General features: G+C 37.8%; 1 protein-coding gene across 1 annotated transcript; it reads left to right on the forward strand.

Annotated features, from left to right (window-relative positions):
* The first annotated feature begins 22053 nt into the window (after positions 1 to 22053).
* MRC1 (mannose receptor C-type 1) lies at positions 22054 to 107902 on the forward strand. The gene is made up of 30 exons (XM_016217417.2): positions 22054 to 22218; positions 34745 to 35146; positions 38555 to 38728; positions 42701 to 42865; positions 47969 to 48082; positions 50751 to 50897; positions 55189 to 55374; positions 58368 to 58525; positions 59272 to 59382; positions 64947 to 65062; positions 67665 to 67813; positions 69879 to 70078; positions 72491 to 72618; positions 73104 to 73191; positions 74355 to 74499; positions 75983 to 76024; positions 77428 to 77591; positions 78859 to 78926; positions 80251 to 80351; positions 80998 to 81140; positions 81537 to 81651; positions 84623 to 84789; positions 86860 to 86962; positions 89712 to 89944; positions 92578 to 92743; positions 93534 to 93683; positions 104170 to 104283; positions 104812 to 104976; positions 106285 to 106326; positions 107201 to 107902. The coding sequence occupies exons 1-30, from the start codon at positions 22158 to 22160 to the stop codon at positions 107449 to 107451; spliced, it is 4368 nt and encodes a 1455-aa protein (XP_016072903.1). The 5' UTR covers positions 22054 to 22157; the 3' UTR covers positions 107452 to 107902.
* The last annotated feature ends 14257 nt before the right edge of the window (positions 107903 to 122159 follow it).

A 122159-nucleotide genomic window follows, 5' to 3' on the forward strand; every position in this document is an offset into this window, starting at 1 on the left:
ATATAATGAATAACTTAATGTAAATAATTAGATATATAATTATATAATTTGCCTTCACTATGTTGGGGCATTCTTGAATATTCATAGTAAGGGCTCTTCATTTTATATGAATTTTCAGATGCTAGAAAGACTTGTCAGAGATTTATGTGTGCAGAATAATGTTTTATAGCGCCAGAGCCAGTGTCTTCAATGATCTATGGGAACAAACAGCTTAAGGCTGTGTAACTGAACTTGCCCGCCACCCCTACTCTCCACCAAAGCCCCCAGCTCGCGGCTCGGTGCTTTCTGGTTTTCCCTCCCACTCTCAGGTCTACTCGCAGCCCTTAAACTTACCTTCTGGCTTGATGACTTTGGGCAAGTCCTTTGACCACTAGTTTCCACTCCTGAAAGATAAGCATAATGATAGTACTTTAATAGGCTTAAAAAGTCCTTTAATAGGGACGAGAGGATTAAATGAGGGAAGGAATGTTTTCGTCACATTGTCTGGCAAACAGTAATAACTGAATAAGTGCTAAGTATTTTAATTGTGCCAAATTAAAGAGAGACAAGTAGCTAAATGCATCATTTTAATTTTCCTGTTGGATTCTTTTCTGCGTCCCTGCTCACCCTCAGAAATAACAATTTAACCATGCATTTGTGAAAAATAATATGTAAAGTCTTCAGTATACCTCAGACTGTAATTTTTTATCAGGTGGTATTATGCTCAGAAGTGAGAAGTGTACCGAGTACACAGATGAAAGCTCATGCGTGTATTCACTGAGCAGGCATTTGAGTCTCCCTATGAGTTCTCATAGAGCCCTGTGACAGCACTTTAAGACTTTCACTGTATCTGTACTTTTCCGAGTTGTCCATTAATTTTTAAATTCCTTAAAGGAAGGCCTGAGGGTATCTTGTTGAACAATATATCTGTTTTTTGGTTCATCTATCAATCCAACAGGAACTTATAATACTTAATTCTAAAATAATTTTAATACATATAATTTATTTTAAATTATGATATTTATTAAGAACCCAAAATCAAGTAGTTGATTTGTAATATTTCTAAATATGAAAATATATTGCATAAATTTCTATTTATCTTTATATTGGGATATATAGTATGAACAGGGCTGTTATACTGAAAAGTATTATTTGAATTTAGAATGTATTTTTAAAAATCTATATTGTTGAAAATATTACAGATACCCTCCTTTTCTTCCCCCCTGATCCCCTCTACCCCACATGTGTCCCAGCCCCCTGCCCCAGGCCTTCACCACACTATTGTCTGTGCCCATGGATTATGCATATATGCATATAAGTTCTTTGACAGATTGCATTTTGTATCTCATGTTTGAATGTGGATTGCCTGATATTTTGGGAAGTTGCAACAATTTATACAAATAAAGAAGGCACATACAAAAATTACATGTAGGAGGAAAATTCTTGTGTATCTAATTTAATTTAATATTTTATTTTAAGAGTATATACATGTTTATAACATTCCAGTCTGTAGTACCTAATAGAAATTGTAGCAAATTATGCCAATGAAACATTCATAGTTCTACAGTGTGTGATTAAAAGTTATGCTATTAAAATTATACTACAATACTCATAGTTTCTTATGGTTGTTGATACTAAGGCCTGTATCACTTTTGTGTCCTTTTAAAAAGCTTACTTTTCTGCTATATGAAACTATACATGCAAAAAAATGGCAGGATACGTAGTGGATTATGTGGTACTTTATTCCAGGCAAAATTTGGAGCCCAGCTGGTAATTATGTCTTCATTTCATGTTAGGCTCAAATAAAGTTGGTTGTAGGAAAGATACATTTTAAAAAGTTCATCTATAATCAGACTAGTATTGTTAAGTAATATTCTAATACCTTTAGTAGACTATTTAGTGCCTTTTTCTTCTAAAAGTTAATATTTAAAATTAAGTGTGAATGTTAACAGTCTTGTTTTTCTTATTAGGGCCCATTTCACTGAATGACAACTGGAAATAGTCCTGAGAAAGGAAATCATTTTCTGAACGACCCCTGTGTGCTGGGCACTGTGCTGTTTGCTTAATGAATGATTGATTATCTCGCGCAGGGGAGCTTGGAGCAGGGCTTTACTTAGTGAATATATCAACAGTGCTTCGTCTTCATAAACATTAAAAATATATTGAATTAAATCTACAAAAGAATAATCTACTACTTAGAAGCTATAGTACTTAAAATAGCTACTTAAGCTCATAAAGAATGTAGTAAATAACAAACGAAAAAATATATTAAATATATGTAGCCGAAGCCATTTAATTTTACAAAAGGGTGATTTTTTTTTTTTTCCTGTTAAAAAATGTCTATGCTCAAGCACATCTTCCGTTGTGACGCCCTTCTCATTATGGGAGGATGTGTTTACTCAATTTTCAGCTCCTGGCTGGCTGTCTCTCAACCCCCTTCCCAGCTCTTTAGTAATCGGATTGAAACACACAAACAGCACAATGAAGAGATGAAAAAAGAGAGGAACTTGAAGACGTGCACACGTGCATACGCAGAAATATCCAAAACCTAATCTGCCTGCGTTAGAAAGGTGTTTCCACGCCTCGTGAAGAGATTAACTCACGAGCTATAAACCATGCTGCTCCACAGAGCCCTGGGGCCTGCCATCCTCACTGCGGTCGGCTGTGGGAAGTGCACCCCTTCAGGCTCAGCAGCGCACAGCCTGCACACACCCTTACGCAGTGGCCCTGAGAAAGTGAAACCAAAGTGCCTACGCTTAATAGTTTTAGTAACACTAGAGATTTGTAAATAATTGTTTATAAGAGCTTTTACATATATTCCCATATTTTTTCTGTTTTTTAAAAAAACATTTCATCAATTCATTCATTCAACAAATTTCAGTACCTTTTATATGGTTTCTTTGATGAAGTAACCCACAAAAAAAGTCTTGGTAAAACTGACAAAATTACTTTAGAAGTAGTTTAGGCTACTTTTGGTTTCTAGTTTTCTATAAAAGGAGCTTGGAAGTCGCCACTATGTCCTAACAACAAGTAAAAAAGCTAAACAGACTGAAAAAAATGAACTCTTCTGGGATTCATGGGACTGGGGAGGAAACAGGGAAAACTGCTACTCCCAAGACTGGAGAGACAGACAGGTGCATACAGGGAGTCAGAGCTTCCCAGCTCAGAGACTCACCTGCTGAAACCTCCATGGAACCAGCACCCAGGTAAGAAAACCTGAACTGTAATGGACCAAGTGCTGGAAGCTCTGTGTAGATAACCCTTAGTTAAAAGCTCTAGAGGAAATCAGTCACAGGGGTTCTCTCCAATACTGAGGGATCTAAATAGAGAAAGGAAGAATATCAGAAAATTAATGAGGGACAGTAAAATAAAAACTTTTCTTTTTCTTATTCTTAATTGATGTAATTATAGTTTGTTCAAAATAGTATAGCAACAGTATATTAGATTATGTATGCTTATTTATTTGCTTATACACACACACACATACATATAGTTATGTACACTTACATGTAAGTGAACTGAATGACAGTATAACACAGGCGCAGGAAGAAGGAATTAGGATTATTGTAAGATACGCTACCTGTAAAGTGTTATAGTGTATTTTGAAAGTGTGCTTGGATTAGTTGTAAATGTATATTGCAAAGTCTAGGACAACCACTAAAATAAGTGGGGAAAGAGGAGTATAACAGATATGCTAAGAAAGGAGAAAAAACGTAATCATGAAAAATGCTCAGTTAAAACCATAAAAGTAAGAAAAAGAGTGAAAGACAAAAATAGCAACAAAGAACAAGGGCAAAGCAGAAAAAATAATACATATGATAAATATTAATGCAACTTTATTGATAATCACTTTGAATATCAATAGTCTACACCAATTAAAAGACAGATTGTCAGAGTGGATCATTCAGACCCAACTAAATGTTGTCTACAAGAAACCTGGTTTAAATATAAAAACACATATAGATTAAAAGTAAATAGAAGGTGCCCCGCTGGCATCACTCAGTGGTTGAACATCAACCTATGATCCAGGAGATCGAGGTCTGATTCCCAGTCAGGGCACATGCCTGGGACGAGGGTTCGATCCCCAGTGGGGGGAGTGCAGGGGGCAGCTGATCAATGACTCTCTTTCATCATTGGTGTTTCTATCTCTCTACCTTTCCCTTACTCTCTCTGAAATCAATAAAGACATATTTTTAAAAAAAGTAAATTGAGGGAGAAAATATACTATGTTAATACTAATTAAAAGAAAGCAGGAGTAGATATAATAATTTCAGAAAGAGCAGACTTCAAAGTAAGAAGTTATTAGGGGTTAAGAAAGGCATTACAATTTGAAAAGATGTTCAATATCACTAATCACCAGAGAAATGCAAATTAAAACCACAATGAGATATTACCTCACACCTGTCAGAATGGCTACCATCAATAAATCAGCAAAGAACAAGTGTTGGCGAGAAAAAAACCCCTTGTGCACTGTTGGTGGGAAAGCAGACTGATGCAGCCCACTGTGGAAAGCAGTATTGAGTTACGTCAAAAAATTAAAAATGGAACTGAAAATATGTACCTGCATAATCTGTTCTTACATAATGTCCATCTTCAGATTTAGTAGTTGTAACTGTGTTATCTTTGTTAAAAAATTAACAATGAAGATTAACGAATTTAAAAAAAAAAAAAAAAAAGGAATTGCCTTATGACTAGTGATTCCACTTCTGGGAATATATCCGAAGAAACCCAAAAGAGTAATTTGAAAGAATATATGTACCCCTATGTTGATTGCAGAGTTATTTATTATAGCCAACATTTGGAAGCAGACCAAGTGTCCATCAGTAGATGAGTGGATAAAAAAGCAGTGATACAGCCTGGCTGGAGAGGGTCAGTTAGTTGAGCGTTGTTCTATACACCAAAGGGTTGCTGGTTCAATTCCCTGTCAGGGCACATGCCTGGGTTGAGGTTTTGATCCCCAGTTGGAGCACATATGGAAGGCAACTGAACTACACATCTCTTTCACATTGATGTTTCACTCTCTCTCCCTCTCCCTCTCCCTCTCTCTCTTTCTTCCCCCATCTCTCTCTAAGCATGTCCTTGGATGAGAAATAAAGAAAATAAAAAGCAGTGGTACACTAGCACAATGGAATAATACTCAACCATAAAAAAGAAGGAAATCTTACCCTTTGCAACAGCTTAGATGGACCTGGAGACTGTTTTGCTAAGTGAAATAAGTCAGTCAGAGAAAGATAGGTACCATATGTTAGCTTATTTTGTTCCTTGGATTCCACATATAAGTGAAATCCAAGGAACAAAATAAGCTAACAGACTCATAAAAAACAGACTGATAGTTGTCAGAGGGGAGGAGGGTTGCATGGCTGGGTGAAAAAGGTGAAAGGATTAAGAAAAAAATGAGAGTTATAGATATAGACAACAGTTTGGTGATCACTAGAGGGAAAGGGAGGTGGGTGAAGGTAGAAGAGAGTATAAAGGGATAAATGGTGACAGAAGGAGTCTTGACTTGGCGTGATGAACACCAATACAATTTACAGATGCTGTATTATAGCATTTTATACCTAAAACCTGTAAAATTTTATTATCCAATGTCACCCCAATAGATTCAATCAAAAAGTAACAAAAAAAGTTCTGGCTGGTGTGGCTTAGTTGGTTGAGTGTTGTTCCATGCACCAAAAGGTTGATTCCTGGTAGGGCACATGCCTGGGTTGTGGGCTGGATCCCCAGTAGGGGACATGCAGGAGGCAGCAGATTTATGTTTCTCTCTCACATCAACATTTCTCTCTTTCCCTCTCCCTTCCTGTTTCTCTAAAATCAATAAAAACATTTTAAAAAAGAGTTTAAAAAAAGGCATTACATAATGATAAAGAAGTTAATTATTTAAGATGAGATAACAATCCTTAACATGTCTGTCCCTAGCAAAAAGCACCAAAATACATGAGGCAGAACTGATAGAACTGCAAAGAGAAATGCATGAATCCACTAATATAGAGACTTCATATTTTTCTGAGAAATTAACAGTTTCAGTAGACAGAAAATCAATAAGGACGTAGTTGAGCTCAATACCAAAATCAGCAATTGGGTATAATTGGTATCTGTATAATACTTTATCCAACAACAGCAGAATATACATTCTTCTCAAGCTTTTATGGAACATTCACTAATATCCACCACATTCTTGGCCATAAAACACACTTTAGCAACTTTAAAAGAGTAGGAATCGTACAATGGCTGTTTTCATAACATAATGGAATTCAACTAGAAATCCATAACCAAAAAATAACAGAAAAGCCCCCAAATATATGACGATTAAACAATGCACTTCTAAATAACACATGGATTGAAGAACTCTTTTTAAAAAAGTATATTTTGGATTAAATAAAAATAAAAACAAAACATCAAACCTGAGGGATGCAGCTAAAGCCATGTTTAGAGAGACATTTATAGCATCGATTGCATATATTAGATAAGAAAAAAAATCTAAAACCAATAACCGAAGTTTTGATTTTATGGAGTTAGAAAAAGAAGTGCAAATTAAACACCAGGTAAGGAGGAGAAAAGAAATAATAGGCTTTAGAGCAGAAATCAATGGAATTGAAAACAGAAAATCAACGGAAAAAGTCAATGAAACCAAAGGTGTTTATTTGAAAAGATTAATAGAATTGATAAGGGTCAAGCTAGGTTAAGAAAAAGACACAAATCAATAATATGAGTAATGAAATCACTAGAGAATCCATTTAAATTAAAAGAATAATAAAGAAATACTATGAACAGCTCTATACTGACAAATTTTATAACTTAGATGAAATAGACCAATTCCTTGAAAGACAGAATCTGTTAAAACTCACAAAAGGAGGTAGGGCCAACACCAGTTAAGAAATTGCATTCTTTCCAATTGCAGCACCTGTACAACAGCTCGCTTGATGTGGTCAGGGTAGAGCCTCACAGTCAGCTAGCCTGAGAGGAGATCCCACCATAAATGTGAGAACAATAATGAAGATAAATTACAACAAAGAGCCCAAATAACTCTCAAAAGGGATACTCAGAGAGCATCTAACTCAGGAGTTCAAGGAGATGACACCACTGGGTCCCACAGGACATTTACTACAAAACACCAACCCATGAAGTCTGGGAGTCATAGCGGCTCTATCTAATACATAGAAACAAACACAAGAGACAGTTAAAACGGGGAGACAAAGAAACAATCCCCAAATGAAAGAAAAGAAGGCATCTGCAGGAAAAGCTATATAAAACGGAGGTAAGCAATTTATCAGACATAGAATTCAAAGTAATGGTTATAAGGATGCTGAAGGAAATTAGTGAGAACTACAAGGAACATAATGGGAATTACAAGAAACTTAGTGGGAACTACATCAGCAAGAACAAGGACATAGAAATCATGAATAACAAACAGTAAGAAATGAATACTCTATCTGACAGCAAGAATACACTGGAAGAAATGAAAAGTAGCCTGGATGAAGCAGATGATTGAATTAGCGATTTGGAAGACAAGGTTGGAAAAGCACTCAAGCAGAGCAGCAAAAAGAACAAAACACTTAAAAAGCATGAGGAGATTTTAAGGGAACTCAGGGACAACATGAAATGAGAAAACATCCACATCATAGAGGTATCAGAGGGAGATGAAAGTGAGCAAGGATTAGAGAAACTATTTGAAGAAATGATGACAGAAAGCTTCCCTAGCCTAGTGAAGGAAAATGTCACACAAGTACAGGAAGAACAGAGAGTCTCCATCAAGGTGAACATTAATGCAAAAGTCCTCAACAAAATATTAGCAAATGAAATCCAAAAAGTCTAGAAAGAATTATACACCTTAATTAAGTGAGATTTATCTCAGGTATGCAAATCTTATTCAACATTTGAAAATCAATTAATGTAATCTATCACATCAACAGATAAAAAAAGAAAAATTACATGGTGATATCAGTTGATGTAGAGAAAGCACTTGAAAAAAATCCAACTCCCATTCATCATTTTAAAAAATCTATGGAAACTAGAGGGCAACGTTCTTAAATGGATAAAGACTGTCTACAGAAACTCTATAGCTAACATCATCATACTTAATGGTGATAAATTTAAGCTTTTCCACTAAGATTAAGTACAAGACAAAGATACCCCCCCTCATCACACTACTTTTCAACATCATATTAAAAGTCTTTTGTAATTCAATAAGGCAACTAAAGGAAGTAAAAGTTATATAGATTAGGAAAAGACATTAAACCATCTTGGTTCACAGATGACATAATTGTCTATGTAGAAAATCCATAACAATTAACAAGAAACCTCTTCTGAAACTAATAAAGGATTATAACAAGTTTTCATGACACAAAATTAATATACAAAGTCAATTTACCTTCCTATATACCAAAAATAAACAAGGAGAATATGAAATTAAAAACATTAATATTTACATTAGCACCTCCCCAAATGAAATACTTAGGTATAAATTTTACAAAATATGTACAGGCTATATATGAGGTAAACTACAAAACTCAGATGAAAGACATCAAAAGATAACTCAATAAATGGAGAGACATTCTATGTTCATGGATAGGAAAATATATTAAAAAACCTCTTAAGGCTCAACAATAAAAAAATGATCAACCCTCCCTGGCTGCTGTGGCTTGGTTGATTGGAATGTAGTTCCATACACCAGGAGGTGGTGGGTTCAATTCCTGGTCAGTGTACATTCCTAGGTTGTGGGTTTGATCCCCGGTTGGGGGGGGGAGGGCGTGTACGAGAGGCAACTGATTGATGTTTCTCTCTCTTCCTCTCTCTAAAATCATGAAAAAAATAAAACAAACAAAAAAAACAAGCAACCCAATTTAAAAATGGGCATAAGACCTAAACAGACACCTCATCCAAGAAGATATAAAGGTGGCAAGTAGAATACAAAAAGATGCTCCACATTATAAGTCATCAGGGAAATGCAAATTAAAACAGTAATGAGATACCATTACATACCAATTAGAATGGCCAAAATTAAAATACTGACACCGCCAAATGCTAATGAGGATGTAGAGAAACAAGTCTCATTCATTGCTGGTGGGGGTGCAAAATGGTGTAGCCACTTTGGAAGGCAGTTCGATGGTTTCTTATAAAACTACACAGACTCTTACCATACCATCCAGCGATCAGCCTCCTTAGTATTTACCCAAAGGAGCTGGCAACCTTTATGCACACAAAAACCTGAACATGGATGTTTTTAGCAGCTTTATTCATAATTACCAAAACTTGGAAGTAACCTAGATGTCCTTCAGTAGGTGAATGGATAAATAAACTGTAGTAATTTTGACAATGGAATATTACACAGTGCTAAAAAGAAACAAGCTATCATACCCTAAAAGACACGGAAGAAACTTAACTTCATATTACTAAATGAAATAAGCCAATCTGTAAATATTTCATGCTGTATGTTTCAAACTATATGACGTTTGGGAAAAGGTTAAACTCTACAGATTTAAAAAAAAAAAGTGGGTGGGTTGGGGTGGGGAGGAAATAACAGGCAGAGTACAGGGGATGCTGATAATGGCAGAGGCTACGCATGCATATTTGGGGGCAAGGAGTGCATGGGAACTCTCTGCACCTTTCTCTCAATTTTATTGCAAATATAAAACTGCTCTAAATATAAAGTCTTTTTAAATAGTAGTGTAGTCTTAACTATATCACAAAATGATTTTTATAAGTTTTTTGAGGATAATATTTACTATAGCAATATTTGCTGTGAAACTTTACATTTATACATGCACAAATCTTACTTTTCCAGGGTGCGCCTATTAAAAAACTCAGAACTTTTCTTGCATTGAAATTGGAATATGAATGGATTTTTAAGAAATCTGTTTTTTCTCTACAATGTACTTCTTTAAAAAAAAAAAAGATTTAGAAGGGAGCAGATGGCAGCTGAATAGGCAGACTTTTCTTGCACTTCCTCACAGTGCAAGACTGTAAATAAAACTAAATTGAGGAACATTCACCTGGAATTACCAACTGAGGTCCAGCTGAGGAGGAGACTTGCATCAAGGAAGCACAGGAAACACCTGGAGACTGGTAGGAAGGGCGAGGTCGAGGGAGGGGCTGACCCAGCTTCCAAAGGCAGCAGGCAGAGAGTGAAGAGGGATCTCTCGGCTGTAGGAGGGTTATTTCCCTGAGAAAATCATGGCCCAGAACCCAGGCTGCACTCCATAACCAGAAGAGCAGAGCAAAGAACAGCGGCCCATGTAACATCCAGCCATGAAAGCTGGCTGCTGGGGAGACTGGAGCCAGTAGACCAGTGCAGGTCAGAGATAAAGCCTTGGTGTTTTTGTTTTGTTTTGTTTTAAACCCAGAGCACAGGAGTTTCATTTGCAGCTACTAACCCAAGGCTTAGGTGGAGCGGGGAAGGTTTGGACTCGAGGTGCCTAAGGAGAGGTTGGGGTGGGAAGCACCCGGGGAGATGTGAAAAAGCAGCAGCCAGGAGTCCTGCATTCAGTTGTACCACCTCCAAACCGAAAGGGCCGTTTTTCCTGAGAGGCGCTGGCCCCTCCCAGAAGCCATAGCTCAGGAAAACGAGAAAATCCTGCCCCACCCTCAGGAGCCCTGCCTGTCACACCCTTCATCTCAACCTTTGCAGAGGAGGCAGCAGCAGAGGCCAAGCCTTCGGGTTTGAACAGTCTCAAAGAGCATCAGTGACTGGTTTAGGGTGGGATCATCCATCCCACTATCCTGGGAACCTGATTGGTGCTTCCCCCACATAAGAGAGCTGATAGAAACTCTGGGTATCCAGATGATCCCACTGGACTGCATAGGAGGATCTCCACCCAGCCGAGGGCAGAGTTATACTCTCGGGGGAGTAGCTCTGGGATGGTGAAATGCACCCACCACTTTCCCTGAAATCTGAACTGCACCTTCCTCTCATGGGAGACCCAGAGGTGGAGACCCTCCCAATTCTGCCTAAAGTCCTTTCAGAAACAGACTTTTGACTAAGATTGACAGCTGGCTGGCAGGTGAAGGCGGGCAGAGGTGGAGCCTGGGGAACCTGAGGATGTTTGCTGACCCAGCCCTGGGCCCTGTGCTGCTAACAAACCAGCCTTGGAGTGCAGCTTGGCTTCTCCCACTTGCAGACAAGTCCAGTGGACACAGACAGAAGTCTTGGATCACTTGGAGCTTCACACATGTTGCTGAGAGCCAAAGGAGGACAGTTTCTGACAGTGGTTAGCACCTAAGTACCTCCTGGGAAGCCCAGAATTGGCAGAAAGAACATTCAGCCTCAGTCATCAGAAGAGCAGGATCCAAAGAGCAGGAGGCACTAACCTCTGTTGAGATGAACAACACTTCACTTTTTTTCCCTTCCCTTTTTTTCTGTTTTTCTTTATCTTCCTTATCTATCTGCTTTATTGATTTGTTATTATTTTAGTCTCTATTGTTTCATTCATATATCTAATTTTTCTCTTCCTTTTTGTTACTCTTTTTTTTGTTTTCTCCTGTTTTCTTATCATTTTTTCTTTTCTTATTTTGGATCTACCTTCTTTCTCCCCTATTTCCCTTTTCAAATTTTTTATTCCTCTTATTTTATACCATTTTCCTTCCCCTATTCTTTACTCTTATTTTCTTTATTTCATCTCTGACCCATCATGTTACCTTTTCTTCCCTGCCTTTTTCCCTTTGTTTTCTTTTCTTTCTTTTCTTCTGTCATTTGCACTCTCTTTTCTCTTTCCTAATTCTCTCTTCTTTTGTGGTTGCTGTTGCTGGTGTCATAAGGGTCTTGTATAAGTTTTTGTTTTGTTTCTTTTGTTTCTTGTTTTGTTGTGTTTTGTTCTGTTCTGTCAGCACCTCCACAACAGCTCACACGGCATGATCAGGGGTGAGCCTCACAGCCAGCCGACGTGAGGAAATTCCATCCATGAATGGGACAATATTCAAGACCCAATTATAATAGGAGAATGAAAATAACTCACACAAGGGCATTCCTAGAGCACCTAGCTCAGAAGATCTAAGAGACTGCACCACCTACTACATAAGATCACCCCATGAAGACTGGGAGGCATAGTAGTTTGATCTAATACATAGAAACAAATACAAAAGACAGCAAAAATGGGGAGACAATGAAACAAGCTACAAATGAAAGAAAAGGAGGAATTGCCAGAAAATGAACTAAAAGAAATGGAGGCAAGCAATTTATCAGATAAAGAATTCAAAGCAATGGTTAGAAAGGTGCTCAAACAACTTAGTGAGAACTATAAGCAACTTAATGAGAACTATATGGAACTTAATGAGAACTACATCAGTATGAAAAAAGAGGTAGAAACCATGAATAATAATTAAGCGAAAATGAAGAATGACATAGCTGAAATAAAAAATACCCTGGAAGGAATCAACAGTAGACTAGAAGAAGTGGAGGACTGAATCAGCAAGTTAAAAGACAAGGTAGAAAAACACACACATTCATAGAAGCAATTGGAAAAAATATTAAAAAGCAGGAGAGTTTAAGGGAGCTTTGAAACAACATGAAACATAAAACCATCCTCATCATAGGGGTATTAGAAGGAGAAGAATCTGAGCAAGGAATAGAGAACCTGTTTGAAGAAACAATGACAGAAAATTTCCCTAACCAGGTGAAGGAAAAAGTCAAGGAAAGTCAAGTCCAGGAAACACAGAGTCCCAATTAAGATGAAGTCAAAAAGAACCACACCTAGACACATCATAATTAAAATGGCAAACGTTAAAGATAAAAAAGGAATCTTAAAGTCTACAAGAGAAAGACAGAAAGTTACCTACAGGGGAGCTCCCATTAAACTGTCAGCTGATTTCTCAATAGAAATACTTCAGGCCAGAAAGAAGTAGCATGAAATATACAAAGTAATGAAAAGCAAGGGACTGAGTCCAAGACTACTCTATCCAGCAAGAATATCATTCAAAATTGAAGGTGAAATAAATAGTTTCACAGACAAAAAAGACAAAAAAAAAAAAAGGCTAAAAGAGTTTATTACCACCAAACCAGCATTGCAAGAAATACTAATGGGACTGTTGTAAGGAGAAGAAATATACAGAGAGAGGAACACAGGCAAAAAGAATAAAAATGACAATAAATACCTATTAATAATAACCTTAAATGTAAATGGCTTAAATGCTCCAATCATAAGACATAGGGTAGCTGAATGGATAAGAAAACATGACCTATATATATGCTGTCTACAAGAAACCCACCTCAGAACAAAAGACACAGAGGATGAAAGTGAAGGGATGAAAAAAATTTTCCATGCAAATGGAAATGAAAAAAAGGCTGGGGTAGCAATACTCATATCTGACAAAACAGACTTCAAAATGAAGGCCATAACAAGAGACAGTGAAGGCCACTTCATAATGCTAAAGGAATTGAGACAAGAGGATATAACCCTGGTAAACATATGTGCACTCCAAACAGAAGCACCCAAATATATAAAAATCTCTGGAAGATTTTAAGGGAGAGATCGACAGCAATACAATCATAGTAGGGAATTTTAATACCCTACTGACATCACTGAATAGATCCTCTAGAGAAAATTCAACAAGGAAACAGCCTAAATGACACACTAGATCAAATGGATTTAATTGACATTTACAGAACATTCCACCCCAAAGCTGCAGAATATACATTCTTCTCAAGTGTACATGGGACATTATCAAAGACAGGCCACACATTAGGACACAGACTAAGTCTCTACAAATTCAAGAAGATTAAAATCATATCAAGCATCTTCTCAGATCACAGTGTCATGAAACTAGAAATCGACTACAATAAAAACACTCAAAAAACATTCAAACACATAGAGGCCAAAGGGCATGTTATTAAACAATGAATGTGTTACCAATGAGATTGAGGATAAAATTTAAAAATCCTGAAAACAAATGAAAATGAACACACAACCCAAAATCTATGGGACACAGCAAAAGCAGTCCTGAGAGGGAAGTTTGTAGCACTACAAGCCTACCTCAAAAGACAAGAAAATTTTAAAATAAACTATCTAACCCTACAACTTAAAGAATTAGAAAGAGAACAACAAGAAAAGCCCAGAGTAAGTAGAAGGAAGGAAATAATAAAGATCAGAGTGGAAATAAATGAAATAGAGACTAAAAAGACAATACAAAAGATTAATGAAACCAAGAGCTGGTTCTTTGAAAAGAAAAACAAGATTGATGAACCTTTAGCCAGACTCATCAAGAAACAAAGAGAGAGGACCCAAATAAACAAAATCAAAACTGAAAGAGGTGAAGTAACAACTGACCCAACAGAAATACAAAGGATTGTAAGAAACTACTATGAACAACTATATGCCAACAAGCTGGATAACCTGGACGAAATGGGAAAATTCCTAGAAAAATACAACCTTCCAAAACTCAATCAGGAAGAAGCAGAAAACCTGAATAGTTCGATAACAAGTGATGAAATTGAAACAGTAATAAAAAAGACTCCCAGCAAACAAAAGCCCTGGTCTGGATGGCTTCATAAGGGAGTTTTACCAAACATACGAAAAAGGACTAACACCTACCCTCAAACTATCTCAAAAAATCCAAAAGAAGGAACACTTCCAAGTTCTTTTATGAGGCCAGCATTACCCTAATTCCAAAACCATATAAAGATATGAAAAGAAAGAGAATTACAGGCCAATATCCCTGATGAACATAGATGCTAAATCCTCAACAAAATATTAGCAAATGGGTCCAGCAATATATTAAAAAGATCATACACCATGACCAAGTGGTATTTATTCCAGGGACGCAAGGCTGGTATAATATTTGCAAATCAATAAATGTGATACATCACATAATCAAATTGAAAGACAAAAATTACATAATCATATAAACAGATGCAGAAAAAACATTCGACAAAATCCAACACCAATTTTTGAAAAAAATTCTCAACAAAGTGGGAATAAAGGGATTAAATCACAACAAAATAAAGGCCATATATGACAAACCTACAGTCAACATCATACTCAACGGGCAAAAACTAAAACCACTTCTCCTAAGAACAGAAACAAGACAGGTGTGTCCACTTTCACCACTCTTATTCAACATAGTACTGGAAGACCCAGCCACAGCAATTAGACAAGAAGGAAAAGTAAAAGGCACCCAAATTGGAAAGGAGGAAGTAAAACTGTCATTATTCGCAGATGACATGATATTGTACATAGAAAATCCTAAAGACTACACCAAAAAACTACTAGATTTAATAAATGAATTTGGCAATGTAGCAGGCTACAATATCAACACCCAGAAATCAATGGCATTTTTATGCACCAATAATGAACTCTCAGAAAGAGAAACTAAACAAAAAATCCCATTTACTATTGCAATAAAAAAATTAAGATACCTAGGAATAAACTTAACCAAAGAAGTAAAAGACCTGTACTCAGGAAACAATAGGAAGCTGAAAAAAGAGGTAGAGGAAGATATAAACAAGTGGAAGAATAAACTGTGTTTATGGATTGACAGAATTAACATCATGAAAATGTCCATACTACCCAAAGCAATCTATAGATTCAATGCAATCCCTATCAAAATACCAATGGCATATTTCACAGATCTAGAAGAAATACTCCACAAAGTTAAATGGAACCAAAATAGATCCCAAATAACCACAGCAATCTTGAGAAAGAAGAACAAAGTTGGAGGGATCACAATACCAGATATCAAGTTATACTACAAAGCCACTGTAATCAAAACAGCCTGGTACTGGCACAAGAACAGACATAGATGAGTGGAACAGGACAGAGAGCCCAGAAATTGACCCAAGCTATTATACTCAATTAATATTTGACAAAACAGGCAAGAGCATACAATGGAGTAAAGACAGTCTCTTCAATAAATGATGTTGGGAAAATTGGACAGGTACATGTAAAAAAAAAAAGAAAAAAAAGAAACTAGACCACCAACTTATACCATACACAAGATGATATATCTGATAAGGGGTTAATTTCCAAAATTACTCATTCAACTCAACAAAAGGTAGACAAACAACCTAATTTAAAAATGAACAGAGGACCTGAATAAACACTTCTCCAATGGCCAAGAGACATATGAAAAAATGCTCAATGTCACTAATCATCAGAGAGATGCAAATTAAAATGACAATGAGGTATCACTTCACACCTGTCAGAATGGCTACCATTAATAGATCAACAAACGACAAGGGTTGGAGAGAGTGTGGAGAAAAGGGAACCTTAGTGCACTGCTGGTGGGAATGCAGACTGATACAACCACTGTGGAAAACAGTGTGGAGTTTCCTCAAAAAATTAAAAATGGAGCTGCCATTTGACCCAGTGATTCCACTTCTAGGAATATATCCTAAGAAGCTTGAAACACTAGTCAGAAAGAATATATGCACTCTTATGTTCATAGCAGCATTACTTACAGTAGCTAAGATCTGGAAATAGCCCAAGTGCCCACCAGTAGATGAATGGATTAAAAAACTGGTACATTTATACAATGGAACACTATGCAGCTATGAAAAAGAAGGATCTCTTACCCTTTGAGACACCAGGGAGGGACCTGGAAAGTCTTATGCTAAACAAAATAAGGCAGTCAGAGAGAGAGAGAAGTATCACATGATCTCACACATATGTGGAATATAATAAAAAAATAAACTGATGAGCAAAATAGATCCAGAGACATTGAAGCATGAAACAGGCTGATGTATTTCAGGGGGAAGGTGGTGGGGAGAGAGAGGGGATTAACTAAAGAACTTATATGCATATATGCATTGCCCATGGACAGACAATAATGTGGGAAGACCTGGGGAGGGGGCCGGAGCAGGATGGAGGAAGTAGGAGCGGGATGGAGGGAGTAAATGGGGGGGGGGGGGGACACATCTGTAATACTTTTAACAATAAAGATAAATAAAAACAAGATTTAGATACCTTAGAGAATATGTTTTCAATAATATTTGAGTGTATAAATACAAAATTTACATTCTAAATTGCTAAAAAGTATAGTTAACATTACATATTTGGTGTAGTTCTGAAGAAGTCTGACATTTTGTATTTCAATTTCTATTTATGAAGTTCAGGTTATTTTCAGATCATAAAAAAATATATATATAGTTTATCTTATTCATCAAGTTTTTTCAAATACTAATGCATCACATAATATTTGAATTAAATTATTTTGTAAACTTAAGTAAGTATATTATAAAGATGTATACTATGACAAATGAAACACAGCATTGGTTATGGAACTGCAAAACTCACAGGCCCTTTGAACAGTCTGTGTACATATACAGTAGATTACACATAAATCTAAATATATTATCTGAAGAGAATATGATTAAAGCTAAATTTTAGATAAATAATCCAACACAAAGGTTTTTGATTGCTGTGAGGTCATTGTTCTCTATTGAATTGCAAATCCCTTTCTATAGGTGCTTCGATATGTTTTGGAAAGGATTGGGAAAATGTGAGGAATCTAAACATAAAAAAGGCAGCCCAGATGTCCATCAGTAGATGAGTGGATAAAAATGCTGTGGTACATTTACACAATGGAATATTATATGACTGTAAAAAGGAAGAAAATCTTACCTTTTGCAAAAGCATGAATGGACCTGAAAATTATTATGTTAAGTGAAATAAGCCAGTCAGAGAAAGACAAATACCATAGATCTCACTTATATGTGGAATCTAATGAACAACATAATTTAATAAAATAGAAACAGAAGCATAGATACAGAGAACAGACTGACAGCTGTCAGAGGGGAGGGAGGTTGGGGGACTGGGTGAAAAAAGGAGAAGGGATTAAACGAAAATGCACATATATGACACATAGACATGGTCAACAGTATGGTGATAGCCAGAGGGAAAGGTGGGATGGGGAGAGGCGGAAGTGGGCAAAGAAAAGATAAATGAGACTTGATTTTGGGTGATGAGTGCACGATACAGTATTCAGATGATGTTTTATTGAGCTGTATAATTGAAACCTATATGGTTTTGTTAACCAGTGTCACCCCAGTAAATTCAATTAAAAAGTAAGCGTGCTATCTCTGAAGTTTTCAAATTTTTACTCAGGTGCCTCATTATATCTTCCTTTTTTCTGAATGAGTCAAAATTATCTTGATACCATTTGTGCAAATCTGTCCACTAAAAAAATAGGCTTGCCCTGGTCAATTGGACTCAATGGTTAGCGCGTTGGCCCTCAGACTGACAGGTCCCAGGTTCGATTCTGGCCAAGGGCATGTACCTCGGTTGCTGGCTCGATCCCCGCCCAGGTCAGGGCACATGCAGGGGGCAACCAATCTATGTGTCTCTCTCACACTGATATTTCTCTTTCTCTTGGTCTCTCCCTTCCACTCTCTCTGAAAAGCAATGGAAAAAATATCCTTGGGTGAGGATTTAAAAAAAAAAAAAGGCTTTCTTGAACTAAACAAACTTCCATATCCATCACCAGTTTACCGGTTTAAAATGATAGAATTTATTGAGCTAATTTTCTTGGAACTATTTCAGAAGAAAGGGTTCCGTAAATTCATATTATTGGAATTGAGTGGGTGTGAGGTGCATGATGTTTTCGAAAGAGAATGTCTAGGAGGAAATGAAATAGTTCAGTAATTGTCTTGCAAATTTAAGAAATGAAGATTTTGTTTATTTTATAAAAATACTTCTTGAGCTTGAAGAAACACTAGTTAAAAACAACCGTCGTCATCAATAAGTAAGCAAAAGCCAGAACCAAAACTTAGAAGGATATAAAGAGGATGATAAGAGTTGATTTTGTTTTTATTGTGATAAAATGTACATAGCATAAAACTTACCCTTTTAACCATTTTTACATGTACAATTCAGTGGTTTTAAGTATTTCACAATGTGTAACTATCACCACTATTAACTTTCCGAACATTTTATTATCCCAAACAGAAATTCCGTACCCCATTAAACAATAGCTCTCATAGTCCCCTCCCCCACCAGTCCCTGGTCACCTCTATTCTTTCTTTCTATAAATTTGCCTATTCTATGTACATTTTTAAAAAATATATATCTTTATTGATTTCAGAGAGAGGAAAGGAGAGGGAGAGAGAGATAGAAACATCAATGATGAGAAAGTCATTGATCAGCTGCAGCCCGCAGCCCGGGCATGTGCCCTGACTGGGAATCGAACCCAGATCTCCTGGATCCCAGGTCAATGCTCAACGGCTGAGCCACACCCGGCTGGGCTCTATGTACATACATCTTATAAATAGAATCATAGAATATTTGTTCTTTTGGGACTGGGTTCTTTCACTTAGCATAATGTTTCCAAGGTTGTACACGTTGTAGCAGGTATCAGAATTCCTTTATTTGTTTGCTTTGTTTTTTGTTAATCTTTACCCAAGGATATTTTTTCCATTGCTTTTCAGAGAGAAAGTGGGAGGGAGGGGAAGAGAGAAAGAGAGAAACGCTGATGTGAGACAGACACATGGATTGGTTGCCTCCTGCCCACTCCCAGACTAGCGCTGAAGAGCAAACCTGACACCCAGGTATGTGCTCTTGAACAGGAATCAAACCTCCGAACTTTTGGTGCACAGGCCGATGCTGTAACCACTGAGCCACACCAGCCAGGGCCAGAATTCCTCTTTATGGCTAAATAATATTCCAATATACATATACGTACATACATATTGTTTATCCCTTCGTGGGCTGATGGACACGTGGGTTGCTTCTATCTTTTGGCTACTAAGAATACATGCTGCTGTGAACATTGATATACAAATATCTGTTTGAGTCTCTGTTTTCAATTCTTTTAGGTATATACCGAGAAGGGGAATTGCTGGATCATACGGTAATTCTATGTCTAACTTTCTGTGGAACTGCCAAACTGTTTTCCATAGTGGCTATAGCATTTTACATCCCTACCAGCAACGCACAAGGGTTGCTTTGTTGCAACGCATTGCTTGGTTGTTGCTGCTGTCGACTTGAACTTTATATATTATGGATATTAGTTCCTCCTCAGGTATATGATTTACAAATATCTTCTCCCATTCTGTGGGTTGTCTTTTCACTCCTTTGATCGTGGCCTTTGATGCATAGAGTTTTTGATTTTGATAAAAGCCAATTTATCTATTTAGTCTTTTGTTGCCTGTGTTTTTGGTGTCATATTAAAAAAAAATCATTCCCAAATCTAATCTCATAAAGATTTTTCCTGATGTTTTGGTCCAAAAGTTTTATAGTGTTAGATCTTCCAGATCACGCGACTCTGATATTTGGAGGACAAGGTCTTTACTGTCCAACCTGTTCCCAGCAAGCTGCGCCAGGAGGCTCATTCCCCACCCTCACTGCTACCTGCCACCAAGCTGGGGAACGGAAGGGGCAAGGCACTAGCGCAAGGGAGAGACTGAAAATCACCAACATTTATCAGCCTCTCCATTGAGCTCTCCTCCAAGTCTTCTTCTGCTAGAGTTCAGAGCACAAAATAGTTACTTCAGGCAGTTCCTGTCCGTCCAATAGTTGCTTAGGTGGAATGAACCTGTCGCCCCTCCTCTAGCCTGATAAATCTTTGGTTCAGTAAAGTCAAGGTCATGGGGTACATTTTTTTGAGAGATAACTGGCATTCTTTTGTTTGAGAGCCACAGATTTCACCAGTGATTCTAGTTGGCCATTGACACATTTGTGTAATACAAAAAAGCCCTGAATGTGAGTTTGGAGAAGATTCAATGAAATTTTATTGGCTTCTGAAATTGATATAAATCCAAAGTAGGCCAAACTTTAAAAATTTATATAATTTATTTACCTTTAAAAGCCATGAAGGACTCATTCAAGCTCCTTTTTTTTTTCCATGATACATCACTGAAGCAATGTTTAGAAAGAAACGTTGTGTTTCATCTGTTCTGTTTTGTAACCAACCTTTTTTGTCAGTTAAGCTTGGGCTTAACAAACAAAAAAAAGTTTGTCTCTCACCCTACATTTTCATCATTTTTTTTCCTCCTGTCAGAATAATCTTCAATTTAGGGTGTTAAAAACGATGACAACAACAACAGCAGCAACAAACCAGTGAGAAAGGTAACATATTTCTTACTAGGAAGAAAAGTTTATAACTTTATCATGAAGATGGTGAATCCTGGAGCTTCCCACTTTTTTGAATTGCTAACATTTCCCACATCCTAGTTGTGGGTTGCCTAATACTAATATCTGATTCAAAATGTTCTTCATTCATGTTTTTCTTCTGAAAAATAACAAAATAGATGTTTAGGGGTTGATATCGTGCTTAATGATAGATTTGTTAGCATTGTTTTTAAAGAAGGAATTTCACCTGTGGTGTCATGAGTGTATGTCTTTCTGATCAAACAAGCAGATTTTCCCATGGCAAGAGGACTCTTCCACACTTGAAGGGGCCCCCGAGGGTGAGGCTGGGCAGCAAAGCTTTACTGCAAATCCTCTGTCGATGTTTTCTCTGGCTTTCCCCAGAACTTTCAAGAGAAAGACTTCATCTGCCTCCCTCCCGGCCTTACTGTAATTCCCTTAGCTTTGGCCTCTCTTTCCCTCTTCTGCTGGCTGAAGGAACAAAGCTCCACCTGAACAGTTGCCTTTGAAGCTTTCTAAGAAAAAAAAGACTCCCATTAAGAAAATGTTTCTACCATAAAGTGTCCTTTTTAACACCTGCCATTTCTGTCCCTGCAGAGTGGGGGTCCCTGTAGAGTGGGGTGTCCCTGCAGAGTAGGGGTCCCTGCAGAGTGGGGGTTCCTGCAGAGTGGGGTGATTCAGCTGCTTTCTAAAGGGAACCTCAGTTTTCCCTCCCAGGAAATGGCCTCCAGCTTGCTCTGCACAGCCCCATCTGAGATGGCTGTGAGGTCCAAGCTGTTTCACTTCTGCCCTCCCAGCCGCCCAGCCCGGGCTCCTCCTCTCTGCCCACTGCCCCCTCGCCTGCCCCCTGCCACCCTCCCTTACCCTTCTCCCACGTGTGTCCCGCTCTCCCCTTCCTCTGTATCTGCTCTCAGAAGTTCGCTTACGAAGCAAAGTTGTAACTTTGAATTCCTGTTTGTCCAACCACCCTCATGTGACAGGATATCTCCTTATTGGAGGTTTTCCCTAATTTCAGAAGCCCTTTAAAAGTGAGAGCTTCCTCCAGCCTTCTTTTCAGCAGGGCTGCTCTGAGAACTGAGCAGGGGAAGAGGTGACCCAGCACCCCCCTGGTTTTGGTTCTCTGGTGAGCCCTCCTCTCCATCACTGGAAGAAAAGGCTGCACCCTGGGCCATGAGGCTGTCCCTGCTCGTGTGTTTACTGCTCCTCATTCCAGTTGCTGTGCAGCTGTTGGGTAAGTCGGCCCTAGGGTGGAAGCTTTGGCCTGGGGTCTGCGGCACACCTTCCTTTTTTTGGGATTAGTGTCAACGGATTCCTTTCAATACCTGTGGTGAGGAGGAAACCACAAGTCCCCTGCCACCCCAGCGGCACCGGTGGTGACCCGTGGCCTTTGCCCCATGCTAAGCCTGGACGCTGGGCTGGGTGGGAACACGGGCACTGCTCCCAGTTAGAGGTGCCCTGAGCCCACAGAGCCCGTCTCCCTCCTGACTCCTCTCATCTGCTGGTGTCCCTCCCCTGCTTTATTCTTAGAGGGAGCTCTTCTGTGGTTTGTGCAGTCCAGTTTTTATTTCACGGTATCTCTATCTAACCCCCAACAAATATCTCCTGAGTGTTTTGGCTGAAGGGGGTGCAGCTCTGGTGTCTGTCTTCACTGTAGGTGTAAGGACAGGGTCACAGATCAACCCCCACCGGCATGCCATGTGATTTCCACAATTTGTCTTTTTTTTCTGTGAACCATTTGAATCATGTATAGTTTTTATTCCTAGAAAGTTTATCCTTACCTGTAGTCTAAGTTGTTCAAACTGATTTATTCCTGTGTGTTTTTTTTAATGTTCTTTTCTGTTTCTCTTTTCTGGAGCCTGGTGGTTACTCATGAGGCACAGATTCAGAGCTTTTCAGATTCTCAAAGACATCATCGAGTCTCTCCTATTTCTTTAGGCCAGCAATTTTCAACCCTTTTCATCTCATGGCTCACATAAACTAAGTACTAAAATTCTGCAGTACACCAAAAAAATGTATTTTTTGCCAATCTGACACAATCTAAGGGAAAAGAGGTCAGTGCCCCTGACTAAATAGTCAGGTATTGGATGTTTTTAAAATTCTTGCGGCACTCCTGTTGAAAATCACTGCTCTAGAATTAACCTGCTTAAACTTCAGAATGAGAGTGCCTGGAGAGTTTTTACTTCCAGTTTTCTTTCTTTTTTTTTCTTCTTTCTTTCTTTCTTTCTTTCTTTCTTTCTTTCTTTCTTTCTTTCTTTCTTTCTTTCTTTCTTTCTTTCTTTCTTTCTTTCTTTCTTTCTTTCTCTCTTCTCTCTCTCTCTCTCTCTCTCTCTCTCTCTCTCTCTCTCTCTCTCTCTCTCTTTCTTTCTTTCTTCTTTCTTTCTTTCTTTCTCTCTCTCCCTCTCTCTCTCTCTTGATCATAAATGATCTTTATTAAAGGATGCATATTCTTGTGATTCAAAGCCAAATATTTTAAAAGAATTGTATATTTAATAAAATTAATATGAAAGTGTTTTATTTAAAATTGTTATAATAAAAAGTAAATAGACATTTAAAAGACATTTGTCTCATTTTAGAAAACATAGGCTTTAAGGATTAAAAATAACTTTCCAAGCTCACTGCTTGGATGTGCCTTTTTTTCTGAAATCAGTGTTAATTTTCGATTGTTATTGCATCAGTTCATGATTTTTTGGCAAAAAAAAAAAATTAGAAAGCTCCCAGTTCTCTTTTGAGATGAGATAAGAAGGGATTTCAACTTTGAATATTTGGTTCCAATCCCCCTTCATTTCTCTCAACTCTACAAACACTGACTGCCAGTGGCACTCCATGCACTGACGAAGTGGTGGGGGCAGGACTGGGAGGACATGGGTAAGCTCCCATATAACTGGGGAGCTTTTCAGGGAAAATGTCCAATCCTAATGAGCATTAAGCCATGGTGATTATAAAAACACAAGCAAAGGCAGTATGATTTACACCCTGCCAGAAAGCCATTTAATTTCTTTGTGCTTTGGCTCCCTGTTTGTAGCATGAGGAGCTTAATATTACCTGCCCCATCCGTTGTTGCAGTGATTCAGTGAGTAAATGAACATGGCATGGTCCATGGTAATGACTTTCTCAGTGCTAGCTATTAAAAGCAGTGACTTTTCCCCCATAGTAGTAATTAATTGTCCAATAAAAGCAGTATATTAAGTATTTAAAGAGAGGTTTCCCAAGAAACAATGCTGAGAAAAGATTCCTGGAGCCTGAGGAGATATTTCATCTTAATCCTACCTACAAAGCTACTCACCACCTCAACCAGTAAGTGGTGCTGAAGGGGAGCTGCTTCACCTGGGTGTGAGAAGACTGCAGATGGGGTTAGACATCACAGTGTCCATCTCGAAAGCCTGTTTTGTGCAGGAGGATTAATATATTCTTCATGACCTCACAGCTTAACACTAAGAGCAGTGAGCCCTGGCCAGTTTAACTCAGTGGTTAGAGCGTAGGCCCAAGGACTGAAGGGTCCTGGGTTCGATTCCAGCCAAGGGCACATACCTCAGTTGCAGGCAGCCAATCGATGTGTCTCTCTCACATTGATGTTTCGCTCTCTCTCTCTCTCTCTCCCTTACACTCTCTCTGAAAAGCAATGGAAAAAGTATCCTCAGGTGAGGATTAAAAAACAAAACAAAACGAAACAAAAAAACTAAGAGCAGTGAAAATCTTCCATGGGCGTGCTGCCTCAAAAAGAATGGTCTGCTCAGGATGAAGTTCCCTGCCACTAAAGGTCTTCAAGCAGAAGCTGGGTGACCAGTTCAAGGCTGTGTCTGAGACCCAGACTCTAACCTGGCTCAGTGCAATAGAAACATAATAGGCCACATTATGTTGCCACGTTAAAAAAAAGTAAAAAGAGCCCTGGCTGGGGTGGCTCGGTTGGTTGAGCATTGTCCCATGCACCAAGAGGTCGCTGGTTCAATTCCTGTGAGTGCACGTGCTCAGGCTGTGGGCTTGATCCCCAGTAGGGGGCGTGCAGGAGGCAGCCAATGGATGTTTCTCTCTTATCAAAGTTTCTTTCTCTCTCTAAAAATCAATAAAAATATATTTTTAAAAAAAGTAAAAAGAAACAAGTGACTGATTTTTCAAATATATTTTATCTAACCCAATATAGCCAAAATATTCTTAGTCAACATTAAAAATTAAATTTTCAAAATTTGGGAATGTATTCTATATTTAGAGCACACTTGAATTTAGACTGGCCTTGCATCAAGTATGCTATAGACCCACGGGGCTATGGATACCATATTGGGCAGCACAGATACAGTTCCTGATTTTCTTTAAACTGACTGTTAATGCTTTGACAAAAACGTGCTTCTCAATTTGCTTAGGAATTTTTCCCTCCTTGAGACAGCAGGATACCTTACTGCAATGAGTATCTTCCTCTTTGATAGGCATAAATTTGGGAGAAGCACGGGGGTGCTGCACATCTGTTTAGTTAGAGAATAAAAAACAATCATGTGGGTAAGGGAGCCCCTTCCAGTACTTTTTTTTTTTAGCCTATAATTCTTATTTTACCTTTTCTTGGTTTATTTTTTATTTTATTAAAAAATTTTTAAAAAATATATCTTTATTGATTTCAGAGAGAGGAAAGGAGAGGGAGAGAGAAACATTGATCGGTTGCCTTATGCACGCACCCTGGCCTTGGGATTGAACTTGCAATGTGGATATGTGCCCTGACTGGAATCGACCCTGAAACCCTTTGGTGCATGTGACGACCCTCTAACCAGTAAGCCACACTGGCTAGGACTCACAGTCTATTTTTTTAAAAAGAAGCAATGCATATTTGCTGAACAAATGATTGATTGGTTTAACATCAATCTAAGATTTCTTCAAGGAACAATTCCCTACTGCCATTCCCTTACTAGATTTAATTTTCACAAAGTTTTCCTTATAATATTTCTACTTTTCTTTATTTCTAGTCTCTCATCTTTCTGCAGTTGTTGAGCAAAACCAAGTTCTTGTCCTCTTTTTCTTTTAATTCCTCTTGTATTTGTCTATTTTTCTTGTCATTGTTGCAAACTACATCTGAATTTTCTATAATTCAGAAATGGAGATCTGTGTATGGACGATACTGCAGATATAGATAAGAAGACAATTGCTTTGTTGCATGACATTTTGGTGTCTTCTAATGGTATTGGACATAATGTCTAAGTAGGAAGAGTCATCACTGGTTAAATGTGAACTTTAAATAATCAAAAGTGCTCAATCTCAGTTAAAGACAAGGAGCTGAGATCATAGGTATCCTTAATGCTCATAGCCTATAACCTGGCTTCTGAGATGGAACCTGGAGTGACTAAGGGAGTGACTAAGGGAGAGCTAGGTTGCAGAGGCCACAAGAGGAGATGAACAAAGGAACTGAAGTAGTGTATGTTCATAGCAGAGAGGGAATAAACTGATATCAAAATGAGAATGGTAGTGACATCTTACCTCTAGGCTACCATCAAGCATTGTTGGATGAAAAAATTGTATGGTTAGGTTGGTCTTAGAGGAGAATAGCAAAAATTAGGTGGAACAAAAGTGAAAATAGAAGGAGATAAGAAGGCAAAGGGCCCTTTCGAAAAGAATTGAAACTGATATCAAAAGAAGGAAGAGTTCAAAGACAAAGTCTTTCAATTACAAACCAAATAAAGGTCACTCAACACTTTCAGATCCCAAGTCGCATTAATCACTTTCAGATCCTTAATTAGATCCTTAACATAACCCATGAAGGAAGGTGCTACCATCCACCTTTTACTAAGAAAACTGAGGCTTAGAAGTCAGCTAGCCAGGAAGGACCAGAGCTAATTCTTGACTATGGTCTCCTGGCTCTGAGGCTCAGTAGTAGATATAATTCACCAGCTGGAGTGTGTTGATCCAGGAAGACATAAATGTGCTTCAAAACTATAGTATGTGGAAGGAGCACTTAGTCACTTTATTTGTATCAATTGTTACTTTTCACTTGAACAGGGGAAGAGATGTTAATAATCTGAGTGTTTACTATATGCAAATTACATGTTGGGTGCTTTATATAAACTATCTCATTTAGAAGTTCACAGCAGCTCTATCAGAAAGCATCATGATCCCATTTTACTGATGAAGAAATCGAGGCCAGAATTATTAATTTCACTAAGGCAGAATAGCTCGTAAATGGTGGAACCAGAATTTGATTTCAAGTTTGCTGACCCCAAAGAACATACCTCTCTCCATCACATCACTTATGTTCTGAGGCTGGAAACTCTGAGTCTCCATTGTCTTTGACCTTCTGTCCCTCTCTCTGGGCTGCTACAACAGTTCTCTATTTTCTCTAGTCTCATCCTGTTCTGAAGCATTTCACACTGTCTTCAGTATTGGGTTTTCCAAGTTAATGATAATAATGAACTAACTTGTATCAAGCAATTTCTTTGTGTCAGAACTATTCTAAGTGCTTTATTTGGATGATCTCATTGAATTCTCACAACAACAAGCAGGTCCTTTATTTTGCCTTCATTTTTCAGATGGGGTAAAAGAAGAACAGAGTAATTTAGAAACTTTACTAAGGTCACACAGCCAGTGAGAGGTGAAGTTCTGATTATGTCATGATCAGGTTGACATGAGACATAAAGATTAATTAATTAGTTAGCATGGCTATGAGTGGAAGAAGAAAGAGTGGTGTAGGGTCAATTTATTGCTTCCAGACTTTGTTTGTTTGTCTTAAAATTGGGGGAGAAGTTTGCATTTTGAGGTTGAAGATATAGGATAGAAAGAAAAGGGCAGCGAGTGGAGAGGTAGGAGAGGATGGAATCCAGGACACAGGTAAAGAGATCAGCAGGCAGAGAGAGATCAACTGAGAGGGGAGTGAATGAACCCAGGAAGGGTGTAGATATGCATATCTTTAGGGAGGAAGGCAAGAAGTTGGCAGATTTTCATATTCCTGGTCTCTATTTTTTTCCTTGAGGTCACAACCCATATTAATTCATATTTGTACCTCCCCAAATGGCCAAATGCAGTGACTTAAAATAGTAGGTTCTCTGAATTTTTGATGAATGAATAAAGGATTGAAGTGAAAAATAAAATAATTCTCAATTTTCCCTTTAATCTTTTGTTCAGTATGGCAAAACCTAGCACTGTAATCCTAGTCTTTCCCTTCACCCCAGCACTTGGCATAGTTTTATTTGTTTATTTGGAGGTTTTTATTTGTTTATTGCATATACTAGGTGCATGGTAAATATTTGTTTTTCACTTCGTTTCTGTTCTGTGGGGACACATATGTCAGTTTTACACTGACAGGCTCATAGATAGATTTCTTAGTTTGGGTTACTCAAGATGCTGACCTCTATCAACGATTTGAATGAAGTTTATTTGGGAGGTGGTCCCAGGAAACACTGGAAGAGGAGGGGGCACTAAGACCAGAAGTGTAGACATTGGTAAAGGGCGTGTTAAAAAGTCAGTGACCACTGTGGATAGCTGGAGCTGAGCCCTGCTGGGTGCTCTGGGTAGCAATGTTGTAGTATGTGCCCCAGCGTCCCACTCTGGGTGCAAGGACTTGGGGTATTTATTCATCAATCCCCATTGATAACTGAAGGGCTACTCACCTAATGTCCTAGGTGACATTAGTTCTCTGACTCTTCCTGTCCCCACTGTGTGCAGATATAGGGGGCTCTGATGGACAGAAAATACCCTCGGCCAGTGGTGTGGTGCTGTCATTGGGGAGTGGGGTTGGCATGCACTGAAACATCAAAAGGCAGGAAGAAATAAGTGGAATCCTTATTGTATCTGCTACAGAATATCCACTTACTTTACTCTTACCTAGCTTCTTTATCTTCCAGAAGTTATTTTCTTTTCATGTCAGCATTTTATTTATCAATACTGGGGAAAATCTAAAAATGTATGAGGGAATATAGCATATAATAGCTCTAGATCCAAATAATCAACTTTAATAACCTAATTTTCTTTAGTAGTAAGTTTGGAAATTCAATGACTTGCTTAATGTTATGGAATCATTTAAAACTCACTTAAAAGATAATTCACACCCATGTTACTGGATATCAGTTATTTTTAACCTGAGGTAGGGTTGAAATGTGTTTTGACCTTTGATTTTCTGTCCTTGAATTAACCACAAGGGCGTGTGAGCTCAGTGTGGCAGGGAACTTGTCTCTTGCTTTGTCATCAGCATGCTACCTGGCACATATTTGTTGAAAAATAAATGTGAGATTAGTAAGATAGAGATGGAAGAAGGTTCTCTTCAATTCTGTAAATAAATTTCTGATGTGTATTAAAAAAGAGGAAACACATATTTGAGCCCATAAATGAGATGGCTGATTAATGAATCCAGCTATCCAACTGTCCTCATTTGCTCAGCTTCTTTGCAATATTTCTATCACAACATAATTGATATAAACAAAATGTAGAATGTTTACACATATGGGGTGGGCAAAAGTAGGTTTATAGTTGTGAGTATGTGAAACATAGAATTTATTCTTGTATTATTATTTATTAATTATTGTGTTATTTTTCAATGCAAACAACTATAAACTTACTTTTACCAACCCCTGTATAAAACATTAGTGTGGTTCATAGTGGCAAAAATGCCATCAGCTGCTTTTTGGTCAAGGCCTTGAATCACATTAAAAGGAAGAAGTGTGACATTTTAAATCAGAGACATTGCACAGAAACCAGGATAAAGCAAAACTACATGCTGTGTAGCTGGGGAGAGTAATGCATGAATATAGGAACATAAAATCATAATTTTACATTTCCTTGTATTGTCTAGCAATGGCAATATCAAACTTGCCTTGCTTCCTAGTGTCAAAGATAGGTAAAGGAAGCAAGAATAGATAAGCTCGTATTGAAATAGAGGCCTTTCATTTCCAAGTACTCATTTTATAAGTGTAAACATTTATAAATTGCTCTTCAGGACAAATAAACTTTCAGGAGGAAAAGTAATATTAAATGGACATTATCATTCATCAGTTATTAAAGTGCTATGTCTGGGTTACTAGGGAAGATGCTTCAGATTTAATAAAAATTCATTCATTCGACTATTATTTGTTGAGAGACTATTATGCTCCAAAAAGAGAGAACACCAGAAAGATAAAGTCTTTCTATTCATGGAATTTACATTGCAGTAAGGAGACAAAGACAAAACATAAGTAAATAAAAATTTAGAAAAGAATATATTTTAAGATGGTTGTGAATAATATATAGAAAGTAAAAGTAATTAGGATAGTCAGCTTGCTAAGGAGTTAACACTTGAGCTGTGACCTTAATGAGCATCCCAAGAAGAGGGAACTTGAGATATGAAGCTTCTGAAGTGGAAATGAACTTGAGATGTTTGATGAACTGAAAGGCCCTGTGGCTGGAAGTGGTGAAAGAGAGTGAGAGAGGGAAGAGGTTAGGGCAGAGGGCTCGCCAGGCTGGGTCTTGCCCCCTCTAATGAGCTGTGATGTGGAGGCTGGTTATTTTTTTCTCTATGCGCAGTAGTACACTCTTGAAGGGTGTAAACTACTGGGGCAATGTAGTTAAAAACAAAATCTTCTCCCAACCTAAAAAAGCTCTCCTCAAAGGTAGAAGAAAAAGAAACCAACTTTATTATTGAATAAGCATTCACATCACAGGCAATCTGCTAAAGAGATTGCATAGACAGAAAGCTAAATAAAGCTAAGTGGAGACCATTCATTACATTAGTTTGTTTTGCCAATTGTTTTGCAATTTGTAGTCAGGTGACAAGTTAGATCAGTCTCATCCAGGAGACTGGAAGATTGGGCGTAATCTTCTTTGATGATTCCATTTCAAAGAGAAGACCAGAGCAAGACCATGGTGGGTTGGTATAGGGTGGTGGCAGTGGAGATGGAGAGAAAAGAACGGATTAGGATATATGGTTCTTCATAGTCAGGGTTCTCCAGAGAAACAGAACTGATAGGATATGTGTGTATGTTTGTGTGTGTGTGTGTGTGTGTGTGTGTGTGTCTATCTGTCTATTTATCTATTTATCTATCTTCCAAGATATAGTTATTTTAAGAAATTGGCTCACACAATCATGGAGGCTGGCTATTCCAAAATCTATAGGGGTAGACTGGCATGCTGGAAACTCAGAAAAGAAGTGATATTTCAGTTTAGATCCAAAGACAGTCTAGAGGTTGCATTTCCTCTTCTTCAGGGACCTCCGTCTGTTTTCTCTGAAGGCCTTCAACTGATTGGATGAGACCCACCCACAGTATGGAGGCTAATCTGTTGTACTCAAACTCTACTGATTTAAATTTTAATCATATCTACCCCCCCAAAACAACAACAACACCTTAACAGCAACATCTAGACTGGAGTTTGACCAAAAATTGGTGTATTATGACCTAGCTAAATACATATAATTAACACAGTGAACATTTGGGGGTAGGGCCAATAGAGCCTGCTTTTGTCATAGAAAGTAAAGGAAAGCTGAGAATCCAGGATGACTCCTAGGTTTTTGGCTTATGGATCTGGGTGGATGATGGTACCATTCATGAGAAAGAGAAGACTGAATGTTTTTGCATTAAATACCAACATATTCAGAGTAAAATTAAGATGAAACTACACATGAATATTAAGTACATGAAATAAAAGTCATATAAGTAAAAAAACCTCTGAAAGAGGAACACTATTTGTGCATAAAGACTTTCAAGCACCTTTTCCTTAAATGGCTGGTTTACCAACTGGTTGGCTGACTGAATTCGGGCAGTTAATAAGTGTTGGGTGCTTGACATACAATCAAATGACTGAAGTATGAAGTGGAAGATATATTTATTATTGATGATGAGATGTTACTGAACAAAACTCTCTGAAAAGTGGAAGATGAGTCTGGATAGGAAAACAATGGTGGAATAGCAAACGCAGATTAAATGTAAAGGCGGTATAGTTGAGTTTATAGATGTATATGACCAAATTTTCAGGATTTTCAGTTATATTTTTAGATTAGAGGAGCCTAGATTTACATTTGTGTGTGGTAAATTATCATAGTCATTTTTGTTGTTGTTGTTAATCCTTACCCGAGGATATTTTTTCCATTGATTTTTAGAGAGACTGGAAGGGAGGGGTGGGGGGAGTGAGAGAGAGAGAGAGAGACATGGATGTGAGACATATTGACTGAATTGCCTCCCACACTCACCCTGACTAGGCCAGGGATTGAACGCACAACCCAGGTTTGTGCCCTTGACCAAGAATCAAACCTGAGACCATTTTGTATGCAGGCCAATGCTCTAACTGCTGAGCCACACTGGCCAGGGCCATAGTAATTTTTTTCTAAAAGAACTTTTTATTTTCTGATTTCCTGTGTTTTATTGTGAACAAAACACCACATTATTACAATTTTAATTTAATTTAACTTACTTATTTTTTATGTTATAATTTATCTTTATTGTTGAAAGTATTACAGATGTCCCCTATTTTCCCCCCATTGATTCCCCTCCCTCCTGCACCCGCCCCTCCCCACATCCAGGCCTTCACCACGCTATTGTCTGTGTCCATGGGTTCTGCATCTATGCATATAAATTCTTAGGTTAATCTCTACCCCTCCACCCTGCCTTCCCTCTGAGATTTCATTGCTAGTGAAGAAAGGTACTCATTTTGTCATGCTTGGACAGCAATTTTCAGCCAGTGTGCTGCAAGAATTTTTAAAAACATGCAATACCTGACTATTTAGTCAGGGGCTCTGATTTCTTTTCCCTTAGATTGTCAAATAAGAAAATGACAACAGCCAACACAACAACAGCCATCCGGTGTGAATGCCCTGTCTTGAGCCATAAAGATATAGGTCGTATAATAGAGTTGCATCTTATTAGTTGTGTTGCATAAGGTTACGTCTGGTTAATTCTTGGTACCAGAAATCCTTATATAGTAAAGGCACCTGATTTTTTAAAAAGTCACTTTGGAGTAAAAAGGGTAGATAATAATAATAATTATTATTTGTAAATCAATCAAAATTATTTTTTTTGTCAAACTGGCAAAAATAATATATTTTTTGGTGTGCTGCAGAATTTTAGTAATTCGTTTATGTGGGCCATGGACCGAAAAGGCTGAAAACCACTGTGCTAGGACACGGGAAGGAGCAGAATGGGACCAGGCCTCGGCAGGAGTTCAGCTAGATGGGAGGAGACTCGGTCCTGCGTTGCATGTTGGGTTGACAGATGTCAATTCTAAGGAAGCCAACAGAAACAGATGTTCTGAATTGTCTTTGTTGAATCCCAATTACAAGAAATAAAACCAGCAGAAATGAGGAACCCATCCCAGGAAGTAGCGCTGAATTAGGAACCCAGACAAGATAGAGGCAGGAGGTCTCTAACCAGTGTGGGGCAGGAGCAGATATAGGAGCATGGCAGGAGAAAAAAGTCTTTTGAGGCAAAGATGCGTTATAAGATCTGAGCTGGTGGTCCAAGAACTGACCTCAGGGTGTAAGTGGTGCTGACCTCAGAGGGGTGTTCAGGCCAATAAATAGAACATGGCTGATAAAGTGCTTTGTAAACAGTGAAGGAATCTCCTAATGGTACTATTATTACTTTGTTAAATTTCATGGGGTGATTTGATTTAAAATAATGAGTTCATTTAGTCAGACCCTCAAGAATCTGCAATACTACCAGCTCATTTTGAAAGAATCATTTAAATAGAAGGATTTGGTAAAACTTCACAAGAAGTGTTTAATTTATATTTATGTCACAAAATTCATTTATCTATTTTATTCATATATCTATTATATTCATTTATCTATTCTTAGAAAAATAAACAACAAAAAAGAAGAACCTTTACATAAATTCAGTTTTGATTTAAGGAAAAAAATATGCTTACCAGATCCTTTTTTCCTTTTTCTTTTTGGCAACGGGAAGTTGAGTTTTGCCAGCCAGCAGATATGTATTATAAGCATAAACCCTCTATATATATTTATTTAGATCACCAGCCCCAAATCACAAGCATAAAAAACAGCTATTTAGAAAGTTAGTCTTATATTACCTTAAGTGATATAAAAAAATATTTATTTAACTTGTACTTCATACTTCACAAATTATTATACTTTTAAATACATTGTTGTGTCTTTTTGTTGTACCAAGGTGAGACTGAGTATGCCAATGAATCAAAGCTGAAATTATACACAGCTGCTAACTTATCTCTGGATAGTAGGTCTCTAAGTTACCCTGGAAGGGAAAGCAAAACGAAAAATTTCTCTAATTACCCAGGCCGAGGCTACCCAGGAAGCACTTAGTTCAAAAATTTGCTGTACATAAAATGAAAGTAAAATTTCCTAAAATAAAATTACTTTTTAAGCTATGAAAAACCTCCCTAATGTTCTAATTAAAATAATTATGTATAGGTTTGATCTGTCTCAAAGAGGGTAGGGGTGACTCAGACTTCAGAATTCTATTCCAGGATATACATGCATTTAATTTCATAGCTTATTGTACTCATATCCAGATTTTCTTTTCTCTGATGGGTATTATTTCTTTTCCTATCACCTACTGTTTATGTTCACTCCATTACAATTAGTGTGCATTTAAGGCAGGCGTTTTCATAATGTTCCTTATTTTAATCGATTGCTGGCAGCCACACGCTCCCCTCAACCCAGTCTCTTTCCAGCCTCAGGGATCCCCTAGAGGGAGCTGAGCTGGCTTAGGCCGAGCCAACCTCACCCCTCTTCCTGGGATCAGAATTCTTTAGGGAAATGGAAATAATGGGAACTTTTGACCTAAAATATTGTCTTTGTCACATGTATCTATTAAACATCTTTTCTTCTTCTTCTTTTTTTTTTTTAACAGACACTAGGCAGTTTTTAATATATAATGAAGATCACAAGCGCTGTGTGGAAGCAATAAGCCCCAGTGCAGTCCAAACAGGAGTTTGCAACCCGGACAATGAAGCACAGAAATTCCGATGGGTGTCTGAATCCCAGATTATGAGTGTTGCCTTTAAATTATGCTTAGGGGTGCCATCAAAAACGGATTGGGTTGCTATCACTCTCTATGCCTGCGACTCGAAAAGTGAATTTCAGAAGTGGGAGTGCAAAAATGACACGCTTTTGGGGATCAAAGGAGAAGATTTGTTTTTTAACTATGGCAATAAACAAGAAAAGAACATTATGCTTTACAAAGGATCCGGGTTATGGAGCAGATGGAAGATCTATGGGACCAATGATGATTTATGTTCTAGAGGTTATGAAGGTAAGAAGCACAACATTTTTTACCTTTTGGTCAAATTTTTTTCATCGTCTTAGTTGAAAACAAAAAGATAAGCATATTCTTGTTTAGTCTCTACTAGAAATATTAATGATTACCTTTGTGTTTTGGACTAAGTCTGTGTTCTGTGAGAACATGACAGGAATAAATTTGGTAAAAACTCCTCAGTGATACTTTAGCTATTTGCAATTAATGGAAAGACTTTTTTTAAAACATTTTTAAAATTTATTTTTAGAGAGAGAGGAAGGGAGAGGGAGAGAGAAACATTGATGTGAGAGCAAAACATCGATTGGCTGGGGCCTGCATGCCCCCTACTGGGGATGAAACCCACAACCCGGGCGTGTGCCCTGACCAGGAATTGAACCAGCAATCTTTGGTGCCTGGAACAATGCCCAGCCAACTAAGCCTCTCCGGCCAGGGCTAGCTAAGGTGTTTTTTTTTAAAACTATGGGTTACAATTTTTAGAAATTAATTTTCATTGTCTTTGACTGAAAGCCTCCCGTTTGACATTATGTAGTGTAGTGATAAATGGATTTAACAGTGTTTCTTTTCTTTGGCTTAAATTATCCCTGGAGAAATGCCCCCTGGAACAATGTTCTTTGCCAAGTCAGATGACCTAAAATGAAATCTTGACATTCTTTGACCATTTGGGTTTCAAAATGTTTCTGATTAGTCACCTTATGCATATTTACAGACTGTGATAATCAGAAGATTTGAAAAGCTGAGGAATTAATTTGTAAATTAGCATAAAGCATATTTAGTCAGCTAGTTTATGAAATAGTAACACCAGTGGGGCAGGAAATAATTTTACATGTAGTAGGTTCCTTAAGCTCTTGAAGGTTAAATAAAAATCAGAGTAGTCAGTCTTCTCTTGGCCAAATTTTGTTCTCTGGTGACTGCACAGAAAAAAACAAGACTGAACAAAAATAAAAAAGAACTTGAAGCTTTTTAGAAAGGCTTCCCGAGTCAGATGGTGTTAAACCACATTCCAGGTTTGGACAGTTGGTTGTTGTGAAGTGTTATCTAGAATAACCTGAAGATCAGAGAAGTGCTTGCCTCTTGGGACAAGAGATTTCTTGTTTCAAAAATTACTATATTACTGACACTGCAAAGTTGAATCTAGCTATGGTCACTAAGTGGAGCAGAGGAATTGAGATCTTTGTAAGGTGATTATCACTTTTCTATTTTCCTTTTATATAGAGGAAGGAGAGTAGAAAATGTAGAGGAGAGAGAAGGAGAATTCAGAAAGAAGTTGTCTTAAGGCATTTATTGAACACAATGTAGGTTTAAAAGTTACATGAGCTATAACCTATGTAGTATAATCTTTCAGGAGAAATATGATGGAAAATTACTGGGCAAGATAAGGGTGAACCAGACTTGACTGAGTCAAATTCCACAGACAGGACAATAATCCTAATTGAGAGATTCAACACAAATTGGATTGGTGCTAAGACACTGGAGCTCTTATCTTATTTTAACATACATCACTGAAGTTCTGCAGCCCCCTCCCCTATCTGTTCTTCTGTTTCCTTTGAAAAAGATAGGGTTTAGGATAGTGGTTCTCAAACTTCAATATGCTTAAGAATCATCTGGAGAGTTTGTTAAAATGTAGATTCCAAGGTCCCCTTCCCACCCAGATTCTAAATTAACATATTCAGGGAAAACCTAGGAATCTGTTGGATTGTTCTTAGGAACACCTAAGTGGTTGGATGTAGATGGTCCATTGACCACACTTTGCATATGATCCAACTTTGTCCCAGAACTTAAGATGTTCCTGGTAGAACATCTAGCCCTTCAGAGGCCCTTGGAATCCATTCATTGGGATATATATAAAAACTGAAGATAATGTAGAGTGAGTACATGTTGAGCCTCTAAAGAAAACTGGCTGAGACCAGGGATTATTTTAGAATAACAGAGTCAGAATTGTAGATTTAGAAGAATCTAAGTGTTGTCTAGAAGTTTGGACCACAAGTGGAAGAGTGAATTGACTGCAGTTATGATTTGTCAGTGTAGTGGCTGGAGTGCAGTTTGGTTCTTTTGGCCTCATCAGAGCTTTGTTAAATAGGTCGAGTTAGTCCTGGAAAGGCCATTTCTGACTGACATCTATAAATCCAGCACTGAAATTTCCTTGGCTCATTTAGTGAACAGAATAACTAGCCCCGAGATGGTCTTCACAAGTTTCTTTATGAAGGAACAGGTACCCTAGTGCTTAAGAATGGCATAAGTATTTTTGCAACCAGCGTGCTCCTTATATATATGTGATTTGGAAAACTAGTCCTGTAACTTAGTGGGAAAAGGGCTGGAATACAACTAGCTAATTGACAAAAAAACAATTTCAAGGTATTTGAAAATAAACCTAGTTTTTAAGAAGTACTGGAGAAATACAATGAATAAAGGAAAAGGAAAGGAGGTAAAAAATTTACATTTATTGCTGTGCTGTGGGTTTTACATACTTTATATTATGTGACTTTTATGATGTCTTTCAAGAACTTTCTAAAGTCATATAATCTACAAAACTTAATTAAGAAAAACGTTCGCTCACCTGGGACAAATTCTGAATATCATCTGCTGGAAAGAGGCTAACTACTTCAATATAGAAGGTCATTATCTCCCAAAGGGAGTCTCCCTACAAAGAGAGAAACTTTGAACATACTGGAGAATTTAGTGAGCTGAGTGGTTTGGTTGTGAATGAAGATTTGAGCTTCTCTAATCCTTTTGGCTTAAGCCAAACCATAATGAACAGTGATTTTATTTTTTTAAATTTTTCTTTGTAGATGAACCCAGAGCTTCTTGTTTTGATCTGTCTGAATTTAGTTTTTAAAAAGGATAGTATTGATTGTAGATGGTACCTAATGGTTTTGAGTGATTTCCTTCCATGATGTGGGTGAGAGTTATGCTCAGATCCCTGCCTTTCCCATAACCACTGTTGAGGAACTCAGGTGGAGGCTGCCTTGGCAGAAAGTAATTGCAGGGGATTTCAGTATTTATTGTGTGTTTGGATTAGACAGCTACAAGATAATTTTCAATAGAGAGGTTTCACAATTCTGTGCTTCCCACCATGAAGAAGGATGTCCTTTTCTCTGTTTTGGAGGAAATGCAGAGGTCAAAGCTGGTGCCAATTGAGCTGACTACTTTTGCCTTGCAAGAGGAAAATCTTTTCCCAAAGACAGCAGAAATGGAGGGGTGGTAGAGTTATTTCTATGTACAGACTATTGTACATACCCAGCAAAGACTGGGGTAGAGAGAGAAGAGAAATAAAAAGGAATCCCCTGCATGGGGACACCAAGTGTGACCAGAAGAGTAAGACCGGTGTTTTGGTATGCGTCTTATTGAAGAGCCAGTGTTCAGAAGCATCACTTATATTCTGACTGCAAGTCAATATGTTTCTTTCAGTCATGTACACACTACTGGGCAATGCAGACGGAGCAGCCTGTGTATTTCCATTCAAGTTTGAAAACAAGTGGTATGCGGATTGCACAAGTGTGGGGTCCTCGGATGGATGGCTTTGGTGCGGAACCACTGCAGATTATGACGTGGATAAGCAATATGGATATTGTCCATTGAAATGTAAGTAACTTTATCATGAAGAAAAGTTTGGCATATTTAATACGGCAATATAGAGATAACACCTTGCATTTATCTGGAATACTTTCCTCCCAAAGTTATTTCACATTTATTATTGCATCATGCCCCACCACAAACCACTATAGATGTCATTGTTCCCACTTTATAATGGAGCAAGTGACCCATCTTGGCTGAAGCCTAGAACACAGATCTCCTGACTCTCAGCCCTGGGCTGCATCAAATAACTTCTTTATTTTCATCAACTACCTTTTCTTCAACTTCCACTTTTTACTGTCCGTTATTTTCTAAGACTTTAGGACAAGTTATACTGTATATAATTCAATATATACTTAACAGTAGAGGTAAGCATGTCATTCCCCAACCTTCCAATGACGTACCCTTATTAAACTATAGATTAAAAATAGAATTTAAACAATGTAACAAGCATGTGGTTTGATGGAAAGAGACACAGAGCTATGAAGAACCTCTGAATTTTGTGTGAATGGAACAAAAAGGGCTCCTCGCCGTGAAAATGATGGTAATGATACTCTTCTTACGTTTAATTAAGAAGAGCAATTTAACACAGCAATGAATGCAAAAGAAGTGGGTTATTTCTATGCTCGAAGCATTTTTAAAATGAAAATTTACGTAGGATTGCAGAAACGCAAAATAAGTGTTATTGCACTATATCGATGGAAGGGGGCCAGAACATAAGAATTTGTGGTGTTCTTTTCATGCTCAAGAATCTATAAAGAAAGAGTGCAGCAGGTTTGGGGTGGGGTGGAGCAGCCAATTGGATTGGGAGGCAGGGATGGGGCTGAAACAAAAGTGCTTTTGCTTTATTTTCCCTATCACCCCATATCTTCCTGCTGCCAGATACCCCTTTCCAACTCTTCCCCCTAAATCTCTTAACCCCCTGACCTCTTGCTGCTTCAGTTGACTGATCACGGCAGCTCTGGGTTTCTGTTACTACCCAGACTTCTCTCTGCTGCTGTCCCGTCAAGGGGTGGGGACAGGGGAAGACCATCAGATGGGGCCTGGGATGGGCAGGAGACCATCTGAACCGCAATAGCGTTACTTCCAACTCAGCTTTCGGGATCACATATCCACATACGAAATCACATTATTCCACGTGTCATTGTAAACCAGTTCGATTTATAAAGATATTTTAGGTTGTCAAGTCAAAGCCAGAATTTGAAGAATCGTGCTTATGTCTCTCTTTTGATGTATGGTCCCTAAACATCGCACTATAAAGAAATTTAATTTGTCAGCTCCGTATATTGTAATTCTCTTCGGTGTTTAGCCCCTGTTCTGGGTGAAGAGCAAATAGAACTCGCAGGCGTCCCATTCGCAGTGACACTGCTCTCTCGTTCTTGGGCGAGGTAAACATACTCAGTTCTCTTATCAGCAACCTTCAAAGGTTTGATTACCATGAAAGGTTTATAGGTGTCTGATCCCTGTGTTAGGAACCTTTTTGTCTGAAGGCAAAATTGAGTTGTTTTTTCCTTGAGATAAAACAATGGTTGTTTTTCAGTGATTGAGGAGTGTCTTTCTCCTTTACTGAGTAAGAATGGCATATTCTAAATCTGTTATTATTGAGTTTCTTAGGGGTGTGGATTTCATGGGTTCAACTATAGCATCCTGCACCTAAGTGGTATTGACAAAGGAATGGTTGGGTGCAAGTATGATTTAATCAATCATTAAATGGGGGACAAATGGCCAGTCACTAATCACAGAGAAAATTCACCACCTAGACAGATGTGTGCTGGAGGCATATCCTGAGTATGTTCTAGAATAACCTTTAAACACTGTTACTCATACTTTATGTCTTCTAAACCAAATTATGTATTTTTCCTATTATATATAAAAGTAAGATAACTGTAGAAAATAAAAAAATTGTTTGACTTCATTATGCGTTAAAAATCTAAAGCACATTTTATACATATCATGCCTTTTAAAAAGGGCTTTGCAATTTTCCAATTTACAGGATGCCCCCAAAAATGTATACACGCTTTTTTCTGATAGCTCAATTGATGTTTCTTTCTTTCTTTTCAGATTTAACCCATTGGAATTAATAATTATTCAAAGTGTGTATACAGTTTTTGGGACACCCTGTATTTCATTTTCCTTGCTTTGTGTGCCTTTCAAAAGAACATTTTATTTTATATTAGTCTTAAAACCAACAGATTCAATACAGGAAGGTGAGGTACCAGCTACTGACCTAGTAATAGTTGATATATGTCTTTTGTATTATTCACTGTAATGTTTAGACACTTATTTTCAAATACTATGAGACTAGGAAAAGAAAAGGCCTTTCTCTCAATTCTTCATAGCTTGCAGCTTTAGCTTTCAGGATCAGTTGTGAGTGGTGCTGTTTTACTGTGGAAATTTGAAAAATTGGGGGAGATGTATAGTGAGCAAGCCTGTACATTCAGTGACAAACATGTTTTAATTCCTTGGTTAAAAATGCAATATATATTTTCTTTAAATGAAGAGAAGAGTCAATTTACATTTCCTTCTTTGATTATATATATATATATATATATATATATATATATATTCCCTTTTTCCATTCCTGGATAAGAAAATAATCCCCTCTTTTTTCCATATTTCACATTTTTTTAACCATATTGTGAGCAAAACCTCTAAGTTTCTAAAAATATTTATGTAAAACATTTCCATCTTCAAATAAACTCAAACAGTCTCCTTTGAATGGTCTCACGTGGAGATGCCATTTGGACATTTAAACTAATAAGGCCTCAGGTCATGCTAATTTAACTTTAATATCATTAATTCAAGTTTATTTTTAACATAAATATATGTATTCATTTTATACTTAATACATCTTAGAAATTTCTACACTGTTGCCTGAATGAAAATCTGATGTACTTTTCTTCCTCTTTGGTGTGCCACAGGACTGCAGGTTTCATATCATAGTGTGTGGTATGTGTGTGAACAAGGTCACCTCCTGTCAAATAAAAAGGGCACAGTGCATAGGCTATATGCTTATGGAAAACAGCCTACTTTCTTAGCAGATTGAATACTTCTCAGGAAAGCTGAGAAGTTACATAATCCTCTCTCACTTCCTTGAAAATAAATGACAAGATTATTACTTTACATGACTTGTAAGTAGAATTATTCAAAAGAAAAAGAAATTTTCATAATATGAAGCACACAATAATATTTCATTTCTTGACTAATTTCCCAAACATAAGTAAAAGGTTATAAATAAAATTTATTTACCTATATTACTGGCCTTTCATAGACTATAACCACATTTATAGAATACTCCTGGAATCATAAAATAAACCAAAACATTTATTTTTTACCCTGGGGGAAGAAAAACTAATAATAACATCTACCATTACCAGGAGCTGCCTTTATTGAATGTATTCTAGAGATGAGAAAGTAAGACTTCAAAGGTAACAGTTTAATTCAGGTCAAATCACTAGTGAGTGACAGGGCAGAATGAAAGCTCACATCAGTGGATCTATGGAGTTCATGACCTTCTCTTTAGTGCCTGCCTGTGTCTTTGGTCTAAAAGGACCAAACTAGAATGTGCACGCAAAACAGTCACTTAATGAGAGAAGGCAGATACCTATTTTCTCTTCTTCCTTTGCTCTTTTCTAGATTTAGGAAGTTGAGCTGGTATCTCTATTCTTAGTTTTTGAATTGCCTCACTTGCCAACTCATCTGATCTCCAAACGTGCAAATGGAAAAATAGGGAGATGATGCCTTCCTTTCGTTGCTTAGGCACATGAAAGCACTGGATGTGGTTGACCTTTTGAAAACTCCCCCCTCTTCATTTCAGGAATGAAGAAAATCTCATAGGCACTTTAAAAATAAGTAAAAGGGGAAAAAGGGAAAAGAAATATAAGGCTTAAGGCAATCATCCTTCTAGGATTGTTTAAAAACATTGTTCACTGAAAGTCTTTTCTAGGCATAACAGCCAATTCCATTTGACTTCTTTTACAGTTGAAGGCAGTGAAAGCTTATGGAAAAAAGACCCACTGACTGGCATTTCCTACCAGATAAACTCCAAATCTGCTTTAACTTGGCACCAGGCGAGGAAGAGCTGCCAACAACAGAGTGCCGAACTCTTGAGCATCACAGAGATACACGAGCAAACATACCTGACAGGTAATGACATGAAAAGAAAAAGTTGTACGTAAGATCCTGATTATTTTCTTTCTGTATAGTTTAACATAAAAGCAGACAACGCAATCGACTATAGACACCATGATAGAATCAGTCCCTCAGCAGAGGATGCAACAAATTTGCATCTTGAAAAGACACCAGGATGGCAAATAGGTCTGTTCTCGTGAGCCAACTTTGCTCTGTCAGTTGTAACAGTCTCTAGAACCTGTGCTAATAAGGATTCTGAGTATTAATCTGGGCTCAGAGTTGAAGATGCCACAATTAATTAGTGATGCAGTTCTTGGACATAAGACAGGGGTACCATGCTGGTCAAATATTGAAGATCTAGCCTGAAGCCAAAGATCTTATTAGCATCACAGAGTTCACAAGGATCAAATGAAATGTTGCCACCACAAGCAGGGACAAGTCAAGAGCTGCTTTAAAACTGAGTCCTTTTTGTCTCCTGTCTCTAGAGCTCCCAGAGTCTCAAAAGGTTGCAGGTCTTAGTGATACTCTTTCCACAACATGGTGTTTATTTTTAAAGCTTCAGTTCTTACAGGTTTGTGAAGATTGAAAGGGCTAATGTTTGCTTGAAATGAGAGTATTTGTTTGAGTTTCTACAATCCGCACTTGGGGAACAGAGAGATTAGGACCAGAAATGAGTGTGGAGAAAAGCATCCCAGTTCCTCGCTCCAGGATACTCTCCCTCCCTCCAGCTCACCCTGCCACTGCCACTAGATTAATATATCTCTGCGACTATCATGTTTGAAGAACCCTTAGTGGCTTCTCCTTTCCTATCAAATAATTCACAAAAAAACCTTTGTCTGGCATTCAGTGGCTGTCATCTGTCCACTGACTGCTGCTCCCCTTCACGCATTTCTCAGCCTTGATAAAAGAAAAGTTGTGGGTTCCTCACCCACATGTTATACTTTCTCACCTCCACATTTTTCCCCATGCCATTTCTTATACCTAGAATTTCACAAATTTCATACAGTTGAAATGCAGTTCTTCTCCATCTCCACCTCCATCTCTCTCATTTGTTTACTACTTTTATAACAGTTGGTTATATATATGTCTCACTTCCCCTACAAGGCTGTAAATGCATTCATTTGTTATTTTTATTCATTCTTGCATTCAATAAGATGGCTGGTATCCGTATGCCAGGCGTTATGCTGGGTCCTAGCAACACGGTGATGATTAAACCCAGGCGTGTTCTGTCCACACAGAGCTTAAAGCCCAAAGGGGAAAACGCATACAAACAAGAAAACAAACCAACAAATAAGTACAAATTATAGGAAGTCCCATAAAGAAAACAAACTGAAGGCCGTGTGGAGAATGGATTATGCAGGCAAATGGCTGAAAATGGGGAACTTCTTGTGCATATTTTTGTCCACACCCACAAAGAGAGTCACACAGAACCTTCCAAGGGTGAGAGCCTCAGTGAATGTTTGCTGACTGACAAATGACGACGCAGCACAATCTAATTATTCAGCAATCCAGCCTCACGTTTGGACAAGTGGTCAGTTTATGGCAAAAGAGCAGTAAAGAATGGTAGTTCTTTTTTTTTTTTTTTTTAATATATCTTTATTGATTTCAGAAAGAGGAAGGGAGAGAGTTGAAACATCAATGATGAGAGAGAAGAGCAGTAGGTTTTAAATGTGAAGTTGTTACTAATCACCAGAGAACTTTGTTACAGTGAAGATGCCCTAGAGATTCTAGATCATTAGGTGTGATATAGGGCCAGGAATTTGCATATTACCAACCTTCCAGGTGATTCTGGGGCAAGTGGTTGGGGACCACATTTGGCAAAACACTATGTTAGTGCCTCCTGTATCAGTAGTGCCTACAAATTCCAATTCTTTTCAGATGATACTTTTCATTACCTAGAATACATTTCTTCCATAAGTTATTAGTTTTTAATTGATTGGGGATGTTTATGGCATTCTATTTTGGTGGAAAGAATTTGACATACGTTTATTTAGCACAACCTTATGAAATACGCAAATAAAACAGAACTGGGTAAGAAGTACTTTTCTATTCTTAGTCCGTTTATGAGAATTAAATCGTGAACTGTCCCACTGTAATGGAAATATTTCCTGCAGTAGTGGAGCACCAAGCTTAACATTTATTAATTTTCTTCCTTTTGGTATAAGCAGCAACTCACCATTTTCTTTCCGTTATTATTAGGGAGATTGACAATAGAAAAGCAACCTGAGCTCGCTGTGTGCATTCATAAACTCAGAGATGAGATTATGCCTCAGTGTGCTCCATAATTTTGTTTCAGGTTGGGTTTTTGGGCCTCTCTAATATCCAGTATTGGGGTGATTCATATTGACAACCATGTATAAAAATGAGAAGAAAGAGAAGAAAGCACAGAAAGAGGCAAAACTAAATTCATGCAGATGATTAAGAGAAAAGATGATCAAGACAATCCTGGTGTTATTTGTGCACACTTGCCTGCGTGAGAGAAAAATCTATCAGAGTTGAATTGGCTGGTGTGTTTTTTTTTAAAGAATTTGTTTTTGGGTTGTGTTATCTTGACTCTTACAAGTTTTACTTGTTTTTGGGAAGCCAAAGGACAGAACATAGGTTACTTTTTAACCCTCTCCCCCAGTTACACAGAGGAAAGTGGTGATACGGGCAGGACAAGAGCTCTGCCCAGCCCTCTCTCCACTCATTCCCAGTGCCTGGCTCCACTATCGGGCTCCAGCTGCAGGAAATGCTTCCCTAATCGCAGAGCTATTGTTGTGTCCCTCAGGAGAGCAAACAAGCCCTGAGGTTCAGAGGCTCAGTTCACCTCAGACTCTTATTTACATCTTATGCAAGCCTCCAGAATTTCAGTCAGCATATTTTTAACATTTCCAGCTTTTCTACAAATCAACAATATCATGCATCAGGGAAAAAAAAGTCTGATGAGGAATTAAAAAAATACAAACAGGATTTTGTTATCTTGGAGGGAAGATATTCATGATATTTGGGGTTTATTGGGATATATCAGGGGAGAAAATAATGGTGTGAAAGAAGATTATGATATGCTTCATTTTGGGAAACATGCCACTAAAATGAAAAAAACAAAGCACCCACAAATAGTTATACTTTTAAGATAGGATTTATTTTTAATGTGAGAATTTTTGTTGCAAATTCATTTTTTTTTTAAAAAAGTGTAATATCTAGTGTTGTATGACTCTGAGGTAAATAACCTGCCATTTATTGAACAGCTTTGTGTGCCAGACACTTGGCTTTATTTCTACCGCTCACACCCACCTCCTAAATGAATACTACTCTCCTCACTTTGTATATGAGATAACAGACTGGGAATAGAAATGAGATACTTTCCTAATGTCTCGTGTTCAAGAAAGTAGCTGAATTCAAATTCAGTGCTATCTTTCCATTTCACTCTGTCTGGGTCTCACTAATAAAAAGTAAGCAGGGATCTGGTGGTCCCCAAAGCACTAAATAAAACCCTTAATTAAGATGTCAACAGCTCCTTGCTCCAGTAAATTTATTCTAAGATGGTGATCTGATTTCACAGTATCTGCAGGGCTAACTGCTTCTGCCTGAGCAGCCCATTCTTATATCACCCACAGTCATTTTATGATCCTCATTTCTGTTCCTAACCTCAAACATGTTGGCACGCTGTACTTAATCCTAGATTCCTGAATCAGAATTGTAACTACATTTGTGCATGATTAGGATTTACAGAACTGAAAGAAGATATAGGAAGTGAAATTTAGCTTGCTACTCTGATTGTTTTTGCCAGTTTCCGTTGTTGCTGGCTGGAAAACAAATTGGAACCTCAATATAGAAAAAAAATTGCCAGCATAATATTGGACATTAATGCATCCTCTGTTATAACTAAGTTCAAAAGTAGACATAGAACCATTTCAGATAATACATACAGAAAAATTAAGAATTAAAATGTTTAGCATGTGGAATTGGAATTGATGCTTTCTATAGTAATGTCATAGAAAAAAATGTTATAGTAAAAAAATATGGTCTCATAAAATTACAAAAACACATCAGAGAAAAAAACTGTGGCTGCTGATCATCTGCTTTAAGTGATATATTTGTCACAGTTTGAGTTTTGTTTCTAAATTACACTTTTTGCCAACCTGACTTCCACATGGAATAATAATAATAATAATAGCAATAGCTTGCATTTATTGGGCATATATTATGTGGCAAGCCTTATTTTAATACTTAATTTAATTCTTCAAAACAAACCTAGAAGTGTTACAGGATAGGAGAAGGCCTCCCCCCTTCTCCCCGGTTGCTCATGGAAGTGGGTTCTTGGGGTGCCACCGGAATAAGCATTTCCAGAGGCCCCCACAGGAGGATGAGATATGGTAGAAAGCTTTACTTCCATGGAATTACACCCTTGGGTTTCCAAAGTCCCATTTCCCTTATGTCCAGTCATAGAAGAAGTGTAGCTGGGCTTCAGTAGGGCTAAAATCAGAGTCAGTGTCCAGAGTTTTCTTTCTATGTGTGTGCTGTCTAATCCAGCATCAGGCTAGCTTAATTTGTGTTTCCTCACTGTAGTCCATCAGTCCATTGCATGTGGGGTCTGCAGGGACACATGGCTATGGAGGAAACATGGGCGAATGAAGGAAGCCAAGAGTCAACCAAGAGCACAAGAGCAACAAGAGAGAGGATTCCTTTGTTTAGGAGATTCTGCATTCCCAAATTTTTGCACTCTTGCGTTGGCCACTCCCATTCTGGCCAACCATCTCTGTTCCCAGGTGTGATTGACAGACAAGTACCGTTCCTATGTCACCTCAACTTTACTGGGCATGTGTCTATTTTCCCTTTGTTGGATCCCTTCCCCCAGTGTTTTGCAGGGAATAGACTGGTAGTTCCCTGGGGAGTGCAAAGCTGCAGCTTTCCGGTAAAGCTGCTGAAATGACATGCGTATAATGTCTGGCCTTCCCTTTCTGCTCCTTTCCTATTATTAATAACTAGCTAATTACAACGCTATCAGAAGTACCTAAACCAGATGAGGAATGTCAAAGGATAGATATTTCCCTTAAAGAGCACTTAATTCTGAACTTAATTTCACTGTCTTTTCTGAGTGTGAGTTTTGTTTCTGTTTTTGCTTTTGTTATATAGGATTAACCAGTTCCTTGACCTCAGGACTCTGGATTGGACTTAACAGTCTGGGTGTGAACAGTGGATGGCAGTGGAGTGGTGGCAGTCCATTCCGATATTTGAACTGGTTACCAGGTAGGCTCAAACTTGTCTGTGGTCGAATTCATCTAAACTTAATTTTTCTCGGTATCAAGGGGACCTTCATCATCTCTAGTGTAGATCTCAAAGAGAAGAGTTGGGAGACTACCAGATACAGTTCATTTCTCACCTTGATTTGAAATCTGCCAAGTACATTTGAATAAACCAAAACCGTCAGGTTATACCAGCTTCCAGGGATGAGGCCTTGTCAGGCAAGATTATCACACAACTCAATACAAGTCTCTGTTACAGTATAATTTCTTAGAATATCCTTGATTTGCTAGGTATAAAAGAGTTGGGGGATGACCAAGTCTTCCACAGCTTTTTAATTTTCTGGAGGACAGAAAATGCTCAGGACTAATTATTTCTACATTGTGATAACATACAGGTAACAGAACAAAAACAGGAGACTAAATAATAAATACGTTCCACATATACAGCAATTATTCAGAGAAAAGAAGACCAATGATGATAAAAAAAAATTTCATCTCAGTCACCATTTACCAACTGGGGTTAGTAGCTGCTTGAGGCACTCAGTTGAGCATGGTTCTGAACCCCCTCCTCTCCCCCTCCCCATACCGAACTTGGTTTATTAAGAAAGAGTGCAAGGAACAATTAGTGATGTCTGCCACGCATGTGGGAAAGGACTAGCCTCATTTACGGGTTCTGCTATGGAAAACACTGCCGTAGTGTTCCTTCATATGGTGAGACTTATTTTTTAAAGCCATTAAATGGTTTTTGCATTTGGTTTAGATAATGAAGCTCTCTATATTTTATATTATTGATGTATGCAATTACAAAAGGAAAACCTTCAGTATCAGAATAGATACTGAAACATAGGAGGGAATTTCTAGAGGATATATTTTGGTTTAAATGAATTAGATTTGACTGTGAAATTCACCTTCAATGCAGGATGGTTACAGGGCTGTCACCAGAGTCTTGCAGAGAATCAGCTCTATCTTCCTCTGGAGCATGGGAAGTAGACATCGCTCCAAAGGAACATAAGATGCCCTTTTTATGGGTGAGGATTTGAGTTGTCTGCCTACTCACTCAGCCCCATTACACTGGACAATAGCAGTTGGCATCCACCAGCTCTCTTGAAAAAAATAATCATTTATGAGGGGAGAAGTTTATTCTTTGTTGCTTAATTTATTGTGTAACATTAGGCAGGGCAGGTCACTTTATTTATTACTCTTTTGGGGGGCGATGACTGTACTATTTAGCCACCTGCATTCTAAGAGTTTAGTGGGAAAATTTGGAGGTTAACTTCAGTGAAAGTGAGAAATGAAATTGGGATACTAATAAGAAAGGAAAAGAAATGACCTTTCTTATTAAATCAAGTTCCTGAGAAGTAAGTACAAATTAAATCACCTTATGAAATAACATGAGAGTTTCTTCAAACTAAAATGAGAAACCTTACGGGATATTAGCAATTATTATTGTATAAATTGTTCAATCAAGCATTCAATTGAGTACTTATTACCAAGTAATACATTTATTTAAATGCATTCACATTTGAAGTGAGGATATTTTACACAAATGATATAGGAATATAAATTCAAATATATGATAACCACTTAAAGACAACTAATTAAGATATTAAAGTTGGTAGTCATTTTTGTGTTGATAAATAAATGTTTAAGATGATTTGTTGGTTAACACATTAATAATCCATAGCTGTAAAATTTATTATTGTTTCTTTCTAGTACTGACATCTTATCCATTAGTTCAGTTATATTGTGAGTTTGGTCACAATATCAACCCACTTTAAAAACATTCTTATCCTATCACTAACAGTTTTTTCCTTCATCTGCTATTCAAGCAACTTTCAAAAAGTTTTGCCAAAGGCTTCATGGAGCAAGTAACATGATTCCTATCTTGCAGGAAGGAAGAGCGAGGTCCAGGGCCAGGTTATATACATGTCAAAAGTCACAAAGCCATCGTTAACAAAGGTGGCTCGGCTGCGCAGTGGAACCAGCATGCATCTATTGTGTTAGCAAAGTTGACTTTATCTGGTTCTTTAATCCGTTTCTGATGAAAAATGGGGTAAGGGGTTAGCTGTTAAAAATACTCTTTGTAGGCTGAGTTGAGAATCCCAAGTCGCAGTTCTGGGCACACTTCTCCAGCATTCTCCCCGACACATGGCTGCTCCTGGCGTCCCTTGTCTTGTCTTTGTCTTCTCTGCTGTCTTTCTGGCCTCTCTCCCTTTTGAATTGGAGAAGGTTTTCCCACGCCCAGAAGCTCTCTAGCCTGGTCCTCACCGTTAGCTTGACTTCGTTTTCTGGGTAGGCACTGACAGTGCTTTCTAGGGCTGGCTTGAACATGTGTTCTTGGGTCAGGTGCCTCTGTTATGCATAACGCAGCCCGGCGTGAAGACTGTTCGGGTTTTAAGGTCTAGCTTTACTATCCGATGTTGTGAAAAACGGTTATTTCAAAGAAGTAAACTTGCATGATCAAAATTTTAGGCACTGACGTGGTCCAGCAACAAGAAAACAGACACCTAACGTGGCCTTTGCTCTGCAGTCAGTAAATATTTATTTTCCAGCGTGTAGCAAAGACAGAACAAGGACCCACTGAACCCTGAGGATGGAGATGTGAGGCCGAGGGGCTGTCTACTTGCATTCCCTATAATAGTCCCGCTGTATTTCTTTTCTTTTCCCCAAAGGAAGTCCATCAGCAGAACCTGGAAAAAGCTGTGTGTCACTAAGTCCCGGGAAGAATGCTAAGTGGGAAGATCTGAACTGTGCTCAGAGACTAGGCTACATTTGTAAAAAGGGCAACACAACTTTGAATCCTTTTATCATTCCCTCAGGTAAGTGATCTAGTTGATCTGAAGCGCATAAAACGTTATAACTTAATGATAAAGTTACATCTCAGTCATATCTGTCTGAAATGACAGGTTGGTGGATAATTTATAGAGTGAGCTTAATGATATTCCTACAAAATCATTTTGCTGGTTCCTACCACTGGCCATTGCCATGCCCGGAGTTGCTGTGGTGTTCAGGCGAGTGCAAAACCTTTGACAGAACAGAATAAAAAAGAATTTTACCTCCACAGCAGCCCTCTGAAGGGGGTATTATTATCCACACATTCTGGATGGGGAGAAAGGTATTCAAAGGCTATATAAAACTTGCACATGTGACAAAATTGGAATCTAAGCTCGGAAATAAATATCTGAAAGAGACTTTTCTACATGCGTCCTCACTAGGGTCTATTTGGGCTCTAAGGCTATTTAAATTCACATCATACACTGAAGTCTTCACAGAAATGGAATAAAACACCCCAAAAGTAGTAACTGAAGTTTATATATAGGCTAGACCCAAAGGAAAATTCAGTTATGCGGTCTATCATAATTTTATGGAAGAATTAAACTACTAAGGCAAGACCGCATTCTTTCTGCAAATTGGCAAAAAGCAAACAAAGTACATATTTTTCACTATCCAGTATTTTTGGAGGAATGCAATACTTTAAAGAAACTTACATATGTATATATGTATAAATGTATATATATATATGCATGTATATATTGTGCTTGGGAAATCTGTGTCTCATTCTTAATTTCTTTCCTCGAATTCTAAAAGCAGTTTCATTTGTTTTAAACTATGATCGACATGGCTTAAAAATCAAAAATACAAATGATAATGAATAATCTTTTCCTCCAACTTCTTCCTTCTAACTCCCATATCCCCTCCCCCTGCCCAAGTAGCTGTTTCTGGGTGTGTAGCCTCACCTAGTTATTCCATGAGTATATAAACAAATGTGTTTCTGACTGTCTCTGTCTGTTCATACAAATGGAATCATGCCACACATATATTCTTTACTTTTTTCACGTAATAGCAATTTTGGACGTCATTCTATATATAGTGCACAAATAACTTCTGTGTTAATTTTTATGGCTACACAATACCCATCACAGAGAGAGGCCATATATGTGTGTGTGTGTGTGTGTGTGTATAATATATATATATAGACAAATCCCCTATTAATCGACCATAGTTTATTGTTACAAACAGTCCTACATTGAGTAACTTACATATGTTATTTCATACATGTGATAATTCCTAGAAGTGAAGTTGCTGATCAAAGAGTACCTGTGTTTGCAATTTTAGGAGGTGGAGATGTGGCCAGAATCTCCCGTGGCTATAGATGAGGGTCCTGGTTATTGGGTCTGATCATACTTTATAGGATCGTCATTGCGACTGGGGCCTGCCTCAGGGAGAGCTGTCATTCTTGCAATTTACTCTTTTATTGTGCCCATGGGAGAAATAGTATTGTTCTTCCTCCTTGGAAGAGCTTATACGATTCTCCTTCAGGACTTGGGTAGAGGGGAATGGTTGTTTCATAGTTTCCCTGGTACAGGAGGCGGAATTCTGTAACTCGGCCTTGTTACTCAGTCCCCCAGTTTTAGGTTCCTCATCTATGAAATGGGAATACTGACCCCCATTCTTCCCATGAACATTTGTTCATATTGTCAAGCACTCGGTAAATTATTCTTATTTCTCTGCTATTCCTCACATGACACCACTTGCTAACCTTTCACTTCCGATTGGTTTTTGAATTTCTCTACATACTTCTTGGGTTAATCATTCTATCTTATCTATAAAGTCAAATAAACCAGATCTTGGAAAAGTATATCAGAGATCAAATTTTACAGCACACATGACGGATGACCCCTTGGGCAAGGATTCCACCTCGGACCCTGTTGGTCCTTGCAACATTACCTGATCTGTTCATAATTCCTTAGTCCCTAGAGCTGCACTGTCCAGTTCAGTAGCCTCTAACCACATGTGGCCATTGAGCACATGAAATGTGGCTACTTCCAACTGACATGCGCTTGTAAGTGTAAAATACCTACTGGGCTTCCAAAACTTTGCATGCAAAAAAAGTAAATAGCTCACTGTTAATTTCTTTTGATTGATTACATGTTAAAATGAATATTTTGGATAAATTGGGTTAAATAAAATATATTACTAAAATTAAATTTACCTATTTCTTTTTACTTTTTTTTAACATCACAACTAGGAAATTTTTTAATTGTGTATGTGGCTCACATTATATACCTATTGGACAAGCCTCCCCTAGAGGAACAAGCCATCTTTTGTGCCTGCACCATGGAACTCTCCTTCACTGCTTGTTTTTGTGTTTTAAAATATTTTAAAAGTTTATCTGTTCGTGTTTAGAAGTCCTGAGCATTTGCTGACATTCTCAGCTTCCTAGGCAGCAAAAATAAAATATCCCACCAGAGGGCTCCAGAGATATGCTAACATATTTTTTTCGGTAACTACTGGAAGTGTGCAAAAGTAGACTGCACTGAGGGAATTTTTGAAAATATGCGTTTTTCTATTACAGTAATTCAGAATTTGGTCATTAGGACTACCTATTTACTATAATGACTATGTGCACAGAATCCTGGGCTTAAACAGAGATGTTGCAGGTAGTTCCAGCCTTTAAAAGAAACTGGGACTGATACATTAAAAGTATAACAGAGGTGCCCTATATAGAGCATTTACTAAGGTAGCACACTTAACAACACAATATCAAATTTAAATGTATAAATCGATGTTCATTTGGTAACAAAATCCCAACTTGCTGTTTGAAATAATATCTGTAAAATGGTAATTATAAACTGCTGAACATCAAATATAACTTGTTCCTTTACTTGACCAACATTCACTACACTTCCCATGTGCCAGGCCCTATGCCAGTTCCAGGGCATATGGGGATGAATACCGTGAGGGCCTGCCTTCCAAGGTCATTACCTTCCCCAGCTCATTACCATTATGATATATTTTTGTATTGTACAATCAATATTATGAAATCGCCATAACTATTAGCAGCAATAATTACAATTTGCCCATTATTCCAGGTTTGATTAAATAGTAAATGTGTGGTGTTTGCAATTTACAGTCACATTATCTCAAATGTTTCTTAGTTCAGAACACAGCTGAGGTTGGGTAGTTTAATATTAGTATTAGTATTAATATTATTAGAAATGTCTTACATATATGGACACTTTGGTTCATGTGATGTGACTTGCCCAAGATCACACAACTTGTGGCAAATTCAGTTTTTCCTGAAAGACTTCTGAATCGAATCCCTGTGATTTCCACAATATCACATATCATCTTTTGGGAGCAAGTCAATGGTAGTGGGTTGGTTCAGAGGTCAGGTGGCCGTCTCCTACTGCTAAGGTTTCAGAAGCTCCTTGCCCCACCCACCCTATTCCCTGTTTCAACACCTCTTTCTCATGCCTGCCCAATAGTCTCTCCCCTCCTCTGAGGAATGACTGGCTCCCTGATGTCCAAAGAAAACAGATACATTGAAATCTTTTAAGCAATGTATTCTATGTCAAGCCCTTTGTGATTCCAGCACTGACATAACATGCTTCATACAGGTTTGCTGATAACAAAACAGTTAAAATTAGACAGTGTATTTCATCTTCATGTGGCCTGTCATAAGTACAATTTTTAAAAATTTATTGATCTTAAAGAGAAAAGGAAGGGGGAGAGAGAGAAACATCGATGTGAGAGAAGCCTCGATCGATTGCCTCCCATACTTGCCCCAGTTGGGGGATCTAACCCACAACCTTTTGGTGTACAGAGGACGGTCCAACCAACTGAGCCACACCAGCCAGGGAAGTAGAAACTTTTTTAAAAAAGAGATTTCCCATTTAGCTTTATTTTAAAATGAAAGATGCTCCCTGCCGGGTGTGGCTCAGCAGTTGAGCGTCGACCTGGGATCCAGGCGATCGGGGTTCGATTCCCGGTCAGGGCACATGCCCGGGTTGCGGGCTTGATCAATGACTCTCATCATTGATGTTTCTGTCTCTCTCTCTCCCTCTCCTTTCCTCTCTCTGAAATCAATAAAGATATATTAAAAAAAAAAAAAGTAAAATGAAAGATGCATTCACATGCTTTTGAGTCTAAAAGCAAACACAATGTAGTCTTTTGTGAATGCCAAGAAGTAAAAAATAATCTTACCTTTATTTGCCCAGAACTGTGAACCGTTTTCTATATAGACTGGTAGACAATGTTATTACAATTAAAAAATAACAAATCTTCCCTTTTAAATGGTTTCCAAATTCTTTTTTTTTTCTCTTCTAGAAAGTGATGTGCCTACTAACTGTCCACGCCATTGGTGGCCATACACAGGTAACTGTTACAAGATTTACAAAGAAGAGAAGAAAATCCAGAAAGATGCCTTGATTGCTTGCAGGAAGGAAGGTGGTGACCTAGCAAGTATCCACACCATAGAAGAATTTGATTTTATTATCTCCCAGCTGGGCTATGGTAAGAACTTATATCAACAGTGTGCTTGACCTGAGTCTTCCCCACTCGCTCTCCATCTCCAGAAAATGTAATCGTAAATGTTAAATTTAATTAATACATTTGAATTAATAATTCAATTATCAATTTAATAAATTCAATAACAAGTATGAATCATACCTAAAATGTAAAAATTGTATAGTATTTTAAAGAATTTTTATCATTCAGAGCTAATTTGATTTATTTATTTTTACTATGTAATTCATTTATGGGTAGTTTTAAAAATAGTATTTTTCTATATATAATCTGGATTCAGGGCAGTCTGAATTTTAAATCTGTCAACAGTATTTCATTTTTTTGGTAGTTATTTGTGTGTGTGTGTGTGTGTGTGTGTGTGTATAGTTAAGGCCTGCATTTTATTTCACAAGGAAGGTGTCTAAATGAAGCATCTCATGCTTTGCATTGGCGTATGCTGCTAGAACGTCGAGCAGTGAAAGAAATAGGATCTTTTATTGGAGCAGTTAGATGTTGGCTTCAATTTTTTTAAAGAAATTTGTGTCTCCGCTTTAGATACATCGTTTAAGAAATGTCTAGAAAATATCATAAGCTAAAACATTGCAAAGTTTTCAAAAATTGAAACAAACAAACAAAAAGAGTGGGTAGAATGAGCCGGGAATGCTTATCCTGATAGGAGGGCGAGGAAGGGCCTAATGATAATGAGCCCTCCTCGGTGACTTGCTGATTAAATGATTATCATTTTCTGCTTCCACCGATGAGACTTTTGAGTAGCTGCAGCTGCTCGGTTGCAGCAAACAAAACAAGAGGAAATGGATGGTGGCGATGGTGGGGACTGCTTCCTGACACTGCCTGACAAGAGATGGGAGTTGGGGGAGGGGAGAGAAAAAAGCAATTGACAAGTAGGAAACTAGAGTCGTTCCAGAGAAAGATTTAAAAGGTCCACAAACACGACCACTCCTTCCCCTGCCTCCCTCACTGCGCTCAGGGGGCCCTGATGATCGGCTGCAGCCCCTGAGCGATTTCGTGATTATTCTCTATTCTCTCTTTACCTGGGCGACAGTAATGTGACCAAACTGATGCACCTGAATAGTATCGTGACATATAAGTTATGACATAAGTTAATAAGTAATAAAGTTTGCAAATGAATCAGTGGAGCACAGATTAGTTAAGATGCTGTAGGGGGTAACACGCAGATTTCACTCTATGTGATGTGATATAATAATAGGAGAGCCTTATGTGTTTAGTGCTACAGTGATTTTGGGAAGTTGGATGACAAAGTTTGCCTTTATTTAGCTTGAGGATTCATTAATTTTCACTAAGGAAACCTCTTTTTTATTATTCATGATGATTTCTTGAAAATGATGAAAATAACATTGGTAAAAGTAAAGAATAGTAATAAAATTAAAATAATTGTTTCTAAATCAAAAGCCTAGGAAACCTTTTTCAGCTAGTCAAAATATCTTTTATGTGAGTCATGGAAAGACAGAGGATAAATTGGGACCTGCACGTATAAATTATGATTATATCAACTAAGACAGCTTCCATAACTGATTTATAAAAATCAGCCTAGCACCTTTACACTTACATCTTATATATTTTTGTAGGATCAAATTGTGGTTTGGAATTACCAAAGCTAGAGGGGAGAACAGGTGGTAAGAAAAATGTTTATAGAAAACTCTTAATACTTTATTAAAATTGTGGGAATTGGGAGTTAGGTTTTCATTAGGCCTTGAACCGAAATCCTTGAGGTATGGGTACTTGAAGCCATTTTAAAGCCTATATTGGCTGCTCAAAAAGATTATGATCTGCCAAATTAAGTGAAAGGCAAAGGGATCATCCTGGCAATGTTAGTCACGCTTTATGGCACTGGAAACATCTGCGGGGGTTGGCGCTAGGCCAGTCAGGGACTTCTCCAAAGCAAAGTTGAGTGACAACTTTAGGAGGAAGAGACAAACTGTTTAGGGAAATTCCAATACAGTGTGGTATTTTTCTCATTTTCTACTACAAAATTATCTTTAAAATCCTTTGGCAGGTAACTTTATTTTACAGTTTAAAGACTATAAATCGAGCATTCATGATGGAATTCACAGTAGTGCAATTGAACAGGTATTGAATTGTGTATCCTTTCATTTTTTAAAATTTGGAATTGTATGTGTTTTTAGCCATGAAATCCCAGGCCTTCAATATTGTCCCATTTTAGTTATGATATTTAGAATTATAACTACTGATTAAATCAATAATGAAAATTATAGAATTTTAAAACAAAAGGATCACATTTTATATCTATACCTGGCTGTTTTTGTTTTAACCTTTAATTGCTATTTGGGTCCTTATATTTCATGGTGAAAATAAATCCAGATTCATTTATATTTATAGGCTAATAAATAAGTGCCAAATGTTGGGACATAGCCCAACTCCTCAGTTTATGCATCTTTTCACGGCATAGATCATTTTCACTTGATAACAACACAGTCAATAAAATAAAATGTTCTTGTTAATAACAGTCAGTAAAATAAATGTGTTTTTTCATATTTATTATTTTTGAGCCATACGTAAGATTTAATAGTAATCAAATAATTTATATATAAATAAGTGCCATATTTCCAACGGGATGAGTGTAGTTGTTATGGTAAGTTATTTATAATAAAAAAAAATAGCTTCACAAGATAGAGGGTAATGATAGACCCACCTCAATTACATTTTTGCAACTCTCAGGAGATATGATTTGCAGTAGCACAGCAAAAGAATATAGTCACATTCACTAGGTAAAGAGTACATTACACAATTAAATTAAAATTGACAGCACTAAGTGTAGCACACATATCAGTCTGCAGCATGTAGATCAGATTAACTCTCAAGAGGACAGTCCTTTATGTTAGTTCCAGTATCAACAGAGTAGAACTATTGTTGATAGCAGAGGGTTTTCCTCCCTGATAACCTCCTGATCTTTAGAATGAAAACTTGGTGTAAATTACTTCTGTGTTTTTCTTCTTGTGTAGATCCAAATGATGAGTTATGGATTGGCTTAAATGACATCAAGATTCAAATGTACTTTGAATGGAGTGATGGGACCCCAGTAACATTTACCAAGTGGATTCGTGGAGAACCAAGCCATGAAAACAACAGGCAGGAAGATTGCGTTGTGATGAAAGGCAAGGTGAGATAACTTTAATAACTGTTATCTAGCAAAAGCCACAGGGACTTTTCCCCACTTATTACAGATGGCTGTTTCAATTGTTTCTAGTCTAGGTTAATTGACATAGATCAAGGTTGAACCAAAATTCAGATTCAGTTTCTTGAATCTCTCTCAATTGTTTAGCGAAGTCAAATTTTCAAAAGGCCCAGAAGAGAAACCAACAGAAACTTTTGAGTCAAGGTTGAAATTAACCAATAATTAATACTCATATATTGTTTCTGTGCTGGGTTCTAAATGGTGCCATATGTATATACAGATATATATGGCTGGACTAATCAATTCAGAGCTTTGATTCTACTTTAACTGGTTGCTCTGAGTAGATACAGACCTAGTTAGATCTTTTCTGGGTCCCACAGCCTGGAATCTGTGCTTGGAGAGTTACATTAGTTTGTGGGTTTTTTTGTTTGTTTGTTTGTTTTGTTTTTGGCTACACGGAGGTGCCAAATATGAAAAGATCCCTCTAAAGAGTGGGACAGATAGCAAAGTTATAAGAACATATTGGGGCTCCAATCTCCCTTTCCATCTTTGTAGCCAGAGTCAAATTTCCTGTTTACTTGTAAAACATCAATTTACCATTCCTTCACATAGATGCCATTTCTTTTAATAACCTCAAATCTTCGTTCCTTTTCTGAGGCACAATTATGAGAAAATAGCATCAGAATCAAACAACTGATAATCATTAAGATTTTACTCTTTGATTTCCGCAGGACGGGTACTGGGCAGATCGGGCCTGCGAGCGCCCTCTTGGCTACATCTGTAAGATGAAATCACAGGCCCAGGGGTCAGGAGTAGTGGAAAGAGAAGAAGGCTGCCGGCAAGTGAGTACAGACGGACACAATGACTTCAGATCACCAATATTATATGATATACACGCTTTATTTTTGCCCAAGAAAGAACTTTATAACTGTCATAGGTAGCCAAGTATCTCAACTGTATAAAATTTTAATGGTCTATTGTCAGTGTTTTGTATCATCGCTCTCCCTAGAGCCTTCTTGTCAGTTAATATGGGGAATGTGGGGTCAGTAGCTCCTTCCAGAGTGTCATAAATTGGAGGAAAGAAAACAGGGAATAAATGACTCACTGAATGGAGCCTTCAGAGGGTAACAAAATTAAGGCAAGTTTTCATTGAGGTATTGGTAGTCTATGACCTGTGGGTTGTCAAGGACATTTTCAGTAGATAACCTTACGTTGCAGATAGCAAACAATCCTTAGTCACTTTTCCACTTATAATATTTCTGATGAGCCTACTTCTGGTGGGGATTCCCTCCAGTAGAGGCAGGAGATCTAAGCTCTAGCTGGTAGGGGCCCGCAGTAACTGCTTTAAACTATTGAATAAAGCCATGCACTCTTGCTGTGCATCAGCCTCACCCATGCAACAGTTAGTAATACCTCCCTGTGGGTCTTACATTTCTTTGAGGTTAAAGTAATTGATCTCTGTAAGACATTTTCTAAAAGTGACAAGAAACTACAAAATCCAGGGTATGGTTATCATTTTCCTGTTTGATTGCTGAGTCGCCCATCTTCTGCTTTTTTCCTTTCTCACTTCTCTTGGGTAAAAATAAAACAGAAATGAGTTTTCTTTCCAAGAGTGTCATGTTGTGATCAGATCATCTTATAGCAAACACCGACAGGCTAAGAATTCATGAGACATAATTTAGTACTGCACAAATACACCATAAAGCTACATGGAGCAGATACAGAAAATCACAGGCTGTTAGAGATATAAAGGATCTTGGTGGGGACAAAATTCCCCTTTGAATTTTTTTGCATTCTAGAAATTTCAGTTCAGAGAAGCGATAACTTTTTTAGAGTTACACAGAGGCAAGACTAGATTCCAGTCTCATGTCGTCAGGTCACTGCACTTTCAGTAGTGGTTTCATTCCCAGTACACTTATATATTCCTCGCCTAATCATATGCGTGTAGATGAGATTGTATATTCTTGTAATTTTCTATAAATAATAACCGATCCTTAAATTTTATTACTTCTATGCAATCCAGGTTATATATATATATATGTAGTCTATTAATTCTGTTTCTAAATTCTTAAAAATTTTTATTTATTAACTTGAGAGAGACAGAAAGACAGACAGACATTGCTTTGCTGTTCCACTTATCTATGCATGCATTGGTTGCTTCCTGTATGTGTCCTGATTGGAGATCGAACCCGAAACTTTGGCATATCTGGACGATGCTCTAACCAACAGAGCTACCCAGCCAGAGCAATTAATTCTTATATCTATAATCTAATATAATCCAATTTAATCATTAGGATGGTAATAGAAAAATGTTTTAATAAGAAGCAACTCTTTGTCAAGTGCAGTTATTATGCTTTCATTGATTATAAAGGACAGATATTATATTCCTAATTAAACAGAAAAGGAAACTGAAGCTGAGAGATATTAAATAATTTGCCAAATTTAACACCTGCTCTAGGCAGTGACGTCCTCAAAGAGCTTGGAAAACTAGAAAAAAAATCCACTCACCAGGAAAGGAATATAAGGCAGTTTTTTAGTATCTAGGCCTGGGCACTGGGTGGTGTAGGGGTCTTTTTGAGAATTTGAAATCACAGGCCTGTTGTCATATTGATCTAGGATTCAGTTTTCAATTCATTGCTTACCTATATGGGAAACATTGAGCTAAGAAATTAACATAAAGTGGTCCTGAGTTGCTAATATTCCAGGATGTATAAATGTGAATTCTCTTTATACAGAAGTCTCTTTTTCCAGGCTGACTAGGAATCCTACAAATGAGTTTGAAATTCAAAAATATAAAATATACCACCAGGAGCTTTAGATGATGGAATTAATGGATATGCTATTAAAATGAATATGTTTTAAATGCCTACAGAAATAAAAGGTGTAATTGAAGCTGTGGAACAGCCACCATGTTTTGTTCTGTGGTGCTTCATTTTGATTCAATTCTAAATATTTTTTATTTCCATTAAGGTTCCTTTGACCCAGGAATGATTTAGAAGTGTGTGTGCCTGTGTGTGTGCATATGTGTGTGCATGTTGATAGTGATGGGGGTTTTGGTAGTAGTGATTGGAGATTTGTTTGTCTTCTAGTTTCTAAATAACTGAGAGATACTATTGATTTTAATTTCCCTGCATTGTGAGCATGTAATGTTTTGTTGTTGTTATTTGTTGAGATTTTCTTTCTGGTCTAGTTCATAGATGGTTTTTGTAAATATTTCACATGTGCTTAGACAGGATGATCTTTGATGATTGGGTTCAGGGATGTGTATATGTTGACTAGATAAAATTTAACAATTATATTATCCAGATATCCTGTATTCCTAATATTTTTTCTGCTTGACAAAATATTGTCCTCATAGTTCTGTAAATTTTTGCTTTATATACTTCAATCTGTGTTATATCTTTCTGATGAATAAGTTCTTTATGTAATTACTTTATTCATAATAATGCCTTTTTAAAGCATAAAGTTAATTTTAAATAATATTAATGCTGTTACAGAAGATATCCTTTGCTTGGCATTTCTCTAAAACCTCTTTTTCCAACTGATTGCTTTTAATCATTCTATTTTCAGAACAGTTCTTGTAAGTATATATCTGCATTTTTATTTTTAATCTAATTTGAGGCACTCTGGCTTTTAACTGGCAAACATATGAGTTTAGATTTGTTTTACATACTGATATATTTGGATTCGTTTCTAACATCTTATTTGTGCTTTATTTTGTTGACAATTCAGTTTTATTATCTTTGACCTCCTTTCCTGCACCCCAGTGGTCCTATTGAATTCCTTTATCCCATTTTTCTCTTCTACACATTCGGGAATTACCCATTCTACTTCTGTTTCTTAACTGGTTACCCTTATGTTTTTAACATGCATTCTTGACTTGAAGTTAAAGTTATTAAGTATCTCTCTCTGCTTCCTGAACAAAAAGAAGATTATTATTCTACTTAAACATTAAAAAAAATAATTTTGGAAAAATGTTAGACTCACAAGAAATTGAATAAAAAAGAGCACATAGAATCTCCCTCGCTCATCTACTCTGCTTCCCTTAATGATAGCATCTTATGTGTGATCCACATGGACACAATACTATTAACTAAACTACAGATCCTACTCATATTCCCACGGCCAGTTAGCTATCTTTGCTATTCGTATAGGCAATCAGACCTGGATTTACTAAGGCATTTATTGATTTCTTTGTTCAGTGTGGACTTTTAGGCCACTCATTTCCCCTGATTTAAAATTTCTTCTTGCCAAAGTAAATCTTTCAGGAGCTCTTTCGCTGGTGATCTGGGAAAGGAAAACTATCTTCGTTTGAAAATGTTTTAAATTTATCCTTGCCCTGCGTAATAATTCAGATAGGTCATTTTGGAATTCTAGATCGATAGCTGTTTTCTGACATTACTTTAATACAGTTTTCTTTTCTCCTGGCCTTTATTTTTGCCATTTGAATGCCTGTTATTAGAGTAATCCTTTCTTTTCAGAAAGCTGGTCCTCCATATTTTCTCTCTGGTTGATTTTAAGATCTGCAGGCTTAGTGCAATGTGTCGAGATTTGGATTGATTGGATTGGATCTGAATTTGGCTTGACTGTTTTGTACTCAATATACCTCCTCATTCAAGGACTTGTACCTATCTTTCAATTCATCAAAATTATCAATCATTCATTTTATTCGGTGCTTCTGAAATTTATCTTAGATTGATGTTCTCATTCTATTTTCAATCAATGTTTTCTAACCTGTTCATATTTTCATTCCTCTGCTACATTTATCCAATTTGCTAATCTTTCTGAAACCCTATTTTTGACATTTAATCTGGCCACTGTGGGTGTTTTCCCCCGAAGAATATTTCATTTTAATGTTGTCTATGTAGAGAATGGCCATGGTCAACTATAATTCTCTAGTTGCCTTGTACAATATAAGGCAGAAGTTTAAATATGTCCCACCCGAAATGCATTATGATTTTGTTAATCTCTTTCTTTTCTTAATAATCAGTTCGAAAACCATCGGAAAAGAAAGACTATTTTTATTCAATTTTAATTTCTGAAATTTGGTTTGTTTTCAATTTTGAAGTTTCACTTTTAACCATACTTTTTTTTTCTTGAAATTCTATTTTTGGTGTGTTTTCAAATCCTCTTGTTCTGTGTTCATAGCATTTTGATCTTTCATTATTGATTCTGTTTCTTCTATCACTTAAATAATCTCAAACATACTTATTTTTCTATTTTTCAGATGTTTTATTATGTTGCTATTAACTTTCCCATGATTTTTTATTAACTTATTAATTTATTAACTCTCCCAGACACTTTCGCACGTGATTTGAATTTTTTATTGTGAATTAGCCCCCACCCCAACCCTCAGGTGTCATAGACTCACAAGACCTGGGTTGTGGAAATATCTCTGTTAGGTGGTTTTGCCTGTATTTCTCTGAGTGCCTAGGAGATTCTCCTTTTGTAGACCAAGTTCTATGTGGGTTTTTTTTTGGGGGGGGGCTGTGAGTTCTCATACAGTGTGAATAATATAGTTGGGACCAGCACCCATCTGTAGCACAGACTTGATATTCATTTTCAAACAGAATTTTTTCTTCTGTACCCAGAACCCCAGGCTGATGACAAAAATCTCTGTCATTTCCCTATTCTGTGGGCAGAGTTTGTTGCTCTCTTTTCACAGAGGGGCTACCTTTAATGGGTATCATCTCTGTGTAAGAATTTCACTTCCATCTCCTGCCTCAGGTGGGCTGATGGCCAATGTCTTGATCCGTGTGGACATTAAAACCCTGGCCCCTAGACTCTAGCACCGTAACCCAGCTCTCAGTCTCAGCTGGTGCACTTTCCATTCCAGCTTTTAGGTTTCTACTACTTTTTTGCTACCTGGAGATTTCCCCTTCTACCTCTCAAACTCTAGTATGGATTTTTTGTTTCCTGTTATGTTTTGACTTAACATTTCTGTGTGTTTGAAGTATGGGAGGGGAACCACGCTGAATCATGTGGCCAGAAGCTTGATAAGTACTGTCTTATGGCCAGATGATACAGCTTTGTGCTTACCACCTACTATTGGCCTCAGCAGGCAATGAGGCTGGCTATTCTGCAGATTATTCTCTGTGGTTACCTATTGTGAAACCGAAACCTTAGCCACTCTGTTCAGTTGCCTCGGTAAACATTTCACGAATATTTTGTTGGAGAAAGCCTCAGGAGAGACAGTGACTGCCCCCACTTTGTCTCATAATTCGTCAAAATGAGGACCAACACACTACTGTTTTCTTTATATAAATGATTTTCATTGCATTTTAAATTATTCAGATGTGTGTTCTCTTATTCTCTTGTTTATCAATTTATGTTTCATGATAGAGAGATTATGAAAGTAATATTATCTAATAAATATGCATGATAATCTGCTTGATAACCCCAATAGGGTTGGAAAAGACATGGCTTCTACTGTTACATGATTGGACACACACTTTCAACATTTACAGATGCAAACCAAACCTGTGTGAATGAAAAGGCTTACCTCACAACTGTTGAAGACAGGTATGGAATAATTTTAATTTTATTTAAAAAAGACAAATAATGAAAAGTGTTCAGAAAAGCCCAGGTGTCAATGTGCTCTAAATTTCTGAGTAAATTACACGGGACCCTGAGATATAGTTTGTAAAAGCAGAAGATTAAAAATCATATTCTCATGTGAATTCTTCATTTGCAAACATTATGAAATATTTTGTTACTTTTAGTACTGTGAAGCAATATCTAGAACCACTTGTTAATACTCTAGTAAAGGTAATGTATGGGTCTAACTTTTTCTGACATGTCAGTTTTTTGAAGCTGGAAAACTAAGTAAAAAATTCCAGCTCAAAAATCCCACTTTCTAGCTTTACTGTATGTTTTTTAAATTTTATTTTTGTTTAAAATATTACAGATGTCCCTTTTCTCCCCAATGACCCGTTCCACCCTGTCCCTTCCCCCTCCCCAGTCCCTCTCCCCACCACTGTCCCTGTCCTTGGGTTGTGCATATCTGCACATAAATTCTTTGGTTACTCTCTCCCCCTCTACCCACCCGCCCTCCTCCATCCCTCTGACATTCGTCAGTCTCATCTATGCTTCCAAGTCATTGAATCTATTCTGTTCATCAGTTTATTAATTTCTTTAGATTCCATGTATAAGCGAGATCATGCGATGTTTGTCTTTCTCTGCCTGGCCTATTTCACTTAGCATAATATTCTCCAGGTCCATCCATACTGTCCCAGAGGGTACGAGATTCTTCTTCTTTACAGCTGCGTAGTATTCCACGGTGTAAATGTCCCACAGCTTTTTTATCCACTCATCTACTCATGGGCACTGGTGGGAATGCAGACTGGGGCAGCCACTATGGAAAACAGTACGGAGGATCCTCAAAAAATTAGAAATGGAGCTGCCGTTTGACCCGGTGATTCCATTCCTAGGAATATATCCTAAGAATCCTGAAACATTCATCAGAAAGAATATATGTACCCCGATGTTCATAGCAGCTTTACTGTATTTTCCACCAAAGAAGGGGGCAGAGAGCTTTACTGAATATTTTATTCATTTTCCTCCATTCTTCCACTTTTTAATTTTCTTTGCTAGGTTTACTAGACTTATAGGTCAAGAAAATCATATGGATATAGAGGATTTTATGTAACTTTTGACCTCTAGAGTCCCATCCATTTTTAAGATTTAAGTGTTTGTTTTCCCCTGCTCTTTGCAAAATACTGGAATAAGCCCAGAGAAACTTAAGATTGAAAATGTCCATGTCATTTGCTGTAAAAAGATAGAATATTATTGAGTTTTAGTTCAATAAGTTATATTTAGTGGCCTTTCAAGGCAGGCACAATAAAATGTAGAGGATGCTTTTGATATTAAAAATCCTTTGATAGAGGGAAAGATGTGATAGAATTTGTATAGCCTTTATAAAGGGACTTGTATTTCAACCCACACCCTTCTTTCATGTCCAAGTAAATGTAATACAGTGTCACCCTCTCATAATGCTAATATCTGAAAACCAGAACATAAATAGATACTCTTATCTTGTGACAAGGAGAGGAGCTGTCCATTTTTAAGTAAGGTGGGGACATGTCCTGATCTGCACTGCCATTGATCCTTTGGTCTATTGGAGCAGAGATTTCCCTATGTTTTATATTTTAGGTATGGTTTTCTTCGTGTTTTCTATGATATTTATATTCAGGGGGTCACTAACTCTGTGGTTAAACTGTTTTGGTTTTTTTTTTTAGGCATTTAAGAAAAATTGACTTTTGAACTTAAACATTTTTTTGGCTAGTTTGGTGGGGAATGGAATTATTCAGTCTAACGTCCAATTGTAGCTCTCGCTGCTTCTCCCTCTCTGCCCTCTCTGGGGTCGTCCACACCTCTCTTTGTTTCTGGAAACTTTGGGCACCACTTTTGCTCCAAAGAGATTTTTGCCTATATTGCTGCTTCATTGTCTAGTGTTTGTCAATTAAGACAAGCTTTGATTCATTTACTAACCAAATTGTATTATGCTAGATACAAAGATGAGATCCAAAGGAAGAGAAAATGTTGGAATTTGTGATTCTGCTCCCAGTTCTTTTTAGAGATTGAAGCTCTGCTTCTCTATAATTCTTGATAATTTTCTGTTTCAGAGCGTAGGTAAGAGAATGAAGTCGAGGGGGAAATCCAAACAGATCTTCCCGTTTGTAGCATCCTTGATAATATTATGACCCCTCAACTTATTTAACCAACAATTGTTCAGAGCATTTGAAATATTTGAAAAGTGGAGTGATTTTTAAACAATGTGTTTTAAAACGCTATAGTTTTCTCCTTTGCATTTTCAGAATTCTCTTACATTTTGAGAAGGGCAGAGGGGCTGATGAGGAATAGAGGAAAATGAGTATATTTAAGTGATTTTATTCACTCAGTTGTATAGTATTTTTTCTTCATGAGATCACATTTCCTTGGCAAACATTTACATAATAGAAATGACACATAAGTATAACGAAATATGTTTGACTTACCAACTAAATCATAGCTCAGATGTAGAAGTGTGATATGTTTCATGTTGATAATGAGAAAAATTGACATAAATATTTCTAAAATTTAGTTTACCTGTTTAAAAAAATTATTTATTATTTTTGCTTTTTAGGTATGAGCAAGCTTTTCTAACTAGTTTGGTTGGATTGAGACCTGAAAAATATTTTTGGACAGGACTTTCAGATGTACAGAACAAAGGGACCTTTCAGTGGACCATTGAGGAGGAGGTTCAGTTCACTCACTGGAACTCAGAAATGCCAGGTATGTGCGCAGCTCCGCTCTGAGCTTTGTGTTCACTGTGCACATGCATCGGGCAGAGCCTGCTGTTTCCTTATGTGCCCATCCAAATGGACTCTGTAAATTAATCGTGCTGTCAGTATTTTCTATTCTGTTCTATTTTTGTTTTTCTTTTTTAAAAATAATTCCCATTAGTTTATAATGGTCTAAGAAAACAAGGAAAACTGCTAGGTTACTAGGTACTGCTCTATTTGAAAAATATTTATGAAATCCTAAGTGGTCACAAATGTTTCAAATGCTTAGCTTATTTTTGAAAGCTTAAAACTGTACTAAAGGGATATAAACCACTTCAGTGCAACTATGAGCGGAGATATTAGTGTGCTTGAGTTGGCTGAGCAAACGTGGGACTCATTTCGGTATTTTGTAAATGCCACCCTGCGTAGTCCTTTATAAGTGTTGGATTTTATTTTATCTTTATAAGAAACTCCCAAGGTAAGTTTAAGCTTCTTCATTATAAAGATGTGGAAATAGGGGAGAAAATTTATGTGACTAGAAAGCTTCCGACCCTGAATTTAAACTAACCTGTGTAATTGCCAAATCAGTTTTGTCTGCACCAACACCACCTCCCTCCCTGTATATGTTGATTTGCTTCCCTTGTAAGTAGTTTCTAAAATAGCCTATGAAAGATTCTTTGCCTTTTTTTGTAAATTTTATTTTTGTTTAAAATATTACAGATGTCCCTTTTTCTCCCCAATGACCCGTTCCACGCCTCTCCATCCCCCTCTCTTTGCCTTCTTTATACACTGATATCGTAGCACATGACTTTATTCAGTGTGACAGCCCCCAGGAAATTCAACATCTTTTATAGCAAATGTTTTATTGTGCCTGGGCAAAGAGCTGCAGAAGGTGTAATAGCTCAAGTGTATGAGTTTACTACTGAGCCTAACAAGTCCTAATCCTCAATAGTTCTTTTCATTTGTATTCTCAGCTCTTAATAAAGTAAGTAGATCAGTAATTCGGATAGAGTGATTAGTTTTTAATTATTGAATGTTCTGAAAAGTAGTAAGATTTCAGTTAATTTTAAATAACTGGGCAATATATTAAGAGCTGAGTGCATGCTTTAAAAAAATATTGGTAAGAGTGGTAATTATCACTCCAGGACAGACTCCTTAATTTTGCTGGTGGTCATTCAGCCGTAGGATTCAGAGAAATTAATCCTGGACTGTTTTTAGGGAAAGAAAATGGATGAAACTGGAACCATAGGGGATCAGGGATCTTAACGAAAATATCTTGGAAAAGATATACTTCCCCAGAACTTTGAGAGTTACTCTAAACACTTAATGTTGTTTAAAAGAATAATAATAAAAGATGACCTTATCTCAGCAGAAGGAATCTTAATGTTTTCAAGGCTCTGTATTAATTGATTACTATTTGGAAATAATCACAACTGTGAAACAGAATTATAATCTATTAAGCTTGACATGGTCCTCATTTTATTTTATATACTTTTTTTACCCATGGAAAAAATTCATTTCAGCTCTGTAAGGTAGGTAGTGATATTTGCATTTTAAGATGAGGCAAAAAGTTCAGAGTGATAGTAACTAAACTTAACTAAAATCTATAACTTAGATGTACCTCATTTTGTAGTCTGTAATGAACTTCTTTTCTGGGAAACCCACGCCAACCCTAGGAATAAAAGAGATCTTAAAGAATTTTTTTTTAAAAAAAAGAAAGAAATGTTAAAATACTATTTTTGCCATTATAGTAAATTTTATCATGCTAAAATTATTGTATTGTTAAATGTCTATAAGGAGGACACCCTGCCAGATGTTAGAAATACAAAATGTTATCAAAATCCTGACCTTTAAGATCATAATTCAGCTGGGGACATAGGCCACACAAATAAAAGGCAAGTAACAATTCAAAAGAGCACAAATAAATTGCCAAGTGCCACAGGATCTCTCCTTTTCACTTCCTCAACACACGCAGTTTTGACCACAAAATTTCTGACACTCAGGTTTAAAACGTCTCTCTTGAGCATGGCCAGCCTTCAGTAGCACCTGTTAAGTGAACTTTGTATTTAATGCAGGGAGAAAAGCAGGGTGTGTTGCCATGAGAACTGGGATCGCAGGGGGCTTGTGGGATGTTCTGAGATGCGACGAAAAGGCAAAATTTGTGTGCAAACACTGGGCAGAGGGAGTAACTCGCCCACCAGAGCCCACAACAACACCTGAACCCAGATGTCCAGAGGACTGGGGCACCTCCAGTAAAACAAGCTTGTGTTTCAAGGTAAGTTGCAATTGCAAAGCTAATAAAGAATCAGCTAAGAAATTAAAACAAAACAAACCCAAATACCACCATGCTCAGGATTCACTTGTAGAAATTCCGACTTTATTGATTTGGAAGGCAGACCTGGCATTGTTTATTTTTAAAGAGCTCTCCTTGGATGAATGCTAATGTCCAGTTGCATTTAGGCCAACAAAAATAACCTACAACACAAACACAGGTCACAGAGCCTTTTTTTTCTCATATTTTGCCTTTGTCACCACCTTCTCTGCCTCTCTTGTCTTTCCCGGGCTTTCTGGCCCTAGTCTGAGCTTTCATTTCTTTTCTTCTTAAAGAAAAATTTTTGCTCCCTCTCATTTTTTTCCCATTGCACCTCATTTTTTTGCACTGTTCTTAGAGACCAAGCTTTTAGTTAACTGAACTGATAAATGAATCTATAATAATGCCACATGGGTATCCTGGAGGTAATGCTCCACTGTTCTGATTTAACCCCTGGTTATTATTAGGAGATGAAGGCATTGCTGAGTAGGAGCACATGGGTGTTCAGTGCCCTTTAAATGACAATTGGATATTCTGTTGTTTTATACAACCCTGGGCTGGATCTCCTATTTTCTCCTTGTGCAATCAAGTTCACACAAACAAATAACCAAACAAGCAAAACCCCAATGAATTTATTTGGGCCTTTTTTTTCTCCCTCCCTCTCTCTCGTAAGTCCCATCTTTTCTAGAGAAAGTTAGGATTAGCCAAATGCAGAAATTTACTTATTACTGCTTAATATTATTCTCTAAGCTTCCACTCTTCAGGACCTCTGCAATTCAGTCCTGTGAAGGGCGTATGGCCATGGCATGCCTTCTAAGACAGGCAGAGTTGATGAAGAACTTGAATTATCAATGTGTGTCCGAATGATGTTAGTTAATCTTCTCTAACTTGAGGGGTGTGACTAGTTGGGTGGGAAACTCCCACTAGCAGCAATAGAGACTGATGAACTGTCCAATCTAGACTAACCAGTCTGAGCTAAAAGCGTAATTTATATAGAAGGGAATGTATTGGACTAAAACAGGAGAGGATTTTGTAGGTGGATTAATTGAGGACAAACACAAAGAAGATTCGGTATTTATTGTTGCTGCTGGGAAACTTGAGTTACTACCCAAAGTCCCAGTTTATTTTACATACACAGCCATTTGCCTGAGGGCTGTAGGCTGTGGAGATTTGTTGCAAGATTTTGAGAGAAGCAGCAGAATTCTCCAGAGCTGGGAATTGAACCGAGTTTCCAGGAGATGATCTAGGTGTATGTTCTACAAATCCACAGATGTCTTTCACTAAAAAACCTGTGGTTTTAGAGGTGCTTGGGGTAGGATTTGTTTGGAAATATATCGACTATCTTTGTATAAGTTAAGATATGGGAATTATTAATAAAATTCAGCTGATAGTAAATTTATTTAATAAAATAAAATCTTACATCACAGTCTAGCAAGTTGAGGTAATCACAGAAGTCTTAGGGTTACTTAAGTGGGAACTTGCTCAAGACACCTTTGTCCAGATAGCTCAAGTTAGGATCAAGGTGAAGGTTGACTTGGGTTGCATGACAGCTGGGCAACCATAGTCTGCTCGAAACAAATTTCTTTTTCCACAAGCCTTGGATGATGGGGCCATGACTCATGAAAAACAATGAATAAAAATTATAAAAGCTGGTGGAGACAATGAACTCTTATACTGTTTGTATACTGATAGGTGTTTCCCAGACTGTCACCGTGGATTCTATTTCAATGCAATCCTCTGGATAATGTGACATATTCCCTAAATTATTAATCTATTTAACTGAGTTTACTTATAACCCATCTTTGTAGATGCTCTGACAGATGAGTGTCAGAGCATGTGCTCCAATAGTGAAAATATGCATCTATAAGGAAAAAAGACAAGGGGGTGTTGAAGGACACAGCCAACAAAGTGTTGAAAGCCTGTCACATTATTCCTTGTTTAAGCCTAACAGGATAACAATCTGTGGCACAATGTTAAGGAGGCGATTTCCCATAAAGTTTTCTTTATTCATGCATACTTTGTATCAAAATTTTCTTTCCATTTTTTTCCATCTCAATGCTACTTTTCACATTTAACCAAATTAATCTTTCTTCTACAAGCTTAACCCATATGCCTCAAGTTCTAAGATTTTAATCTAATTCCTCCTGTGCTATCAAATAATTTTATTTTTTAAAGTTTTCTCAACAAAACCATTCCCCAAATTCTGTTACCCAAATACTCACTCATAAATTGATTTTTGACCAAGAGAGTTACATTGTTTAGGACCATTGAAATGTCTTGCTTTTCTGTAAAGGAAATCTCATTAAAAGTAACTATTTCTCCTGAGTTGATAAGCTATGCAGCGTAAAATAACTCCTGAAACCATATCATCTTTAGCTGTTTACAAAAGGAGTACATGAGAAGAAAACATGGTTTGACTCTCGAGATTTCTGTAGAGCTCTGGGTGGAGATCTGGCGAGTATCAACAATAAAGAGGAACAGCAAGCAATATGGCGATTAATAATGTAAGTGTCTTTTCTGTATAATACTCCTTTCTTTTGCCTATTTGGTGCTAATGATGTTGAGAAAATTTTTATGTTTCCAAAATTGTTGGCTAATGGTGCTGCTTTGAGTTCATATATCATATCCCAAATCCATGGGCCCTTTTTAATCTAGTTTCACTTCTAAATGCCTTAATTTTATAAGTATAAATCCTGCAATGAATGGCTCTATAAAAGTACAAGACACTCAACACATATTGTTAAACGAATAACTGAATGACTATCTTTCAATGCTTTACAATTATTTATTCTCAAACGGCGGCTTGTTTTTAGGACATTTATGGGTTCTACCAAAATGCACATCTATTGAATAATGCTTATGCTTAATCATTGAATCTCTTTACCTGTGTTCTAACTAAGTTGTTTTGGAGCTAACTTTCAAATTTGATTACCATAGGCAGTCAAACTTGTTTCACTCATAGACTTCCTTTATGTCTTGTATGTTGCAGGACTAGTGGAAACTATCACGAACTCTTTTGGTTGGGGTTGACATACGGAAGCCCCTCAGAGGGCTTTACTTGGAGTGATGGCTCTCCTGTGAGTAATTTGATTTAATATATCATTTTCTTAGTTTATCATGTAGTATTTATTTCAGTGTTATTCTTTGGCGTAATCCACATTTTTTATAAGACTGGTTATTATGATAGCTAGAGACTTTTTTCTGTGAAAAATGGATACTATTTTAGGATTATGATTCTGCCCCTTGCCCCAGTATAGATCTGTCCACCTGAGGTGTAACCATGTTGGCCAGATGAAAGAAATTAGAAAACTCATTCTAGTAGTTTACATAAAATATTCTGTTATGCAAAATTGGCATGCAAGTAGTTAAACTTCTTAATAATTGAGTGTTCTTACAGATCAGGAGATTTGGAAACAACTTTTGATATTTTATTAGTAACCATCAGGCTTTGTCAGGCTTCTCCATTCTTAGGAATGGGGAAGTGAGAGGCTCGGGCCCTTGCTGGCATTTTGGACACAATCGTCATAGGAAGTGATTTTTTTGTTTCAGTTCTACCTCCTCTTACAACCCACCAGCAACTTTTCAAGGAACTTGGGTAAGATGGTATATTTGATGGATCCATTGATATTTGGATTTTATATATTATACCTCTGGAAAATAGATCATAATGCTTAGTCTAAAACCCTATGGACTGTGATTCCACGTTGAAAACTCCATAGGGACCTAAACCCAGCCTCCCATTTATTTCCACTGTTCATTTTGGTAAAATATGGTAGCTTTGTTAGCGACACATCATAGGTCTGTTTATTTTGTAAAAAGAACTAATGCATATCCTTGTGCTACCCATCTAATAAAGAGAAAGTTTCCAACATCACATTAAAATACTATCCTTTAAGAGCAGATTATAAATGTAGGAACTCTCCATACTGATAAGTGGAGCTCTTAGCCAAATTTTTCCTATATATAAATCCCACACTTGTGGCCCTAGTGCCATTATATTTAATGAGAATAAAGAAAATTTTATAGTAATCAACAGCATACTTGACTCAACTTCAAAAGTTTTCATGTAATGAAAGCTCTTTCCCATCAATGTTTGTAAATCTTGCTTAAAAGTGAAGCTATGGTGAGAAAAAAAAAAGGAAATAGATTTTAAAATGTAAATATATCTTTCCTTTCCTGTTTGGGTAAATTATTGTCATTGGCCTGTATAAATGGTTGCTATGTAATGTTTCTAATATAGGTTTCCTATGAAAATTGGGCTTATGGAGAACCTAATAATTATGGAAATACTGAATACTGTGGAGAATTGAAAGGTGACCCTGGCATGTCCTGGAATGATATTAATTGTGAACATCTTAAGCACTGGATTTGCCAGATACGCAAAGGTATGATAACCTGTTCTTTCCTTTAATTAGCTCAGAGACCTAACTTCCTGACGTCCCAATATCTTTCCTTGATTAGCGGAACCAAACAAACAAAATAAAAAATAAAGGACCTGGCAGGAGCCATCATTTCACAGGATGGGAATGAAGTCGCTGAACACAGATAAACGTTCCCAAGGAACAGAAGATTAAAAGGCCACCCGGGAATCCTAGCCCAGAGTCACGTCCTCGGGAGTCGTTCCCACGCGCTGTGCTTTCCGGCTCAGTTTCTGCAGTGGTAGGACTGGATGTTCTACTCTGTGAGCAGAGCAGTGACCATGCCATTTCTTTTTTGGAATTGTCACCCTTTGACCTACATTAGGTGAAAAATTTCCTAAGTCCAATTTTGAGTATTGATTTCTCAAGGAAATGTTCAACACAAAGAACAAACACCATTTGGAGGACCCACCATGTCACTAATGGTCACTGATGGTAGCAGGGCACGCTGTTGGTCAGGATCTTGACCCAGAAAGTTCCACATGTCCAAGTCAGACTTGGAGGTCAGAGGGTCCAGATCCTTACGTTTTAAAAAAACACACAAGTAGACCTACCCTTGAACTGAAATATACATCAACTTGTCTTTGTAAACAGATAAGTGGAATTACATTGCCTTTTGCTGTGGGGAAACCTTGGCCACTGTCTCAACTCTACTGCTAGAGACACTGTGTTGCTGTCTGTCTGAGTATTTCCCTGAGTCTTTCTGCTTAGATCAGTGTTTTCAAAATGGAGGAATAAATAGTGGCCAGTTCTTCTTTAAAGTTCTAGCTACGAATGATGTTATTATGTCTTGTTTCGTTATGTATCATTAGCACCTTTATTCTGATGGATGTTGAGTATATTAAACCAAAAGCTAAGTAACCTGAGTCCTTTTATCAGATTCTAACAGAGTCCAGATACATCAATAACTACTTGGAAAGAAAATTGTTTTATTTAACTTTTAGTGAAACATACATTTAACAAAAATAAGATTATTTGAAGAAAGTATATTTTATGAATAAATAGTTCATATTTAATTATTTCAAATAATGAAATTTCCACAGCCAATTATAAGATGCAGGACTGTACAAGTGGCATCTATTGAGCACCTTCTAAATACCAATAACTCACATGTTTTTGCCCCAGCTAGTTACACATATTACTAGCTTCTTTTTATAGTTGACAAAATGAAGGGTAAGCATTTTAAACCCAGGTCTGAAAACTTTTGATTTCTGATGGCTATTATTATACCTACTTTGTTTATCTCTTCACTCCTGCTTCTGTTTTCCTTCATTCTCGGCCTCCACAGCATGATAGAATTGGAGAGTGCAAGGGAGGAAGGGGAGAAAAAGAGAACAATTAAGTTTTCAGCTATATTGATCCATATTGATCCATGAAAATAGTGAAACTAGAAGAATATGTAATAGCAGAAGTGCAGTGTACTTTATATATATTTTTTATTTTTTTCCAGGACAAACACCAAATCCTGAGCCAACACCAGCTCCTGAAGACAGTAGGTGTTTTATTTTCTGATCTCTATATTGATAGCCTTTCCCCCCCTCTTTTCTCTCACAATGAAAAAAATACTTGCCCTAAGAAGGTGATAAAAGTTTGGATCTTTCTCTCCAGACAGATGCTCATGAACACATGTATCAGTCAGTTGTTAAGTACAATGAATGTTAATGAATCAAATCCAAGAGCACATGTTTCTTCTTTAGCCCATGTGTTAGTTTCCTAGGGCTGCTGTAACAAATTTCCACAAACTTGGTGGCTTAAAGTAACAGCCATTTATTCCCTTACAGTTCTTTTTTTTTTATTTTTTTTAAATACATTTTTATTGATTTCAGGGGGAGGAAAGGAGAGGGAGAGGGAGATAGAAACATCAATGATGAGAGAGTCATTGATCGAGCCCACAACCCGGGCATGTGCCCTGACCTGGAATCGAACCCTGATCGCCTGGATCCCAGGTCGACGCTCAACCGCTGAGCCACACTTGGCCGGGCGTTCCCTTACAGTTCTGGAGCTCAGAAATAGGAACTCGGTTTCACAGAGCTGAAATCAAGATATCGGCAGGGCCATGCTCCCTCCAGAGGCTCAAAGGGGGGTTCTGTTTCCCTGCCTTTACCAGCTTTTAGAGCTGCATTCCTCATACTTGTTTCATGGCCCCTTCCTCCAGCTTCAGAAGCAGCAATGTGGCATCTTGCTTCATTTGTCACATCGCTTCCTTCTTCTGTAGTCAGAGCTCCCTCTGCCTCCTTCTATCACAATACTTGAGATTACATTTAGGACTCGCCCACATAATCTAGGATAATCTCTCCATCTTCCTCAGTCCAATCACCTCTACCAAGTGCCCTTTCCGTGTAAGGTAACATTCACAGATTCCAGAAATTAGGATCTGGAGATCTTTGGGGGCTCCTGTTCAGTTTACATCAGCACAGAACCATAGAATTATCTGATTTGGCAGAAGCCTCGGGAGCCCTCCTGGTTTGTGAATTCTTTGGTCTTCCCATTATACACTGAAACACCCAAGTCCATCTGTTACAGGTTGTTGGTTATAGGAAGATGAAAGATGCTTCCTCACAGCTTCCACTTCTTAAACCAAGAACATCATGGGTGCATGGGTGTAAATCCTTCCAGCTATGTGATCCTATTGATGAAAGTAAACGCTGGGAGTTTTTTTACCCAATAGAGACACATGGAACTTGGTTGGGAAGAGAAAGTAGTGAGTTCCTACAGATTTGGCCTTAGGTAATTCAGCCTGTGTCTGGCATAAGTATCCTGCTTATTTTGTGCTCTCGAAGTTGCAGATACCTATGATATAGTAGCTACTCTGCCCTTCTCATTTTTGTGTACCATGAATACCACATTTTTGAATTCACCAAAGTAAAATTTGCCCTTTTCGAATGAATTTTTCAGATCCACCAGTCACTGAAGATGGGTGGGTTATTTACAAAGACCACCAGTATTATTTTAGCAAAGAGTCGGAAACCATGGACAATGCACGAGAATTTTGCAAGAGGAATTTTGGTGATCTTGTTTCTATTCAAAGTGAAAGTGAAAAGAAGTTTCTATGGAAACATGTAAGAAAATGATCAATTTAAGAACGAACCAGTGACATGTGATAAGCCAACATAATGTCTACGATCGGTATCCTGTGGTGCAATTTTAAATTATGTGCTGAATTTGCCCTTTCTAAGGTCAGGGGTAAAGATGTAAATGACAGAGGAAGTGGGGGGATGGGTATTGGCCATAATAGAAGCGAATGGCCTGATTGCTTGAGTATCCAGTGCAGAATCACAGAACCCAGCTGCAGTTTGTAGTCTGGGCTTTGTGATGATCCATACTTCATGGCTTTGAGTTCACTAATCCCCCCCAAATATGTCTTGATTGACTTCAGAGAGAGGAAGGGAGAGGGAGAGAGAGAAACATCAATAATGAGAGAGTCATTGATGGGCTGCTTCCCGCACACCCTTTACTGGGGATCATGCCCAAAACCCTGGGCATGTGCCCTGACCGGGAATCGAACCAGGATCTCCTGGATCCTAGGTCAATATTCAACCACTGAGCTATGCCAGCCGGGCACTAATTTGATTTTCAAAGATTGTAATTCCTAACTAGTTGTTTGTATCAATCCTTTGTGTATAGTGCAGGTTGATTATTAATTTAAAAATCTATCTTAGTTGGACCAAATTCTTGGTTAACAGATAGTACAGCTTGATTATTTATATAACAATCTTTCTTGGTTGTACCCAAATTGTCAGCTAACAGTGAAGGTGTAATTTGTTTTTTCCAAGAGTGTTTGGCTCAGTCTTTCTTTCTAAAATTCTTCATGGCATCTTTGTTTTTTGCCAGAAAGAGGTAGGAGGGAGAGCAGGAGAAAAGTTGAACAGTAATGAAGAAATAAAAATTCATTCGATTATCAAGTTAGTAGAGCGTAGTCTGACTTACCTTCCTCTTTGTAGATATGCCTTGGTCTGAAATTCTCAGGATATTTTCTAATATTGCACAAATATACATGGATGAAGAAGTCTTTCCTTAGATGTATAATCCCAAATGGTGACTTTGTTTAAAAGGTGGTCTTGAACAACCTAATTACTGTAGGCATTCAATATTATAGAGAGTGACTTTAGATATTTGCTTTATAAATGCAGGTTGTTATGTAATGTGCATATTTTTCTTTTTATTTCTATGAAAAACATAACATTGAATATACCATGAGATTTCTACATGAATCTCTTCCTTAGAAAAAGTCCTAAATAGGCTGCCTCATTAATGTATATGTTTTATTTAAGAATTTGCTTATTATATAAGTATAGATTGAACTATATGTAAACCTCCATGTTTTAGGTAAACAGGAATGATGCACAGCCAGGATATTTTATTGGCTTATTGATCAGCTTGGATAAAAAGTTTGCGTAAGTAAATAAAAATAAAGTGACTTTGCTAAAGATAGTTATCTGATAAATACCTGTTATTTTGAGGAATTTATTTTGCTGAATGCATTTTTTAAAATCCACCGGGGTTCTCAATCTACGAACCATCTTTAAAAAAAACCCAAAAGAATTAAAAACAATCCTGTTAAATATTTTCAGCATTCTAATTCTCAAATAATTCAAAATCTGATTTAATCTTGCAAAGCTTCACCTGTTTTGTTTTGGAATGCCATCACCTATTAGTAAATCATCTACTAAGAAGATGTATTATATACATGTGAACACTAAATTTATTTTTAAAATTATGACTCCCACTTGGACTCCTTGGTGCACAGAACCAAGGGGTCCTTTTAAGTTGCCCCACTCACTGCTTTAACACCACAGTTTTGAAAAACTGCTTTAACTGCATGAGACGCTTTCCCTTCAAAGGAATGACTCTGCTGTTTTCCACTGAGTACAGGGGCCAGGAAAAGCTATGGGAGGGAGGCTGTTAGTAAGTTTGGGGGGCGTTTCTTGGCTTGTTCATTAATTCACAGGTTCTCCTAAGTTTAAAGAGCAGATATGTCTTCCTGGCTCATGCACAGATGTTTTAACCACATATGTTCCCTGTGACTATTATCGCCATTTTTGTGTAATGAGACCTAAACTCACACTCATTATTTTTAAAGATCAGAAATGTTTGATGCTCTTTTGGACAAGCACCTGTTTTAATCATTTTTCAAACGAGATCTCTTCAATGATCTCTTTGTCCTTTGCAGCTAAATGTCTCTGAATTTCTATAATTTAGTAAAATAAATATTGGTTCACATAACTTAAGAAAAAACAGAGTAAATATGAAATTTAGAGAAAGAACCTCGTAAGAAACTCCGTGTTCTCAGCCTCTCTATGGGTGGTTGTGCTTTGTGGGAATGATTCCCAAGAAGTATTATGGGAGGACTTTTGCTCTGCCCCACTTCCAGAGTCATTGGCCTCTCCAGTTCTTCTCTCACTTCAAGACTAAAGGCAGCTTCCTCCAGGGAGGCTGAGGAAGACAGAGTGGCCAAGGCACCGGGTTGCGAGAGAGGAGCACAATGCACCGAAAGAGCCAACCACCTCTGAGGATTCCCTGCTAGTCTCTCTAGAACCAATGTCTAGAACCAATGTCTAGAACCCTCTATCTAGAACTGCTCTCTAGAATCCTCTACTTTGTTAGCTTAGGATCCTGTGGTCCCTTGATCTTGATTGACTTGCCTGTACCTACCATTAGGCTGTAGCCAATTATTCTGAAGATTGGGTTGTTGCTAACTGCCTGAATTTTTTTTTCCAGTTGGATGGATGGAAGCAAGGTGAATTATGTGGCTTGGGCCCCCGGTGAACCCAATTTTGCAAATGAAGATGAAAACTGTGTGGTCATGTATTCAAATTCAGGTAGACAATATACAAATTTTGAATTTGGCTTGTGGTGTGATGTGTCATTTTCTACCTCCTTAGGCTAAAAGTAGCAAGTTGTGCACTTAAATCTGAAGAGAGAATAAAGGAGAATTCTAATTTTAGCTGCCTAATCATTGAATTTTCAAAGGGAATGGATGCTAAACATTTACTGTATTAAGTGACACAGTCAATCGTCTCACTTCTCATTTTATGAAATAGTTTTTATCTTCTGATCTAAAGAAAATATCCAAAGTGTTTATCTCCTTTATCACTCTCTCCTGTCTTTATCTGCAAAATGGGAATGATGATAGAAACTGTATAAAACACTAAGAAAATGTTTGGTAAATATAAAGTTTATTATGACATTATTATCACTTGCTATAATTGCTATTTAGGTAATATATCTGTAATACCAAGTGTGTACATGGCTCATAGGAAACGCCCTATAAAGTTCAATTATTATTAATTTAAGTGAACGAGTGAAAGGGTATTGCATTGATTTTTGAGTTACTTGCATAAATTAAAGTTTGATTGTAGTCTAAGCCATTTTTGAGAACCCTTATAATACGTAAACGCATTTTTAAAAAGAGTGTTTTTAAACATAAACATGCCAATCTAATTGAAGTATTTTGTTCTTTGCCAGGGCTCTGGAATGACATTAATTGTGGTTATCCAAATCCCTTCATCTGCCAGCGGCATAACAGCAGCATCAACGTCACGGCTGCTCCTACCACACCCTCGAACCCAGGAGGTTGTAAGGAAGGTTGGAGTTTCTACAACAACAAGGTAAGAAAAAAATGAGTTGCAGTCTTGACACTGACCCTTATATGGAGAGTGACAGTGCAAATCTTTCAGCTTGAAGTTAACTTTTGCCTTACTTCATCGCTTTGGAAAATTTTAGGCAAGAATAAGTGGAGATTCTCACGTCAAATTCTTTATGGAAATTAAGAATATATATGAAGACGTTCTCCAAATAGTTGTACCCTTTGTCCCAAAAGAGAAAAGAGCTTTGTTGCAAAGGCAGTTTGTAATAAAACTGGCTTAATTTTTTAGATCTCTATTTGGTTGTGAGGAAATTTTTATTTAGCTATAATCATCATAAATAATTTTGATGTTTTTCAGAAGTCTTTTCACTATTATCTTTAGTTAGTCACCGTGGATTTTTTTTTTCTTTCATCCCAGTGTTTCAAAGTCTTTGGATTTGTTGAAAAAGAAAGAAAAGTTTGGCAAGAGGCACGAAAAGCTTGCATAGGATTTGGAGGAAATCTGGTATCCATACGCAATGAAAGAGAGCAAGGTATGCAAGCCAGTGTACAACCAATCATGCATTTGAACATGTAATTTTCTCCATAAAATTATGGAATATTGTGATTGTAAATGATTTTTTGGTTTCCCAGAGGAAAAAGTAGAAAGGGGGAAAATCAAACCCATATTGAGAACTAGTTTTTTCAGTTGTAGTTACCGCAACGCTGGGCATTTTACATGTATTCCCTTTTCATTGTCAGAACTCTGTGAAGCAGGAGTCATGACCCCACTTTGTGCATGGGAAAGTGGTGTTCAGAGAACCTTGAGTCAAGGGGCTTGCTGAGTAAACAGTAGGGTTGGGAATCAAGCTGGGTATCCCAGCTTACATCCCATTCTGTCTCTACCAAACCAGCTTGCTCCCCAAGGAGGCAAAGAAATCGAGTCTTTCTAACAAATGAGAAATTGCTGATTTCCCACTGACTGCTCTTCTAGTCATATTACCACATAACTTATAATGCAATAAAACTAAATTTTAGTTATAAACTTTGAAGAAATTGAGAAAAGTGTTTTGATAAAATATAAGTATAAGCCAGAGCTCTGAAGAAGAGCCCTGAAGGAGAAAACTTGCCCTTGTCATAGAGCAGATTGCAAAACTCATTACGTTGCTGTCAGATGAAAGGTGCTTGACCACTTTTGCATGGACTTTTCCGGGCCACCTTATCTGAAATAGATATTAGGTTAAATTTGTGACTTCTCACTTTAAGGGGGATGTGGACCAGCTGTAGGTGATTTGGATGAAAGTGACTCAACTAATGAAAGGTTGGAAACCACAGCAGATGGCAAGTGAGGAATGTATGAGAGGACCCGCAGGCTTCACAGCTTAGACAAGAGAGGATGTGGATTTTCAAGGATCATCCTGTGTGGCTCCAGAAGGAAGACCTAGAACCAATTAGTGGCAGTTATAGGGAAATAGATTTAGGCTTAGACTTAGGAGATCATTCTAGCAGTTAGAAGTGATTGGAGGGGCTGCCTCATGAGTTTTCTAAAGGGCTGTGAAAATGCTTAAACTGGAAGATGCTCAAATGGATGCTATAGACTCCCATATATTGACAGGTACACAGAAGATGCTCAATAATTGTTTGTTGTACAATGGAATTGATGCAAATTTTGTAGGCGAGAGATGTGGCCTGGATAATTTCTAAGTTTCTTTTTGGTTCCAAGATTCTTTGATGTCTAAAATCACTTACTGGAAAAAATCATGTATCTCAAAAAATATAAGAAAAAAAAAAAGGCAGTAGACCTCCATATGGCGCTTTCTCCAATGTTTATTTTGCTTTGCCAATGCCACTGTGTGCTCTCTTGGAACAAATTGTATGATAAACCCACCAAGCTTTCACTGAGAACCTTCAACAAGTTCAATAACTTGCCAGACACTGAAGGAAGAAGGTCAGACCATAGCATACAATAAAAAAATTGTAAAAATACAATATTCACATTTCTCTAACTAGCCTACCACATTTTAGGTTTTGCTACCCAGCAGAGAAACATAGTAATTGATCCCTCTCTTAACCACAAAGGGCTGATTCCTGGCATAACAAAATTAGGACCTGGGTAATAGAGATGTGCAGAAGGAAACAATTTTCACATAAAATAACATTATTCCTGGCAAAACAGGCACACGTTGTTGAATTCTTATTGTGGTTTTTGGCAGAAAGAAAGTCAGTGCTGAAATACTGGCAGGAGAGCTTTTCCACATTTAATTTTGAGTGGGGTAAAAGTTATGATCTTCTTTAAGAAATAAAACTAAAATATCTACCCAAGCTCATCTCTCTCTCTCTGAAAAATATTAGAAGACAAGACAAATTTTTTTTTTTTTTAACCCTTAGTTAATTGAGAAATAAGCAAATCTCTGAGCAGGCTGGTTGTGACATCTACTATTCTACAAAAGAGCAAACAAGGAGCAAAGGCCTTTCCATGAAATTGTTTGTTCTTGAGTAAACAGATCATTGTGTCTCTGCAGGCTTCTCTGTATTTTGCATTTTCTATTAGTAACTTAGGTGCTTAGTCATTCAGCTTTCTATTTGTACTCAGGAGTCCTGTTTAAGCATAAATATTTAGAAATTGTTGCTTTGTAGAATCAGTGCTTATCTCCCTAGGCGCCCACAGGTGCCCTCAGGTGCCGTCGCTGGCACAGAGGACAGCCCCTGTGGGAGCCTGGGGGGCTCCCAGAGGGGGGATGGGCACGTGGACATTTAAGCCTTTTACTGCTTCTGGATATTTTCCACCATCCCCTCTGCCATGGAATTGATAAGGAAGCAAGAGGTCATATTTGTCCTACATTCTCTGAATTTTTCTAGATCGTCTCCTAATAATGTGAGCACTTAGGATCAGCGTGCCCCTGGGTCCAAGCACGCTCACTGGACAGCTGCTGACCCATAGGAGGTGGCTGCCCAGGGCGAGTTCCAGTTGGGCAGCTCTTTTGGTTTGGCAAAACAAGGCTGTGATCATTTGACAGCCTAAAGCATCTTGTTTTGATAAATAGTGTTCATTTAAAAAACGTTTCTGGATGGAGAGCCCTCTCTGCCCCTAGTTGTTCTAATGAGATTATTTTATTTATAGAATCAGGTGCCTGCTAACTCATAAGATGACTGGGCATGAATTAGAAAACTGTACCTCTTCCGCAGGACTGTAGCAGCCACAACTGAGACTGGAGTATGGGGCAGGCTCCAGGCTACCTTGTCCCAGTGCCCCAGTGCCCTTGGGCAGCGCACAGCCTGTACAACTGCCTGTAGTGGCCCAGATAAAACCTAGACTTTTATTGTACGAAACTTCTCAAAGTCCAAAGCTGAAGCAATAACACATGGCGAGGTTAGAATGTGTTTGTTTTTATGGTACGTGCTTTTAAATAATAATAGACACTGATCACATGCTTGATATATTTAAGTTAATGTGTTTTGAATATTTTCCATATTTTCAGTATTTTCTCCCAAAGTTAAAAATTGAATTGTGACACTTTCTTTCAGCGTTTCTTACCTATCATATGAAGGACTCCACTTTTAATGCCTGGACTGGGCTGAATGATGTCAATTTAGAGCATACCTTCCTTTGGACAGATGGGCGAGGAGTTCACTATACCAACTGGGGGAAAGGCTACCCTGGTGGAAGAAGGAGCAGTCTGTCTTATGAAGATGTAAATATCGCTTTTGAGTCACCTCTCTACAGCCTATCAGTTTCCTAAAGTCATCATATTAATGATTAATCTCTGAAAAATCAACCAGAGTGCTTCTTAGCCTGATTCATTCTTGCAGATTTTAACTGTTTCAGACTAAGCCAGCCTTGAAGGGGGGTGTGTGTACAAATTCAGTTAAGAAGCCTTCGTTGTGGGGGTGGGCAGTGGCGGAGGTGGTGAGGGGAGGGGAAGCCAGCTCCACTGTGGGCCTGTGGTGTAGGCAGGAGGTAACAGGAACCCAGAGCTATCAACATTCTTTGCACCAGCTGCCCCTAAACCCTTGAAGCTGTTGTAGTGTTTGGGGTGTAGGTCGGGAAGCTAATACTACTTCTAAAGATGTGCTCCTCCTCCTCCTCCTCATTACTGAGCTAATGTTTGTAGAATGCCTACTATGTGCCAAACACTGGGCTAAGTACTTTAGTACATTAACCTAAGAGACAGACGACTGCTTCTTTATTTTACCACTTTTAATCTCATGTCATTGAGCAGTCCACTAATCAGTGGTAAACACCATACTAAGCACTGTGAAAAACATAAGATTTTGTCCTTACTTTAAAGAAGCTCACACTTAAACTGGACCACAAGTATTGTATAAGAAAGACAACGGTAAGGAAATGAAAGTGCATTATTAGCATCAGCTATAAAGCATGCAGTAGTTAGGAGGAAAGAAACTTACTGTGGGATGGAGTGATCTAATCAGTCCATACTTACTGGTGGAGTCGTGCACTGGGCGGAGGGAAGGAACATGAGAAAGAATCATTGGGGGTCTTTTTCTCAAGAAGTTTAAAACATAGTGGTAAGGGGAACTTGGCAAGAGGATGGGGAAAGGCCTTGTTAGGTGAACAAGGTAAATAAGGCCTTCCAGAAAAAGGCACAAGGTAGGTTTGGTCAGGAATAAATGGCTTTGGCTATAGCAGGGGTTGTATGCAGAAAAGAAATAGGAATAAGCTTTGAAAGGTGGAAAGCAGAATTTTGGAAATTTAGATACCCTGTGAAAGAGTTTGGACTTTGTCAGATAAGCAGTGGAAAAAGGCATGAGCAGGAAAATGATCTGATCAAAATGACATCCTTATGAGAATTAATTTGATAGCTATATGCAGAGTGTGTCCATTTTGGGGATGGGTAAGTGCTTTTCTGTGGAGAAATTCTTTCACTCCTCTTTATATTAATGAAGGCTGAAAAGTTACTGAAGAAGTTAAAGTAGAATGAAGTGAGATAGGTTTTGCTTAGGGAGACGTCAGCGATGAGAGGTGAATTTCGTGTAAACAAAAAAATGTATTATTGCACAAGCGTTTTGTTTTCAGAACATAAAGAAAAGTAGAAACAGCAGAAACAAACAAAATCAGTAATCTCCCCCTTCAATTAAAAAGCCCTGTTATTTGTTGTTGTTGTTGATTTTACTCCTAGGCTTTTCCTTAGTGTGTATACAAATATAAAATTTATATTTCAAAAAATGGAATTAAAACACATGTATGGTGTTGTTACAATTTCAGGACTTGCAAAGTGGAAAGATTAAATACAGTTTGATAAAGAGAGTGGGAGAGAGCTTTTCATATGGATTTTGTGGTTGAAACATGCTTATTGTATGCTGTTTTGGGGGGACTAGAGCAGAGATTCTGAGCCAGGACAATGGAAAGTAAAGATGGAAGGGAGGTGGGCTGAGTGAAGTCTTTGAAATGTAGGATTGGGGGCTCCTAATAGTTGAGGCTCATAGGATGATGAGGGTGGAGGCAGGGAGGTTGAGAAGACAACTGTAGCTGTGTTCGCTGTGGCTATAGGAGTTAATGAAATTTCTGACAGCAAAGTTTCTCAGGCCCATCTTCAGAATTTATCCAATTCTATTTGATTTTCAGTTAAATAGTAAGAGTTCACTGTGAGGGATCCACATGGAAAGTTAGTGCATGGAAAGTAAGGATAAATTGAACATACTGTAAATGAATGAAGACAATCTTAAAATTTAGAGGTTTTGCTTATTCATGAATTGATGCAAAGAATTGTTGATTCACACTCTCCCCCTCCCTAAATATACAGGCTGACTGTGTTGTTATTATTGGAGGGAAGTCAAAAGAGGCAGGAAAATGGATGGACTACACCTGTGACAGTAAGCAAGGCTATATATGCCAGACACTTCCCGGTAAGTTCTTACAAACCTCACCTGCCTGTAAGAGCTGGAGCTTTTAAATATATATATATATTTTAAATGACCTCCTCAGTTTTGTCTTTGAACCTTAAACTGCTCTAAACAAAATAAAACCTTATTTTTATAAAGGATTCCCTTACACACCAAGGGGTTTGATTCTCATTTTAATCCATGAATACCTGTGACATTGAGAATGGGTGATATTTTCTCTAATTTATTCATGAATGTGCCCTCTCATCCATTACCAGAAAGTCCTGTGCCGATTAAACTTGAAGTTGAAACTCTTTCTAATTTCTTTAGAATTTTGGGATGTTTGCCTACCCGTACTTAAAAAAAAAATCAGAGTAAGAATACCCCAATTCAACCTGCATAATTTGAGAAGCACAGGCACAAAACATCATATATACTATATTTGTTCTGTGTTTTTAAAAATGTAGCTATGTGATTTGTGTTCTTTTTTTCAGCTTAGAAAAAGCCTGACTATAGTTAAATGAAAATTGAACAGAGTAGATGGGTATTTCCTGAGGTTTAAGATTATAGGTTGTACCCATTTTACTTTCTGGTGAAACTAGAATGAAAATGTCTGGCTGCACAGGAAGAATGTCAGAAATTAAGAAAATCAGCTAGAAATGAGAGTGGATGGTGTGGTGGGCTTGCCGTCATCCTGAGCACAGCTCTTGGGGGATCAGTTTGAATTAGAAGGTACTTCTTCCAGATCTAAAAGATTTGTCTACTTTCTGGGGAATCAGGGAACTCAGGCAGCTTATGACTAGTGCCAGCGATGACTGAAAATCCCTTCAGATTCTTGCAGATGATTGAAAAGTATTGCAGGCATTCTACCCTTCTATTAATCCCAAAGCTGGTGCAGGCTGTGTCGCTACACCATGCCCCACGGGGCCAGTCTTAGGCCCAGTAACTCCATCTGTGCCTCTGATCTCTGGGCAAAGCAGGGAGGCTCCTTCTAGGAGCGAATGATAGTTCACAAGCTGCTTTAAAATCTTTTTCTTATTATTGTAAATGTCAGTGATAGAGTAGTTGTCACCAATGAAAATATTTTAAAGATTTTTGACAACTTTAGGCTTAAGGAAAGGTGTAAAAGTGTTGAAGTGTAAAAGGCAGACCATAGCATTTTATAGACTGTCAATTATGCAAAATAACACTATGAGCCTCCTTTAAAAAAGACAATGAAATGCATCAAAATAAGAATAGTGGTTATATTTGAATAGTGGGATTAAGGGTGATTTTTAGTGCCTTCATTTATCATATTTTTCAAAATCTCTCTCTATAACATAGACAAATATGTGAATAAAAATATATAAAATATATGTAAATAAAAAACTATTTAAAAATGCATATATGGTCTTTGTTGAAAATTTAGAAAATACAAAAAATGTAAAGGAGGGAAAATATTACCCACAATCTAACTTTTCAATATTTTAGTTTTTCCTTATTAGTTTTTCTATGAATGTTTTCATAAACAAGCAAATTGGACAGATGAGCTAAGTTGCCTAGGTGTTTTTTCAGCTTTACCGCGAGCCTCATTTGCCACTTTCAGTGGTCCGAAATTTTTCCATCTTTGTTTAGGACAAACCCAAGCTGGGAAATGTAATAGTTGGAGGACCCTGGCTTGGGTGTCTTAGTTTGATGCTATTCTACCAACACAAGGTGGCAGCAACAGCAGAAGAAAGAAGGAGCTGCCCCCACCCTTCCCGGCGTGATCAAGTTTGGCATTTGGAGAGTGGCAGGCCAGGCAGATGGTGGACTGGGCTGGTATACAGTGGAATAGGCAGAGAAGTGGCCAAGACAAAATCCATAAGCAAGGGTATCTAGAACCCTAGACCAGGGGTCGGCAAGCTTTCTATATAAAGAGACAAGTTGTAAATATTTTAGGCTTTGCAGGACATACAATCTCAGCTGCAACTACTCAACTCTGGAGATTGAAGAGGAAAGATCAGAAAGCCAAAATGACTCTGTCTTTGAAGGGCTCCAGCCCCTGAGTCATTTTGGATCAGATTTGGGCTGCCCGGTGAAGGGCACAGGAGATCGAGAGGACAGCTTGATCCTGAGATCAAGGGTAAATGAACCAGGAACTCGTGTATGGCTTTATTCTAGAGCTTACGCCCATCTCTTGAAGGTGTGTTACTCACTGGAGGGCTCACATAGATACAAAGAGATGCAAATTCATGGATAGAGTGGAACAGACGAGGGGAGGGAGAGGAAGGCTGTTTTTGACTTTGAAATTTTACCAAGATGGGCAAATAATTACTTAATATTACTTAATATTCTAAATACAGTTTGGAAATTATTTAATTCAATCAGGCATACTGATTAAAAGTAGTGCTTTGTTGTTTTTATATATCTTTATTGATTTCAGAGAGAGGAAGGGAGAGGGAGAGAGAGACAGAAACGTCAATGATGAGCGAGTCATTGATCGGCTGCCTCCTGCACGCCCCTGACTGGGAATCGAGCCCGCAACCCGGGCCTGTGCCCTGACCGGGAATCGAACCCCGATCGCCTGGATCCTAGGCCGATGCTCAGCCGCTGAGCCACGCCAGCAGGGCAATAGTGCTTTGTTTTCAGGTGTGAAATGGCTCGTAAAAATATTGTTAACACCTGATGGTTTGGATTTGTGCTATTCTGTTTTGTTTCGTTTTTATGATATATGAAACATAGTAAATGTGAACTGATGGCACTCAAGTAATGTTCATTGATAATGCTAATGAAAATAATCTTTGTGTTCCAGACCCTTCCTTGCCTAATTCTCCAGCAACAGCTCCAACAGATAGCTTTATTAAATACGGTGAAAGTAGCTATTCAGTTATGAAACTCAAGTTGTCATGGATAGAAGCGGAAGAACATTGCAAACGTCAGGCTTCTCTCATGGCGAGCATTCTAGATACCTATAGTGATGCATTTGCGTGGATGCAAATGCAAACACTTAGTGAACCTGTGTGGATTGGCCTGAACAGTAACGTGGTAAGATGTGGAAACATGTATGACTTGACATGACTGAAAAATTGTTATTGAATATGACTCTTCCTATTTGTCCTGTTGAACCCTTGTTATGTGTAAGAAACTGTGCCAGATATGTGAATAATACTGACAGGAACAAGACCCAGTCTTTCAAATATCAAGGATCTAGTAAGCTAGTGATGCATGTCAGAAATCAAACACAGACTTATCTAACTTATATTAACTCTCATGTTGCTTTTTAAAAATTTGTTCTTACTTATGGTTGACATACAATATTATATTAGTTTGAGGTGTATAACATAGTGATTCGACATTTATATACCTTGCAGAGTGATCACAGTAAGTCTAGTAACTATCTGTTATTGTACAAAGTTATTGAGATATTGACTCTACTCCTATGCTGTAAATTACATCCCTGTGACTTATTTAATAACTGGAAGTTCGTACTTCTTAATTCCCTTCCCCTTTTTTGCCCATCTCTGCATCCCCTCCCCTCTGGCAACCATCAGTTTGGTCTCTGTATCTATGAGTTTGTTTCTGTTTCTGTTTGCTTGTATTGTTAGATTACACATATATGTGAGTGAAACCATATAGTATTTGTCTTTCTCTGACTGACATTTCATTTAGCATAATACCCTCTAGGTCCATCCATGTCGTCACAAATGGTAAGATTTTGTTCCTTTTTTATGGCTGAATAATATTCTCTTATATCTTCATTTTCCATTCATCTATTGATGCACAACTCTTATATTGCCTTTGAGTATCAAAATTAAATTCTGCATCTAAACAGCTTTATTTATTCTTTCTTTCTTTTTAGTGCCATTATTACAGCTATGGCATAGGTATTAAGAAAGTAGGTCAGTGGTATAGTTCCTGGGTGATGAGGATACTTCTAATTTTTTCTGGCAAGCCATTCCAGAGTTGTTTTCAGTCCTGAAGTTGTGGAGCTTCCAACCACGTGTAAGAAGTTTCATTGTAGTCAATTCCCTGTATTCCATGTTGGCAGAGAATGGGGTGGAGTGAGAGACAAGCCACAGAACTAACAGTGGTGATGGAGTTGCCAAAACGTTCCTAAAACGAGTCTCCTCCGCTGCCCTGAGATCCAGCCACCCTCCGTCCATACATCCATTCATCTAGCTAGCCAACCAGCGAACTTCCTAGTGGAAGACCCAGAGGTGTCAACAAGTAATTAAGTGACAATACAAGAAGAGTCAAAGAGAGGTTATATAGAATTCTTCAAGAGAAGAAAAGGGATCAGTTGTGCCACAAGAGAGGACCAGGAGAGCTTCTTAGAGAAAGTCAAACTTTATAGATACAGCCTGGGATGGTGCAACATAAGGAAGGAGTAGTAAAGAGAGAGAAAGGATAGAAGGGCATAAAACTGGAGAGTAGGTTGGTGTTAGATTTTATAGAGCTTCTATTGCCATGAGGCAGAAATTAAAATGTACCTTCATGCTTCCTAAGTAGGGAAGTGAATATTTTAAAGTAATTCTACAATGATTTCTGTGATTAAACTTAGGCAAGACATTTTTATGTCTGTGTTGACTCTATTTTTAGTAATTAATTTATCTGATAATGCACTCATTTTCTTCTCACAGATATGGTTAAAATTCTCTTATCAGTTTAAAATAGGCTTTTATTTATTTTTAGAAACATTAAGTGGCTTTCTACTATAGAAACATTTATAACTAAAGCAATACTATTGTGTTCCTCACACCTATTCAGTCAATGATTATATAAACATTATTTAATTAAACGTGGTAGAATACTATGAAATTCTAATTTGACACACATAATACTTGCTTTTGATTTTGTCATTTAATCTATGGTAATTGGCTTGGTAAATTAAATAATGCAGTTAAAAATGGGAAAATTGTTTGAATTGTTTAAAAATTCAATTTTCTCTGTTTAATGTTATATATCATGTGTTCTTAGGGATTACCTATAAAATCTCTTAAATGGTTAAAAGGATATTATTGATAAGTAATATTTTTTATATTATCCATTCATTTTTATGTGGCTATGAAGTGTTTGATTAAATTTAATAAGAAATTAGGTGTGCAAATTGAATAAAAACAATCAGCCTTTTAAAAATGCCATCATGATCAACTATAGTTAAAAGACCACCTAACTGAAGGCAAGATCTATGTCCCTCTATTCTTTACCCATGGGACCTTACCTAAGTCATATGTCACTAGCCTGTTTTAGCAGCCAAGCAATAAGATTAGGAGAAATGTGCTTCTCTCCAGGGTCCACAAATTCAATAAAAATTACTTGAATTTTATTATTATTATTAATGGTGATATAATAAATATTTTATTTGTTGGGGAGGTAAAACTTTTGTTTGGCACTGAAACTCTTATAGGAAGAGTTTCATAGAATAGGACATAGGTTTTTAAGTCAGTTTTTCAAATTATCTTCCAAGGATATGTTTATTGTAGTCTTCCTTTTAAGAAAGGCTGCATTTACTGAATTTGAGTTGGTAGAAATAATTCATGTTTTTTAAAAATTCCTAAATGTTGAAGGTTCTTTGTCAAATCATGGTCTTAAATATACTTTTAAACTCTTCATTTGGTTGGTCTGGTATTTTCTCAATGAAGCAAGACTCCATGTTAATGGTGTTTTTGTTCTTGCAGACCAATGGTGAATACATTTGGACAGATAAATGGAGGGTGAGATACACTCATTGGGCTGAGGATGAGCCCAGACTGAAATCAGCATGTGTTTATCTGGATCTTGATGGCTACTGGAAGACAGCACATTGCAATGAAACTTTTTATTTTCTCTGCAAAAGATCAGATGGTAATTGAATGTAGAAAAATAATCTAAGGATTTTCAATGTTCTCAATAAGCTATTACATAACACTGTGGTTATTATTAAACTGTAACATGTCTTGGGGAGCTTAAGAATAAGATAAAACATATTCCTGCACCTAACAAAAGACTGACTTGGTAATAAACAAATATACATAGATCGAAATAATGGAGATAGAAAACTTTTTTCATTGCAAGAGTTTATTTGCTCTTTATAAAGTTCTGAATTTTTATTATTGAGATTATTCTCTGAATCTATGTCACATCCCTTTTGATATGGACAGCACAACTGTATCAGAATGATTTTATCAGAATGCTTGTAGTTTCATCAGTCAGTAATATTATGGTGATAATGTCCTTGAATGCAGTCTTAGAACTGGACAGCAATAAAGTCCTATAGTTCTAAATACTGCATTTATTATATCATAGATGTTACTCATAGCTAAGAAGGATTTATAGGGATCAGGATCCCCCCCCCCAAAAAAAAAGTGCCTTGAAGGGAGACTGTCTTTGCAAATTATTTTTGGGTGACTTTGTTTTTTGATACTTAACATCTTTGTGGGTATCTGTAGATCTACATTCTTAGTTATGAGTGTGATTGCCACGATACCTTAGTACATTCTATTGAAATACTTAAAATGAAAAAATAAATAAATAAAGTAAAAAGAAAACCCAATGATAAAAATGGCAGATTCAGATGATTAGCTACTAGTATATTATTCTACATACTACAGAAACTTCAGGTTTTACTTTATTTTAAATGTCTTTTTATTGTCAGAAATCCCTGCCACTGAACCTCCACAACTGCCTGGCAGATGCCCAGAGTCAGATCACTCAGCATGGATTCCTTTCCACGGTCACTGCTACTATATTGAGTCTTCATATACAAGGCACTGGGGCCAAGCATCTCTGGAATGTCTTCGAATGGGTAAGTGCCACATTTACTGTAAGAAAATCCCAGTCATCTATTCTGGATCACCATGATATGAGTAACACTGTACATTAAAAACACAAAGAATATAAAAATACTTATTTATTTTTCTTAATTTATATTGTAACAGAATGGTCAACATCATGTCCCCCAAATATAATTTCTAATATTGTAACCTCAAAAATCTTAAAGAATTTGGCAGAAAACAGTCATTTGCTAGTCTTTCTTACTTTCGGTCCTAATATACTAAATTGTTAGGATTCTCATTCTCAGTTATTCAGAGTATTGTGTTCATGTCTTATCACCAGTCAGCTCAGGTTTCACAAGTGCCCGGGAACCATTTTGCTTTACCATTGATAGAAAAGCGTTTGTATCTGGTTATCTTATTTGTGAAGAAAAATGAAACAAAACTCAGGTAGGCATGACATCAATGGATAATTTTCCCCCTGAAATAAAAATGTCCAATAAAGTTAATTTTTCAGGGTATGTTTAAAAATCCACAATTAAATTTCACTGAATAGTTTACTGATTTTTTTTAATTTCTATTTTTCTTTTACTGAGTTTCGATTCTGCCCTAGATCAGTGTTCTCCATCCCACTGTGGTGCTCAAGACTTTTATCTTCATTTCCTTCGGGTCCATTCAAAAGTCAACCTGGGATTTTGACTTTTTACTTTTACGTTTATATTTTTTCAGCTTTATTGAGGCAAAATTGACATAAGATTACATTTAATACATCTACAGTGTACAACATAATCATTTATTATAAGTACATTGCGAGAGGACTCCCTACAGCAAGTTTATTAATATGTCATCACCTCATAAAGAGGGTGGGGCTAAGGTGGGCTTGCAGTTGGGAGTATAGGAAACACAGGGTTTATTCTTATATTATTACTTATTAATTATTGTATTATTTTTCCATACGAACAACTACAAGTGTACTTTTGCCCCACCCTGTATTTACCTTTTTTTCTTTTTAGGGGAGAACACGTAAGTTCTACTCTCTTAGCAAATTTCAATTATATGATATAGCGTTACCAACTGTAGTCCCCATGCTGTGCATTAGATCCTCAGGCCTTATTCACCTTGTAATGGAAAGTTTGTGCCTTTTTACCAGCTTCTCCCCATTTCCCCATCCCTCAGCCCCTGCCAACCACCATTCTACTTTCTGTTTCTGTGAGTTTGACTATTTTTTAAAAAGTTCCATAGATAAAGCTGATATCATAATTTGTCTATCTCTGTCTGGCTTATTTCACTTAGCATAATGCCTTCCCAGTCAATCAGTGTTGTTGTAAATGGCAGGTTTTCTGTCTGTTTAAAGGCTGAGCAATATTGCACTTTATATGTATTATATATTTATATACACACATGCACACCCATATAGGTGTGAATTTTCATTTTCTTCTTGTAATTGATTTCTAGTTTTATAACATTGTGGTCAGAAAAGATGCTTGATATGATTTCAATCTTAAATTTATTGAGACTTTTTTTGTGGCCTAACATATGACCTATCTTGAGAATGTTTCATGTGTGCTTGAGAAAAATGTGTATTCTTCAGCTGTTGTATGGAATGTTTCATATACATCTGTTAGGTCCATCTGGTCTAATGTGTCGTTTAAGTCCATTGTTTCCCTATTGATTTTTTTGTCTGAATGACCTATCTGTTATTGAAAATGGGGTATTGAAGTCTTTTATTATTATTGTTTTGATGTCTGTTTATCCCTTCATATCTGTTTATGTTTGCTTTATATATTATGGTGCTTTGATGTTAGGTGCATATATGTTTACAATTGTTATATACTTTAATTAATTGACCCCTTTGTCATTATATAATGACCTCCTTTGTCTCTGTTATAGTTTTTGGTAAAGTCTATTTTGTCTGATACAAGTATCAAACCTACTTTCTTTTGTTTTCCATTTACATGGAATAATCTTTTCCATCTTTTCACTCTGAGTGGGTATCCATAAAGGTGAAATGAATTACCTGTCAACAGCATATATAGTTGTTTTCATTTATTTACTCACTGTATGGCTTTTGATTGGAATATTTAGTCAGTTTTCATTTACAGTAATTATTGATAGGTATGGACTTACTGTTGCCATTTTGTTCATTGTTTTCTGGATGTTTTACAGTTTCTTTGTTCCTTTCTTCCTCTCTTGCTCACGTCCTTTGTGATTTGATAATTTCCTGTAGCAGTATGCTCAGATTCCTTTTTTTTTTAATCTTTTATGTCTATACTCTAGGTTTTGCCTTGTGGTTACCATAAGGCTTACATGAAATATCTTATAGTTATAACAGTCTATTGAAAGCTGATAACTATGAATGTATACAAAAGCTCTACATTTTATAACCCCTCCACACTTTATGTTTTTGATGCCACAATTTATATTTTTATATTGTGTATCCATTAACAAATTACTGTATTTATAGCTATTTTTAGTACTTTTGTCTTTTAATCTTTATACTAGAGTGATTTACCAACCACCATTACAATATCAGAGTATTCTGAATTTTACTATATATTATTTACCTTTATCAGTGAGTTTTATATTTTCAAATGTTTTTGCATTACTAATTAGTGTCTTTTTGTTTCAGTGTAATGAACTCTAACAATTCTTATAAATCTGGTTTATTGTTGGTTAACTCTTTCAGCTTTTGTTTGTCTGGAAAATTATCACTTAATTCTGAGGGAAAACTTTTCTGGGTAGAGTATTCTTGGCTGACAATTTTTCCTTTAAGCATTTAAAATAAATTATCCCACTCTGGCCTGCAAAGTTTCTGCTGAAAATCCACTCACAGTCTTATAGGGGTTCCCTTGTATATAATAAGTAGCATTTCTCTTGCTGTTTTTAAGAATGTCTCTTTGTCTTTAACTTTTGACAGTTTAATTATGTTTCAATATGGGTCTCTTTAGATTCATTGTTTTTGGTACTATGTAGGCTTCCTGGATCTGGATGTTTTTTTCTTTCTCCAGGTTAGGGAAGCTTTCAGCCATTATTTCTCTGAATAAGCTTTCTGCCCCCTTATTTTCCTCTTCCCCTTCTGGGACTTCTATAATGCATATGTTGGTTCACTTGTGGTTGTCTTACAAGTCCCTTAAGGTAGCTTCACTCTTTTACATCCTTTTGTTCCCCTTTTTGTTCTTCCTGATGTATTTGACTGACCTTTCTTTGAGTTCACTTTTTTCCAATTTACCTAGTTAACCATTGAATGCTTTTACTGAATTTTTTTACTTCTATTGAATTTCTTTAGGCCTGTGATTTACTTTCTATTAGGTAAGTCAAGGTAAGTCACTTATCTTTGTTTTATTAACATCAGTTTTGAGATTTATCTTGTTCTTTTGTTTGGAATATATTCTCTTATTTCTTCATTTTCTTTGACTCTCTGAGTTAGTTTCTACACATTAGATAAACACCTCTTCCAATCTTGAGTGACTGGTGTTGTTTAAAAGGTAAACCTCATCAAATAACCCAGCCCAACCTCCTATTTGTATCTCAAATTTTTGTGATTGTCCAAGCTACTATCTTTGTTTTAAATAGCTCCTAGTATTTGAGGATGTGCCAAGACTGGACAGTGTCCCAAAGGGGAGGGTCACAGTCAACACATATATGCAGGCTGCTTAGAAGCTGCATCCTCAGGCAATAGCTGAGACAGTATGTAGTTAAGCCAGGTGCATTGCATATTACAAGCTCCTTCCAGAGAGATGTTGATGACCTTGTTTTATTGTTGCAGAGGGGAAAAAGTGGCAGAAGTGCCCATCAACTCCTTCAGGTTCCATGGAAGAACCCAGTTAGGCCCTAGATGCATGCAAATTAGCAGCCAAACCCTTGGGCAGCAGGTTGTGAAGTATGCAATCAGTCCTCTTTCAGGGAAAGCCTGAGAGATGGACTTTTTGACTGCTTTCTCTTAGCTAAACCTGGGGTGGGGGCAGGGGGATAGCTGCAATGAGTCCTCGGGTACCATTAAGAATTGCTTCTTTGTTTTCTATAGTCTCATAGGTTATGTGGCTGCCTGTATCACTGACTTCAGAGCTAGGTGTTTTGGGGACATACCTAGCCTTAAAACTTGGGGCACTAGATGTGTGATCTAAATCCTTCACTCCATTTCAGGGAGAAGCTGGAAGTTGGGGGTTCCCTCCTGATTGTATAGCACTATGCTGGGGGTGGGGTTTATGGAGAAAGTGTACCTTAGTCTTTACTCATTTAGATTTCTCTATAGCCTTCATTGGTTGTGTCCATTGAAGGAGACCAACTTAGCTGCCTTCTACGTTGCCATCTTTGTCCCTCCCTATGAATTTTGACTTTAAATTCTGAGTTCTCTGAACAGATAAACTCTGCTTTGTGAGTTTTTGTTTCATGTATATTGGAACTTTATTGTTAGGTGCATATCTGTCTATAATTGTCACATCATCTTGATGAACTGAAATTTTAATCATTATAAAATGTACTTACTTGTCTCTAGTAATTAGTTTTGTTTAAAAGTCTATTTTGTGTAATATTGGTATAGCCACTCCAGCTCTCTTTTAGTTTCTATTTTCATGGCATATATTTTCTGTGCTCTTGCTTTCAACCTATTTGTGTATTTGAATCTCAAGTGTGTCTTTTGTAGACAGCATATAGTTGAATAAGTTTAAATTATTTATTTATTTATTTTTACTTTTTTACTCATTCTGCCAATTTCTGTCTTTTGATTGGAGTACTTAAACCATTTATATTTAATGTATCTACTGAAAATATAGGATTTATATCTGTCATTTTGCCATTTGTTTTCTATGTGTCTTACATTTTTTGATTCCTCTATTATTTTATTTATTCCTTCTTTTATATTAAATGTATAATTTCTAATGTACCATTTTAATTTTCTTTTTAAATTTTATTTCACTATGTTTTGTTTAGTTAGTTTCTTAGTGGTTGCACCGGGGATGACAATTAACATCTTAATAAAATGCAACAATCTAGTTCAGATTAATATTGATTTAATTTATAGTGTACAAAACTTTTGCTCTTATATAGCTCTACCCCCCCTGTAATCCTTTGTGATATTGTTGTCATACAAACACATCTTTATACATTGTATGTACATCAGCACATATTTATAATTATTGCTTTATGTAGTGTCTTTAGATCAGATAGGATTTTAAAAAGAATTATAATAAAAAAGACAGTTTAAAACTCTTCCTTAGCCTTCACTTCATGCTTATGCAGTGCCTCAAGGTCAGTCAGAGGTGAGAGCTTAGGGACTTAACAGATCTTTCATGAAAGCGCATATAGTCCTGGGTATGTGCACACCTCAGTGCATGTCTGTGGCCTTCTAGATTAACAGGAATAAGTCAATGCTTTTTAAAGCTCCTTATATACATATTATTCCTCAATTTTTACTTTTAAGTTTTTTTTGTTAACTTGTTATTTCCTTCAACTGTTATCACTGCTTCAGGCAACTGCGATTTACAAAATTGCCTCTGATAGTTCTTGAGAAACACCCCCAAGGAAAGAAAGGCTGGTTATACTGGACGAGCTTTTTTTTTTAATTATTCAAAATATTACAGATGCTTCCATATTTTCCCAAACAGTACGGGATCCTTCTTCTTTACGGCTGCATAGTACTCCATGGTGTAAATGTTCCACAGCTTTTTTATCCACTCATCTACTGATGGGCACTTGGCAGGTTTCCAGATCTTAGCTATTGTAAATTGGGCTGCTATGAACATAGGGGTGCGTATATTCTTTCTGATTGGTGTTTTAGGATTCTTAGGATACATTCCCAGAAGTGGGATCACTGGGTCAAAAGTCAGCTCCATTTTTAATTTTTTGAGGAACCTCTGTACTGTTTTCCGTAGTGGCTACATTCCCACCAGCAGTGTACTAGGGTTCCCCTTTCTCCACATCCTTGCCAGCACATGTGATTTGTTGATTTGTTGATGGCAGCTATTCTGACAGGTGTCAAATGATACTTCATTGTGGTTTGAATTTCATCTCTCTGATGATTAGCGATGTTGAGCATTTCTTCATATGTCTTGTGGCCATCTGCATGTCCTCTGTGCTAAGCGAAATAAGCCAGGCAGAGAAAGACAAACATTGCATGATCTCACTTACATGTAAAATCTAAAGAACTTAATAAACTGATGAACAGAAATGATTCAATGACATGGAAGCATGGATCAGGCTGATGAATCTCAGAGGGATGGGGGTGGGTGGGTGGAGGGGGAGCGATTAACCAAAGAACCTATATGCATTTATGCACAGCCCAAGGACATGGACAATGGTGTGGAGAGGGACTGGGAAGGGGGGTGGGGTGCGGTGGAATGGGTCATTGGGGAGAAAAAGGGACATCTGTAATATTTTGAACAACAACAACAAAATATTACAGATGACCCCTTTTTTCCCCATTGACCCTCTCCACCCTGCAGCTATTCCCCTCCCCAAGCCTTCACCCCGTCATTTTCTGTGTCCATGGGTTATGCATATATGCATATAATTTCTTTGGTTAATCTCTTCCCACCCTCCACCCCCCTTCCCTCTGAAATATGATCATCTGTTACATGCGTCAGTGTCTCTGGAGCTATTTAGTTCATCAGATTCTTTTGTTCATTAGCTTCTTGTTAAAGAAGACCCTTCAACATTTCCTGTAGTGCTGGTTTGGTGGTGATGAACTCCTTTAGCTTTTCCTTCTCAGAGAAGCTCTTTATGTGATCTTCAATTCTACATGATAGCTTTTCTGGGTAGAGCAATCTTGGTTGTAGTTCCATGTTTTTCATTACTTTGAATATTTCTTGCCACTCCCTTCTGGCCTGCAAAGTTTCTGTTGAGAAATCAGCTGACAGTCGTATGGGAGCTCCCATGTAGGTAACTAAGTGCTTTTCTCTTGCTGCTTTTAAGATTCTCTCTTTGTCTTTAACCTTTGGCAGTTTAATTATGATGTGTCTTGCTGTGGGCCTCTTTGGGTTCCTCTTGTTTGGGACCCTCTGTGCTTCCTGGACTTGTAAGTCTATTTCTTTTCCCAGGTAGGGGAAGTTTTCTGTAATTATTTTTTTTAAATAGGTTTTCAATTTCTTGCTCTTTCCTCTCCTTCTGGCACCCCAATAATACAAATGTTGGGCCTCTTGAAGTTGTCCCAGAGGCTCCTTATGCTACCTTCCTATTTCTGGATTCTTTTTTCTTTTTGCTCTTCTGGTTGGGTGTTTTTTGTTTCCTCATGTTCCAAATTGCTGATTTGATTCTCAGCGTCCTCTACTCTACTGTTGATTCCCTGTAAATTATTCTTCATTTCAGTTCCTGTAGCCTTCATTTCAAATTGGTCCTTTATTATGTCACCGATTTTCTCAATTATTTTTGTCATACTCTTACTAATATCCTTGAGCATCCTTACAACCATTATTCTGAACTCTGTATCTGTTAGCATGCTTGGATCTATTTCATTTAGTTCCTCTTCCAGAGATTTCTTCTGTTCTTTCCTTTGTGACATGTTTCTTTGCCTCCACATTTTGGCTGCTTCCAGATGTTTGTTTCTATGTATTAGGTAGAGCTGCTATGTCCCCTGGAATTTGTAGAGTGGCTTTGTGTAGTAGGTGTCCCGTAGGATGCAGTGGCTCAGCCTCCCAGTCACCTGAGCTGGGCCTTCTAGGTGCTCCCGTGTGTGGGCTGTGTGCTCTGTCCTGTCATAGTTGAGTCTTGGTTGCTGTTGGCGTCCCTGGGAGGAACTGACCCCCAGGCCTATCAGCTGTGAGGATCAGCTGAAGCTACAGCCAGAGAGCTGCTGTGCTGGAGACACCCCTATGGAGCAGGATTTACTTCAGTGGAGTTTTGGTTCACCAAGTGCACCCCTTGAGTGTCACTCATGGATGTGGTAGGGTTGTAATCCAGTGTGGTCGAGTCTGACCACCAGGTGCACTGTCTCTGGGGCCTCCTGGGAGGTGCAGTCAGCCTGTGCCAGTGCCTTGCCCAGGGCCACCCAGCATGAGCTACACAGCAAACTGTAGTTGGCTGCTCCTCGTGCTGGGCTTGGAGGTGTCCAGGAGAGGCCAAGCTATGAGCCAATGCAGCTGCCGCTAGTGCCAGGCCTGGGGCCACTTATCAAGCCCTATGGGGCACGCTGCTGCTTGTTTGAGAGATTTTAGGAAAGTCCTAAGCATGAGGCTCAAGAGGCCACTTGCATAGAAAAGCCCTTGGAAATGGCCTGGATGAGCTGCAGGTGGGGAGGGGCGGGGCCTCCGGGAATCACGGGGCGGGGCCAAAGGTGTGAGTCAGGCGCTGGCGACTCAAATATGGCGCCTGCCTGCCGGCTGTGTGGGGAGGACTCGGCAAAGGAGCCATGGCCTCCGCCAGCCCTTCTGCCCGGGAGGAAGCCGCCCCCCCCACCTCTCGCCCGGATCTCAGGCAGGTTAGTTCCTCCCCGAGTGTCCCGGGTCCTTTCAGGCTGCTCCCGGCGCTGGGCTCAGAGGGAGCGTCCGAGTGAGTCCGTGCCGGGCCCTTTAGGAGGAGCTGCTGGGGCTCCCGCAGCCTCCGCGACCCTCAGGGACAGTCCCCGCTGGTTTCACGGCCCAGAGTTGTGGGGACGTTTCTTCCCGGCCCTGGAGCCCTGGGCTGGGGGCCTGCTGTGGGGCTGGGACCCTCACTCTTCCGAGAAACCCCCCCGCCGAGATTCCCTCTGGGGTTTCAACGGCGGCACCGGGTGTGGGCCCGCGGCGAGTCTCTGATTCAGCCCCGATCCGCCCGCGTCTCCCCCCCTCCTCCTGGTCTCGCTGCTCCTTCAGCTCCCTGGTTGTGAGGCTTCTGTGCAGCCAGGTCTCAGGAGGCTCTGAGGGATGGTGGTTCTGGATTTTAGTTGTAATTTTGATGTGGTTGCGGAGGCGGCAGGTGCAGCTGTTACCTACGCGCCATCTTGTTTCCTCCAAAGTTGATTTTGATGAATTTGTTGGTGATCTTATTGCTTTTGTTTAGCAGAGGATGCTCAGGGGTCTTTACTCTGCCATTCCTCATGATGTCACCTGCTTTGGATTGTTCAAATGAAAATATGTTTTACTTTATGTTGAGTTGTGTGTTTTTTTAATTTTGCAATGGATATATAGAAGCTTTGTTTTAGGTGACTGTATTTTTCTGTAAATAATGTGAATGATACTCATTTATTGAAATATATCACAAATATTTTGAAATGGCTGTTGTCTATGAAATATATTTACTAATGGACTATGTAATATGCAACCAAATCAAAGATCAAGAGGATAATCCAGGACCCAGTAACATGGGATGCAGGCATGTGGTTAAGTGGAGGCCCACAAGATTCAAAATGCCTGGATCGTGACATGACTCTGCCCTCTACTATCATTAAAATCTTGGCAAATTGTTTACCTTCCATATTTTATATTTTATTTAACTGTAAAATGGGATACAAATAGGACCCATTTAATAAGGTTGTTGTAAAATTTTAGTGAGCTCATGCTTATAAAGCCCAAAGCAAAATGTCTGGCCTGAAGTGCTTAAAATATATTAGTGTTATTATTAAAAAGCTATAGCTATTTACTATAAAATCTAATGCTGACACTGAATCACTTAGTCTAATGTGTGTTGTCAATGCCATTGTCATTGAACCAGTCTTTCAAAATTCAGTCTTTATTTTGAATAAATGCTTCCTGGATGATTTCAAACTATTGGTAAGTTTTCTCTCTTCTTACTCTGTACAGTGCTATACATAACAACTGGATTAATACTCCCATAGTGCATTGTTCTATTGCCTGGAAAAACTAAGTGTTCTTTATCACCACATTGCCTTAAATACCAATTTCCTGCTATCTGCAATGAGACCTAAGCCAAGTCTTTTTTACCCATTTACCATATTAGTCCAGCCAAACTGCACTATCTATTAATAGATCCCAATAGATCTATTTATCTATCTATCCATCATCTAGCTACATCATATCACCATAAGCCAACATAGAGGACTCCATGTATCTGTGAGTCACCCCTGTTCCTGAAGAAGCTCTATGCTTCCTTCTTTCCTTGTCCTTTCTTCTATTTTCCCTTTTCCTGGAATTATTTTCTTTCTTTTTTTTACTTGTAATCCAGTGCTCTTTAATATCTTGAATTCTATTTCCTCCGTGCTCCCTTTTAGTTGTTTCACCTAAAACAAATACTCTTCTAATTTGACACATCGACATTGTGCTTGTTTTATCTTTTAATACATTCTTTTATACTCTCAACTCAGAACTGCCTACATTATCATAACCTTCTTAAGACATTCTATGCCCTACTCATCTTTGTATATCCTGCAGCAACTTGTTCAGTGCGTGTACACAAATGATACTTTAAAAATGTATTTTCAGAATAGAAACTGAAATTCTAAAAAGACAAGTGTCCACTCTTTAAAATCTTACGCTTAAATGGACATGTTAGAATGATTTCTATTGGTCTTAATATAAATACTGTCATAATAAAAATGTTTTCAGATACTTAAATGTACTTCCATCATATTTGTTGCCTTATATTTTGCAGGTTCCACTTTGGTTTCCATTGAAAGTGCTGCTGAATCAAGTTTTCTGTCATACCGAGTTGAGCCACTTCAAAGCAAAACCAATTTTTGGATAGGATTGTACAGAAATGTTGAAGGTAATTTTTGTAGGATGATAATTTAATCACAAATATTCCAAACCATTGTACTTTAAACAAGGTTTCAGTTCCAGAAAGTCTTGCCTTAAATAATGGTTAATTTGTGAAGAGTTTGAAAATACAAACATATTTTCATTCGAGATAAGAACTGAAATTTTAAATGACTCATATATTATGCTATCCTGAAAGTTGCTAATTAAAATAAAACTTTCTGTAGCTAAGTTACTTTAAGAAGCTTTAAAAATATTTTCTGTCTTTCGCCAGAAAAAAAATGTAGGGAAGGATAAGTATACATATTTGTATTAATTAGGAATAAATTTTCAACTAAAGCTCCATAAGAAACATATTCTTAGTTCCTTCCCTCTAATAATTAGTCATTATAATATTGCCTATTAAAAGTCTGAGTATAAACAGCTATTGATTGTAGCATAAAATAATATGCTTAGAAGTTTTACATGGATAAATTGAACTTAATTTAAGATGGCTTACTTTTAACTTGTATTTCCATGGACTGTTTTTGATAATCAGGAAAGTGGATATGGATAAACAACAACCCACTCTCCTATGTCAACTGGAACCCTGGAGACCCCTCTGGTGAACGAAATGATTGTGTAGCTTTGATTGCATCTTCTGGATTTTGGAATAATATTCACTGTTCTTCCTACAAAGGATATATTTGTAAAAGACCAAAAAGTAAGTAAGAATTTGCCCTGTGGTACATATGTTCACGGGCTACCATTGCTTTGTAATATTAAGATGTCAGGTGTGGGGTTATAATGTGATTACAGGTGCTTTGCAAGGTCTCCCCTGCAAGTCAAAAATTCAGTCTACCATGGTGACCAATTGCTGTCTGCAGCTTTGAGTGAGCCCAAAACACTCCCTGCCTGCTAAACTGACATAATGGTTGTGACTTATCAATTCATTTACAATGGGCTAGCCATGAGTACGGATTTGTGAAATTGCAAGCAGTTTGGAGAGCCAGCCTACAAAGCCTTGTGGTATGAGAAGAAAAGGGGTGAAACAGTCACTTTGGCAAATCAGAAGGGGCAAGATTCTGGAAGGGAATCAGAATTTATTACAACAAATCATGTAAGACTAAACCATGTAAGATTTAAGGGGTAAATCTTCTAAGACCAGTTAAGTCTCCTACCAAGACTGAGTGGCTGACTGGAAGGACAGGGATTGGGTGAATTAATAGTGTTATTTGCTCACGATGTGATACTATCTGACTTTAATAATGTTTTTATGCCATTCCACTTCACATAATATCCTTCCCAACAGATAAAAGTATTAATTACATAATAGATTTAAATAAGTTAACTAAATAAATTAACACTCTGTCCCCTGTAGATTTTATTATTTTACAATTTTGTAGTTCTTCAGTCTTTTAAAACTAGGTTCTAAGATACTATACACCCTTTGGTGCAATGTTGGGGTCTTATTTCACTTTCATTCAAATACCTGTAATACCTAAGGCTTCCATGGGCAAGTTTCAAAATTGCTAGCCTGGAATACATTATTTATTTGTAGATTTGGTATATTTTTGAGGGTGAGTATCAGTGACTCAAATGCAAATTGGAGGACTGTACAGGGGTGGGCAAAAGTAGGCTTACAGCTGTATGTGAAACAGTTTATTCTTGTATTATTATTTATTAATTATTGCATTATTTATTTGTGTTACAGCTGTAAATCTACTTTTGCCCACCCCTGTATTTTCAGATCATTCGATATATTCAGACTCACCATACAGCTGTAGGATACTGTTGTAGAATATGTATAGATAGATATAGAGCTATCCGTATATCAGATCTACCTATTTCTCATATATACATATATATACACATACATATATATGTGTGTGTGTGTGTATATATATATACACACTACCACCATAGTCCAAACATGGAGGATTTTAGGTACCTGTGAACCAAATAATACTATCTATATGTAATTACTATGAATTTTTATAAGTATTTAATAAATTTCTTATTTTACGAACAGTTATTGATGCTGAACCTACCAGTACATTAGTGACAAAAAAAGGTAAGACCATTATAAAATTTCAATTCCTTATTAGTAATGTACCAATAGTTTGTTAAAAAATCCATAATAATTCCTTCCTAACCCCCCCCCCCCCCCCCCCGTGCTCTCAGTAGAATTGCTTGAGCTACACTAGCCTTTGTCAATACGTCATCAGCCTCCCTTGATGGTGCTTAGAAAAGCAGGCTTTGGAGTCAGGTTGGCCATTTTACCATTGATGTTTTTAAAGACATTGACTTCTCTGTTACAAAGAGTTGCTTTATAAGAACCCACAGAAGAAATTTCTGTCAGTAATTCCTGTGGGGTTTTTTTAAATTAATCAATGGTTTTCATTTTAGTTTTATACATAACTTGAATTAGATAGTGTCCTATTTTACTCATTTGGTTGCCTGCTAAAATACTCAGTGAGATTTCTGGCTTGCTGCAACCCCCTCATTAACCTCATGAGTGTTATTTGTTAACTAATTACACTCATGAGCCCAAATTTCTACTACTCTTATTTTATTTTTTCCCTAATATTTTCACTTGCTTTGTATTGCCATCATCATTATTATTACTATTCTGTTTATCTTCATATAATGTATTTGTAAGCAGCCTTAAATTATTTTGAAATGGGTATAAATATTTTAAAATACAGATTATCTATGTATCTCATGCTACATAGATAAATGAAATATTCTTGCAACCAAATAATAATCTTAACATCTAAAATCATCCTCTATTTTGTTCTCATGCCCTGCATTTCTGTTTGACAAGCATCACTGGAAAGAATATTTATGCACTTTAGTTTTTTAAAAAAGGAACTTATATTGTTCTTTATAGCATTCTACCCTTCCCCTCCCTCTGCCTTTTCCCTAATGGTTTTATTTATTTGTAGCTGACCCAAGGAAGATGGACCCTTCTAAACCGTCTTCCAGTGTGGCAGGAGTAGTCGTCATTGTGATCCTCCTGATTGTAATATGTGCTGGCTTCGCTGCGTATTTGTTTTATAAGAAGAGACGTGTGCATTTACCCCAAGAGAACACTTTTGAAAACACCCTCTATTTTAACAGTAGGTCAAGTGCAGGAACTAGTGATACAAGAGATCTCGTGGGCAACATTGAGCAGAATGAACATGCAGTCATCTAGAATCATAATGTGATTTAGATATATTTGAATTTCATAGGATTATAACTAAAATATTAAGGTCTTTAATTCAATCTGATTATTTTGTTTAAAGTTAGGACTGTGTTGCACTGATCTGTCCTTTTTCTTTGCCTAATTGCAGAAATAATTGCTCATTTTCTAGCCTAGTAAGATATTTTCTCAAAAGAGAGATAATATTGACTGCCACTTAAAAAATATCTTAGGTGAACACATAGCACAATAATGCCAATATTTAAGCATCATTGGTGTGCAACTATTGTCAACTGCATGCAGATTTTAAGAACCCCAGAAACAATGAAGCTTCTTGAAATAGTTTAAGGAGCTCCCAAAGAAATGTTATCTATTGAATAATAATTCAGTAATTAGAAGAGCATTTTAAAAATTAAGTACAAATAACCTCAGGTGGCATAAAAATTTAGTCACTTTTTTTTTTTTTTTTTTTTACCAATCTTGGTTTTCACTCCAATTATTTAGAATTGTATTTGTACATGTGCAGAAAGAATAAGGCAGCTGAGAATGTTGTTTTCCCCAAGCAGGGTTTTGAGGCTGGATATTGCAAGGGTCCTGTTATATGTATATCAGGAATGCAAAGATGTGAAATAAAATGTAAACTTGCATAACTGGATGTACTTAGATAATGTGAAATAAACATCAAAGACACGGTCTATTTTTAAAATATTTGTATTTTGGTGATTTTGGTTAAATGTAAATTTTTTTAGATGAAATTTACTTATCCATTTATTTTACATTTAAGTTTACCCTTAAAATAAACAATCTTTTTAGTAGAGGAATTCTTTAAATTAAACTCTTCATCCCCTCGGAGCACATAGGGTGCTAAAACACTAAGGATAAAGTGAATTTTACCCTAATGACTTGCACAGTTCCCCCAGATTTTCCTTCATAACATTGACCCAGCTCAGAATTCAACCATCAAAGGCACTGTTATCGGGAATGAGATCTCTAAATATCTTATTCTCACTTTAACAGATTATTTTTGCTTAAGAATTTTGCCTTAAAGTTTCATGTACTTAGTGAAATACATTGAAGGTTTCACATCTTACTCATATACCATCCTGCCAGCTCATCCTTGCCTCCTTTCCCAAGGGGTTGTTCTATCTATCATTATCTATCTATCTATCTATCTATCATCTATCTATCTATCTATCTATCTATCTATCTATCTATCTATCTATCTATCTATCATCTATCTATCTATCTATCTATCATCTATCATCTATCTATCATCTATCTATCATCTATATCTATCTCTATCTATCATCTATCTATCTATCTATCTATCTATCTATCTATCTATCTATCTATCTATCTATCATCTATCTATCTATCTATCATCTATCTATCTATCTATCTATCTATCTATCTATCTATCTATCTATCTATCATCTATCTATCATCTATCATCTATCTATCTATCTATCTATCTATCTATCTATCTATCTATCTATCTATCTATCATCTATCTATCATCATCTATCTATCTATCATCTATCTGTCATCATCTATCAAATCTATTATCTAACTATCATCTATCTATCATCTATCTATATCTATCTATATCTATCTATCTATCTATCTATCTATCTATCTATCTATCTATCTAATCTATCTATCATCTATCTATTATCTATCTATCTATCATCATCTATCATCTATCTATCTATCATCTATCTATCTATCATCTATCTATCTATCTATCTATCTATCTATCTATCATCTATCTATCTATCATCTATCTATCTATCATCTATCATCTATCTATCTATCTATCATCTATCTATCAATCTATCATCTATCTATCTATCATCTATGTCATCTATCTATTATCTATATCACCTATCCATTGATCAATTTATTTTAAAGAATTGGCTCATGCTTTTGTGGAGGCCTGGTGAGCCCAAAATATACAGGATAGACCAGCAGGCTGAAGACTCAGAGAAGAGCTGCAGTGTGAGTCCCAAGGCAGTACACTAACAGAATTCTTCTGGCTCTTTGTTCTATAAAGCCAAGGCCTTCAACTGATTAGATGAAGCTCACCCACACTCTGGAGGGTGATCTGCTTTACTCAGAGTTCAATGATTTAAATGTTATTTTTATAAAAAACAACAACAAAAAACACCTGCACAAAACCATCCAGAATAATGCTTGACTAAATATCTGGGCACAGTGGCTCAGTCAAGTTGACATATATAGCAATGATTTTGTAATTGTTTTTTATAGAGAGAATAGAAAGCTAATGCAGTCTTTAGCACGATTGATCAAAATTTGTTAACATCTTTGATAGTTTAGAAAAGATCCTTTTAACTATACAAATTGTTATTGGTAGTACGATTCATATTTTTAGAATTATGGCAAAATATAGAAAAACATCTTGAATTTTATTCATACACAAATACTAATATTTCAGGGCAATGGTTTTGAGTTTTTTTGTTTCTTTTTGTACATGCAATGAATAATCCTAAATACCATTGAATTTGATGATACTAATTAGTTTGTTGACATTGTTTTTAAAATGGAATATTACAGTTTTTTGGTGAGTTTAGTATTTTGTGTCAAATCAGCTAAAGTTTTATATCTTCTTCTGATATGTTCATATGATTCACTTTTCTTCATTCTCTTCATTAACTAAGTTACAATATATCCTAAGAATCTCTTCACTACTTCAAGTCAATTGACACTGACTTGGAAAAGCTCCCTGAATTGGCTGGAGATCCTGGCTGTACTGTAGGGGCTCTAAAATATTAAAGTTATTCATGGCAGCTCCGCACGATTAGGTGTTGGCAAAGATTATTGATCTCATTCAACTAGCTCTGCGGGTTGAGCAAAAACCTCTCCTATCACAGCTTTCTCCTTACGGGTCTGATTACAGCTCCTGTACACAGAGTTCTCTGGGAGATTTAAAGAATGGTACAGAGGCCAGACTCTCTTTACTGTTGACTTAATTTTTTTCTTTAAGGGCAAGAAAGTTCAAGACTCTCTGGGCTTGCTCCTGATTTGGGGTTTTGGTACAGATTCTCAAACTTTGATGAGGAATGAGAGCCACACAGAGAGCTCATTCAAAATACAGTCTTTGGGGCCCGTGTTTCTGATTCTGATTAAGCAGAGTGGGGTCAGAGTCCTGGAATCTGCATTTCACCAACAGCCCAGGAAAGTCTGATCCCGCCAGGCTCTGACTTTGATGAGCACTTGATTTTGGAATCATTTTGCATTGAGATAGCATTTCCCCAAAGCTTTTAGGAATCTTACATAATCCATGGGGTAAAAGCAATACAGCCAAATAGCATGGGAGTTGATGAAAGTTGCAGTTTTTCCATTCTGTTTGTTAATTAACCAGGAACTATAGGTGCTAAAATCTACTTCTGTACTTCTTTTCCTGGACTCCCTTATATTCTGCTATGGACTGAATGTTTGTGACCCCCCCCCCCCAAATATTGATATGTTGAGATCTAACCCCCAATGTGATGGTGTTAGCAGGTGGGGCCTTTGGGAGGTGATCAGGTCATGACAGTGAAACCTTCATGAATGGGATTAGATTCCTTATAAAAAACACACCCCAGGGAACTCCCTCACCCCTTCCATCAAGTGAGGACACAGGGAGAACACAGCTGTCTGTGGACCAGGAAACAGGTCTTTACCAGACATTGAATATGTTGACTGCTTGATTTGAATGTCCCTGCCTCCAGAACTGTGACAAATAAAGTTCTATTGTTTATAAGGTCTATGGTATTTTGAATGGACTAAGACATTCTCCCAATGCTATACTGTTCTTACATCCCCTTTATAATCATCATTAATAAATATGTGTGAGTTGAGGATTTCTTTCTCTTATGTAATCTTAGAATATAAATTTACTCCAGGAAGGGGAAGGCCAGAAATTATATGGACCTGGGCAGAACCCTAGATCTTTGTGAAAAGAGCCATTTTTCCATGCTGTGGGCAATAATGGAAAATTGTTTATCCTCATGGAGACTCCCATCTCATAAAAATGTCAGTTTCTCTGGGTCAAAGTTGGCTCATCTTATAAAAGGGAGCAAATGGAAACCTTCTAATGCTCATGACCATCATAACTCTGTAATTCGGTTTTATTCTCTTGAGAAGTGAAAGAGCAGAAGAAACCTCATCAGCTTCTCTGAGAAAAATTATAATAAATACTTCAAAAAGAATTGTCTCTTATTTTTCAGCTTTCTGGAAATCAGACTCAAACTTGGCTATAAAGGTAATAGGGAAACTGATTAAGTACCCATCGTATGCCAGGCACAGTGGCACATATTCAAATGAATTCCAGATGGTCCTGCAGTGTGTTCTGCTGACTGCCATGTGCCACCCTAGGGGCTTATTCTCAAACTCATAGGCCCTGGCTCTTGAGCTGGTGGGGACAGAGAAAGGGGACTTGGAGTTTCCAGTGGAGGAGAAGGGAGGGTACAAGATCGATAGTCTCTAGGAAGCTACTTCTCTGAATAGGACAGTTTGTCCATCTGGCAAGGTTTGACTCCCTAAAGGAGAAACCCAGCTAAGAGATGGGCCAAACCTCTGCAGTCTCTACATGTTTTATGTTATTGATTTGGGTCTCATAATAAAAAGGCCTGAGTTTTTTCTGGATGTGTCTAGGCTTCTCTTGGGGCCTTTGCTGCCATGTGTCAGTAGAAAGTAACTAGAGATGGTTGATGTGCGGATTGTTTTTGTTAGAAGAGTGTTCCCGTAGTCTGTGTACCCTGCCAGCCCCCTGCCTCTGCTGTGGGCCACCTCCCAGGTGGACTGCAGCCCAGCTGGCACACCTGTGCTGGTCTCAAGCACCTGTAGTGTATGAGTCACAAAGCAGGTACTGGGGCTCCTCTATCCACAGGACTACTCCTCACCCAGTGTGGACCCCACAGCCAAACCTTCAGACATGATGGAAGCAGACACAGTTTGGGACCTTTACCTGAGCAGCTGACACAGACTCGAGCCACTGCCAAGCAACAGAGTCTGACACAAGCTCCGGATGGCCTCAGCCAACTGGAACTCCTGAAGCCACAGCTTTCCTCTGAGTGTCCCCTCAGGGTGTGTCTAGTCATGGTGCATGTTTTGCTTCCTCATTGTTCTTGTTCAAAAGGCATGTTTCTTCCTTGAAAGTCAGCAAAATCTCAACACTCTGGTTTCTGTGCAGGCAGAGAAGAGCAGGGGGAACAAGTTTAGGGAAGCCAGGCAGTATCAGGTAACCTTCCTGAGGTTGATCTTCGGAGAATCCAAGCCACTGTGTTCTTTTGGACTATCTTCAACCAAGTGTATTCCCCAGTGCCAAGCCTCAAGATATCAAAGAACCACTTACAAAATCCTCCCACCCTCATAAAAAAGCAGAATGATTTAGCCAAGAGGGCATCTCAGCCAATACATATCACAGAGGCTGAGACAAAAATCGGGAAGAAAAAAAAAAAGCCTAAAGAGAACGAGAGTGTGTTCTTGGTGGAAACAGCCACAGTCACTCCTCTAACAATTCTCATTATCAACCAAAGGAAACTTGATAGCTGCCATAGACTCTTGAAAAGTCACAGAAAAGGCAAAAAAGTGAAAAATGTGGTGTTTCAATGACTATAAGAGATACAGAGCCTGAGTGGCCATCAACATGTATCATTCATGCATTTTTCAGCTCTGACTGTTCTCTCCAACTAACGGAATTTCACTTTCCTCTGTATCTGATATTAAAGTGTCAAGTAGTAAAATTCTGTGACACTTGAGAATGTAAGCTACAAACTCAAAAGCTGTTGCTGGGACCTAGCCAAGGGCAAGTGGTCACACACACACACACACTCTGCTCTTCTGAACATACCAATCATATCTCAGCTCCCCAAGCATTTGACACATCTGCAAAAGGTATCACCCTGGAGACAGTAGCAAGCTATGTCATAGTTAGCACAGAAAGCAGAACTGCAGTTATCTGGTTGAGCTGGGGGCCAAAACCACTATCACAGGGATGATCAACACCATCACCCCATGGGATTCATGTCTAAGACAGTGATCACCACTAGGGCATGAAGAGTCAAGTCAACAGCCAATGTGCCACCCATATTGATCCTGGAGGTGAAGGCCACTCCCAATATCACACGGAGACCATCAAACCTTACAACTTCAACAAGGAGGTTGACATATAATGCAGATGATCATTATTATTATAAATGGATCATATTTGTTTAAAAAATTCCAGATCATTGATGACAAAAAAATCTAGGGTTGAAGCCACTCTGAATACTGTCTTGGCAGAGCTTGTAAAGAAGCTGAAGATGCCGTCAGGCCTCCATGGCCCCCGCATGTGGTTAGGGATTCACACAGCACTTGCTGTGCATGCCCTTACCATAGCACTACCCTGTTGCGTTCTGTTGGAATGCAGAATTCCAACAGACTTTCTTCCTCTGACGAACTGCAACTGTGGGCAATGATCATGTCCCCTTCGCCACTGTATCACTAACATAGAGTGACATGGGTAGACACTAAATAAATATCTGAGTATGATACCATGAAAATATATGTCTTGCTTAACCCTCCTCAAGCACTTCCTATGTGCTGTATGAAAGTTATTAATTGTATAGCTGTTTAACTTACATAAATTCTCCCAGCAGCTCCACGAAGGTAAGTTTCTACTGTTATCCTCACTTCATAGTTGAGAATACTGAGAGATCGGTTGGAAGGTTGATCATCAGAGGGTTGGGGAGTGGTTCCAGAAGAGTGTGTGGGGAGAAGGTGCGAAGGCCAAAAGGCACAGGGTGGACAAGACAGAGGCCGACTCCTTGAGGTGGGGCTGCTCCATTTCTTGGCTCCCAGCCTTTACAAACTCCCTGTTGAGATTATCTTTTCATTTTTCTTTCAGCTCTCCAAAGTTTAATTAAAAGGAAATCCCTGGATTGAGTTCATTTTCTTATTGGATTTTGTTCACTAAAAACAAAGTACTACCCTTTCTCCTTTTTTTTTTTTTTTTTAAATATATCTTTATTGATTTCAGAGAGAGGAAAGGAGAGGGAGAGAGAGAGACAGAAACATCAATGACGAGAGAGTCATTGATCGAGCTCACAATGCGGGGCATTTGCCCTGACCGGGAATCGAACCCTAATCGCCTGGATCCTAGGTCCGAAGCTCAACTGCTGAGCCACGCCTGGCCGGGCATACCCTTTCTCCTTAATCAGAGTGAGCAATTCCTTCTCTTTGTATTGGGGTTGTTTGGGGTGGGCCAGGGTCTGTCACTTAGACCAAGCGCATAGGAGAGCAGGGCCTTGATACCACAGAGCTGTGTATGTCACACAGGCTATAACAATAATGGGCACATAGCAGGTTTTAAACCTGTGCTAGCTGAATTAAGTTATTTGTTGAATTAAAGGTTTTCTCAAAATTATTTCTGGAAAATGTACTGTTAAGGAAACTGTTTCTTTAATAAATGGTAAGAATAACTCTCATTTATTTTCTAACATTAACCATTCCGGGGATTATTTATTTTTTAAAAATACCTCTGTATTTCCTACCCTATTGAATCAGAATTAAAGTTTCAGCGCACCTCTGTGTCAGGGCTTTTGCACAGAGAAGGCAGAACTGTAGATGATCAAAGGCTCTTCCTGTCCTTTAGAAGAGCCAACTTTCATAAAAGACTTTATGCCAGGAGTCCCTGAGGATGAGGGGAAAGAAGGAAGCATCTCTGAGAGAAGACAGAGAAAGAAGGAAACAGCACTCTCACAGGCACTGGGTCCAGTGAGGACCAGAGACTAACTCACTACATTGAAGTGGTCCCCTGGGGTGACAAGGCTTCAGAGGCGTGCCTAAAATAGGGACAGAAGGGTGTCCAGTCTTGGCAAAGATTTGGATCCCCACATGTAGCTTGGGAAAGCAGAGACAGTGAACAAAAGCAGACCACAGGGGTAAGGGTGACCTTTTTACATGTCTGAAGACATAGCATTGTTGTGTCTAGATATGCAAGTGCTTGCATTGGGTGCAAATCAACAGAAAACTGGACAAAAAGCATTTCAATTCAACCAAAACTCCAAGCACAGGAAACCAGGACTCCTATGGTGACGTGGACAATACCTCCAGGGCCCAGGCTCCTTCTTCTGTCTTCCTGCTCCTTCAGCTTGAGTGGGGAGGGCCTTGTTCTCTTGCTCCTTACCTCACGGGGCCATGTGTGGTGTCACTTCTACGATCCAGGAAAGAGGCCCTCTTTGATGTCCCCAACAAACTTCCACTCACATTGACCTCAAAACTGTGCCATGTGAACCTCACTTCTAATGAGTTTGGAAAAGTGAGGGGTTTTAGTTGGGCACTTCGCTGTCCCAAATAAATGGATTAAGGAGGAATGAATATAGGGTGGAGTTAACAAAGTCTGCCACAGAAAGAACCAAGGAAAGACAAGAAAAATGAAGGGAGAAAGTAGCAAGAAGGGTAGAAATTAATGCCACGGAAAGCAAGCTGTAATGAGGATCATCGAAGCCAAACTAAAAAGTGAATTTTTTTAAAAAATATATCTTTATTGATTTCAGAGAGAGGAAAGGAGGGGGAGAGAGAGCAAAACATCAATGATGAGAGAGTCATTGATCAGTTGCCTCCTGCACAACCCCGACTGGGGATCGAGCCCGTAACCCGGGCATGTGCCCTGACCGGGAATCGAACCCCGATTGCCTGGATCCTAGGTCGATGCTCAACCGCTGAGCCACGCCCGGCCAGGCTAAAAGGTGAATTTTTGAAATGACTAATAAAATAGACGCATCTGACTAACAATATAATGAGTAAAAATAATGAGCTTCAAAATAATGCATATAACATGATCCAAATGATGTTAAAAGAATAAAGCAAAAGAAGCTATAAGATAATAGATATTAATACCTATTTTCTCTGGTGGAGAGGCCACATTTAAAAAAATTTTCTTAGCTATTTTCTGCAGTTTTTTTTAAAGTTAGTGATCATAGATGACTTTTATAAAGAGAAGAAAAATATTCTTTAAAAGTTGCACATAAAGTTTTCTAAAAGTCATTTTTACTATCAGCTTCCAAATCAGACAACCTAAAGGTCTAAATTTAAAACAATTGACATTTCCTAACTGTTGGAAATCCAGTGATGTTGGCCGTGTCACAGAATCAGAAGACGTGGAAGATGAGTCCCTTGCCTGTAGGAGCTGCCTTTTCAGTGGAATATTCTCTTCTCCTTTAAGAAAACAGGTTAGCGAAGGAGCAGCATTTATTTCAAATGTCGAGAGAGTAGCCTGTTAAGAATCACAGAAGAGGAGAGCCTGTTTCTATTTGTTTTAAAGCTCTATATTTAAAATTTTTTTTTTTCTTTGAGAATTTTTGGGCTGAAGAGGCTTTGGGGAGACAGCAAAAAACAAAATGTAGCCAACTATTTCCTTGATAATGGGCTCTTGGCTGATTCCTTTGTGTATCCCCTGCCCTGCATTGTAAAAAGAGGCTTGGACTGACAAGTAAAAACACGGGGGGGGGGGGCATCACAGCTGACAGTTGCTTAGTCGTACAGTAAACCCTCGATTTTGTGGACCCCAATTTAATGAACTTCAGATTTAAGGAACAATATTTCCGGTCCATATGTCACATGTGAAAATTAACACCCTGTTAATTTTAAAATGTTTTTAACTAAGATTTGCTTATAATTAAATTAACAGGGTTTTTTGTTATTAAGTCACTGTTATTTTTAACATATTTTAGTGAATAGCCCATATGTTGGAAAAAACATTATAGTAATTTCGTCAACATAAATAAATATTACATATCTACAACTATAGTCTATATATTTAAATCCAAGAGTCCCACTTGTAAACAATGTTCTGCAAATGATTAGCACGTGATTACACTGCACCGTACTCCTTAAGTGATTCTGTCGTCACGTGGCATGACTGCAGCAGTGTCGTGTGTGCCAGCCAAGGTTCCTCCTCGCACTAAGCCACGCCTCAGCCATGTGCATTTGTTTACTCACGGTGACTGGTGAGTGCACGCATTTACTAGATCTTTTCAGTATAAATTTAAAGTTTCTGTAATACATATAGAAAACTTTTCTGCGAAGTTAAACTTTACGTACATACTTAATTTTAATTACACAAACATGTCTACATAAGTAAAAACAGGTAAACTAATTTGTCAGTATTTTAACGTACACGTTTGGAAAACCTACTTTATTATATAATGGACTTTTGGCTTTAACTAACACCCCTTAGCCCAAATTAGTCTGTTATATTGAGGTTTTACTGTATAAGCACCGACTTTGATGTGCACAGGCCCAGATTTCCAGTGGCACCTATAAGTTGTGTGACCCTGGCTATTTCTGAAACGTACCGTGAGAAGTTCATTAGGCTCAACTGATATTACATGAGAAAATATACATGAAGTTGCTTAGCACAGTGCACCAGCATAAAAAAACACTCAAAAATGTTAATAAATATTTATAATAATTATTTAGAGAGGTCAGTGTCCTGGAAAAGGGGAAGAAGTTGGTGCAAAGGGGCACACGGAGAGAGGCTAGGCCCAGAGGTAGCTCATATTATGAGTTGTAGGACCTCATATTACTGCCAGAGATGGTCCCATAGGGGTAGGCCAGACACAGAGCACATGCAACCCTGCCACCAGCCCAGAGCCTCCTTTCCTCAGGACATTTGCTGGAAAATAAATAAACAATTTAATACATTGTAATTAAAATTAATACATAAATCTGTAATGATTATAGAAGTGAATGATGACCTCTAGAGTTGTACAGTGCCCAACCTGCAAAATTGTAGAGGGCAGGCAGCCCTGAACTATACACACAAGAGGACTCTACCCTTGTTTTAATTCTTCCTAAGTTGCTACGGTCTTGTATTTTATGTTTCCTGGTGGGCCCCTTTAAATTCTTCCTAGGTCAAGGCAGGGTGCATATGTAAACATACTATATGGACGTGAGAAGGACATTTGAAACTCAGGGCACAACTAAAGGCAAAGAGTCAGAACTGAATGAAGAACAGATTGATCAGTGCCCCCCTCCCCTCTTCCCTCCTGCCTCCCAGCCACTATATCTTCCTGTGACAGCACAACTAAGTGTCTGCATGGCAGGAGAAACTGCATCCCGTGAGACCGCTCCCATCTGAGGCTAACTGCCATATGAGTATCAATCAGGGGTAAATTAGCGCCTTCTTTACACAGCTTGTGCGTTAACATGTGAAGCTCATTACCCCCAGAAGTTGGTTTGGATTACGAAAGTAACCGTGTTTAAGAAAGGCTGATTTCAGGCTTGCTGGGGAAACAGGCAGGGTGGGTGCTTGGAGTTAGAGTTAAACTCAAAGTTAAGCAAAGAAGGTGCTGCTGCTATGTTCAGCTATTTTGTTTCCTTCTTACTCCTATTTTTTGTCATTTGCCTGCCAGCCCTTTGTGGCTTTGCCTGCCTCAGAGCCTGTATCCGGGGCTTCTCCCTGACCCTCCACATTGCTGTCTCCCCCTGGAACAGGAATAGGAACCTGGTTGGTGCCTGAATTGTAGGTTTGACTGTGAAGGTGGAACAACGTGGGGGCAAGCAGAGCAGGTACTGGCTTGTGACGACCAGAGGAAGCTCACTTGGGGAGTTTTGGGGCTTATGGTTATGATGGTGGAGGTGTTGGTAGTCCCTGAGACTAGTGAATGATGTTAGAAGATTCCTGGGGGAGATGACTCCCTGGGCCCTGTTACAGGAAATCTGACACCAGGAAATATGAGACTTCCAGGATGGATATCAGCACAGGGCAATCAGGAAAAAGGTCCCAAAGTCTCAGCAGAGGAACTTCCCTGCTAGTACTGGTCATAGGAAATCAGAATCTAGTTCTGTGGCAACTGGGCAGGTTCTACAGTGGGACTTGGGCAGGGATGGCCAATTTTAGGACCTGTTAATTGAAGCTGGGCCAGAAAGTGAGGGCGTAATTCCAGAACCAAGGTCCTGAGCCTGTTCCCTCCTCACTTCTCTGTCTCCCCTGGATCTACAGCTGGAAGGTCTTGACCAATTCCTTGCTCCTCTGTTGGGCTGACCATTCTGGACTCCAAATCCAGTTAATCTCATTGTGACAGGGAATGAATGTGATATACTACTTATATTTGTCTGACTAGCCATAGAATAGTACTAAAATAAGAATATTTTAGTAACTAACAAGGTAAGCTTATAAAATTTATAAAACCTACCAATGTTAATCTTAGTAAATGTTAAACCCAGCTTGTTACTCTAAGCTGATTTTTCTCTCAAAACTAGAGCTCGTATGTTGAAAGTTTCTTCAGTATACTTTACAGTTCAAGGGTCTCCATTCCTGTGTGAAGCTAGGAAGCAGCCTGGCCTCAAGGTCCAGTTGACACCGACCACTCAGTCAACAGGAATTCAGCTGTCAGAAAGCCCAGATGGCTAACTCAAAAGAGATCCATATCAAGGCCTATGGGAAGACATTCTGCATAGCCTATATATCCTGCACATCCTACATGAAATCTTACGCTAACCAGAAAAATAACCTTGATTAAATAACATATAATGAACAGTACTTTTCCCTTTGTCAGAAAACAGGATGTATACCTTAAAACAAAGGCCAGGTTAGTCATGCCTGCCATTAATCACTAACAAACTTTGGGATTTGTTTTTTGTTTTGTTTTTTTTGAGCATATTGCAGAAACCGGCTGTTCTGAATCTTGCCTGGGCCTAGGGTGACTTGAATACAAGACTTCAGCTGACATTAAAGATCTGTATCTTGACCAGCAAGAACACTGCCTGCACATCCACAGCCCCTCCCCCTGATTTCTTTGTTCTGCTTTCCCTGACCTTTCTGATAAAAACCCCTGCCTGCACTGAGTTGTAAAGATGGACTTTGGGACAAGGGTCCCCCATCTTCTCAGGTGGCTGGCACTTGAATAAACCTCTTTCCTTCTCAATGGCACCTGTCTCACAAGTTTGGCTTTCATTGTGGCAGGCAGCCTGAATTACATTTGCTTTCATTACCACAGGCCAAGTCCCTTCCCGTGACATTTTAGATGAATCCAAATGCTCTGTGATATGGAATTAAAGAGAAGCCAGGCATTTTCCTGGAGCATTTGTGTCACCCATATTTTTATCAATTTTACCAGCATTCTTTTAGGATTATCTCACCCAATTGTTCCCACTTTTCATATCCAATTAGTGATTGAGGAAACTAATTATCCCAACTTCCTTCTCTTCTCCTTTCATCTGTCTCCTCACCAGTTGCCCCACTCCTTCCCTATGGATATGAACTCAGAAGTTTCTATCCATCTGCTCCATTCTGCAGAGTCACTTTGTGTTTCTACATACTTTGTGCCATTATGTGTACTCTTTGAAAGTCCATTTTAACTTCTCTTACCTTCCGTAAAGTTTACCACTTTGTTCTTTCAGCCATTTATTCACTAATAATTTATTGAGAGTCTATTTTACAGAATCTGAAAGGCACTATGTAGTCAGTTCTACTGTAGACTTTGAGATCATAACATACACAGCTGACTAAAGTTCCCCCTCACATGCACTTACTTCACAGGTAAGAATTTTATTCTTGAAACAAATGCTTTTCTTCTCATTTGAAAATACTTACAAATTTACAACCACGTTAGATCTTTTAAACTTCTGCACCTTGTAAAATAAATAAGATTCTAAATAGCCTATCTTTTTAACAAGTCCTTGGTTGGAGTGTGGATGAAATAGTTATCACAGAACCAACTGGAAGGAAAAAAATATTAATATGATACTAAAAGCTTTCCATTCTGCAAGGTGAAATCCTTTGACTCAGATCTGCCCCTTAAAAGGCGAGTGACTGTAGATGACTCTCAGAAAATCAGTAAATATTAATATGAAAAAGTTGGGTTCCTGAACAACTTTTATTTGATTTTCCTGAAAACCTGCCAGACAGAAAGTTCTCACTTTTATCCACCTTCATTGTTACCTTCAGAGCAGCTCTCTCCATAGCAACTGAAAACTTCACTGGGCTGAAATAATCCTTTCTAGCTCCCAGCACACAGTCAAGGAATTTTAAAAACAGAGGACTTTGTAACCACAAAATACTCTCTGAGATTTAAAAGGCTGCAAAGCTCCAGATAAATAACCATTTGCCTTTCGTCCGAAGGTAAGTACTTGATTTAGCAATATTTGTATCCTCCTCTGTCATTTTTTAAATGCTAACCTAAGAATCTTAACCACCCCCACCACTTTTTTAAACCGCAAAAGTAATCCCAGTATCTTTGTTCCTATCCCACAGTCATTACTAGCTCATCTCTGGGCCAAGATCTGCCATGAGATGCTATTAACATTTTTCATTTCTTAAGTAGCTGTTTGAAGAGATTAATTTTTTCCAGAAAGCTGATTGGCTCTAAAGTTGTCCCCTCACCCCTTTAATGACCACAGAGTATGTGGATTTATTATGGCTCATTCGGATTTGAAACTCTTTTTTTTTTTTTTTAAAGATTGTTTGTACTTTTAATAAACTAAAACCTAAAAACTGACCAGTATTTTCTGAATGTTACGATTTTTCTTCTAGCACCCTTCTTTGCCTAAAATCTTCTCATTCTACATGACATTGGTAATTTTTAAAAATTTATTTTCTTGTTAGTTTATTTACATATTTCAATGATCAGGACCACAAACCATTGGGAGTTTTACTTAACAAGGAGATAAAATGAGGGTGTTTCTTGTCCCGGGTCCTAAGACTTATACCACCTGCAGAATGAACAGAGAAA

This window comes from Miniopterus natalensis, chromosome 1, assembly GCF_054644295.1.
Source record: "Miniopterus natalensis isolate mMinNat1 chromosome 1, mMinNat1.hap1, whole genome shotgun sequence".
Lineage (NCBI taxonomy): Eukaryota > Metazoa > Chordata > Mammalia > Chiroptera > Miniopteridae > Miniopterus > Miniopterus natalensis.

What these genes read in the sequence shown, in the direction of transcription:
- MRC1 (XM_016217417.2), top strand. Translation starts at nt 22,158, where the DNA reads ATGAGGCTGTCCCTGCTCGTGTGTTTACTGCTCCTCATTCCAGTTGCT. An exon ending in GAGAAGAAGGCTGCCGGCAA is followed by an intron (nt 59,383 to 64,946) that starts GTGAGTACAGAC and finishes TAACCCCAATAG; the next exon opens with GGTTGGAAAAGACATGGCTT. An exon ending in AAACAAGCTTGTGTTTCAAG is followed by an intron (nt 70,079 to 72,490) that starts GTAAGTTGCAAT and finishes TATCATCTTTAG; the next exon opens with CTGTTTACAAAAGGAGTACA.